Raw genomic sequence first — 144,179 nt, 5'->3', positions numbered from 1 at the left:
TATCACACACACTCAGGGACACTCTGGGATTCCCGATCTCTCACACACACTGGGGGACTCTCTGGGATTCTGTATCTCACACACACTCGGGGACTCACTGGGATTCGATCACACACACTCGGGGACACTTGGGGTTTCCCTATCTCTCACACACACTCCGGGATTCCCTATCTCTCACACACACTCGGGGACTCGCTGAGATTCCCTACCTCTCACACACACTCGGTAACTCTCTGGGATTCACTATCTCTCACACACACTCTGGGATTCACTATTTCTCACCCAGACTCGGGGATTCCCTTTCTCTCGCACACTCTCTGGGATTCACTAAATCTCACTCAGGCTCGGGAATTCACTATTTCTCACCCTGAATCGGGGATTCCCTTTCTCTCGCACACACACAGGGATTCCCTATCTCTCACACACACTCGGGGACTCTCTGGGATTCCCTATCTCTCACGCACACTCGGGAACTCTCTGGGATTCCCTATCTCTCACGCACACTCGGGGACACTCTGGGATTCCCTATTTCTCACACACACTCGGGGACACTCTGGGATTCCCTATCTCTCACACACACTCGGGGACACTCTGGGATTCCCTATCTCTCAGATATACTCGGGAACGCTCTGGAATTCCCTATCTCTCATTATACTCGGGAACTCTCTGGAATTCCCTATCTCTCACACACACTCGGGGATCCCCTATCTCACACACACACTCGGGGACTCTCTGGGATTCCCTATCTCTCACATATACTCGGGAACTCTCTGGAATTCCGTATCTCTCACACATACTCGGGGACTCTCTGGGATTCCCTGTCAGTCACACACAATCTGACACTCTGGGATTCCCTAGCTCTCACACACTCGGGGACACTCTGGGATTCTCTATCTCTCACACACACTCAGGGCCAATCTGGGATTCTCTCACACACTCGGGACATCTCTGGGATCCTTATCTTTCACACACACTCGGGAACTCTCCGGGATTCCCTATCTGTCACACACACTCAGGGATTCCCTATCTCTCACACACACTCGGGGACTCTCTGGGATTCCCTATCTCTCACATATACTCGGGAACTCTCTGGAATTCCCTATCTCTCACACACACTCGGGGACATAATGGGATTCCATATCTCTTCCACACACTCGCGGATTCCCTATCTCTCAGACACACTCGGCGACTCTCTGGCATTCCCTATCTCTCACACACACTCGAGACTCTCTGGGATTCAATCACACACACTCGGGGACACCCTGGGATTCCCTACGACTGACACACACTCGGGGTCACTATGGGAATCCCTATCTCTCGCACACACTCGGGGACTCTCTGGGATTCCCTATCTCTCTCACACACTCAGGGACACTCTGGGATTCCCTATCTCTCACACACACTGGGGGACTTACTGGGATTCTGTATCTCACACACACTCGGGGACTCACTGGGATTCAATCACACACACTCGGGTACACTCTGGGATTCCCTATCTCTCACACACTCTCAGGGATTCCCCATCACTCACACACACACGGCGACTCTCTGGGATTCCTTATCTCTCACATTTACTCGGGAACTCTCTGGAATTCCCTATCTCTCACACACACTCGGGGACATTCTTGGATTCCATATCACTGACACACACTCGGGGATTCCCTATCTCTCACACACACTCGGGGACTCTCTGGGATTCTATCACACACACTCGGGGACACTCTGGGATACCCTATCTCTCACACACACTCGGGGAATCCCTATCTCTCACACACACTCGGGGATTCCCTATCTCTCACACACACTCGGGGATTCCCTATATCTCAGACACACTCGGGGATTCCCTATCTCTCACACACACTCGGGGACACTCTGGGATTGCCCATCTCTCACACAGTCGGGGACACTCTGGGATTCCCTCTCTCTCACACACACTCGGGGACACTCTGGGATTCCCTATCTCTCACACACACTCGGGGACACTCTGGGATTCTCTATCTCTCACACACACTCGGGGACACTCTGGGATTCTATATCTCTCACACACACTCGGGGACACTCTGGGATTCTCTATCTCTCTCACACACTCGGGATCTCTCCGGGATTCCCTATCTCTCACACACACTCAGGGACTCTCTGGGATTCAATCACACACTTGGTGACACTCTGTGATTCTCTATCTGTCACACACACTCAGTGATTCCCTATCTCTCACACACACTCGGGGACACTCTGGGATTCCCTATCTCTCACACACACTCGGGGACACTCTGGAATTCCCTATCTCTCACATATACTCGGGAACTCTCTGGAATTCCCTATCTCTCACACACACTCGGGGATCCCCGATCTCACACACACACTCGGGGACTCTCTGGGATTCCCTATCTCTCACATATACTCGGAAAATCTCTGGAATTCCCTATCTCTTCAAATACTCGGGGACTCTCTGAGATTCCCTATCTCTCACACATACTCGGGGACTCTCTGGGATTCCCTATCTCTCACACATACTCGGGGACTCTCTGGGATTCCCTATCTCTCACACACACTCCGGGACACGCTGGGATTCCCTAGCTCTCACACACTCGGGGACTCACTGGGATTCTATCACACACACTCGGGGACACGCTGGGATTCCCTATCTCTCACACACACTGGGGGACTCTCTGGGATTCTGTATCTCACACACACACTTTGGGATTCCCTATCTCTCACACACACTCCGGGATTCCCTATCTCTCACACACACTCCGGGATTCCCTGTATCTCACACACACTCCGGGATTCCCTATCTCTCACACACACTCGGGGAATGGCTGGGATTCCCTACCTCTCACACACACTCGGTAGCTCTCTGGGATTCCCTATCTCTCACACACACTAGGGGCCTCTCTGGCATTCCCTATCTCTCACACACACTCGAGACTCTCTGGGATTCAATCACACACACTCGGGGACACCCTGGGATTCCCTACGACTGACACACACTCGGGGTCACTATGGGAATCCCTATCTCTCGCACACACTCGGGTACTCTCTGGGATTCCCTATCTCTCCCACACACTCAGGGACACTCTGGAATTCCCTATCTCTCACACACACTGGGGGACTTACTGGGATTCTGTATCTCACACACACTCGGGGACTCACTGGGATTCAATCACACACACTCGGGGACACTCTGGGATTCCCTATCTCTCACACACTCTCGGGGATTCCCTATCTCTCACACACACGCGGCGACTCTCTGGGATTCCTTATCTCTCACATTTACTCGGGAACTCTCTGGAATTCCCTATCTCTCACACACACTCGGGGACATTCTTGGATTCCATATCACTGACACACACTCGGGGATTCCCTATCTCTCACACACACTCGGGGACTCTCTGGGATTCTATCACAAACACTCGGGGACACTCTGGGATTCCCTACCACTCACACACACTCGGGGACACTCTGGGATACCCTATCTCTCACACACACCCGGGGAATCCCTATCTCTCACACACACTCGGGGATTCCCTATATCTCAGACACACTCGGGGATTCCCTATCTCTCACACACACTCGGGGACACTCTGGGATTGCCCATCTCTCACACAGTCGGGGGTACTCTGGGATTCCCTCTCTCTCACACACACTCGGGGACACTCTGGGATTCTCTATCTCTCACACACACTCGGGGACACTCTGGGATTCTATATCTCTCACACACACTCGGGGACTCTCTGGGATTCAATCACACACACTCAGTGACACTCTGTGATTCCCTATCTGTCACACACACTCAGTGATTCCCTATCTCTCACACACACTCGGGGACACTCTGGGATTCCCTATCTCTCACACACACTCGGGGACACTCTGGGATTCCCTATCTCTCACATATACACGGGAACGCTCTGGAATTCCCTATCTCTCACATATACTCGGGAACTCTCTGGAATTCCCTATCTCTCACACACACTCGGGGATCCCCGATCTCACACACACACTCGGGGACTCTCTGGGATTCCCTATCTCTCACACACACTCCGGGACACGCTGGGATTCCCTAGCTCTCACACACTCGGGGACTCACTGGGATTCTATCACACACACTCGGGGACACGCTGGGATTCCCTATCTCTCACACACACTGGGGGACTCTCTGGGATTCTGTATCTCACACACACACTTTGGGATTCCCTATCTCTCACACACACTCCGGGATTTCCTGTATCTCACACACACTCGGGGATTCCCTATCTCTCACACACACTCGGGGAATGGCTGGGATTCCCTACCTCTCACACACACTCGGTAGCTCTCTGGGATTCCCTATCTCTCACACACACTCGGGGAATGGTTGGGATTCCCTACCTCTCACACACACTCGGTAGCTCTCTGGGATTCCCTATCTCTCACACACACTCTGGGATTCACTATCTCTCACCCAGGCTGGGGGATTCCTTATCTCTCACCCAGACTCGGGGATTCCCTTACTCTCGCACTCTCCCGGGGATTCCCTATCTCTCACACGCGCACAGGGATTCCCTATCTCTCACACACACTCTGGGATTCCCTATCTCTCACACACACTCTGGGATTCACTATTTCTCACTCAGGCTCGGGGATTCACTATCTCTCACCCAGAATCGGGGATTCCCTTTCTCTCGCACACACTCGGGGATTCCCTATCTCTCTCACACACTCTGGGATTCCTTTTCTCTCGCACACACTCTGGGATTCACTATCTCTCTCACACACACGGGGACTCTCTAGGATTCCCTATCTCTCACACACACTCGGGGACACTCTTGGATTCCCTATCTCTCACACACACTCCGGGACACGCTGGGATTCCCTAGCTCTCACACACTCGGGGACTCACTGGGATTCTATCACGCACACTCGGGGACTTTCTGGGATTCCCTATCTCTCTCACACACTCGGCGAATCTCTGGGATTCTATCACACACACTCAGGGACACTCTGGGATTCCCTATCTCTCACACACGCTCCGGGACACGCTGGGATTCCCTACCTCTCACACACTCGGGGACTCACTGGGATTCTATCACGCACACTCGGGGACTTTCTGGGATTCCCTATCTCTCTCACACACTCGGCGAATCTCTGGGATTCTATCACACACACTCGGGGACTCTCTGGGATTCCCTATCTCTCACACACACTCCGGGACACGCTGGGATTCCCTAGCTCTCACACACTCGGGGACTCACTGGGATTCTATCACGCACACTCGGGGACTTTCTGGGATTCCCTATCTCTCTCACACACTCGGCGAATCTCTGGGATTCTATCACACACACTCAGGGACACTCTGGGATTCCCTATCTCTCACACACACTCCGGGACACGCTGGGATTCCCTACCTCTCACACACTCGGGGACTCACTGGGATTCTATCACGCACACTCGGGGACTTTCTGGGATTCCCTATCTCTCTCACACACTCGGCGAATCTCTGGGATTCTATCACACACACTCGGGGACTCTCTGGGATTCCCAATCTCTCAGACACACTCCGGGACACGCTGGGATTCCCTAGCTCTCACACACTCGGGGACTCACTGGGATTCTATCACGCACATTCGGGGACTTTCTGGGATTCCCTATCTCTCTCACACACTGGGGGACTCTCTGGGATTCTGTATCTCACACACACTCGGGGACTCACTGGGATTCTATCACACACACTCGGGGACACCCTATCTCTCACACACACTCTGGGATTCCCTATCGCTCACACACACTCTGGGATTCACTATTTCTCACTCAGGCTCGGGGTTTCACTATCTCTCACCCAGATTCGGGGATTCCCTATCTCTCACACACACTCGGGGACACTCTGGGATTCCCTATCTCTCACACACACTCGGGGACACTCTGGGATTCCCTATCTCTCACATATACTCGGGAACGCTCTGGAATTCCCTATCTCTCATTATATTCGGGAACTCTCTGGAATTCCCTATCTCTCACACACACTCGGGGATCCCCTATCTCACACACACACTCGGGGACTCTCTGGGATTCCCTATCTCTCACAAAGACTCGGGAACTCTCTGGAATTCCCTATCTCTCACACATACTCTTGGACTCTCTGGGATTCCCTATCACTCACACACAATCTGGGACACTCCGGGATTCCCTAGCTCTCACACACTCGGGGACTCACTGGGATTCTATCACACACACTCAGGGACACTCTGGGATTCCCTATCTCTCACACACACTGGGGGACTCTCTGGGATTCTGTATCTCACACACACTCGGGGACTCACTGGGATTCTATCACACACATTCGGGGACACTCTGGGTTTCCCTATCTCTCACACACACCCGGGGATTCCCTATTTCTCACACACACTCGGGGACTCGCTGGGATTCCCCATCTCTCACACACACTCTGGGATTCCCTATATCTCACACACACTCTGGGATTCACTATCTCTCAGCCAGGCCCGGGGAATCACTATCTCTCAGCCCGACTCGGGAATTCCGTTTCTCTCACACACACTCGTGGACTCTCTGGGATTCCCTATCTCTCACACAAACTCCAGGACACTCTGGGAATCCCTATCTCCATCACACACTCGGGGACTATCTGGGATTCTGCATCTCACACACACTCGGAGACTCACTGGGATTGTATCACACACACTCGGGGACACTCTGGGATACACTATCTCTGACACACACTCGGGGATTCCCTCTCACACACACTTGGGGTTTTCCTTTATCTCACACACACTCAGGGAATCCCTATCTCTCACACACACTCAGGGACACTCTGGGATTCAATCACACACACTCTCACACACAGTCGGGGACACTCTGGGATTCCCTATCTCTCACACACACTCGGGGACACTCTGGGATTCCCTATCTCTCACACACACTCAGGGCCAATCTGGGATTCTCTCTCACACACTCGGGGAATCTCTGGCGTCCCTTTCTCTCAGACACAATCGGGGACTCTCTGGCATTCTCTATCTTTCACACACACGCGGGGACTATCTAGGATTCTATCACACACACTCGGGGACATTCTGGGATTCCCTACCTCTCACACACACTCGGTGACTCTCTGGGATTCCCTACCTCTCACACACACTCGGGGACACTCTGGGATTCCCTCCCTCTCACACACACTCGGGGACTCTCTGGGATTCTATCACACACTCCGGGACTCCCTGGGATACCCAATCAATCTCACATACTCTGGGATTCCCTATCTCTCACACAAACTCGGGGAATCCCTATCTCTCACACACACAGTCGGGGATTCCCTGTCGCTCACACACTCTCGGGGATTCTCTATCTCTCACACACACTTGGGGATTCCCTATCTCTCACACACACTCGGGGATACGCTGGGATTCCCCATCTCTCACACACACTCGGGGACAGTCTGGGATTCTGTATCTCACACACACTCGGGGACTCTCTTGGATTTTATCACACACTCCGGGACTCTCTGGGATACCCTATCTCTCACACACACTCTGGGATTCCCTATCTTTCACACACTCTCTGGAACTCTCTGGGATTCACTATCTCTCACCCAGGCTCTGCGATTCACGACCTCTCACCCAGACCCGGGGATTCCCTTTCTCTCGGACAAACTCGGGGATTCCCTTTCTCTCGCACACACTCGGGGGATTCCCTTTCTCTCACACACACTCTGGGATTCACTATCTCTCTCACACACACGGAGACTCTCTGGGATTCCTTATCTCTCACACACACTTGGGGACACTCTTGGATTCCCTGTCTCTCACACACACTCGTGGACTCTCTAGGATTCTCAATCTCTCACACACTCTCAGGGACTCTTTGGGATTCTATCACACACACTCGGGGACTCTCTGGGATTCTATCACACACACTCGGGGACTCTCTGGCATTCCCTATCTCTCACGCACACTCGGGAACTCTCTGGGATTCCCTATCTCTCACGCACACTCGGAGACTCTCTGCGATTCCCTATTTCTCACACACACTCGGGGACTCTCTAGGATTCCCAATCTCTCACACACACTCAGAGTCCCAGAGAGTCCGTGAGTGTGTGTGAGAGATTGGGAATCCTAGAGAATCCCTATCACACAGACTCGGAGACACTCTGGGATTCCCTATCTCTCACCCAGGTTCTGGGATTCACTATCTCTCACCCAGGTTCTGGGATTCACTATCTCTCACCCAGGTTCTGGGATTCACTATCTCTCACCCAGGTTCTGGGATTCACTATCTCTCACCCAGGTTCTGGGATTCACTATCTCTCACCCAGGTTCTGGGATTCACTATCTCTCACCCAGGTTCTGGGATTCACTATCTCTCAAGAGACTCGGGGATTCACTTTCTCTCGCACACTCGGGGATTCCCTTTCTCTAGCACGCACTCGGGGATTCCCTGTCTCTCAGACACACTCGCGGACACTCTGACATTCCTTATCTCTTACACACACTCGAGAATCTCTGGGATTCAATCATACACACTCGGGGTCACTATGGGATTCCCTATCTATCACACACACTCGGGGCCTCTCTGGGATTCCCTATCTCTCACACACACTCGGGGACTCTCTGGGATTCTATCACACACACTCGGGGACATTCTGAGATTCCCTACCTCTCACACACACGCTTGGATTCCCTATCTCTCACACTCGGGGACTCTATGGGAGTCCCTATCTCTCATGCACACTCGGGAACTCTCTGGGATTCGCTATCTCTCAGACACACTCGGGGACTCTCTGGGATTCCCTATTTCTCATACACACTCGGGGACTCTCTGGAATTCCCTATCTCTCACACACACTCGGGGTTTCCCTATCTCTCACACACACTCGGGAACTCTCTGGGATTCCCTACCTCACACACACACTCCGGGACACTCTGGGATTCCCTATTTCTCACACATACGCGGGGACTCTCTGGGATTATATCACACACACTCGTGGAAACCGTGGGATTTCCTATCTCTCACACACACTCCGGGACACTCTGGGATTCCCTATCTCTCACACTCTCGGGGACTCACTGGGATTCTATCACACACACTTGGGGACTCTCTCGGATTCCCTATCTCTCTCACACACTCGGGGACTCTCTGGGATTCTAACACACACACTTGGGGACTCTCTCGGATTCCCTATCTCTCACACACACTCGGGGACTCTCTGGGATTCTATCACACACACTTGGGGACTCTCTCGGATTCCCTATCTCTCACACACACTCGGGGACTCTCTGGGATTCCCTATCTCTCTCACACACTCGGGGACTCTGTCGGATTCTATCACACACACTCGGGGACACTCCGGGATTCCCTATATCTCACACACACTCGGGGATTCCCTATCTCTCACACACACTCGGGGACTCTCTGGGATTCTATCACACACACTCGGGGTCACTCTGGGATTCCCTATCTCTCACACACACTCCGGGATTCCCTATATCTCACACACACTCGGGGATTCACTATCTCTCACACACTCTCGGGGATTTCCTATCTCTCACACACACTTAGGGATTCCCTATCTCTCACACACACTCGGGGATTCTCTGGGATTCCCTATCGCTCACATATATTCGGGAACTCTCTGGAATTCCCAATCTCTAACACACACTCGGGACATGCTGGGATTCCATATCTCTCACACACACTCGGGGATTCCCGATCTCTCCGACACACTCGGGGACTCTCTGGCATTCCCTATCTCTCACACACACTCGGGGACACTCTGGGATTCCCTATCTCTCACACACACTCGGGGACTCTCTGGCATTCCCTATCTCTCACACACACTCGGGGACACTCTGGGATTCCCTATCTCTCACACACACTCGGGGACACTCTGGGATTCCCTATCTCTCACACAAACTCGGGGACTCTCGAGGATACCCAATCTCTCACACACACTCCGGGACTCTCTGGGATTCTATCACACACACTCCAGGACACTCTGGGATTCCCTATCTCTCACACACACTCGGGGATTCCCTATCTCTCACACACACTCTGGGATTCACTATCTCTCACCCAGGCTCTGGGATTCACTATCTCTCAAGAGACTCGGGGATTCCCTTTCTCTAGCACACTCGGGGATTCCCTGCCTCTCAGACACACTCGCGGACTCTTTGCCATTCACTATCTCTCACACACACTCGGGGACTCTCTGGGATTCCCAATCTCTCACACACACTCGGGGAGTCTCTGGGATTCCCAATCTCTTACTCAACTTCGGGGATTCCATATCTCTCACACACACACTCGGGGACTCTCTGGAATTCCCTATCTCTCCGATACACTCTGGGACACTCTGGGATTCCCTATCTCTCACACCCACTCGATGCCTCAATGGGATTCCCTGTCTCTCACGCACACTCGGGAACTCTCTGGGAATCCCTAACTCTCACGCACACTCGGGATCACTCTGGGATTCCCCATCTCTCACACACACTCGGGGATTCGCTATCTCTCACACACACTCGGGTCACTCCAGGATTCCCCATCTCTCACACACTCTCGGGGACACTCCGGGATTCCGTATCTCTCACGCACACTCGGGGACACTCTGGGATTCCCTATCCCCCACACACACTCGGGGATTCCCTATCTCTCACACACACTCGGGGACACTCGGGATTCCCTCTCTCTCACACACACTCAGGGACAGTCTGGGATTCCCTATCTCACACACACTCGCGGACAGTCTGTGATTCCCTCTCTCACACAAACTCGGGGACTCTCCGGGATTCCCTATCACTCAGACACACTCGGGGACACTCCGGGATTCCCTATCTCTCACACACTCTCGCGGACACTCCAGGATTCCCTATCTCTCACACACACTCGGGGACTCTCTGGAATTCCCTATCTCTCAGACACACTCGGGGACACTCTGGGAATCCCTAACTCTCACGCACACTCGGGGACACTCTGGGACTCCCCATCTCTCACACACACTCGGGGATTCGCTATCTCTCACACATGCTCGGGTCACTCCGGGATTCCCTATCTCGCATACACTCTCGGGGACACTCCGGGATTCCCTATCTCTCACGCACACTCGGGGACACTCCGGGATTCTCTATATCTCACACACTCTCGGGGACACTCCGGGATTCCCTATCTCTCACACACTCTCGGGGACACTCCAGGATTCCCTATCTCTCACACACTCTCGGGGACACTCCAGGATTCCCTATCTCTCACACACTCTCGGGGATCCTCCAGGATTCCCTATCTCTCACACATACTCGGGGACACTCTGGGATTCAGAATCTCTTACTCACCCTCGGGGATTCCGTATCTCTCACACACACACGGGGACTCTCTGGGATTCCCTATCTCTTACACACTCTCGAGGACACTCTGGGATTCCCTATCTCTCACACACACACGGGGACACTCCGGGATTCCCTATCTCTCACACACTCTCGAGAACACTCTGGGATTCCCTATCTCTCACACACTCACGAGGACACTCTGGGATTCACTATCTCTCACACACACTCGGGGACACTCTGGGATTCCCTATCTCTGACACACTCGGGTCACTCAGGGATTCCCTATCTCTGACACACTCGGGGACACTCAGGGATTCCCTATCTCTGACACACTCGGGGACACTCAGGGATTCCCTATCTCTCACACACTCGGGGACTCTCTGGGATTCTATCACACACACTCGGGGACACTCTGGGATTCCTTATCTCTCACGCACACTCGGGAACTCTCTGGGACTCCCCATCTCTCACACACAATCGGGGATTCGCTATCTCTCACACATGCTCGGGTCTCTCCGGGATTCCCTGTCTCGCACACACTCTCGGGGAAACTCCGGGATTCTCTATATCTCACACACTCTCGGGGACACTCCGGGATTCCCTATCACTCACACACTCTCGGGGACCCTCCAGGATTCCCTATCTCTCACACATACTCGGGGACACTCTGGGATTCCGAATCTCTTACTCACCCTCGGGGATTCCGTATCTCTCACACACATTCGGGGACTCTCTGGGATTCCCGAAATCTTACACACTCTCGAGGACACTCTGGGATTCCCTATCTCTCACACACACTCGGGGACTCTCTGGGATTCCCTATCTCTCACACACACTCGGGGAATCTCTGGGATTCCCTATCTCTTACACACTCTCGAGGACACTCTGGGATTCCCTATCTCTTACACACTCTCGAGGACACTCTGGGATTCCCTATCTCTTACACACTCTCGAGGACACTCTGGGATTCCCTATCTCTTACACACTCTCGAGGACACTCTGGGATTCCCTATCTCTTACACACTCTCGAGGACACTCTGGGATTCCCTATCTCTTACACACTCTCGAGGACACTCTGGGATTCCCTATCTCTCACACACACTCGGGGACTCTCTGGGATTCCCTATCTCTCACACACTCTCGAGAACACTCTGTGATTCCCTATCTCTCACACACACTCGGGGACACTCTGGGATTCCCTATCTCTGACACACTCGGGTCACTCAGGGATTCCCTATCTCTCACACACACTCGGGGACTCTCTGGGATTCCCTATCTCTCAAGCACTCTCGGGAACTCTCTGGGAATCCCTAACTCTCACGCACACTCGGGGACACTCCGGGATTCTCTATATCTCACACACTCTCGGGGACACTCCGGGATTCCCTATCTCTCACACACTCTCGGGGACACTCCGGGATTCCCTATCTCTCACACACTCTCGGGGACCCTCCAGGATTCCCTATCTCTCACACATACTCGGGGACACTCTGGGATTCCGAATCTCTTACTCACCCTCGGGGATTCCGTATCTCTCACACACACTCGGGGACTCTCTGGGATTCCCTATCTCTTACACACTCTCGAGGACACTCTGGGATTCCCCATCTCTCACACACACTCCGGGACTCTCTGGGATTCCCTATCTCTCACACACTCTCGAGAACACTCTGGGATTCCCTATCTCTCACACACTCTCGAGGACACTCTGGGATTCCCTATCTCTCACACACACTCGGGGACACTCTGGGATTCCCTATCTCTCACACACACTCGGGGACTCTCTGGGATTCTATCACACACACTCGGGGACACTCTGGGATTCCCTATCTCTCACGCACACTCGGGAACTCTCTGGGACTCCCCATCTCTCCCACACACTCGGGGACTCTCTGGGTTTCCCTATCTCTCACACACACTCGGGGACTCTCTGGGATTCCCTATCTCTCACACACTCTCGAGAACACTCTGGGATTCCCTATCTCTCACACACACTCGGGGACACTCTGGGATTCCCTATCTCTGACACACTCGGAGACACTCAGGGATTCCCTATCTCTCACACACACTCGGGGACTCTCTGGGATTCCCTATCTCTCAAGCACTCTCGGGAACTCTCTGGGAATCCCTAACTCTCACGCACACTCGGGCACACTCTGGGATTCCCTATCTCTCACACACACTCGGGGATTCCCTATCTCTCTCACACACACTCGGTTACACTCTGGGATTCCCTATCTCTCACACAGTCGGGGACACTCCTGGATTCCCTAACTCTCACACACACTCGGGGACACTCTGGGATTCCCTATCTCTCACACACACTCGGGGACATTCTGGGATTCCCTATCTCTGACACACTGGGGACACTCTGGGATTCCCTATCTCTCACACACACTCGGGAACTCTCCGAAATTCCCTATCTCTCACACACACTCGGGGACATTCTGTGATTCCCTATCTCTCACATACACCCAGGGCATTCTGGGATTCCCTATCTCTCAAACACGCTCGGGGACACTCCGGGATTCTATATCTCAGTCACACACTCGGGGATCCCTATCTCTCAGAGCCATTCGGGGACTCTCTGGGATTCCCTATCTCTCACACACACTCGGGGACTCGCTGGGATTCCCTACCTCTCACCCACATTCTGGGATTCCCTCTCTCTCGCACACACTCGGGGACTCTCTGGGATTCTCTATCTCTGACACACTCGGGGATACTCTGGGAATCCCTAACTCTCACGCACACTCGGGGACTCGCTGGGATTCCCTCTCTCTCACACACACTCGGGGACACTCTGGGATTCCCAAACTCTCACTCACCTTCGGGATTCCCTATCTCTCACACACACTCGCGGACAGTCTGGGATTCCCTCTCTCACACACACTCGGGGACTCTCTGAAATTCCCTATCTCTCACGCACAGTCGGGAACTCTCTGGGAATCCCTAACACTCACACACACTTGGGGACACTCCGGGATTCTCGATCTCTCACACACTCTCGGAGACACTTCAGGATTCCCTATCTCTCACACACTCTCGGGGACCCTCCAGGATTCCCTATCTCTCGCACACACTCGGGGACACTCTGGGATTCCCAATCTCTTACTCAACTTCGGGGATTCCATATCTCTCACACCCACTCGGCGACTCTCTGGGAATCCCTATCTCACACGCAGACTCGGGGACACTCTGGGATTCCCTATCTCTCACACACAATCGGGGATTCGCTATCTCTCACACACATTCGTGTAACTCCGGGATTCCCTATCTCTCACACACTCTCGGGGCCACTCCGGGATTCCCTATCTCTCACGCACACTCGGGGACACTCTGGGATTCCCTATGTCTCTCAGACACTCGGGGACACTCCGGGATTCCCTATCTCTCACACACTCTCGGGGACACTCCGGGATTCCCTATCTCTCACGCACACTCGGGGACACTCTGGGATTCCCAATGTCTCTAACACACTCGGGGACAGACGGGAATCCCAATCTCTTACTCAACTTCGGGGATTCCCAATCTCTCACACACACGTGGGGACACTCTGACATTCCCTATCTCTCACACACACTCGGGGACAGTCTGGGATTCCCTCTCTCACACACACTCGGGAATCCCTATCTCTCACACACACTCGGGAAATTCTGGCATTCCCTCTCTCACACACACTTGGGGACACGCCGGGATTCCCAATCTCTCACACCCACTCGGCGACTCTCTGGGAATCCCTATCTCTCATGCACACTCGGGAACTCTTTGGGAATCCCTAACTCTCACGCAGAATCGGGGACACTCTGGGATTCCCTATCTCTCACACACAATCGGGGATTCGCTATCTCTCACACACATTCGGGTAACTCCGGGATTCCCTATCTCTCACACACTCTCGGGGACACTCCGGGATTCCCTATCTCTCAGGTACACTCGGGGACACTCTGGGATTCCCTATGTCTCTCACACACTCGGGGACACTCCGGGATTCCCCATCTCTCACACACTCTCGGGGACACTCCGGTATTCCCTATCTCTCACACACTCTCGGGGACACTCCGGGATTCCCTCTCTCACATACACTCGGGGATTCCCAATCTCTCACACACACTTGGGGACACTCTGACATTCCCTATCTCTCACACACACTCGGGGACAGGCTGGGATTCCCTCTCTCACACACACTCGGGAATCCCTATCTCTCACACACACTCGGGAAATTCTGGCATTCCCTCTCTCACACACACTTGGGGACACGCCGGGATTCCCTATCTCTCACACACTCTCGCGGACACTCCAGGTTTCCCTATCTCTCACACACACTCGGGGACACGCTGGGATTCCCAATCTCATACTCAACTTCGGGGATTCCATATCTCTCACACACACTCGGGGACTCTGGAATTCCCTATCTCTCACACACACTCGGGGACACTCTGGGATTCCCTATCTCTCACACCCACTCGGCGACTCTCTGTGAATCACTAACTCTCACGCACACTCGGGGACACTCTGGGAATCCCTATCTCTCTCACACACTCGGGTAACTCCGAGATTCCCTATCTCTCACACACTCTCGGGGACACTCCAGGATTCCCTATCTCTCACACACATTCGGGGACAGTCTGGGATTCCCTCTCTCACACACACTCGGGGACTCTCTGGGATTCCATATCTCTCACACACTCCTGGGGACACTCTGGAATTCCCTATCTCTCACGCACTCTCGGGGACACTGGGATTCCCTATCTCACACACTCTCGGGAACAGTCTTTGATTCCCTCTCTCACACACACTCGGGGACTCTCTGGGATTCCCTCTCTCTCACACATACTCGGGGACAATCTGGGATTCCCTATCTCTCACGCACTCCCGGGGACACTCCGGGATTCCCTATCTCTCAGACACTCTTGGGGACATTCCGGGATTCCTTATCTCTCACACACTCTCGGGGACACTCCGGGATTCCCTATCTCTCACACACTCTCGGGGACACTCCGGGATTCTCTATATCTCACACACTCTCGGGGACACTCCGGGATTCCCTATCTCTCTCACACTCTCGGGGACCCTCCAGGATTCCCTATCTCTCACACATACTCGGGGACACTCTGGGATTCCCAATCTCTTACTCACCCTCGGGGATTCCGTATCTCTCACACACACTCGGGGACTCTCTGGGATTCCCTATCTCTTACACACTCTCGAGGACACTCTGGGATTCCCTATCTCTCACACACTCTCGGGGACCCTCCAGGATTCCCTATCTCTCACACATACTCGGGGACACTCTGGGATTCCCAATCTCTTTCTCACCCTCGGGGATTCCGTATCTCTCACACACACTCGGGACTCTCTGGGATTCCCTATCTCTTACACACTCTCGAGGACACTCTGGGATTCCCTATCTCTCACACACACTCGGGGACTCTCTGGGATTCCCTACCTCTCACACACACTCGGGGACACTCTGGGATTCCCAATCTCTTTCTCACCCTCGGGGATTCCGTATCTCTCACACACACTCGGGGACTCTCTGGGATTCCCTATCTCTTACACACTCTCGAGGACACTCTGGGATTCCCTATCTCTCACACACTCTCGAGGACACTCTGGGATTCCCTATCTCTCACACACTCTCGAGGACACTCTGGGAATCCCTATCTCTCACACACACTCGGGGACTCTCTGGGATTCTCTATCTCTCACACACACTCGGGGACACTCAGGGATTCCCTACCTCTCACACGCACTCGGGGACACTCTCGGATTCCCTATCTCTGACACATTCGGGGACACTCTGGGATTCCCTATCTCTGACACACTCGGGGACACTCTGGGATTCCCTATCTCTGACACACTCGGGGACACTCTGGGATTCCCTCTCTCACACACACTCTCGGACTCACTGGGCTTCCCTTTCTCTCTCATACTCTGGTATCCCCTCTCTGACACACTCTGGGACTCACACACACACACACTCTGGGACTCTCGCTCTCTTTCTCTCGCTCTCTCTCTCACACACACACGGACTCTCACACACACACAGGGACTCTCTCTCTCTCACACACACACACAGGGACTCTCTCTCTCTCACACACACACACAGGGACTCTCTCTCTCTCTCTCTCTCTCTCTCTCTCTCACACACACACACACACAGGGACTCTCTCTCTCTCTCACACACACACACAGGGACTCTCTCTCTCTCTCACACACACACACAGGGACTCTCTCTCTCTCACACACACACACACAGGGACTCTCTCTCTCTCTCACACACACACACAGGGACTCTCTCTCTCTCTCTCTCTCTCTCTCACACACACACACTCTTGGACACTCTCTCTCACACACACTCTTGGACTCACACAGACACACTATGCTGGGTCTCAGTGTTTCTCTCTCTCTCACACACACTGGGACTCTCACAGACACACTACGCTGGGTCTCACGGATTCACACACACACACACACACACACACACACACACACACTCTCTCTCTCTGGGACACTCTCACATCATCTGGGACTCTCTGGGATTCCCTCTCACAAACTCTTGGACTCCCTCTGCCACTTTCTGGGGCTCTCTTACACTCTGGCACAGCCTGGGACTCTCTCACACACACCCTGAGATACTGTTCCACACTCACGGATTCTCTGGGATTCCCTTATACACTCTGGCACACTCAGAGATTCTCTCATACACTCGGGGCTTCCGTTCCACACTGTGGGACTCTCTCTGACACTCTTGGACGCTCTGGGATTGCCTCACAGACTCTGGGATTCCATTACACTCTGGGTCACCCTGGGACGTTCTCTCTTGCGCGCTGACACCTTGGGACACGCTCTTGCACGCGCGCACACACACTGGGATGCTCTCTCTCTTGCGCGCGTGCACATACCCTGGGATATTCTGGGATTCTCTCACAAACCATGGGACTCTCTCACGCACTCAGAGTGGTGGCAACGGTGTTGGGGCAATGGGTTTGGGGGCAAAGGAGCTGGATGGGGTGGGGTGGAATGGCGTTGCACGGGGTTGGGGGGAAGGGCGTTGCACGGGGTTGGGGGGGAGAAACGGCGTTGCACGGGGTTGGGGAGGAGAAACGGCGTTGCACGGGGTTGGGGGGGAGAAACGGCGTTGCACGGGGTTGGGGGGAGGGGCGTTGCACGGGGTTGGGGGGGAGAAACGGCGTTGCACGGGGTTGGGGGGGAGAAACGGCGTTGCACGGGGTTGGGGAGGAGAAACGGCGTTGCACGGGGTTGGGTGGGGAGAAACGGCGTTGCTCGGGGTTGGGGGGGAGAAACGGCGTTTCTTGGGGTTGGGGGAGAACGGCGTTGCTTGGGGTTGGGGGAGAACGGCGTTGCATGGGGTTGGGGGAGAACGGCGTCACACGGGGTTGGGGGAACGGCGTCGCACGGAGATGGGGTGAACGGCGTCGCACGGGGTTAGGGGAACGGCGTCGCACGGGGATGGGGTGAACGGCGTCGCACGGGGTTGGGTGGAATGTGGATGGAGGAATGGCGATGCACAGGGTTGGGGGAACGGGGTTGTGGGGGGCAGAATGGCATTGCACAGGGTTGGGGGGTCGGTGACGCACGGGGTTGGGGGAAACGGCGTCGCACGGGGTTGGGGGGAACGGCGTCGCACGGGGTTGGGGGGAACGGCGTCGCACAGGGTTTGGGGGGAATGGCGTTGCACGGGGTTTGGGGGGAATGGCGTTGCACGGGGTTTGGGGGGAACGGCGTTGCACGGGGTGATGGAGACGGGGTTGGGGGGAACGTCGTCGCACAGTGTTGGGGGATGGGGATGGGGGAACGCCGTTGTACGGGGTTGTGGGGAACAGGGTTGGGGGAGCAGCCTTGCACGGTGTTGGCGGGGTGGGGGGACAGGGTTTGGGGAACGGCATTGCACGGGGACACTCCGGTATTCCCTGCGTTTCATGGGGTGGAGGGGACGGCGTTGGGGACGAACAGCGTTGGGGGAGAACAGTATTGCATGTGGTGCGGGGGAATGGCGTTGCATGGGTTTGATGGGACAGAGTTGGGGGGAGCGGCGTTGCATGGGGTTGGGGGGACAGAGTTGGGGGAACGGCATTGCATGGGGATGGGGGACAGGATGGGGGGAATGGGTTGGGGGAACGGGTTTGCACGGGATGGGAGGACAGGGTTGGAGGGAACGGCGTTGCACGGGGTTGGGGATGAGGTTTGTGGGAATGGCGTTGCGGGAAAACCGCGTTGCATGGGGTTGGGGGAACGGCGTTGCACGGGGTTGGGGGACAGGGTTGGGAACAGCGTTGCACGGGGTTGGTGGGATGGGGTTGGGGGAGCGGGTTTGCACGGGGTGGGGGGACAGGGTTGGGGGGAATGGCGTTGCACGGGGTTGGGGGAAACGGTGTTGGAGGAGGTTGGGGGGGAACTGTGTTGCACGCGTTTGGGGGGACGGGGTTGGGGGGAACGGCATTGCACAGGATTGGGGGAGCGGTGTCGCACGGGGTTGGGTGGGAACGACGTCGCACGGGGTTGGGGGGGAACGACGTCGCACGGGGTTGGGGGGGAACGACGTCGCACGGGGTTGGGGGGGAACGACGTCGCACGGGGTTGGGGGGGAACGACGTCGCACGGGGTTGGGGGGGAACGACGTCGCACGGGGTTGGGGGGGAACGACGTCGCACGGGGTTGGGGGAACGGCGTGGCATGGGGTTGGGGAGAAGGTCTTGCATGGGGTTGGGTGGAATGTGGATGGAGGAATGGTGATGCACAGGGTTGGGGGAATGGGGTTGTGGGGAATGGCGTCGCACGGGGTTGGGGGGAATGGCATCGCATGGGGTTGGGGGGAATGGTGTCGCACGGGGTTGGGGGGAACAGCGTCGCACGGGGTTGGGGGGGAACGGCGTCGCACGGGGTTGGGGGGGAACGGCGTCGCACGGGGTTGGGTGGAATGTGGATGGAGGAATGGCGATGCACAGGGTTGGGGGAAAGGGGTTGTGGGGAATGGTGTCGCACGGGGTTGGGGGGAACGGCGTCGCACGGGGTTGGGGGGAACGGCGTCGCACGGGGTTGGGGGGAACGGCGTCGCACGGGGTTGGGGGGAACGGCGTCGCACGGGGTTGGTGGGATGGGGTTGGGGGAGCGGGTTTGCACGGGGTGGGGGGACAGGGTTGGGGGGAATGGCGTTGCACGGGGTTGGGGGAAACGGTGTTGGAGGAGGTTGGGGGGAACTGTGTTGCACGCGTTTGGGGGGACGGGGTTGGGGAGAACGGCATTGCACAGGATTGGGGGAGCGGTGTCGCACAGGGTTGGGGGGGAACGGCGTCGCACGGGGTTGGGGGGGAACGACGTCGCACGGGGTTGGGGGGGAACGACGTCGCACGGGGTTGGGGGGGAACGACGTCGCACGGGGTTGGGGGGGAACGACGTCGCACGGGGTTGGGGGGGAACGACGTCGCACGGGGTTGGGGGGGAACGACGTCGCACGGGGTTGGGGGGAACAACGTCGCACGGGGTTGGAGTGAACGGCGTCGCACGGGGTTGGGGGAACGGCGTGGCATGGGGTTGGGGAGAAGGTCTTGCACGGGGATGGGCGGAATGTGGATGGGGGAATGGTGATGCACAGGGTTGTGGGGAATGGCGTCGCATGGGGTTGTGGGGAATGGCGTCGCACGGGGTTGGGGGGGAACGACGTCGCACGGGGTTGGGTGGAATGTGGATGGAAGAATGGCGATGCACAGGGTTGGGGGAATGGGGTTGTGGGGAATGGTGTCGCACGGGGTTGGGGGGAATGGCGTCGCATGGGGTTGTGGGGAATGGCGTCGCACGGGGTTGGGGGGGAACGACGTCGCACGGGGTTGGGTGGAATGTGGATGGAGGAATGGCGATGCACAGGGTTGGGGGAATGGGGTTGTGGGGAATGGTGTCGCGCGGGGTTGGGGGGAATGGCATCGCGCGGGGTTGGGGGGAACGGCGTCGCGCGGGGTTGGGGGGAACGGCGTCGCGCGGGGTTGGGGGGAACGGCGTCGCGCGGGGTTGGGGGGAACGGCGTCGCGCGGGGTTGGGGGGAACGGCGTCGCGCGTGGTTGGGGGGAACGGCGTCGCGCGGGGTTGGGGGGAACGGCGTCGCGCGGGGTTGGGGGGAACGGCGTCGCGCGGGGTTGGGTGGAATGTGGATGGAGGAATGGCGATGCACAGGGTTGGGGGAAAGGGGTTGTGGGGAATGGTGTCGCACGGGGTTGGGGGGAACGGCGTCGCACGGGGTTGGGGGGAACGGCGTCGCACGGGGTTGGGGGGAACGGCGTCGCACGGGGTTGGTGGGATGGGGTTGGGGGAGCGGGTTTGCACGGGGTTGGGGGGATGGGGATGGGGGAAGGGTTTGGGGGAAACGGGGTTGCACGGGGTTGGGCGAACAATGTTGCATGGGGTTGGGGGGGATGGCGTTGCACGGGGTTGGGGGGGATGGGGATGGGGATGGAGTGGGACGGGTTTGGGGAGGAACAGCGTTGCACGGGATTGGGGAGAAACAGTGTTGCACGGGATTGGGGGAACGGCGTTGCATGGGGTTGGGGGGACGGAATTGCACTGGGTTGGGGGGACGGAATTGCACTGGGTTGGGGGGACGGAATTGCACGGGGTTGGGGTGAATGGCGTTGCACGGGTTTGGGGGGAACGGCATTGGGGGTACGGCGTTGCACGAGATTGGGGGGGGCGAAAGGCGTTGTACGGGGTTCGGGGGAAACGGTGTTGCACGGGGTTAGGGGCTCGGGGTTGGGGGGGAACGGTGTTGCACGGGGTTGAGGGGGAACGGCGTAACATGGTTTTGGGGGGATGGGGATGGGGGAACGGCGTGGGATGGGTTTGGGGGGAATTGCGTTGCACGGGGTTGTGGGCGAACGGCATGGGGGGGACCAGTGTTGCACCGGGTGGGGGGAACGGTGTTACATGTGGTGGGGGGAACCGGTGTTGTATGGGGTTGGGGGGAACGGCGTCGCACTGGGTTGTGGGGGCGGTGTTGCACGGTGTTGGGTGACAGGCTTGGGAGGAACGGCATTGCACAAGGTTGTGGGGAGGGTTTTACACAGGGTTGGAGGGATGTGGTTGGAAGGAATGGTGATGCACGGGGTTGGGGGGAATGGCTTTGGGGTGTACGGCGTGCACGGGGTTGGGAGGACGGGGTTGGGGGGACCGGCATTGGGGGGTACGGCACTGCACGGGATTGAAGGGAACGGCATTGCATGGGGTTGGGGGAACGGCATTGGGGTGTACGGCGTTGCACGGGGTTGGGAGGACGGGGTTGGGGGGACCAGCATTGGGGGGTATGGCACTGCACGGGGTTGGGCGGAACGGCGTTGCACAGGATTGAAGGGAACGGCAATGCACGGGGTTGGGGGACAGGGTTGGGGGGAACGGCGTTGTACGGGGTTGGGGGACAGGGTTGGGGAAAGGCGTTGGGGGGAACGGCGTTGAACGGGATTGGGGGGACGGGATTGGGGAAACGGGGTTGTGGTGGGGGGAATGGCATTGCACAGGGTTGGGGGGACGGCGTTGCACAGTGTTGGGAGGCTGTTGTTGGGGGGACCGGCATTGGGGGGTACGGCATTGCACGGTGTTGGGGGGGCAGGGTTGCACGGGGTTGGGGGAACGGCGTTGCACGGGGTTGGGGGAACGGCGTTGCACTGGGTTAGGGGGAATGGCATTGCACGGGTTTGGGGGGGAACGGCGTTTCACGGTGCTGGGGGGAACGGCGTTTCACGGGGTTGGGGGAACGGGGTTGAGGGGGAACGGGGTTGCACAGTATTGGGGGGACGCGGTTGGGGGGAACGGGGTTTCGCGGGGTTGGGGGACAGGGCTGGGGGGGAACGGCGTTGCACGGGATTGGGGGGATGGGATTGGGCGAACGGGGTTGTGGTGGGGGGAACGGCATTGCACGGGTTTGTGGGGGAACGGCATTTCACGAGGTTGGGGGGACGGGGTTGAGGGGGAACGGGGTTGCACAGTATTGGGGGGACAGGGTTGGGGGGAATGGGGTTGTGCGGGGTTGGGGGGACAGGGTTGGGTGAACGGCGTTGCACGGGGTTGGGGACAGGGTTGGGGGGGAATGGCGTTGCACGGGGTTGGGGGATGGGATTGGAGGAACGGGGTTGTGGTGGGGGGAATGGCATTGCACGGGTTTGTGGGGGAACAGCGTTTCACGAGGTTGGGGGACGGGGTTGCACGGGGTTGGGGGTGAATGGCGTTGCACGGGGTTGGGGGAACGGCGATGCACGGGTTAGGGGGAACGGCGTTGCACTGGGTTAGGGGGAATGGCATTGCACGGGCTGGGGGGGAACGGCGTTTCACGGTGTTGGGGGGACGGGGTTGAGGGGGAACGGGGTTGCACAGTATTGGGGGGACAGGGTTGGGGGAACGGGGTTGCGCGGGGTTGGGGGGACAGGGTTGGGGGGAACGGGGTTGCGCGGGGTTGGGGGGACAGGGTTGGGGGGAACGGGGTTGCGCGGGGTTGGGGGGACAGGGTTGGGGGAACGGCGTTGCACGGGTTTGGGGGGATGGGATTGGGCGATCGGGGTTGTGGTGGGGGGAACGGCATTGCACGGGTTTGTGGGGGAACGGCATTTCACGAGGTTGGGGGGACGGGGTTGAGGAGGAACGGGGTTGCACAGTATTGGGGGGACGGGGTTGGGGGGAACGGGGTTGCGCGGGGTTGGTGGGACAGGGTTGGGGGAATGGCGTTGCACGGGGTTGGGGGACAGTGTTGGGGGGGAACGGCGTTGCACGGGGTTGGGGGGATGGGATTGGAGGAACGGGATTGTGGTGGGGGGAACGGCATTGCACGGGTTTGTGGGGGAACAGCGTTTCACGAGGTTGGGGGACGGGGTTGGGGGTGAATGGCTTTGCACGGGGTTGGGGGATCGGCGATGCACGGGTTAGGGGGAACGGCGTTGCACTGGGTTAGGGGGAATGGCATTGCACGGGCTGGGGGGGGAACGGCGTTTCACGGGGTTGGGGGACAGTGTTGGGGGGGAACGGCGTTGCACGGGGTTGGGGGGATGGGATTGGAGGAATGGGATTGTGTTGGGGGGAACGGCATTGCACGGGTTTGTGGGGGAACAGCGTTTCACGAGGTTGGGGGACGGGGTTGCACGGGGTTGGGGGATCGGCGATGCACTGGGTTAGGGGGAATGGCATTGCACGGGCTGGGGGGGGAACGGCGTTTCACGGTGCTGGGGGGAACGGCGTTTCACGGTGTTGGGGGGATGGGGTTGAGGGGGAACGGGGTTGCACAGTATTGGGGGGACAGGGTTGGGGGGAACAGGGTTGTGCGGGGTTGGGGGGACAGGGTTGGGGGAACGGCGTTGCACGGGGTTGGGGGGATGGGATTGGAGGAACGGGGTTGTGGTGGGGGGAACGGCATTGCACGGGTTTGTGGGGGAACAGCGTTTCACGAGGTTGGGGGACGGGGTTGCACGGGGTTGGGGGTGAATGGCGTTGCACGGGGTTGGGGGAACGGCGATGCACGGGTTAGGGGGAACGGCGTTGCACTGGGTTAGGGGGAATGGCATTGCACGGGCTGGGGGGGGAAACGGCGTTTCACGGGGTTGGGGGGACGGGGTTGAGGGGGAACGGGGTTGCACAGTATTGGGGGGACAGGGTTGGGGGAACGGGGTTGCGTGGGATTGGGGGGACAGGGTTGGGGGAACGGGGTTGCGCGGGGTTGGGGGGACAGGGTTGGGGGAACAGCGTTGCACGGGTTTGGGGGGATGGGATTGGGCGAACGGGGTTGTGGTGGAGGGAACGGCATTGCACGGGTTTGTGGGGGAACGACATTTCACGAGGTTGGGGGGACGGGGTTGCACGGGGTTGGGGGTGAATGGCGTTTCACGGGGTTGGGGGAACGGCGATGCACGGGTTAGGGGGAACGGCGTTGCACGGGGTTGGGGGAACGGCGATGCATGAGTTAGGGGGAACGGCGATGCACGGGTTAGGGGGAACAGCGTTGCACTGGGTTGGGGGGAACATCATTGCACTGGCTTAGGGGGAACGGGGTTGCACTGGGTTGGGGGAATGGCGTTGCACGGGGTTGGGGGGATGGGGCTGAGGGGGAACAGGGTTGCTCAGTGTTGGGGGACGGGGTTGGGTGGGGACGGGGTTGGGGAGAACGGGTATGGGCGGGGACGGCGTTGCACTGGGTTGGGGGGACGGCGTTGTACGGGGTTGAGGGGGAACGGGGTTGGGGGTAATGGGGTTGCACAGGATTGGGGGGACGGGGTTGGGTGGGGATGGGGTTGGGGGGGAACGGTTTTAGGCGGGGACGGCGTTGCACAGGGTTGGGGGAACGGGGTTGGGGGGTCATTGCATGGGGTTGGACGGGGACGGAGTTGGAGGAACGGGGTTGCACAGAGTTGGGGGAATGGGGTTGGGGGGAACAGCATTGCACAGTGTTGGGGGACGGGTTTGGGCGGGGATGGCATTGCACGGTGTTGGGCGGGTACAGGGATGGGGGAACGTGGTTGGGGGGGAACGGCGTTGCACGGGATTGGGGGACGGGGTTGGGAGGGCGGCGTTGGGGGGGACGGGGTTGGGGGGACGGTGTCAGACGTGGTTGATGGGAGCAGCGTTGGACGCGGTTGGGGGTGGGTGGGGGGACAGGAGCCCCCTGTAAATTGAGATACATCCCACCCAGCCCCTCAGCGTCCCCTGTACACACTGACACATTCCCCCTCCTCAACCCCCCACCTCGGAGCCCCCTGGAAACACTGACACATTCCCCCCCGCCCACCCCTCTCGGAGCCCCCTGGAAACACTGACACATTCCTCTGGTGTATTAATCCGTTCCTGAAAGTTAGTGTCAACATCCCCACAATCACGCTAAATCAGCTTCTCTCAAGCTCCCACTCACAATGAAAGCAATAGCTCCCTCTACAAATGGGTGAAATGAACAATCCAAATGATACCCTTCCATTTCCTACACCAAAGCAGTGACTACTCTTCAAGCTGACAATCTGGGCCTCCAATGAATCTCTCTGTTCTAGGAATTCACTGAGTAAATATTAAAGAAATATCCATTATGAACCTGACAGACCACTTTTCAGGGATTCCCCCTGAGGGAGAATGTGTATATTGGGTATCTCCTGAATTGTCCCAACTGCTGGAAGTGTTTCTCCATCGAGACCCTCTGATTCAGAGTCCAGAAGTCGGGATGTGTGGAAGGACAGGACTGTGAGAGCTACTGTATACCACATCTGACTGTGTCAGTCACAAAAATAAATCTCTCGGTTTGAATCCTGTCATGGTCAGTGAGGATCAGTAATGGACGTCTGATTCCCTGTCTGGGAGAAAACCTTGCTATTTTGCAAGATCAACATTTTAAATTGAATATTCCCATGTATCAGAACTGCCTCCAGAGTCAGCGATGAACAATGGACCCTAATTTACACCCAGACATCAATGAGACTCAGAAAGAGTCCTTGCTGTTTCAATAGCGCAATCACAGTGCCACAGCCAAGCCAAGCAAATGAGGGGATTGTTTCTCCCAAAAAAACTTTAGCAACACAGACAGAACGATACCATTTAGCCCCAGGAGCCTGACTGCAGCTTAATAACATTCTTTGTTCTGATTAAAAGATTGTAGGCAGCACGGTGGCACAGTGGTTAGAACTGCTGCCTCACAACGCCAGAGACCCGGGTTCATTTCCCGCCTTAGGCGACTGACTGTGCAAACTCCACCCATTCTCCCTGTGTCTGCATGGGTTTCCTGTGGGTGCTTGGGTTTCTTTCCACAGTCACAAAGATGTGCAGGTTAGCTGAATTGGCCATGCTGAATTGGCCGTAGTGTTAGATGTAGGAGAATGGGTCTGGGTGGTTTGCGCTTCGACGGGTCGGTGTGGACTTGTTGGGCCGAAGGGCCTGTTTCCACACTGTAAGTAATCTAATCTAATCAAATGCAAAACATTAACTCTGCTTGTCTCTCTCTACATTAGCTGCCGGTCTGTTTCAAATTTCCAGCAGCCACAGCATTTGTGTTCATTTTAGTAACATCATCGTTAACTTTTCAGAACTCACCCAGTTTCTGCAACATCTTTTGATCCACTTAGTATTGCAAACATTGCAAATTATTCTCTGGAATGTAGTCAGTGATTCCATTCTTGAGGTGGAAATGATCACAGATTCCCAGGTGTTTGAGTGAAGTCATTTCTCCTTATCTCAGTCACTCAGGCTGCTCTCCAGTTCTGAGACTGTGACCCATCGTAGATTCCTATCAGCAGAGACAGCTGCCAACATCAATCCTGCCAATCTCTTTGGTCATAATATCCAATTCAATGAAAACACCTCTTATCACATGCAGTACAGGATATCTGAATCTCACCCACTTATTCAACAATCTCCAGAACCAGGAATAAGTTGGTGCCCCTCTGTTACAAACACTCTGATGGCAACATGTGCTTCCTTCAGTGAGGAAAACAAATTTGCACCAATCCGGGTCTATCTGTCTGACTGAGGTTCCAATAAGTGCATTGATGGAAATCACATTGGAAAACCAAATCCCTTTCCAGGTGTTTAAATCAATTCATGCAGAATTTACACAGGAAATCTGCATTATTGGGAGCATAATCTTATTAGTGACAGTCTGTTGCACACAGCAACATGATCCTCTCACAAACACACGCTATTGTTTTATGTTGAAATTGAAATATTAAGCTAAAAAGGTTATGTAAACAATCTACTGCTTGTCACTTTAATAAACGAACTTTCTGATAAGGTAATGCTCAAAGTGTTATAAAGTTGAAGGTGTGTACTCTATCTTTAAGAGGGAGAGAACACTCTTCTGAACTGTGTACTGTATATGACTAGCCAGCAAGCCAAAGTGTACTGGGAAAAGAAACAAATGTTACATTTGGCTGTGAAATATAGACCTATGTTGGTTGCTGTTTTGACAAAATTCAAATTTAACCTATCAGTTTAAATTATACCCCAAGATTCTAAAACCCAATTGAGTTTGAATTTATTCTTTTGCCAGCATCAAGCCAATGAGATGATCTGATGGGGGCGTATAAAATGTGGACATTTTAAAAATTGGTCAGAGAGTAACTGCTGTCTGGGAGAGTCAACATCTTGCTCACCAATAAATTAGGAAAGTCTCTCAATCAAAGGGTACCTTTTCATATGAAACATACTCGGAGTAAAAGAAGACAACGACGACCCAGGGAGATCCTCAGCCAGAAGCAGAAAGACACAAAATTCACGAGTCACTGTGTGGGTTCGATATTAAATTGATGTAATTTTAATAAGTGTCTTACTGAAATAACGTATAGTTATAGAGCTGGAGGCAGATAATATGCAGTGAAGAGAAAGGGAGAGCTTAGATTTATGAATAGTTGTTTAATATTCACTTTGAGTTAAAAATAGATTAATGCTATTTTCTTTAAATAGTGGAATGTGTGAGTTTTCTGTCACTCAGACTTTAACAGATTATGTGGGGAGGTGAACTTTTCTGGGTGTTTGGTTTAACTAACAGAGGGGGTCACCGTCATGTTGTAACAAAAGAAACACGACAAAGAACAGTACAGCACAGGAGCGAGCCCTTCAGCCCAGAATGTTGTGCTGAATGTGACACCAAATTAAACTCATCCTTTCTTCCTATCTTTGTTCCATATCCTTGCATATTCACATGCTCACCCAAAAACCCCTTAAACAACCCTCTCATTTCTGCCTCCTCCACCATCCCTGGCAACATGTTCCAAATTCCGACCACTCTCTGTGGAAAACATATTACCCCTCACATCTCCTTTGAGCTCTCCCCCTCTCACCTTAAATGCACATTCTCTAGTAAAGATATTTCAACTCTGGGTAAAACATTTTGACCAGCAACCTTGAGCATCTCATGGCGCTGCGCTGACTGTCCCTAATTAGGTCATTCTTTACTAAATGCACATAAATCCTATCTGTAAAAATTCTGTCCAAAGCTTCCCAACCACTGAGGCGAGACTCACCAGGCTATAACATCCTGGATTGTCCCTATTTCCCTTCTTGAAGAGAGGAACACCATAAGCTACTCACCAGTCCTCTGCGACCTTTCCGGTGGCAAGTGAGGACTCAAAAATCATGTTCAAGACCCCAAAAATCTCCTGTCTTGCCTTTCTCAATAACCTGGGGTAGCTACTGTCGGATCCTCGGGATTAATCCACTTTAATGCTGTTCAAGAAATCTAATGCTTCTTTCTCGACCTCAAAAATACCCGAGCACATTAGCATACTCCACACAAATCTCATTATCCCCAATATTCTTTTCCTGGGTGAATGCCGATGCAAAGTAATTATTTAGGATCTCGTCCACTTCCACTGACTTCAAGCACAAGTTCCTTCCTTTAGTCTTGACTGGCCCGACGTCTTTCCAAGTTATGTGGAAGCTGTGGAAAGAGTGCAGAGTAGATTTACTAGGATATTGCCTGGTATGAAAGGAAGGTCTTACAAGGAAAGGCTGAGGGAATGGAGGCTGTTTTAGTTGGAAAGAAGAAGGTCGAGAGGTGACTTAATTGCCTGCAACAGTAGTAGAATTGCCGACGCAAATGGCATTTAAATGGGCATTGGACATACATATGGGTAATATTGGAAGGTTGTAGGTTAGATAGGCATCAGATTATTTTCAAAGGTCGGTGCAACATTGAGGGCCAAAAGGCCTGTACTGCGCTGTAACGATCCATGTTCACATCCTCTTGTGGCTAATTATCTCCAGAACAATTTGGGATGCTCTTTAACCTTCCTTGCGAAGGGCATGCCCCTCCTTGCTCTGCTCATTCCCTGGTCAGGTTCCTTCCAGCTTTTGTTTTTTTACGTTCATCACATGCCATGCCCGATTCTAGCTTCCCAAACCTTGCATAGGCTTGTTTTTTCCCCTTTTGACTAAATTCCCAGCCTCCCTTGTTATCCAAGGGGCCTTACATTACCAGCCTTATCCCTCCTCCTTACTGGAACATGCTGGTCGTGAACTCCAATCAGCAAGCCTTTAACTAACTCCCACGTGCCCAATATGGCATTGTCTGATGACAGCTCCTCCCAATTAACACTCCCCAGATCCTGCCTAATACTGACATCATTTGCAATCCCACAATTTAGAAACATCCCATTTATTCGTAGCTGCCTTAAAAAAAACTTACGTTGTGATCACTGTTTCCAAAATGGTCTCCCACTGAAAGGTCAGTCACCTGGCCAGGCTCATTCAGCAATATAAGGTCCACTATGGCCCCTACCCCTCCTTTACACTACTATTTCAAGAAACCCTCTTGGATACACTTAATAAACTCTGCACCGTCTCAGCCTCTTGCTCTAAAGTAGTGCCAGCAAATGGTGGGGAAGTTAAAGACACTTTGAGAACTCTGTTGTTATTGCCTCTGCCGAGATATTCTGCCAAGATATTTGTACCTCGAGGTATTGTTGGCAGATTGAGGGTCCTATAGCATAATCCCATTAACTGCATCCTTCTTATCCACGTTGCCTCAGTGGGCGAGCCCCTCCAATATGTCCTGAGTGCAGACATAACATTCACCCGATTGGTAATGCGACTCCTCCACCTCTTTTACCCTCCTCTCCATCTCATCTGAAACAATGAAACCCTGGAATATTGAGCAGCCAGTCCTATCCTTCTCCAAACCAAATCTCTGGAATGGCCACAATATCGGATCTGTGCTCATCTACCTTAACTATGTTGCGCCTTGTGTTGAAATTAACACAATCAGCCCATTCGTACAATGGTGTTCATTTCTCTGTATTTCCTTTCTGATTGACTCGTATACATCTTCCGACCTTCCTTACCCCTCATGTGCTGCCCTGCTGCTGTGATTCCCAGGACCTTGCCATTCTAGGTTAAACCCTTCCCTTGTAGCAGGAACAAGCCTCCCAGTGAGGATATCAGTTCCCCTCTAGTTCAGGTCCCAATTATTCAAGATCCTGAAACTCTTCCCCCTATACCAGCTCTTCAGCCATGCATTCATCTCTGCTATCTTTCAATTCCTTGTCTCACAAGCACATAGGACTGGTGGTAACGCAATGATTACGAGCCTCAAGGTTCTGCTTTTCAGTCGTTCCCTACTTCCTGTGCTTACTCCTCAGGATCTCATCCCTCTTTCTACTCGTGTCGTTGGTAGCAAAGACCTCTGGCCTCCCATTCTCCCAATTCAGAATTTCAAGCAAATGCTCAGAGATGTCCTTGACCCAGGCACCAGGGATACAACAGTCTCAGACGCAGCCACAGTAACACCTGTCTATGCCCCCAACTAGTGCTTCTCCTCCCATTTTCGCTCCCTTGGATTTTGCCCGACCTTGGTCTACAGCACAGTCAGTTATAGAGTCATAGAGTCCCACAGCACAGAGAGAGGCCCTAAGGGCCAGACTGATCCCTGGCAACCATAATGTCCATCTATGGTCACCCCATTTCCCTGCCCATGCCCCATCTCCTTCTAATCCTTTCCTATCCATGTATTTGTCCAAATGCCTTTTAAATGTTGTTAATGTACCTGCCTCAGCCACTTCCACTGACAGCTCATTCCGTATGAGAATCAGCATCTGTGTAAAAAAGTTGCTGCTAACGTTCCCTTTTATTCTTTCCCCTCTAACGTTAAACTGATGCCCTCTAGTCCTCAATTCTTCAACCCTGGGAAAAAGACTGAATGCATTCACCCTATCCATGCCTCTCATGATCATATACATTTCTATAAGATCTCCCTTATGTCTGCTGTCCTCTGAAGAAAAATGTCCCAGCTTGTCCAACCTCTTCCGATAACTCAGGCCATTGAGTTGTGGTGCTATAGACCTGGCTACCGCTGTGCTACTCCCCTGAGAAGCTATCCCCAACAATACACCAGCTCTCTCTCCTTAAACATCCCGCATCCAACCCCATCTTTGTCCCCTGTACGATCCTCAGTTTCCTGCTCTTGCTCCAACCCAACCACGCGGACACCCATCTACCTGATGGAACCTGGATGCTTGGACAGGACAAGATCATGGGTGTTTTTAAACGCAATGAATGGAATTCTGAAATTATATTTGGACTGAATGTAATGTAGAGCAGCGTGAAATGGAGGTGGATGACTTACGTGACTTGCTGTAAGGATACTGACAGTAGAATCTGAGGTGATCGTGAGTATATGGAGGTAGAATGTGGGAAACGAGCTGGGACTGTATTGGAGTAGTCATGGTGAGAGAGAACAAATGCTGGATGGAGGGTTTCAGCAGCTGACGGCCTGACACTGAGGTGAACCGTCGGAAACTGTGCAAGTGGCCACCATCTAATAGGACAGAGAAACTGATCCATCGGCCTGAAACTGACTGACCACGTGGCTGTCAATGAATCTAATACAAGTGAATGGAAACATTGCTCAGAGTCTGTTTCTGTAACATTCAACACAACCAGGAAATGGAAAGTGAATAATGAGCTGAAAACAAGGCCACTGCTCTGTTAGAGTCAAAATCATTCAATGTTCAGTCACTGAATATTCTCACCTGCAGAAAGGAATCTCCCAGAATCACAGCAGAAGGAGAAAACAAACTTGGCAGAGACAGAATGAAGCCACCGCCTGCATCACAACAGCTCAGAACAAAGAGGCTGAATTCTCAACCAACTGACAAGCAATACAGATACTTTCAGAGTTACAGATAGAGTTCAGAATTATTCAGGAAACAGACTTACCAGATACATTGGTAGGTGGTGTGTGCCAGAAATCCATGAAATAGCTTTGTGATGTGCCGTTTTTTCGTTGAGAAATGATTCTTTGTTTTCGCTAAGAAGAGCAGATGCATAGTTCACTGATTATTAGATTTACAGACAAAGGAAACCTGATCAAGGACTCACAGGTCAATTACACTGTTAGTGACAGTCCATCGCACACAACAACAGCCTGTTACACAGAGAACAGAACAGCTTCTAGTTTAACAGAGACACTCTCACAATGAACATCTGCTGCTTTAATAAAAATGTTACCTTTTTGAAGAAAAGGAACATATCACCAATACAGCGAAACTTTTAAACTGCCCGATGTAACTGCAGAGTTTTTAACCAATTCAGTGATCATTGTTTCTATGTATTTTGAAGCTATTTTGAGCAGGGTATGTATCGTGGGTTGGTGTGGACTTGCTGGACTAAGGGCCTGTTTCCACACTGGAGGGATACTATTCAATACAATTGTCAACCTGTCCCACAGCAGGATGGGTAAGGCTCGAGGGGAGTCTCTACCGGGCAGGGGTTGTGTCCCACAGCAGGATGGGTAAGGCCAGAGGGGAGTCTGTACCAGGCAGGGGTTGTGTCCCACAGCAGGATGGGTAAGGCCAGAGGGGAGTCTGTACCAGGCAGGGGTTGTGTCCCACAGCAGGATGGGTAAGGCCAGAGGGGACTCTGTAACGGGCAGGGGTTGTGTCCCACAGCAGGATGGGGAAGGCCCGGGGGGAGTCTGTACTCGGAGGGGTTGTGTCCCACAGCAGGATGGGGAAGGCCCGGGGGGAGTCTGAACCGTGAGGGTCTGTGTCCCACAGCAGGATGGGGAAGGCCCGAGGGGAGTCTGTACCTCAGAGGGGTTGTGTCCCACAGCAGAATGGGTAAGGCCGGAGGGGAGTCTGTACCTCGGAGGGGCTGTGTCCCACAGCAGGATGGGGAAGGCCCGAGGGGTGTCTGTACCGGGAAATGGTCTTGTCCCACACTTCGATGGGCAAGGCCTTGGACAAGTCTGGACCCGGGATGGATAATGTCTGAGGGAAATCTGTACAGGGGAGGCATTGTGTCCCACGTTAGGGTGGGTGAGGCCGGACAGGAATCTGTACAGGGGAGAGTGTGTCCCACAGCATGATGGGTAAGGCCCAAGGGGAGTCTGTACTGGGGACGGGTTGTGTCCCACAGCAGCATAGGTTAGGCCCCAGGGGAGACTGCTCCAGGGAGGGGTTGTGTCCCACAGCAGGATGGTTAAGGACAGTCAATAGTCTATAACGGGGAGGGGTTGTGTCCCACAGCAGGATGGTTAAGGACAGTCAATAGTCTATAACGGGGAGGGGTTGTGTCCCACGGTAGGAAGGGTGAGGCCCGAGGGTACTCTGTACCAGGGAGAGTATGCGACCCAAAGTAGGACAGGTAAGGCTCAAGGGTAGACTATACTGGGGAGGGGTTCGGTCCCACAGCAAGATGGGTAAGGTCTGAGGACAGTCTGTACTGGGGATGGAATGTGTTGTACAGCAGAATGGGTAAGGCCAGAGGGAAAACTGTACCCAAGTGGGATTGTGTCCAACAGCAGGGTGGGCAAGGCTCAAGATTAAACTTTATCAGGGAGGAGTTCAGTCCCACAGCAGGATGGGTAAAGCCTAAGGGGAGTCTGTATCAGGGAGGTGTTGTGTCCCACAGCAGAATGGGTAAGGCCTGAGGGCCATCTGTACCGGTGAGGGATTGTGTCCCACTTCAGGATGGTTAAGGCCTAAAGGGCAGTCTGCACCGGGATGGGCAGTCTGCACCCACAGCAGGATGGGTAATTAGATTAGATTACATTAGATTATATTACAGTGTGGAAACAGGCCCTTCGGCCCAACAAGTCCACACTGACCCGCCGAAGTGCAACCCACCCATACCCCTACATTTACCCTTACCTAACACTACGGGCAATTTAACATGGCCAATTCACCTGACCTGCACATCTTTGGACTGTGGGAGGAAACCCACGCAGAAACGGGGAGAACATGCAAACTCCACACAGTCAGTCGCCTGAGGCAGGAATTGAACACGGGTCTCTGGCGCTGTGAGGCAGCAGTGCTAACCACTGTGCCACCCACAAATGTACCGGGGAGGGTTTGTGTCCCACAGCAGAATGGGTAAGGCCTGAGGAGTGACCGAGAGCAAAGATTTACTTACAGAGCTGAGGGGCAACATTTTCCACAGAGGACGGTTCATATACAGAATGGACTGCCAATGGCACATGGGAGAAACAAGAACAATTACAACATGGAAAGACATTTGGGCAGGAACATGGAGTGGAGAAGGTTTGAAGGGCCATGGGCCAAACGCAGGGAAATGCAACTCATTCAGTTCAGGAAACCTGGCCAGCATTGGTGACTTCGGCCTGAGTGTCATGCAGCACAGGAACAGGCCTTGGGTTATTGGGGGAGTGGACTCTCGTGACAAGGCATGTTGTCGAGACTGAAGTAAGTTAGAAAGATATGGCTGGTCGTCTGGACTGGAGCAGGTTCAAACGTATGAAGTGATTGGTGAGAGGGGAGGAAAGTACCGAGATAGGAACTGTTTTTGGCATTAGAATGATTGAAGACACTGATCCACAAGACAAGCCATAGATTCTGTGTGGGAGAGGGAACACAGAATGGAACATTCCCAGACAGCGTTCCCACCCTCTCCTGGAAGGCCTGATTTCTCCTCTTTTGTACTGATGCTCACTAAGACAGCACAGGCTTAGATTGATAACTGTGACACTCCCGATGTTGTCTTAGTACAACAAAACTTGCAGTAAAGGCAGTGACCGAACCTGGGGTGTGTCTGTATTGTGCTCCCCCTCCAGCACTATAGCTATGTCATGTACCTTTAGCTGATGTTTGGAGCCCTCTCATTGCTCTCTGCACTATGAGTGATCTTACCTCACTGCAGGATTTATTGAAGGCTCCAGATCTCCCTGCCCTGTGTCTCTCTGGCTGACAAACCATCTTCAATGAGGGGTGGATGAGACACCCAGCAGCTGGGAAGTCTATTAGGTCATGACCTTCCTGAGTACCTACAGACAGATAAACAGAATGGGAAATTAGACTGATGCAGTGAGGACTACTCATATCAAATGGCACTGAATCCGACAGAAATCTGGAACATCCCAGTCTCCATCGTCTATCTGGAGTGAGAATTCTGTTTGTTCAGGATCTGGAGTAGCTGCAAAAGCGAGGGATACTGACAGAGGCAACAATTAGACCCACACAGTGAGGGATATCACATGGAGAGTTACTAAGTAATATCACCAGAGTGCAAGATCAAACAATTGTGCAGGAAGAAAGGGTTTAATTCATGTTGCACTGGGACGCTCAACCTATGAGCAGGCGAAGTGATAGCCTAGTGACATTATGTGAGACAATTTATCCAGAAACTCAGCAAGTGTGCTCTGGACACAGGTTCAAATCCCACCATTGCAAATGATTGAATGTGAATTAAATGCTTCAAAAAAGATGTAACTAAAAACCTGTGAGTGAGTATTAAACAATCGCTGATGTTAAGAAAAATCCACCAGGTGCATTCATGTCTTTAGTGAAGTAATCGAAGGTGGGTCTTTCCTCCAATTGTCCTCGACCCCAATAGCCCCGCCCACCTGCACATTGACCTTCTCAAGATGGCGGCTCTGAGGCCCGCACTCCCTCTTCCCTCAAACAAATGGCGGCCGTCACCCTGGGCCGCTTTCCCGACAGAGACCACCACCTCCTTATCAGGGCCTGGAGAGTCTTTTTCGGGTTTTTTCACCTATATCCGCGTCTTGTGAATTCTCTCCGCTCCTTTCTCCCAGTGAGTCTCCCACACGCCACTCTCTGAAGCCGAGCGTAGCCGCACCCGGAGAAAGCTGCTCCAAGTCTCGCCGTGTCCTGGTTAATGTGACACTGCGCATGCCCTTCATAGAAACCAAACTGCGCGTGCGTCGGAGGTTATCAGTGAGTTTATAGAGAATATTCATAACTGCATAGAATCACGGGAGAAATATTAGACATTAGCAATTGCTCTGTCGAGTTACAGTCATTGAGATGGTTCATATCCAAATAGATTTTTTCATCCAACTTAATCATACCGGCCAGGTATGTAAATTTCCAATCATTCTGGGAATTTGAAAATAAGTTTGTTACTCGAGTTGTGTAAATCGATTAGAAATATGTACATTGTCAGATTTACATCTTAACTATGTTGTCAGATTTACATCTTAACGATTTCTTTAAAACCTCACATTGTTTTATGAGAGGGGATAATACTCCACTATGTCGTGAGAATGATCAATCCTGCAAAACAGTTTACTTTCTGACCAATGCTGAAGCGTTCACTCCCGAGAATGCATTGGTCCCGCTCCTCACTCACTCTGTTTGGAGGACCGGACGCTGCTCTGTCCTCCAGTTCCGCCCCTTCCTCCCAATTGCAGTGTTGATTGTGGCGCGACTCAGCAGCTAAGCAACAGAAACATTAAGGGACAAGGGAATAAGAGAGAATCTGGATAAAGTAGACTGGAAACAAAAATTTTATGGTGGGAAGTTGATGAGCAGTGGAAGAGTTTCAAAGACATTTTACAAAGGTCTATTCCAGTGAAATGGAAGGACTGTATGAAAAGGCATACTCAGCAATGGGTATCTGAGGAAAGTGATCAAATTAGACCATAAGACATAGGAGTGGAAGTAAGGCCATTCGGCCCATCAAGTCAACTCCGCCATTTAATTATGGCTGATGGGCATTTCAACTTCTCTTACCCACATTCTCCCCGTAGCTCTTAATTCCTTGTGACATCAAGAATTTATCAATCTCTGCCTTGAAGACATTTAGCATCCCAGCCTCCACTGCACTCCATGGCAATGAATTCCACAGGCCCCACGCTCTGGCTGAAGAAATGTTTCCGCATTTCTGTTCTGAATTTATCCCCTCTAATTCTAAGGCAGTGCCCACCGGTCCTAGTCTCCTCACCTAACGGAAACAATTTCTGAGTGTCCACCCTTTCCAAGCCATGTATTATCTTGTAAGTTTCTATTAGATCTCCCTTAACCTTCTAAACTCCAATGAATACAATCCCAGGATCCTCAGCTATTCCTCATATGTTAGACCTACCATTCCAGGGATCATCCGTGTGAATCTCCGCTGGACACACTCTAGTGCCAGTATGCCCTTCCTGAGGTGTGGGGATCAAAACTGGACACAGTACTCCAAATGGGTCCTAACCAGAGCTTTTTAAAGTCCCAGTAGCACATCGCTGTTTTTATATTCCAACCCTCTTGAGATAAATGACAACATCGCATTCGCTTTCTTAATCACGGATTCAACCTGCACGTTTACCTTGAGAGAATCCTCGACTAGCACTCCCAGATCCCTTTGTACTTTGGCTTTATGAATTTTCTCACCGTTTAGAAAGCAGTCCATGTTTGTATTCATTTTTCCAAAGTGCAAGACCTCGCATTTGCTCACGTTGAATTCCATCAGCCATTTCCTGGACCACTCTCCCAAACTGTATAGATCCTTCTGCAGCCTCCCCACTTCCTTAGTACTACTTGCCTGTCCACCTAACTTCGTATCATCAGCAAACTTCGTTGGAATGCCCCCATCACTTCATCCCGATCATTAATATATCATGTGACCATGCAGGTAACCATGCCTGGGATCCAATCAACAACAAGTCCAGCAGTAACTTTAGTGCAATTGCCGAATGGGCAGACTGTTCAAGTCCAAGTCGTTATCCAAGCAGCTCAGTCCTCAGTCACGCAGTCCCCTCAAGTTCAGACTGCTCAGATTTCTACTATACTTTAAAATGAAGACTCCCAGGAATCTGTGGATAGCACGACTGACTCTCAGAAACGTAGAGAAATTCTATCGAGACGGCCTTCATACAGGAAAATCCTGAATGAACTTTCTTCTGATCCCCCCAGTGTGCCAAGAAATCGATGAGGAGAAATCAGAAGAAGAGACTGTCTCAACCATTACTACAACGATGATGCAGACACCCATCTATCAGATTAGCAGTGGACAATACATTGCTATGACACAGGGGGAAGCAATTCAGCTGGCCAACAATGGTACAGATTAAATGCAAGGACTCCACACATGAACAATGACCAATACAGCGACAGCCAAGGTTGGAGCAGCCATTATACAGTATGCACAGAGCCCTGATGGACCGCAAATCTTTGTGCCAGGCAGCCAAATGCTTGTTCAAGGTGCTGCTGGAGATGTCCAAACCTATCAGATCTGTAGAACTCCTAACTCCACTGCTGACCAGGGAATGGTTATGGCATCTTCACCAGTCCTGCAAAGCCAGCCCCAGAATGCTGAAGAAACCACTCGTAAACGTGAGGTCCGCCTCATAAGAAACAGGGAAGCAGCTCGAGAGTACCATCGCAAGAAGAAATAGTATGTGAAATGCTTGGAGAATTGGGTTGCTGTTCTGGAAAATCAAGTTGAAAGAGAAGTTGGACAAAGTGGCCAAAAACAGCATGAAACTAGAACTGGGAAAATGTTAAAGGTCAACCGAAAGCCACAGGAGCTATAAAGAAAAGTAATATAGAACATGAGAAAAATAAACTAGCACAAAGACAGAAAGGAAAAGTTTATATAAATATATATAACGAGAAAAGAATGGCTAAAGTAAATGTTGGTCCTTTGGAAAATGAGAAGAGGCATTTAGTTATGGGATATCACAGTGGAGGATACTAATATCTTTCCAGTAACTAGCAAAGAGATAAAGGTAGGTGAGGATTTGGAAACTATCATTATTCCAGAACAGCTAGCTTTAGACTGTTTTGAGGTAATTGAGCTAACGATAGAATAGTCTCCTCACCTTGATGGAATGCATTCCAGGGTACTAAAAGAGATGCTAGGAAAAATAGCAAATTCACTGGCAGTAATTTTCCAAAATTCACTGGAGCCTGTGGCAGTCCCAGCAGACTGCAAAACAGCAAAAGTGACACCAATGTTTTTAAAAGGAGGTAGACAAAAAGTGGGGAATTATGTACCAGTTACTTTATTCTCTGTAGTGGAAAAGATGCTTGGGTCTATTATCAAGGAAGAAATAATAGAGAATCTCGATAGAAATTGTCCCATTGTACAGACACAGCATGAGGGACAGGTCATGCTTGACCAATCTTTTTGAATTCTATGAAGACTTTTCAAGCAAGGTAGACAACGGGGACCCAGTGGATGAGGTGGACCTGGATTGCCAAAAGACCATCAACAAGGTGCTGTGCAAGAGGCTGTTGCATAATATAAGGGTGCATGGCGTTACCGGCAGAGTATTAGCATGGATAGAAGATTGGTTGACTAATAGGAAGCAAAGTGTGGGGATAAATGAGCATTATTCTGGCAGGCAATCATTGACAATTAGTGTGCCTCAGGGATCGGTGTTGTGACTGCAATTATTTACAACTGATACAGATGATTTGGAGTTGGAACCACACGTAGGGTGTCAACGTTTGCATGTGACACTAAGATGATTAGCGGAACAAAGTGAGCGGAGGACTGTGAAACTTTGCAGAGGAACATTTCAACATGGAGTGAGTGGGTAATGGTCTGTAAAATGAAATAGAATGTTTGTAAATATAAAGTTTATACTCTTTGGTTGTAGTAACATTAAAAAAAATCACTTGAATGTTAAAAAGTTGCATTATTTGCTCTGCAGAGTGACCTAAGCATCCTTCTACATGAAGGTTGGTCACCAGATACAATAATCAGTTCAGAAAGCAAATGGAATTTTGTCCTTCATTGCTGAAGGGATTGTGTTTAAAAGCAGAGGTTTTGTTTCAGCTGTATTTGGGTGTTGGCGTACTGCATGTAGTTTTTGTCTCCTTACTTGAGAAAAGATGGGGTGCAGAGGAGGTTAACTAGGTTGATTCCAGAGTTGACAGGTTCGGCTTAACAGAGACTGAGTAGATTGGGATTATATTCATTGGAATTCAGAAGAATGAAAACATATAAAATAATGAATGGAATGGATAAAATAGAAGTAGAGAGCTGTTTCCATTGGCAGGTGAAGCTAGGACAAGAGGGCATCACCGCAAGACTAGAGGCAGCAAATTTAAGACTGAATTGACAAGGAACTTCTTGACCTCTATGGAATTCACTGCCCAGGGAAGTAGTTGGTGCTCGTTCAGAAAACGTTTTTAAAACTAGGTTAGATTTTTAAAAATGTAATTAATTAATGAACACGGCGAGAACGTGGGTAAATGGTTCTGTGTCCACGAAATGATCAGCCATGATCTTATTGAATGGCAGAGCATGCTCGAAGGGCAGGACGGCCTTCTACTGTTCCTAGATCTTCGGTTATACATCCCCCCCCTCATTCGTGACTTGGAGGTGTTGGTGTTGGATTGGGATGGACAAAAGTAAAATTCACAGAACACCAGGCTATTGGTCAACAGGATTATTTGGAAGCACTAGGTTTGCTGCTTCTTCATCAGGGGGTTTTGAGATGCTGTTGTCATTTTAACTCTTGTAACTCATGAACAGCAACAAAAGCCACGAAGCAATCCGCATGCTCCAGCCAACAATGCGCCCCGGGTGATTGATGTCAGCGGCGGACCAATGGAAAGGCAGGGACAGAGCTGGAGGACCTGGCGCACAGTTGGTCCTCCGACCAATCAGGGTGAATGAGGGGCGGGACTAGACTAGACCACTTGATCATCCTCGCGGTCTGTTCGGGATGTGTGGACGGAGAGCTGTTGGTAAAGATAGAAATAAACAGCAGGAAGCGGGAGGGAAATGGTGTTGGTATGGGTTGAGAGGGTTTACAGACATTTGGTGCACATCGAAAATACAAATTTGAAACTCAGTCCCGTTTTTGCAGTAAACGGGAAAATGCCTCATCCAGCGATTGATTCGAGTAAGCACCACCATCTTTATTCGGGGCAACGATTCACTGGACCCGTGCAGCCGCCAGCTTTGTTGGGGGCAAAGTTCAGCGGGACGCATGTGCAGCCCTCTCTGGTAGGGAGTCACAGGGCAGGATTTGCACAGAGCATATTCGCACCCAGAGAAATGGATTTTTTTTTCTGGATTTGTTTTTTCATTCATTTAAATGATTTGGATGTGAATAGAGGCGGTACAGTTCGTAAGTTTGCAGGTGACACCAAAATTGGAGGTATTGTGGACAGTGATAAAGGGATCTCAAAGTACAATGGGATATTGATCGAATGGAACAATGGGCTGGGGAGTGGCAGATAGGGTTTAATTTAGATAAATGTGAGGTGCTGCATTTTAGAAAAGCAAATCAGAGCAGGACTCACACACTGAATTGTAAGATCTTGGAAAATCTTGTGAACAAAGAGACCTTGGAATGTAGGTTCATATTTCCTTGAAAGTAGAGTTGCAGGTAGATACGACAGTGAAGAAGGCATTTGGTATGCTTCCCCTTATTGGTCAGAGCATTGGGTAAAGGAGCTGGACAGGTCATTGGTTAGGTCACTTTTGGAATATTGTGTGTAGTTCTGGTCTCCCTCCCATCAGAAGGAGGCACTGAAACTTGAAAGGTTTGAGAATAGATTTTCAAGGATGTTGCCAGTGTTGGAGGATATGAGTTGCGGGGAGAGGCATAATAGGCTGGGGCCATTTTCCCTGCAGTGTCATAGACTGAGGTGTGATGTTATAGAGGCTTATAAAAATCGTGAGGGACATTGATAGCGTAAGTAGACAAGGGTTGGTAGACCCCAGAACTAGAGGATATAGGTTTAGGGTGGGGTGGGAAATTCAAAAGGAGCCTAAAGGGCAACTAAAATTGTAACATTTCAAAGGCATTTGAATAGGAAGGGTTCAGAGGGATGTTGGCCAAGTGCTGGAAAATGGGAATACATTAGGTTAGAATATCTGGTTGGCAAAGATGGGTTGGACCAAAAAGTCTATTTCTGTGCTAGACATCTGACTGTGGGATCATAAAAGTGAACATTGCTCTGATTCATCTCTGGGCTCCTTGATGTCCACTTGTTTGTTATCTAGCTTTCTCAGTCTCTCGTGTGTATTTTTGCTCTGTGTAGTATTTTACTATTACGTTCACAGTCCTCTTTGTAAATGAATTGTCCACTGCTGCCTGGCTCCTGACCATATACTCTATTATCAGGTTATTTTTTCCACAATATCTTTGACGGTCAAGAGTTCTTTTTTTTCCAATAAGTGAGTGGATTTTCCTTCCATTTCTGACAGTCAAATTCTGCACCATTTTCATTCCCCCATAAATCATATTGCACTCCCTGAAACATGATGTGTATTTCTCCTTCCACAGATACCAGTGATCAAGGCCAAAGCTCTGTTGCCTGTTGAGAAGGTGATGTTTGACTTCCTTGTACTGCTGCAGTTGGTATGGTGAAGGTGCTCCCACAACGTGGTTGGGTAGGAGACATTACAGATTATGCACTCAGAGATAGTGAAGAGTAGAAGATATCTGTATAAATCAACACATTTTTAATTTCACAAAATATTGAGAACTTTTGACGTAAGGCTACAGATAGAGAATATTATGTCCGGTGACCAAACCTTTGCGAAATAAGCAATTTTTCAGGAATGACTTAAAGGAAGAAAGCAGATCTTAGAGGGTGGGAATTCCAGACCGTGTTGCCTTGGAATCTGTAGAAACAGTCACACAGCTGAACTCAAAAATAAACATATCATTGGGAGTCTAAACTGAAATGAGTTATTGAGATGTGAAAGTGTGTCTGATGCATGGAGATAGGAATGATTACAGCCAGGAATTAAGTCAAGGGTGTGAAAGTAAATTGCTGTTGCTTATAAATGGGAGCCTTTTGATGGATCAGCAAGTTCTGGTACAAGTGAACACTTGGGCAGTAGAGTTTTCAATATTCTGGAGATTATAGGGAGGGTGATTGTGGGATGCTGGCCAGGAGTTGGTTTAGATAATGAAATCTAGAGTTCATAAAATGAATGAATGAAAATTTCATTAAATTAGCTGAGACTGTGGTGAGGTCAGATGATATCACTGAAGTCGAAATAGTGGTCTTGGAGTGGGACGGGCTGTTACCTTCAGCTGTTTGTCAGTTTGTGAATCAAGTCTGTAACAAGCTCAGAAGCTGATTGGCCCTGCAAGAACCCAAACTGGGCGTCACTGAGCAGGTTATTGTGAGCATGTGCTTGACAGCACTATCGATGACAATGTCTATCACTTCACTGCTGAGCGAGTGTGGACTGATGGAGGGAAATTGGCTGGGTTGGATGTGTCCTGCGTTTTTGTGTTGAACAACACTGGGAAACATTTCCCAATATCGGTAGGTGCCAGTGCTGGAGCAGTACTTGTCTTGGTGGGCAGCAGGTTCTGGAGAAGAAAGTGAGGACTGCAGATGCTGGAGATCAGAGCTGAAAATGTGTAGCTGGAAAAACGCAGCAGGTCAGGCAGCATTCAGAAACTCATTCCTGAAGAAAGGCTCATGCCCGAAACGTCAATTCTTCTGCCCCTTGGATGCTGCCTGACCTGCCTGCGCTTTTCCAGCAACACATTTTCAGCAAGTTCTGGAGCACAGCTATCAGTATATATTGCCACAATGCTAGCAGGGCCCATAGCCTTTACACTACTTGTCCATTTCTTGATCTGATTTGAAATGGGTTTTCAACCAATTCGATTCACATCTGTGATGTCATGGACAAATGGAGAAGCCTCATCCACTTGGCACTGCTGGCTGAAAATTGCTGAAAATGCTGTCGTCTTATCTGTTGTATGAATGTGTGAGGCCCCTCCATCATTAAGGGTGGGGATATCTGTGATGCTTCCTGCAGTGAGTTGTTTAATTGCCCATCACCATTCCTGACTAGGTGTGACAAAATTGCAGAGCTCAGATCTGATCCACTGGTTGTTGGATCACATAGTTCTATTTGGTGTTGCTTGCACTGTACCTTCACCAGGTTGGCGCCACATTTTCAGGTATGTTTGGTATTGCTCGTGGCATGCCCTGCGGAACTCTCCATTGAAGTAGTGTTGATTCCCCTGGCTTGATGTTAATGGTTGAGTGGGGGATATACCAGGCCATTAGATTACAAAATTGGGCTGGGGTACAGTTCTGGTACAGCTGTTGGCCCACAGTGAGACAGAGGTTATAGGGTCAAGAGGGCTGATTGTGTTGTTGTATTTTCCAGTGCATTGGTAGATGTAATGTGGTCCATCCAGTTTCATTCCTTTGTTGAGACTGTGCAGTGACTAATACAATGAGTGATTTGATGGGCCACTGTCAGGAATGCAACTTTTGAAAGAAAGGTTTTGTGATTTATACATGAAAGAAGTGAAACTATCATGGTATTCGAACAGATGAAAGACTCAACATACAACCAAGGTATTTTTCAATGGACAATTTCAGTTACGTCACACTATAAATTTTTGCTATAAATGCTGTGCCTTAGAATTGTGCCCTCCACACTCACCTGATGAAGGAGCGGTGCTCCGAAAGCTAGTTTGCTTCCAATTAAACCTGATGGACTATAACCGGTGTTGTGTGATTCTTAACTTAGAATATTACAGCACTACTAACAGGGCTGCATGTAAACAGGCTCAGTCCAGTTAATCAATACATTCGGAAGGATTGCCTCCAAGTTTAACGACGCAATATTCGTCAAAACCGTCAACTTCAACCTGCAATGTTGTTATTAACAAAAACTTCAGGCTGACATAAAGCTCCCCACCCCACAGCAATGTGGTAACCGGGCCCGGCCCAGGAATTGGAACTGGGACATTTGTGGACCGTGATCTCAAAGGAAGCGAGCAAACACAATTCTGACAGATGAGTTCTCAAAGATGAGTAGCAGGTTTGAGACAAGGCCGGTGGTATACCATCTTGCATTCAGCTTAATTGCATTTCTTATTTACAGTAGTGTTTTGAAAAGTATAAAGAACCAGTTTGTTTTCTGTGGTTGGGGAGTTTTATCCTCGTTGATCACAGTTGCTGCCTCTCACTCCCCAAGTCAAATCATAGGATCTAAACAATAAACTGCAGGTGCTGGAGATCTAAACCCAGAAACAAAGTGCTGGAGAAACTCAGCAGTTCTGAGGGCATTGGTGAAGAGAAAAAAAATTGTTACATTTCAAGTTTTTGTCTGAATGGACAAAAGGTCATTGGACTTGGAACTTACAATGTTTAATTCCCCTCAGAGATGCTGCTGGGCCTGCAGTTCTCCATCACTGTGCTTTCGATATTCAACTTTATTTACAAAACAGATCGGAAAAATACTAATCTGCAAAAGTGAAAGGTTCATTGCAAACATGAGCATAGTTTCCACACTTGAGTTACACAAGCACGCCTCAGTTTAAAAACAAGATTTAACTCAAAGTAATATTCCATTTCAAAATTAGCCGAGTTACACCAGTAATAAAGCTCATCCACCCAATGAGGAACTTCAGACAACATCCTGCAGTGTGGCACACAGCCACCTTTGCCGAAGAATGATCACATGTCACAAAATTGAAGGCAAAGAGCGTGTCTCTTTACAGGAGCTGAAGTCAAACTCTCAATTTTTGGAAAGATTTTTATTAAACCTGATTGAACATTTAAATCTCAGAGCAAAATCTTTGCTTTTTTTAAACAAAGTGTGTGGGAAACATCCCACATCTTGCTAAAGGTTCAGTTCAGTCTGATACATAGAGCCAAAGGTCAAACAAACATCACACTTTCTTTCACTTCTACAAAGGGCTGACATCACATTTCCTCAGGATTTAAAGTATTTTATAAATTGTTTGTAAAATCATTTGTCACGTTAAAGAACTGGACAATAACTACCATTGTATACAATAAGAGTGAAGCCTGTGACAGCAGATTGAGCTTTGGAGGGCAGTGAATGCACTTTCTAAATTCTGGGAGCACTTTTGGAGACTGCTCCCAGGTGGTGATAGTGAGCATATCTGGAATGCCCTGTTTAGATTTGGGAATCCTTGGGAAACAGTCTGTGGTTTCACTGATACTTGGTTTGCGTTGTTGGTGTACAGTAAGCAATTCATAAAGTTACTTATGTATTGTTGTTGACTACCTGAATGGTATTCAAATCTGCCAGGTTGCCTTCAATAGTGTGAATGCATCTATTGTAAATATTTCGAATATTCCAGAACTGCCCAGTGCTTGGCAAATTCAGGGGGGACAAAAAAATCACATTGAGTAATTTGAAATTAAGAATGCAAGAGGATTTAACCACTGAAGTATTCAATTCAAATAGTTAAATGGAGTGCTCACATCTAAAATACCTGTGATCCATAGGAATGGATGGACTGACAGAATTGGGGCCAAATTCCTAGCTGGGGAGTGTGAAATGTGCTTTGATAAAGTCACCTGCATTTACCAACAATAATTTGGCAAGCTCGGAAATTTAAAAAAACAATACGAGCTTCATTGCTGCTCCAGTCGGGTCCCAAGCTCTGTGAAAAAATAACAATGTTCAGGTTTATTGCATACACTCTGAAACACGTGTTTCTTCAATAGATCTTGCAAGTTTACCAATGAGCATAGCAACATCATTTGGATGGACAAACTTTTGCCAACTCATTTCTTTCCGAGCCTCTATAGCCTGAAGAGTGACCAGAAGCAATTACTCCCCATATGTGGGAACATATGGGGAGTAATTGGGGTGGCACAGTGGTTAGCACTGTTGCCTCACAGCACCAGAGAGCACCAGAGACCCGGGTTCAAATCCAGTCTCAGGTGACTGACTGTGTGGAGATTGCACATTCTCCCCGTGTCTGCGTGGGTTTCCTCCAGATACTCTGGTTTCCTCCAACAGTCCAAAAATGTGCAGGTCAGATAAATTGGACATGCTAAATTGTGTTAGGTGTAGGGGAATGGGTCTGGATGGGTTGCGCTTCGGCGGGTCGGTGTTACTTGTTGGGCCGAAGGGCCTGTTTCCACACTGTAAGTAATCGAAAAAAAAATTACCGTCGAGGATTTTTTCCTTCAGAATTGATTTCCATATATTCAGTGCCCAGAAAAGATAAAAAGCTTGTCACCTTTTATAGAGCAATGATTCAGTGGGAGTAAAACACTCACCTTTTCTTGCTTAATAATCACGCTGCCTAAATTTTAAACATGAACACTTCTTAATAGTTCACGAGATCCTAACGAAATATTTTGTGCAAAACAAATCACATGATACATAGTTATTCAGATAATAAAACAAGTTTGTTCATTGAAGAACCCAGAGGAAAAGGTCATGAAACAATGTGAGTTTGATACACCTCAATTATCATTTCAAGTGCATTCTCTGCATAAATTCTCCTTTTCCTCCTCGAAGTATTCAAATTCTTGAATAATTGAGAGAATGAAGTCACAATTGTACAACACACAATCAGACCCTTCAGTCCAACTTGCCCATGCTGACCAGATATCCTAAATTAATCTCATCCCAGCATTTGTTCCAGCATTTGTTCCATATCCATCTTAAACCCTTTCTACTGATTATCATTTTATTTTACTTTATCAGCACTTGAAATACTGACGTTGTTTTCTCTAACATTGGTTAAAGAAATCATAAGTTAATTCATCTAAGTTAATTTTGTAATCTTTCACAAAGAAACAATTGAGAACAAAATATAGCCGAGTGCAAAACAAAATACTGCAGCTGTGCGATATCTGGGAACACTCTAAAGCTGAGGCACTGATACTGCACAAGTTTGTCAGCACGGTTTCAATTACTGACAATAATTTATTAATGTCTTAGCCTTCACATAGTTAAGGTAAATGTGAGATATCTGAATTTCATGAATTGGTTCCTATTGCACTGTGATCAACAAAAAATATTCTTGGTTTAATCTACTCAAAGGAGAAAGTGACGACCAAAGAAGCTGGACATCAGAGTCGAAAAGTGTCATGCTGGAAAAGCACAACAAGTCAGGCAGCATCCGAGAAGCAGGAGAGTTGATGGTTCAGGCATAAGCCCTTCATCAGCAATCACAGGCTTCAGAAAAATAACTGGCATAGACTTATGGCAACACATACGTAGAAAGGTCGAAGCACGTTACTATCTGATTAGAGACTAATTTCAGATTTGTTACCATTCAGAGCAACATTTCAGTATGATATTTACATATGTACCTAAAAGATAAGTTTGGTTAAAATTACAAGCTCTAGAATGATTATAGGATTAAACCTGGAAATAAAGCTGGTGAACAAGAATGGCAAAGTGAAGTCCCACCAGTATCGCCTTGGGCAGTGTCAAGTAAGAATTTGAGAGCAGAGTTGCCACTTTGGAGTAACCTGCAGTCTGGCCAAATTGCAGCAAAAAGCTGTTCAATTTTATCTGCAAACTATTGAATGCAAAATCCTCCTTGCACAATAATGAGGTAGTATTTTGGGATGTCATTTTTAAAATATATTATTTTCAAAGTTACTCACAATTGAGAGTAACAGCTTGGCGCTGTCTGCATAACACAGTACGTAAAGGAATTAACAGAAAAAATATTATTACCCAAATTCAGAGTCACTAATTTATTGATATTGCATGGGTCTAGCATTGATAAGTAATCGATTTTTAAAAATAAATATAGATACATTTACTAACTACATTGGGATACAGTCAAGTTTCTTACTGAACAGTGACAGGATTGGACAGAGTCCGCGTGGATTTAAGAGAGGGGAATCATACTTAACAAAGCTACTGAAAGAATCTACAGAGTCAAATATTAAAGTAAGAAATTGCAGGACATTTAGAAAAGCTTATCATTAAACATGGTAGACTGGGTTTTGTGAAAGAGAAATTATATTTGACAAATTTGCGACAGTTCATTGAGGAGATAACAAGCAGGGCTGATAAAGGGCAATCCAATGATGTTCTGTATTTGGGTTTTAAAAATGTAAATGATAAGGTGCTACATAAAAGTCAATTGCTCAATTTAGGAGCTCATGGTATCGGCGTAATGTATTAGCATGGATTGACGATTGGTTTACCACACTGGCTGTTGGTGAGTCCTCACTTGCAGTGTTGTATACAATGTTAGCTCCCATATTTAATACAGGATAAACCAACATCGGAGACCATTCAAAAAAGATTCAATTAGATGTTTCGAGGACGAAAGTGTTGACCTATCAAGAATAGATAAGCAGGAGTGATCTTATGGAAACAAGATTCTGAGGAGCTTGACAGAGTAGATGTTGACTAGATTTTCTAGCACCAGTGAAGTCTCAAACCAGGGGACATTACATAAGGGAACATTCATTTTAGAAAAAGTAAAGAACTTTTTCTCTGTGAATGGCTAGAATTTCCGCACCCAAACAATTGTGAAAGTTCAGTGTGGGAGGGGAATGGTTGGCTTACTCTTCGGAGGGTTGTTCTGGCTTGTTGGGCTGAAGGACCTGTTTCCACATAGTAGGGAATCTATGATTCTATCTCAAATTATTTTTAAAAAGGGCAAATAGATTTTTGAAATATTGAGCAGTTGAGGGCTATGCGGATCAAGCATAAAAGAGGTATTGAGGTCTGGGTTGGCCAAGCCATGATCTGATAGAATGGGGGAACAAGCTGAAGGCGATGAATGCCCTACTCCTGCTCCGATTCCTTGAGGCTCTATTTCATGTTTTTTTTTGTTTCCAAAGAAGAGCGTGATACAATGTGCTTAAGATCTCAGATGTTGTGTAAAGGAGTGAAAATGGGGTGTTTATGTACTGATTCAGAAGGCATTGATTCATCAATCACAGCTATACAGTCATGAGTAGGGAGGCAATCCCCTCCATGAATAGAGGAAATCTACTGCAGAGCTCACACAAAGGGAATTCTTACCCTCAGTAAACTCTCCCATCACATTACCCAACATATCAGCTGAAGGAGGACACACTGCGCATGTTCTCGCCAACAAAGGGACTCCGGGTGATTGATGTCAGCACCGGACCAATGAAAGGACGGTGGGCGGAGCTGGATGACCTAGCGGGATGTTGGTCCTCCAACCAATCAAAGTGAATGTCGGGCGGAGCTAAACTAAACCATATGATCACTCGCGCGCGGCGCAGAGTCGCTGTAATGAATGCTCGGGAAGTTATGGAAAGAAAGGATACGGTAAGGAAAGAAATAAATAGGGAAACGGGAGAAAAACTGTGTTGCTATGAGCGGAGATTTTTTACAAACAAATTGTGCACGTCGGAAAACACAAATTTGAACGTCCCAGTCCCGTGTTTGCAGTAAATGAGGAATGGCCTCAGCGCGGCTGCAGGCCTGAGTGAGCGCCGCCATCTTTATTCGGGACAATGATTCACTGGACACGTGCGCGGCCGCCATCTTTGTAGGGGGCAAGGTGCAGCCAGGCGCATGTGCAGCCTTTCTCTCGTTTAGAGTCATTGGGATCATAGCAGCCAATACTGCTCTGATTCACCTCTGGGCTCCCTCATGACCACTTTGTCAATATCTGGCTTCCTCAGTCTCGAACCATGGGTGTACTTTTGGTCTGTTTACTACTGTATTATTACTTTTATAGACCTTTGCAAATGAGTTTTTCACTGCGGCCCAGCCCCTGACCATGTACTGCTCGATTATCAGATTACTTTTTTCTTGAATATTTTTGACAGTCAAGAATTCTTTTTTCCAACAAGCAAGTGTATTTTCCTTCCATTTCTGACTATCAAAACCTGCACCGTTTTCATTCCCTGTAATCCATTTTGCACTCCCTCAAACATCAACTGTGTTTCTCCTTCCACAGATACCAGTGATTAATGCCAAAGCCCTGTTGCTTGTGGAGAGGGTGATGTTTGACTTTCTTGTACAGCTGCAGTTTGTGTGGTGAAGGTGCTCCTACAATGAGGTTGGGTAAGAGACATTACAGATTATTCATTACAGCAACAGTGATGATTTGAAAATAATGTCAAATCAACAACAGTTTGTATTTTTATTATCATGCTTATAATTTCACAAAAATACTATTGAGAACTTTAGACATAAGGCCAGAGATGGCGATATTAGGTCAGGTGACCAAAAGTAGGTTTTGAGGGATGTCTTAAAGGTGGAAAACAGACCTGTGAGATTTTGGTTGCAAATTTCAGACCATGCTGCTTCAGCAACTGTAGAAACAGCCACACAGGTGAAGTAATGAATTAACAAATTGTTGGGAGTCTCAAAGAAAATGGGTTGTCGAGGTCTCAAAGTGTGTGTGGTGCAGGGAGCTAGGGATTATCACAGCCAGGAATTAAATCAAGTGTGAGAAATTTAAATTGAGGGATATTGGCCACATGCTGGCAGGTGAGACTAGATTGGGTTGGGATATCTGTTTGGCATGGATGGGTTGGACCGAAGGGTCTGTTTCCATGCTGTACATCTCTATGACTCTATGTTGTTGCTTATGAATAGGAGACTTTTGATGAATCAACAAGCAGATATTTAGATGTTCTTGAGATTACAGGGAGGTTGAATATGGGAAGCTGGCCAGGGAGTGAGTTTGGATAATGAAGTCTAGAGATAGCTCATATACTTTCATCACATTGTGTTGAGACAAGGGTGAAATCAGCTCGAAATAGTGATCTTGGAGTGGGGCTGAGCTATCACCCTCACCTCACCGCTGGGATTCAACTGGTTGTCAGTTTGTGAATCAGGCGGTGACACAATCGTGAGCTTATTGGCCCTGGTGGAGCCTAAAGTTGCAGAGCAGCTGTTGCTTGGTAGCCCTGGTGATGACATCTTCCATCACTTTACTGCTGATCGAGTGTAGACTGATAGATGGAAATTGCCTGGGTTGGATTGGTCTGTGTTTTTGTGTTGAACATCCCTGGGCAATGTTCCACATTGTCGGTAGATGCCAGTGCTGGAGCGGTACGTGGCTCGGTGGGTGGCAAGTTCTAGAGCACAAGCCATCAGTATGATTGCCAGAATATTGGCAGGGCCAGTAGCCTTTACACTACTTAACCATTTCTTGATGTGATTCAAACTGAATCGAACTGGTTTAAAACTCACATCTGTGATGTTGGAAACCACTGGAGAAGGCTGAGATGGATCATCCCACTTTGCACTTCTGGCTGAAGATTGCTGCAAATGCTGTCATCTTATCTGGTACATGGGTATGTGAGGCCCCTCCATCAGTAAGGGTGGGGATTTCTGTGATGCTTCCCCCAGTGAGTTGTTTAATTGTCCATCACCGTTCACAACTGGATGTGGCAGAACTGCAGAGCTCCGATCTGTTGCATTGGATGTTGGAACACTTAGCTCTGTTGCTTGCTGCTGATGCTGTTTGATATGCAGGTCGTTCTGTTTGATAGCTTCACCAGATTAGCACTTCATTTTTAGGTATGCCTGGTGCTGCTCTTGGCAAGCCCTCCTTTACTGTCCATTGTGATGGGTGAGAGCAGGATTTACAAACCCATGAGATTACAGATTGTGCTGGAGTACAGTTCTGCTGCTGTTGATGTCCCACAGTACCTTATAGATACCCTATTTGAGATTCTACATCTCTTTGAAGTCTGTCCCATTTAGAACGGTGATAGTGCCACTCAACACAGCGGAGGTTTTCTCAACTTTAAGGCAAGGCATTGTCTCCAAAAGGAACATGTGATGGTCGTTCTTACCGATAACTGTCATGGCCAGACATATCTGCAGCTTGTCAATTCATAACAATGAGATCAAGTATGTTTTTTTCCTTCTTGTTGGTTCCCTCACCACACGCTGCAGACTCAGTTGAGCAGCTATGTCCTTTAGGACCTGGCCAGCTCAGTCAGTAATTCTGTTGCAGAGCCAGTCTCGATTGTGGACATTGAAATCCTGTACCCAGAGTATGTTTGACACCATTTTGTTGCCTCAGTGCTTCCTCCAAATGTTCAACATGAAGGAGAACTGATCCATCAGCCAAGGGAGGACGGTACATGGTAATCAGCAGGAGCCATGAGACTCCCAGGGCGAATCCTCCCTGTCTGTACACCACTGTGCCACCACCTCTGTCTGGTCTGTGCTGCCGGTGGGACAGGACATATCCAGAGATTTTAGGAGAAATTGAAGACTGCAGATGCTGGAGGTCAGAGTCGATAGTGTGGTGCTGGAAAAGCACACCAGATCAGACTGATGAAGGGCTGAGGCTCAAAACGTCGATTCTCCTGCTCCTCTGATGCTGCCTGACTGTTGTGCTTTTCCAGCACCACACTCTCGATATCGAGGGATGGTGATGGTGGTGTCTGGTCATTGTCTGTAAGGGATGATTCCGTGAATATGACTATGTCAGGCTGCTTCTTGACTAGTCTGAGGTAGAGCTCTCCACATTTTGGCATCAAAAACCATATGTTAGTGAGGAGGACGTTGCACCATCGAGAGGGCTGATTCTGTGGTTGTAATTTCTGGTGCCTTGTTAGATGCCACATGGTCCATCCAGTTTCATTCCTGTGTTGAGACTTTGCAGTGATTAATACAGTGAGTAGCTGGCTGGGCCGCTGTCAGGTTGGCAGGATTTTTTTTACCATTGACAATGGTTTCATGGAAATCAGGAGATTCCTAATTCCAGTTATTTTTTCGTGAATTCAGATTCCACCATCTATAAAGATGGGATTCGAACCAGGACTTCAGTCGTTTGTTTTAATATTCTGGATAAAAGCTAAACACATCAGGTTTGTTCACTCATTTTAAATATCACTAACCCTGGTTTTGTTTCTTTGTAAAACACTGTCCATCATCCTGTCTCCTCTATCCTCCCCTCCAATAACATGAGTGAGGAGCACATGGAGTTTCTCTGTCACCATGACTGAGATAATCCGATCTGCTGCTTCCCTCCCTCCCACTAGCCCACCGAGCCAAACTGCCTCACGTGGTGTTCCTGGTTTTTGTCCTAAACCTACATCTTTCTCCAGTCTCTTGTTAAGCCTTATCAGAGCTCATCTTTACAATTTACCCAAAGCTTGCTAAACCACAGACTTTCCAACACTCTGTCTCCTCCTCCTCCTCACCGATTCACAGATATTGTTCCTTGTTCTGGCTGTCTGTCTTTTCTGGTTATGCCCTTCTCTCCCCTTCTTTGAAAAACTTCCTTTTGACCTCATGGTTTTTGGAAAATCCTGCTCCATTTCCACTCTCTCTTTCCTTTCTGAATTCCTTGCATTTGGTGTCCCTCCAGTATCTATCCTTGCTCTCTCCTGTATCTCACCTACATACTGCCAGGAGTTGACATTGTGAAAAAGCACCATGTTAGGTTTCACATGTACACTGACACTGTCCAGCTCTCCCTCCCCACCATCCCTCTCCATTGTTCCACTGTTACTCAGTTACCAAACTGCTTATCACATTCCCACTACTTGATTAGCTGCAGTTTCCTCCAATGAAACATTGTAACGGTTAAACCCATTGCCTTCAGTTGTTATTCCAAACTCCTTTCTCTTACTGCTGAGCCTCTCCCTCTCCCTGGTAACTGTCTGAGGCAGAAATACGTTCTTCACAATATTGCTGTTATATTTGACCCTAAGGTGACCTTCTGATCAGACATCTGCACAATCCCAAACACCAGGGAATTCCAATCTCTTAAACATTGTTTGTCTCCACCTCACCCCAGCTCCATTGCTACTGAAACCCCTTACCCGCCTCTGTGTCGCCTTAAACTTGACGAATCTGAAGCAGAACCCTTGATTCCGCGACTGACCCAGAATCTGGTTCCAGACTCCCTTTTCAGTATTAACACTCGGAAACATCCACTCAGTATTTATCCTGTCAAACCCCTTAAGAATCCCATCTGTCTCAATGAGATCACCTCTCTTTCTCCAAAATCCAATGAGTAGAGTCCCAACCTGTTCAGCCTTTATTTAAAAGATAATCTCTCCAAACCAGGGATCATCCCAGTGAATCTTCCCTGCTGAAAAATATGTTGCTGGAAAAGCACAGCAGGTCAGGCAGCATCCAAGGAGCAGGAGAATCAATGTTTCGGGCATAAGCCCTTCTTCAGCTTATGCCCAAAACGTTGATTCTCCTTCTGCTTGGATGCTGCCTGACCTGCTGCGCTTTTCCAGCAACACATTTTTCAGCTCTGATCTCCAGCATCTGCAGTCCGCACTTTCTACTAGTGAATCTTCCCTGAAATGCCTCCAATAAAGTGACACATTTCCTTATCTAAAGGGACCAAAACTGCTCACTTTACTCCAGATATGGTGGTCTCACCACCACTTCCTCACGTTACTCTCAGGTATATACTCCAAACTCTCATACTGAAAACCCTCTAAACAAAACATTCCATTCCCCTTCCTGATGACCTGTTGTAACTATGTACAGTAATCCTGCGCCAGGAGGAGGGGATGGTGTGGGTTTCTAACTTGAACTGAGAGTGACAGATTTTATAAACTTGTATTACAGGATATTACAGGTGGACATTCAGATGGTAATCTCAGTAAATGTTCTGCCAAACTCTGAATTACTCAGTACATCAGGACCTGGATATTCGCATTGTGAGTATTGTGTTCCAGATCAATCCCTTTTGCTGCTTAAAAGTTCTCCTTTGAATCATCACATTCTCTCAAAAGGTCTCCCCAAACCATCATGTGTTATGTAATCCTTTTATAATGATGTGATGAGTGTAAGGTTTATGATTCGAATGTGTAATTTTTGTATAAGGATGCCTCAGAGAGGGCTGAAACTTTATTGCTGGAACAGCACAGCAAGTCAGGCAGCATCTAGGGAACAGAAGATTCGACGTTTCGGGCACATGCCCTTCTTCAGGAATGAGCAGAGAGTGTTCAGCAGGAGAAGATAAAAGGTAGGGAGGAGGGACTTGGAGGAGGGGCGTTGGAAATGTGATAGGTGGAAAGAGGTCAAGGTGAAGGTGATAGGTCGGAGTAGGGTGGAGGCGGAGAGGTCAAGAAGAAGACTGCAGGTCAGGAAGGCGGTGCCGGGCTGGAGGGATTCGGCTGAGACAAGGTGGGGGGAGGGGGGATGAAGAAACTGGTGAAGTCCAAGTTCATCCCCTGTGGTTGGAGGGTTCCCAGTCGGAAGATAAGACGCTCCTCCTCCGACCGTCGCGTTGTTGTGGTTTGGCGGTGGATGAGTCCAATGACCTGCATATCCTCGGTGGAGTGGGAGGGGGAGTTGAAATGCTGTGCTACAGGGTGATTGGGTTGGTTCGTCCGGGTGGCCCAGAGGTGCTCTCTGAATCGCTCCGCAACTAGGCGGCCTGTCTCCCCAATATAGAGGAGGCCACACCGGCTGCAGCGGATGCAGTAGATGATGTGGGTGGAGGTGCAGGTGAATCTGTGGCGGATATGGAAGTTTCCTTTGGGGCCTTGGAGAGAAGTGAGGGGGGAGGTGTGGGCGCAAGTGTTGCACCTCCTGCGGTTGCAAGGGAAGGTGCCGGGAGTGGAGGTTGGGTTGGTGGGGGGTATGGATCTGACAAGGGAGTCGCGGAGGGAGTGGTCTCTACGGAAAGCTGATAGAGGAGGGGAGGGAAATATATCCTTGGTGGTGGGGTCCGTTTGGAGATTTCCCTCCCCTCCTCTATCAGCTTTCCGTAGAGACCACTCCCTCCGCGACTCCCTTGTCAGATCCATACCCCCCACCAACCCAACCTCCACTCCCGGCACCTTCCCTTGCAACCGCAGGAGGTGCAACACTTGCGCCCACACCTCCCCCCTCACTTCTCTCCAAGGCCCCAAAGGAAACTTCCATATCCGCCACAGATTCACCTGCACCTCCACCCACATCATCTACTGCATCCGCTGCAGCCGGTGTGGCCTCCTCTATATTGGGGAGACAGGCCGCCTAGTTGCGGAGCGATTCAGAGAGCACCTCTGGGCCACCCGGACGAACCAACCCAATCACCCTGTAGCACAGCATTTCAACTCCCCCTCCCACTCCACCGAGGATATGCAGGTCATTGGACTCATCCACCGCCAAACCACAACAACGCGACGGTCGGAGGAGGAGCGTCTTATCTTCCGACTGGGAACCCTCCAACCACAGGGGATGAACTTGGACTTCACCAGTTTCTTCATCCCCCCTCCCCCCACCTTGTCTCAGCCGAATCCCTCCAGCCCGGCACCGCCTTCCTGACCTGCAGTCTTCTTCTTGACCTCTCCGCCTCCACCCTACTCCGACCTATCACCTTCACCTTGACCTCTTTCCACCTATCACATTTCCAACGCCCCTCCTCCAAGTCCCTCCTCCCTACCTTTTATCTTCTCCTGCTGAACACTCTCTGCTCATTCCTGAAGAAGGGCATGTGCCCGAAACGTCGAATCTTCTGTTCCCTAGATGCTGCCTGACCTGCTGTGCTGTTCCAGCAATAAAGTTTCAGCTTTGATCTCCAGCGTCTGCAGACCTCACTTTCTGCCTCAGAGAGGGAGCAGAATATTCTTAAAGGGGAGAATAACCATTTTGAGGGGAGGCTGTTGATTATTGGTATCAGTGACATTGGAATAGAAGAGTTCACATTGTTGGATCATTCGAATCTCTGGTGGGGTAGAATTGACCTTCATCAGAAGGATGGATTGTACCTGCACTGAAAGGGAAGAGTTGCTAGTGCTATTCAGGAGGCATTAAACCAGTGAAGGAATGGAGGTAAACTCAAAGAGTGAGGAAAGAGCCAAGTCTGCGGCTGGTACAGTTCAGGCGTCAAACAGTCAAGGCAGGCAAGGGCAAGGCACAGAATGAGGTAGGACTGAGCAGTTACACTGCATTTATTTCAATGCAGGAGGCCCGATAGGTCGGGCAGAGGAGCTCAGGGTATGGTTTTGAACATGGCACTGGGATATTACAGCAATTACAGAGGCATGACTTAGGAATGGTTAGGACCAGCAGCTTAATGTTCCAAGGTATAGATGCTATAGCAAGGATAGAAAGGGGGCAACAGAGCAGGGGGGGGTGAAGTGGTTTTGATGAGGGATAACATTATGGCTGGGCTTCAGGAGGATATTCCTGGAAGTACATCCAGGCAAGTTGTGCAGGTGGAACTGAGAAATAAATAGTCAGCCGGGAATTGAGAAGCAAATTTACTAACGGATCACTTATCTGTAAGAATAGTATGATTGTATACAAGACTTGACCTTTTTAATTCATTCACAGGATGAGGGTGTCACTGGCTGGGCCTCAAGGGCAGTTAAGATTCAACCACGTTGCTGTGGGTCTGGAGTCACATGTAGGTCAGACCAGGTAAGGATGGCAGATTCCTTCCCTGAAGGATATTAGTGAATCTCATGGTTTTTTCTTTGCAACAATCAACAATGGATTCATGGTCTTTAATAGATTCTTACTTCCAAATTTTTATTGAATTCACATTCCACTGTCTGCTGTGACGGGATCCAAACTCTAGGCCCCAGAACGTTATCTGGGTGTCTGGATTATCCATCTAGTGATAGTATCACTAGACCATTGGGCAGGGTGAGTGACTGAGGTATCAGTGGGGCAGCACATCAGCACCAAATATCCCATGGTCTCTGTGGAACATAGAAAGGGCTGGGGAGGGAAATATATGCCTGGTGGTGGGGTCTGACTGTAGGTAGCGGAAATTGCAGAGGTTAATGCGCTGTATCTGGAGATTCGTAGGGTGGCAGGTGAGGACCGGTGGATTATATTCTTATTGTGGTTGGAGGGGTGGGGGGAAGGTGGAGGTACGGGAAGTGGAGGATATGCATTGGAGGGAATTTTTGATCACGTGAGAGGGAAATGCAGTCCTTGAAATAGGAATCCTTTCTGGGATGTCCTGGAGTGGAATTGCTTCTCCTGGAAGCAGATATGGCAGAGGCGGAGGAATTGGGAGTACAGGTTCATGTTTTTACAGGAATATACTCAAGGGAAATCAGATGAGCAAAAAGGGAACATGAAATATCTCTAGGAAATGGTTTAAGTAGAATCCAAAGCGATTCTACAAATATATCAAGGATAAAAGAAAAAACAGACAAAGAATACAACTTCTTAAAGATCAAGAAGGCCATCTGTGGAACAACAGGAGGTGGGAGAGATACTATGCTACTCTTTTCTGGAGAGTTTGGAGAACTTGATAGTTAACAACAGTGATAACTTGAAAAGTGTCCATGTTACAGAGGAGGTGGTACTGGATGTCTTAAATGGCATCAAGGTGGATAAATCCCTGGGTCCTGATCAGGTGTATCCCAGAAATTTGTGGAAAGCTAGGAAAGCAGTGCCCCTCCCTGAGGTATTTATATCATCGTTTGTGACAGGTGAGGTGCTGGAAGACAGGTGTTGTTATTTTAAAAAGGTGGTAAGGAAAGGCCAGGGAACAACAGAACAGGCAGCCTGAAGTCAGTGGTAGGCAAGTTATTGGAAGGGATTCTGAGGGATAGGATTTATATGTATTTGAAAAGACCAGGAAAGATTAAGGATAGTCAACATGACTTTGTGTGAGTAATTCTCTCTTTCTAACTTGATTGAGTTTATTTTGAAGATGTGACAAAGATGATTGATGAAGACAGACTGTGGACGTTGTCTATGTGGACACTGAACGATGTTCCACAAAGCAGACTGGTTAGCAAGGTTAGATAACATGGAATGTTGGGAGAACTAGCCATTTGAATACAAAACTGGCTTGAAGGTAGGAGGCAGAGGGTGGTGATGGAGGGTTGCTTTGCGGACTGGAGGCGTGTGAGCAGCAGTGTGCTGCAGGAATGGATATTCGGTCCTCAAATAAATGACTTGGATGTGAATATATGAGATATAGTCAGTGGGTTTACAGAAGACACCAAAATTGGAGGTGTCGTGGACAGCGAAGAAGGTTAGTTCAGAATACAACAGGATCTTGATCAGATGGGCCATTGGAGCAAAGAATGGCAGACGGAGTTCAATTTAGACAAATGCGAGGTGCTGCATTTTGGAAAGGCAAATCAGGGCAGGACTTATGCACTTAATGGTAAAGTCCTTCGGAGTGTTGCTGAACAAAGAGACCATGGAGTTCAGATTCATTGTTCGTTGCAAGTAGAGTCGCAGATAGGCGGACTAGTGAAGGTGGTGTTTGGTATGCTTATATTTATTGGTCGATGCATTGAATACAGAAGCTGGGACATCATATTGTGGCTGGACAGGAAATTGATTAAGCCATTTCAGGAATTCTGTTTTAAGTTCAAAATCCCCTGTTCTGGGAAGGATGTTCTGAATCTTGAAAGAGTTCAGACAAGATTGACAAAGACTTTGCCAGGGTTGGAGGATTTGGGCTACGGAGAGGCTGGTGGTAATTTCCCTGGAGAGTCAAAGATTGAGAGGTGACTTCATGTAGATTTGTAAAATCATGAGGGGCATGGATAAGGTGAACAGCCAGGGTCTTTCCCCCCCAGGTTAGGTGGTTCCAAAACAAGATCACATGGGCTTAAGTCAAGAGAGCAAAGATTTAAAAGGGATCTGAGAAGCAAAGTTTTCAAGCTGTGTGTGGTGTGTGTATTGGATGAGCTGCCAGATGAAGTAGTGGAGGCTGATACAATTACAACATTTGAAAGGCATCTGATTGGGTACATGAATAGGAAGGGTTTCGAGGGATACGGATCAATAGCTGGGAATAGGATTCCATTAGATTAGGATTCCTAGTTGGCATGGACAAATTGGACCAAAGGTCTGATTCTGTGCTGTACATCTCTATGACACGAATAAATGAAAATAAGATGTGTTCCTCTTTTGTGGAGAGCTAGCAGAAGCACAGATAATTGTCCTTGGAGCTGAGACGGTTAAGCAGTGAGTTTGACCAGTTGCAAATTTGTGTCTTGGATATTTAATTTGCAGAGAGAAGGGAATTGTGAACAATGCCACAATTTTAGTAACTATTTTCAGGTAATTGGCAAATAATATGTGAACATGTGAACATTATTTTATTCAGTAAAGTCTGAGCATCTGGAACTGTCTGATTGGCAGCTGGACACAGACTCAGCAGTTATTCATAAACAGATTTGGAATTTTACTTTTTAGGGGAAGATTTGGGGGGCTATGGGCAAATGGGAAGGGAATTGGGACAGATGTGCAGCATCTCCAGAGGGAGAGAGTACAGTCCCAATGGGCTGAATAGCCCCCAGCCCCTGTGCTCTGAGATACTGCCCCATTCACTGTGAATGATGAAGCTCATTCCAGGGCAGAGAGAGGGAGGATCCCACCACTCACCTCACAATGGGTCTCGTGTGATTGATGTCAGCGCAGGCCAATAGGGGGCAGAGGGCAGTACTAGAGGACCAGGTCATACCAGTTTGTCTTCCAACCAATCGGAGTGAATGAGGGCATCCTCAAGGCTGGAACTAAAGAAAGGCACATATCGCAGAGCTGGAGGACATGAGATAGGGAGCGTTCTGTGGCTGGTGAGGAATTATATAAATAAGGAAGAGTTGTGAGGCTGGATGAGGTGACAGTGATCAGGAGAGTTGAGGATGGAGGAATTTAGAGTTAGTGAGGATTAGAGTCATAATGTTATACAGCAAGGAAACAGGCCCTGTGGTGCAACCAGTCCATGCCAACCATAATTCCAAACTGAACTAAGTGTACGTGCCTCCGCTTGGTCCACATCCATCCAAATATTTCCTATTTATGTACTTATCTGAATGTATTTTAAATATTGTAATTGTATTCATTCCTCTGGAAATTCATTCCACACGTATGTTTTTTTTTAAAACCCTTATGTCTTTTCTCAAACCTTTCTCATTTCTTCTCAAAATGAATGCACCCAAGTTTTGAATCCCCCTCTCCCCCGGCTATTCACCTTATCTGCACTCTTTTTCTGATTTTATAAACCTCTAATAAGGTCACCCCTCAACCTCATGCACTGCAGTGGAAAACATTCCCAGCCTATCCAGCCTCTCCTTAGAACACAATCCCTCCATTCATGGCAACATGCTGGTAAATCTCTTCTGAACCTGCTCCCATTTAATAATATCCTTCCTATAAAAGCACAACCAGAACTGGACAGAGTATTCCAGAAAAGGCCTCTCCAACATCCTGTACATCCTCAACATAACGTTCCAACTCCTGTATTCAAAGGTCTGAACAATGACGGTAAGTGTGCTAAGCACCTTAACCACCCTGTCTACATGTGACACAAACTTCAAAGACGTGAAGCCCTCTGTCTCTTTGGTCCCATATCACTACTCAAGGTCCTACTTTTATTGAGTGTCAGTCCTACCCTGGTTTGTTTTATCAAGATGTAATATTTTGCATTTATTCCAATCCAAAACATTTTCAAGTATAAAGGCAGCAGGAGTATAATTAAGAGGGAAATCAGGAGATAAAAAGGGGACGTGAGATAGCTTTGGCGAATAGGGTTAAGGATAATCCAAAGGGCTTTTGTAAATACATTAAGAACAAAAGGCTAACTAGGAGAAAATAGAGATCAGCAAGGCAGTCTTTGTGTGGGGCTTCAGGCGATGGGCGAGATAGGGAAACAAGTACTTTGCATCAGTGTTTACTGTGAAGAAGTACATGGGAGATATAGAATGTGGTGAAATAAATGGTGATATCTTGAAAAATGTCCATATTACAGAGGAGGAGGAGGTGCTGGAAGGAGCTGGTGCAGGGGAAAATGATTCACATTTTTGCATCATTGTGATCTCCTCTGGAGTAGAGTTGACCTGCATAAGAAGGATGGATTGTACCTGATTTGGAAGGTGTCTAATATCTGGGCAGGGAGATTTGTTAATGCTACTCAGGAGGCATTAAACCAGTGAGGGAGTGGGTGTGATTGCAAATAGATAGTGAGAAAAGAGGTATGTCTGAGGCTGGTACAGTTCTGAGGTCAAATAGTCAAGGCAGGCAAGGGCAAAGCAGAGAATGAGGTCAGACTGAGCAGTTACACTGCATTTATTTCAATGCAAGAGGCCTGACAGGGAAGGCAGATGGGCTTAGGGTATGGTTTTGAACATGGCACTGGGATATCATGGGTATTACAGAAACGTGGCTCAGGGATGGATAGGATTGGCAGCTTAATGTTTCAGAGTATAGATGCTATAGGAAGAATAGAAACGGGGCCAAGAGAGGAGGGGGAGTAGTGTTTTTGATTAGGGATAGCATTATGTTTGTGCTTAGGGAGGATATTCATGGGAGTCCACCCAGTGAAGTTATTTGGGTGGAACTGGGAAATAAGAAAGAGATGATCACCTTATTGGGGTTGTCTGCGTGGATTTCATCCGGGTTCTCTGGTTTCCTCCCACAGTCCAAAGATGTGCAGGGTAGATTGGATTATCCAGGCTGAATTGCCCGTAGTGCTCAGGGATGTGTAGGTTGGGTGGCCCTGGAAAATGCAACGTTACAGGGGGAGGTTAGGAGACTCTGAGCGTCAGTATCGATGTGATGGGCCGAATGGTCTCATTCCACACTGTTGGGATTCTGGGATTCTCTGATAATTCTATTAGTTTTAAAATAGTTACAGAAAATAATAGACCAGATTGTCCAATTTAGAAACTTAACTTTTCAAGGGTCAATTTTGATGGCACAAGGCAAAAACCTTCATCTGACCCCTCAAACCTGCTCTGCCATTCAATAAGATCAGGGCTGATCTTTTCATGGCCTCAGCTCCACATTCCTGCTCTCACCATAACCCTTAATTCCTTTCTTGTTCACAAATCTACCTTTTGCCTTAAAGGCAAATAAAGTTGATAGCTCAGCTGCTTCACTCAGCAGGGAATTCCACAGATTCACAACCCTTTAACTGAAGAAGTTACTCCTGAACTCAGTCCTAAATCTGCTCCACCTTATTTTGACGCTGTGTTCTCTAGTTTCACCCATCCCTGGTGAAAATAAACTCCCTGCTTCTATCTTACTTACTCCCTTCATAATTTTGTTTTTTTTCCCCATCCAACCTCCCATTCTTCTAAATTACAATGAGTATAGAATCAGTTTTCTCAATCTCTCCACATACACCAACCCTCTCAACTCCAGGCCCAAACTAGTGACCCTCCTCTGCACCCCCTCCAGTGCTAGTACATCCTTGCTGAAGTAAGGAGATCAAACCTGTACCCAGTACTCCAGGTGTGGCCTGTACAGCTGCAGCATAACCATCCCTCTAGCAAGGAAGCACAATATTCCGTTCACTGCCTTAATTACCTGCTGCACCTGCAAACCAATTCCTGTGATTCATGCACAAGGACACCCAGCTCCCTCTGCACAGCAGCATGCTGCAAGTTTTCACCATTTTATCATCCAGTTTGCTGTTAGTTCGACCAAAATGGATGACCCCACATTTCCCAACATTGTCCTCCATCTGCCAGATCCTTACCCACTCGCGTAACCTATCTGTATCCCTGTGCAGACTTACGGTGGCCTCTGCACACATTGCTCTACCTCATCTTTGTATCAAATGTGAACTCTGACACCGTACACTTGGTCCTCAACTCCAAAACATTTGTGTAAATTGTAAACAGTTGTAGTGCCAGCACTAATCCAAACGCCCATTTATCCCCATTCTTTACTTTTTGTTGGTTAACCCATCCTGTATCCATGCTAATACATTACCCATAACGCCGTGCAGCCTTTATTTTATACAGCAGCCTTTCATGTGGCAACTTGTCGATTACTTTCTGGAAATTCAGATACACCACATCCACTGGGTCCCCCTTGTCCAACGCATTTGTGATGTCCTCAAATAGTTCAAGTAAATCCATTAAACATGAGCTGCCTTTCATGAATACATGCTGTGTCTGCTCAATGGGATAGTTTCTACCCAGATAACTCGCTACTACTTCCTTGAGAGGTTCAAGCATTTTCTCCACTACAGAAGTTAAACTAATGGGTGTTTTTTTTTAAAAATAGTGGCATCACATTTGCAGCTTTCCAATCTGTCAGATACGTCCCAGAGTCCAGCAAATTTTCGCGAATTATCATGAACACATTTGCTATTTTCCCGGCCATCTCTTTTCGCCCCTGGGATGCATTCCATCACGGCCAGGCACCCCTTTTACCTTTAGGCTGTTACCTTTCCCAACACTTCCTCTTTACTGAGAATGATTGGTTCTCTGTCCACATCTGCCATTGCCTCCATAGGCCTGTAAAAATGAGACAATGAGAGTACACAGACAGTATATTCCTGTTAAGGGCAAGGCTGGGAGGCGTAGAGAATGCTGCCTGTCGAGAGTCATTGAGGCTCTGGTCAAGAAAATGAAGGAGGGATATGGCAGGTACAGACAGCTGGGTTTGAGTGGATCCCTGGAGGAGTATAGAGACAGTAGGAGAATACTTGAGGGAAACCAGGAGGGCAAAAAGGGGACACGCGATGGCTTTGGGAAATAGGTTTAAGGAGAATCCAAATAGATTCTAGAAATACACTAAGGACAAAGAGTGACCAGGCAGAGAATAGGGACCCTCAAAGACCAACAAGACTGACTATGGAACCGCAGGAGGTTGGAAAGAAAGATTCTATATGAATATTACACATTGGTTTTTACTGAAAAACGATATGGAAGCTAGAGAATTTGCACAAATAAATAGTGATAACTTGGCAAGTGTCCATGTTACAGAGGAGGATACCCTGAATGTCTTAAAATGGATACAGGTGGATAAATCCCTGGGACCTGATCAGATGTATCCCAGAAATTTGTGGGAAGCTAGGGAAGTGATTGTTGGGCCCCTCCCTGAGATATTTGTGTCATCAATAACCACAGGTGAGGTGCTGGAAGATGTGTGCCATTATTTGAGAAAGGTGGTAAGGAAAAGCCAGGGAACTATAGACCGGTGAGCCTGAAGTCAGTGGCAGGCAAGTTGTTGGAAGGGATTCTAAGGGACAGGATTTGCATGTAATTGGAAAGGCAAATAATTGGGGAGAATCAGCATGGCTTTGTGCATGGACATCGTTAACTCGGACAATAGCCCCTTTTTCCCAGGTTCTGTGGGTTCATAACTAGAGGACACAGGCTTAAGATGAGAGGGAAAAGATTTAAAAGGGATCATTTTTCTCAATGAACAGAGTTATCAGAATCTGGAACATTCCACCTGAAAAGGTGCTAGGATTTGAGTCCATAAGGAGTTTACAGGTTAACATTATGAATTGGGTGATTGGGACTAAATCTGACAGTTCCTACAAAGAAATGGAGTGCAATTTGGATCAATCTGTGCTCCCTCTCAGACCAAAAAAGACCCTGAGCTCCCGGTTGCCTGCCACTTTAACACACGCTCGTGTTCCCTGGCCAACATCTGTCTTATGCTTAGGTGCAGTGTTCCAGTGAAGCTTGATGCAAGCTGGAACATACCAAATGGACCATATTTCAAGGACTGCAATTTCCCCTCTCATGTGGTCAACCCCAATGCCCTCCAGTGTATCTCCTCCACTTCCGACACCACTGCTCTTGAACCCCACCCCTCCAACCCTTAACTCACACACATTGTTATCACATTGCCTGCCATTACACACTACCCACGATTAACCACTAATTGTCTCAGTTAACAGCTATTCCCCACCTACATCACTCCACGATTGGAGCTGCCAAGGACACAAACCTCTAGAATATCCTCCCTAACCCCCTCTGTCCTCCATTAAGATTGTTGGGCCTCTCCTGAGGTATTTGTATCATTGATAGCGACAGGTGAGGTGCCATTATTTTTAAAAAGGTGGGAAGGAGAAGCCATGGAACAAGAGAACAGTGAGCCTGAAGTCAGTGGCAGGCAAGTTGTTGGAAGGGATTCTAAAGGACAGGATATACGTCTATTTGGAAATGATTAGGGAGAGTTAAAGTGGCTTTGTTTGTGCAAAATCGTGTCTCACTAATTTGAGTGTGTTTTTTTCTTGAAGGTGTGAGAAAGATGATTGATGAAGGCAGCCTGTGAACGTTGTCTCCATGGGAATTGAACAAGGTTCCACAAAGCAGACTGGTTAGCAAGGTTAGATAACATGGAATGCTGGGAGAACGAGCCATTTAGATACAAAACTGGCTTGAAGGTAGGACACAGAGAGTGGTGATGTAGGGTTGTTTTGTGGACTGGAGGCCTGTGAGCAGCAGTGTGCTGCAGCAATGGATATTGGGGCCTTCAATAAATGACTTGGATGTGAATATATGAGATATAGTCAGAAGGCACTAAAATTGGTGGGCAGTGTAGAAAGTTAGTTCAGAATACAACAGATCTTGTTCAGATGGGCCATTGGAACGAAAAATGGCAGACTGAGTTCAATTTAGATAAATGTGAGCTATTGTATTTTGGAAAGGCAAATCAGGGCAGGACTTCTACACTTAATGGTAAAGTCCTTCGCAGTGTTGCTGAACAAAGAGACCATGGAGTTCAGATTCATTGTTCGTTGAAAGTAGAGTCGCAGATAGGCAGACTAGTGAAGGTGGTGTTTGGTATGCTTATATTTATTGGTCGATGCATTGAATACAGAAGCTGGGACATCATATTGTGGCTGGACAGGACATTGATTAAGCCATTTCAGGAATTCTGTTTTACATTCAAAATCCCCTGTTCTGGGAAGGATGTTCTGAATCTTGAAAGAGTTCAGACCAAGATTGACAAAGACTTTGCCAGGGTTGGAGGATTTGGGCTACAGGGAGAGGCTGGGGGTAATTTCCCTGGAGAGTCAAAGACAGAGGTGACTTTATGGAGATTTATAAATCATGAGGGGCATGGATACGGTGAACAGCCAGGGTCTCCCCCCCCCCCCCCCCGCCCCCCCAGGTGAGGTGGGTCCAAAACAAGATCACATGGGCTTAAGTTGCTAGGGCAAAGATTTAAAAGGGATCTAAGGGGCAACGTTTTCAAGCTGAGTGTGGTGTGTGTGTGGAATGAGCTGCCAGATGAAGTAGTGGAGGCTGATACAATTACAACATTTGAAAGGCATCCATGAATGGGATGGGTTTTGAGGGATAGGGCCCAATAGCTGGCAAATGGGACTCCAGTAGTTTAGGATTCCGAGTCGGCATGAACGAATTGGACCGAAGGTCTGTTTCTGTGCTGTCCATCTCTATGACACTAATAAATTAAGATGCGTTCCTCTTTTGTGGAGAGCTAGCAGAAGCACAGATAATTGTCCTTGGAGCTGAGACGGTTAAGCAGTGATTTGGACCAGGTGCAGATTTGTTTCCAAACAATTAATTTGCAGAGAGAGAGGAATTGTTAGCACGATCACAATTTTTTGTAACTACTTTCAGGTAACTGGCAAATAATGCAGAGTGAAAATGGGAACATTATTTCATTCAGTAAGTTCTGCGCACCTGGAATAGGCTGAACGGCAGCTGGACACAGATTCAGCAGGTGTTCTCAAACAGATTTATAATTTTACTTTTTAAGGAAGGACTTAGTGGGCTTTGGGCAAGTGAGAGGGGAGTTGGGACAGATTTGCAGCATCTCCAGAGGGAGAGAGTACAGTCCCATTGGGCTGAATAGCCCCCAGCCCCATTCACTGTGAATGATGAAGCTCATCACAGGGCAGAGAGAGAGAGGATCCCACCACTTACCTCACAATGGGGCCCAGCTGATTGATCTCAAACAAGTACACTGTTTCGGAAAGCGTCGGAGGTCACCCTCTCAGGGGCATATCGCACTGACAAGCAAGGTACTGGTACAGAGACTGGCTCCAATGTAATGTGAGGTATATGAGGTTCCTGGTGATCGATGGTGATAGGAGATTCTCTGGTATAGGGCACAGACTGCCGTTTCTGCAGCTGACAGTGAGACATCAGAATGGGGGGTACCTCCCTGGTGCCAGGGACAAGGATGTCTCGGAGAGGGAGCAGAGTATTCTCAAAAGGGAGTATGATCAGTGGGAGCTCATTATACATTAGTACCAATGACATCGGAAGAGGAAAGGATGAGGTTCTGACGAGAGAATATAGCAAATTATCCTGGAGGATAAAAAGTAGGTCTTCGTGGGTAGTAATATCTGGATTACTCTTTGTGCCGCATGCGACTCAGGAGGCATTAAACCAGTGAGGGAGTGGGGGGTAAACCTAAAGAGATAGTGAGAGAAGAGGTATGTCTGAGCCTGGTACAGTTGAGAAGTTAGACAGTCAAGGCAGGCAAGGGCAAGGCACAGAACGAGGTGGGACAGAGCAGTTTCACTGCATTTATTTCAGTGCAAGAGGCCCGTCAGGGAAGGCAGATGAGCTGAGGATATGGTTTTGAACATGGGACTGGGATATCATGGATATTACAGAAACGTGGCTCAGTGATGGATAGGACTGGCAGCTTAATGTTGTAGGGTGCAATGGAAAGGATAGAAAGGGGGACGAGAGGAGGCAGAATGGCGTTTTGGATTAGGGATACCTTTATGGTTGTGCTCAGGAAGGATATTGGGAATATTTCCAGTGAAGTTACTTGGATAGAATTGGGAAATAAGAAAGGGATGATCACCTTGTTGTGGTTGTCTGCTTGGGTTTCGTCTGGTTGCTCTGGTTTCCTCCCACAGTCCAAAGATGTGTAGGATGGGTGGGTTATCCAGGCTGAATTGCCCATAGTGTTCAGGGATGTGCTGGCCAGGTGGATTGCTCATTGGAATTGCAACATTATAGCGGTAGGGTAGAAGGCTCTGATGTTCAGTGTGGATGTGATGGGCTGAATGGCCCGCTTCCACGCTATCTGGATTCTCTGATAATTCTACTAGCTTTAAAATAGTTACAGAAAATAATAGACCAGATCTAATAGGTAGCCTTCTAAATTGGACAATTTCGATGGCACAAGGTAAGAACTTGCAAAATTTGTTTGCGGGAGGTTTTTTCCAGGGAAAGGGATGGCTGGACAAAAGAGTAACCAGGCAGAGAATAGCAACCCTCAAAAATCAGTAAGGCTGTCTATGGAACCGCAGGCGGTGGGAGAGATTCTGTAAGTATTTCACATCAGTTTTTACTGAAAAATGATATGGAAGCTAGAGAGTTTGGAGAAATAAATAGTGATAATTTGGCAATTGTTCATATTACAGTGGAGGAGCTACTGGATGTCTTAAAAAGCAGAAAGGTGGATAAATCCCAGGAATCTGAGCAGGTGTATCCCAGAACTTTGTGGGAAGCCAGGGAAGTGATTGCTGGGCCCCTCGCTGAGATATTTGTATCATCGATTGCCACAGACAAGGTGCTGGAAGATGGGTGCCATTATTTGAGAAAGTTAAAAATCACACACCAGGTTATAGTCAAACAGGTTTATTTGGAAGTGTGCTTCCAATTAAACCGTTTGGGCTATAACCTGGTGTTGTGTGATTTCTAACTTTGTACATCCCAGTCCAACACTGGCATCTCCAAATCATTATTTGAGAAAGGTAGTAAGGAAAAGCCAGGAAACTATAGACCGGTGAGCCTGAAGTCAGTGGCAGGCAAGTTGTTGGAAGGGATTATCAGGGACAGGATTTACATGTCATTGGAAAGGCAAGAAAAGATTAGGGATAGTCAGCATGGCTTTGTGCATGGAAGTCATTAACTTGGACTTGAGAAAGACACAAGGTTCCACATAACAGACTGGTTAGCAAGTTCAACACCATAGAATACAGGCGGAACTAGCTATTTGGATACAAAATTGTTTGGAAGATCAAAGAGTCATAGATGTACAACACAGAAGCAGAGACCCTTCGGTCCAACCAGTACATGCTGACCAGATATCCCAACGCAATGTAGTCCCACCTGCCTGCACCCGGCCCATATCCTTCCTATTCATATACCCATCAAGATGCCTTATAAATGTTGCATTCGTCCAACCTCCACCACTTCCTCTGGCAACTCATTCCATACACGTACCACCCTCTGTGAAAACGTTGCCCCACAAGTCTCTTTAAAGTCTTTCCCCTCTCACCCTAAACCTATGCCCTCTAGTGTTGGGATCCACCACCCCAAGGAAGAGACTTTGTCTATTTATCCTATCCATGCCCCTCATGATTTTATATACCTCTATAAGCTCACCTCTCAGCTTCCGACGCTCCAGGGAAAATAGCCCCAGTCTATTCAAAATCTATTCAACCCCCAGCTGAGCGCAAATCCTCCAATCCTGGTAACTTTCTTGTAAATCTTTTCTGAACCCTTTCAAGTTTCACAACATCCTTCCGATAGGAAGGAGACCAGATTTGTACGCAATATTCCAATAGTGGCCTCACCAATGCCCTGTACAGCCACAACATGACCTCCCAACTCCTGTACTGAATGTTCTAACCATATGCCGCCTTCACTATCCTATCTACCTGTGGCTACACTTTCAAGGAGCTATGAACCCGCACTCCAAGGTCTCTTTGTTCAGTAACACTCCTCAGGACCTTACCATTAAGTGTATAAGTCCTGCTAAGATTTGATTTCCCCAAATGCCACTCCTCAGCCCATTCACTCATCTGATCAAGATCCCGTTGTACTCTGAGGTAATTGTTTTCACTGTCCACTACACCTCCAACTTTGGTATCATCTCACTAACTATGCCTGCTATGTTCACATCCAAGTCATTCATATAAATGACGAAAAGTAGTGGATCCAGCACCGACCCTTGTGGCACTCCACTGGTCACAGGCCTCCAGTCTGAAAAACAACCCTCCACCACCACCCTCTGTCTTCTGCCTTTGAGCCAGTTCTGGATCCCAATTGGCTAGTTCTCCCTGTATTCCATGAGCTCTAACCTTGCTGAGCAGTCAGTGTCTTGGTGGAGGGTGCTTTTAGGACTGGAAGCCTGTGGTGAGCAAAATGCTGTCAGGCTGGGTGCTGGGTCCACTGCTTTTTGTCATTTATATCAATGATTTCCATGTGAATATAGGAGCTATTGTTAGTAGGTTTACAGTAGACACCAAAATTTGAGGTGCAGTGGACAGTAAAGTTACTTCAGAGTACAATGAGACTCCGATCAAATGGGCTGAGGAGTGGCAGATGAAGTTTAATTTTGATAAATGTGAGGTTATGCATTTTGGAAAAGCAAATCAGGGCTGGACTTCTACACTTAATGGGAAGGTCCTGGGCAGTGTTGCTGAACTAAGAGATCTTGGAGTGCAGGTTCACAGTTCCTTGAAAGTGGAATCATAGATAGGCAGGGTAGTGAAGAAGGTGTTTAGTATTCTTGCCTTTATCGGTCAGTGCATTGAGTACAGGAGTTGTGACGTCATTTTGCGGCTGTACAGGACATTGATTCAGTCACTTCTGGAATTCTGCTTTCAGTCCTGGTCTCCCCACTATCGGAATGATATTGTGAAACTTGAAAGGATTCAGAAAAGACGTGCAAAGATGTTTCCAGGGTTGAGGGATTGAGCTAAAGGGAGAGGCTGAATAGGCTGAGGCTGTTTTCACTGGAGAATCGGATGCTGAGGGGTGACCATAGAGGTTGATAAAATCGTTAGGGGCATGGATAACGTAAACAGCTCGGGTCTTATTCCTGTTTAGGTGAGTCCAAAACTAGAAAGCACAGGCGTGAGGGAAAAGATTGAAAAGGGATATTAGGGGCAAAGTTTCAAGCTGAACATGATACGTGTATGGAATAAGCTGCCAGAGAAAGTGTGGAGGCTGGTATAGTTACAACATTTAAAACGCATCTCATTGGATATGTGATTGGGAAAGGTTTAGAAGGCTATGGGCCAAGTGCTGACATATGGGACGAGATTAATTTAGGATATCTGGTTGGCATGGACAATTTGGACAAAAGGGTTTGTTTCTGTGTTGTACATCTCTACGACACTAATAAATTAAAATTAAGATGGGTTTCTCTTTTATGGAGAGTTAGCAGAAGGTCAGACAATTCTCCTTGGAGCTGAGAAGGTTAAGCAGTGATTTCGACCAGGAGTTGATTTGTTTCCAGGATATTTCATTTATAGAGAGACAGAGTGAGAAATTTTTAACGTCACAATTTTTAGTAACTACTTTCAGGTAACTGGCAAATAATGCAGGTTAACAATGTGAAGATTATTTTACTCACTAAGTTCTGAGCATCTGGAACAGTTTGAAAGACAGCTGAATGCAGATTCAGTAGCTATTGTCAAAACAAATTTGAAATTTAACTTTTTAAGGAAGGATTTGGAAGGCTATGTCCAAATGGGAGGTGAGTTGGAACTGACTGGCACTATCTCCAGAGGGAGAGAGTACAGCCCCAATGGGCTGAATAGCTCCCAGCCCCTGTGCTCTGTGATACTGCCTCATTCACTGTGAATGATGAAGCTCATCACAGGGCAGAGCCGTAGAGGTGTACAGCATGAAAATAAACCCTTTGGTTAAACTGGTCCATGCTGACCAGATATCCCAACCTAATCTAAGTTCCATTTGCCAACACTTGGCACATACACCCTTCCTATTCATATACCCATCCAGATGCCAAATGGTATAATTGTACCAACATCCTCCACTTCCCGACAGAAGATTCCATACACGCACCAACCTCGGTGGGAAACAAAATTGCCCCTCTGATCCATTTTAAATTCTTCCCCTCTCATCTTAAACCTATGCCCTCTCATTCTGGACTCCCCGACCCCAGGGAAGCGACCTTGTCTATTTATCCTACCCATGCCCCTCCTGATTTTATAAACCTCTGTGAGGTCACCCCTCAGCCTCTGATGCACCTGGGAGGATCCCACCACTCAGGTCACAATGGGGCCTGGCTGACTGACACAGCTTCAGACCAATAGGAGAGTTGGCGTGATCCTCCAGCCAATGGGAGTGAATGAGGGGTGAGTCCAGCAGGCCAACACATGACCATCAGCTTTGCAGGCGCAGTGTCACTGTGAGGGAGGACTCTGAGTGTGAAGGGAGTGGGAGAGAATGCAGAGACTGGGAGAGAGATGGAGTTAGTGTGGACTGGGAGGGTTGATAAACACTGTTTCAGTCTGCTGGACCTGAATTAGATACTCCGGGTAAATTGAAAGAACTGTGGATGCTGTAAATCACGCATAACAACTGAAAGTACTGGAAAAGCTCAGCAGATCTGGCAGCATCTGTGAAGTGAAATCGGTTCGCAATTTGGATTCGGTGACACATCCTCAGGAACTGATGCTACTGAGAAAAAATGTTGTTTTTTATGCAGAAAGTAGGGGTTAAGGAGTAAATGATAGGGGGGGAATAGAGTCCAAAGAGAGAGATAAGAACAATTGGACAAAAAGAGTGGATAATGATCTGAGGGGGAGGGTGAATAGCTGTTTATGGGGACTGTTAGTGGCTAACCATAGGTAGTGTGTAATGCCAGGCTATGTAATAACAAGGCCTGGTGTGTGGGGTAAGGGGCAAAGACACTAGGACGTGGGAGAGTTCAGGACCTAAAATTATTGAATTTGATGTTGAAGCCAGAGGATTGTAGGGTCCCCGACTGGGAGATGAGGTGTTGTTCTTCCAGCTTGTGGTGCTGGAAAAGCACAGCAGGTCAGGCAGCATCCAAGGAGCAGGAGAATTGACATATTGGGCATGTAAGCACTTCATCAGAAATGTGGGAGGTGGGAGAAGAGGGCTGAGAGATGAATAGGGAGGGGTGATTGGGGTTGGGGGGGAAGGGGGCTACGAAGAGACTAGGTAGATGTAGATGGGGTAGTGGTGAGAGGGTGGAATGGATAATTGGGAAGGAAGATGGACAGGTGGGACAGTTCAGGAGGCCAGTGCCGAGTTGGAGGGTTGAATCTGTGATAAGGTGGGGGAGAGGAGATGAGGAAACCTTGATGCCGTGTGGTTGAAAGGTTCCAAGGTGGAAGATGAGGTGTTCTTCCTCCAGGCGTCGGGTGGCTCGGATTTGGGGGTGGAGGACACCCAAGACTTGCATGTCCTTGGCAGCGTGGGGGCGGAGGGGATGTAGCTGAAGTGGTCGGCCACAAGGTGGTGGGGTTGGTTGATGCATGTGTCCCAGAAATATTCCCTGAAATATTCCACACGTTGGCGTCCTGACTCCCCAGTGTAGAGGAGACCACGTTGAGAGCAAAAGACACAATAGTTGAGGTGTTTGGGTAGGCAGGGAATTCTCTGCTGAATGTGGGAGGATCCTTTGGTGCCTTGGATGGAGATGAGGGGGAGGCGTGGGCACAGGTTTTACACGTCTTGCAGTGGCAAGCGAAGGTGCTGGGAGTGGAGGATGGGTTGGTGGGGAGCGTGGATCTAACGAGGAAGTCACAGAGGGAATGGTCTCTGTGGAATGCTGTAAGGGGAGGGGAGGGAAACATATCTCTAGTGGGGTCTGATTGTAGGTGATGGAAATGGCAGAGGATGATGTGTTGTATCTGGGTGGAAGGTGAGGAGTGGGGGGATCCCATCCTTGTTGGGGTTGGAAGCGTGGGGTTCAAGGGCAGTGGTGTGGGAAGGGGAGGAGATACACTGGAGGGCATTGTTGACCACATGGGAGGGGAAATTGCAGTCCTTGAAATAGGAGACCATTTGGTATGTTCTGGAGTGTTCTGCCAGCTTGTATCAAGCTTCACTGGAACACTGCAGTAAGCATGAGACAGAGATGTTAGACAGGAAACAGGCTTGTGTGTTAAAGTGACAGGCAACTTGAAGCTCCGGGACCTTTTTGCAGCCACAATGTAACTCATCAGTCACCATTTCCACCACCACCACTCAGATGCTACCAGGTTCCTGTCTCCTCCACTAACAGCTTTCCACCCTCCCACCAGATCGTTATTCACTCCTTTGTCTTTACAAATGTCCCTGTCTCTCTTTGCATTCTGTCCCCACCTATTATTTCCTCTTTAACCCCCATCTCCTGTAGTCCAAAGATGTGCAGGTTCAGTGAATTGGCCCAGCTAAATTTCCCGTAGTGTTCAGGGATGTGCATTAGTCTGGGGAAATAGAGAGTAATAGGGAGGGGAGTGGGTCTGGGTGGGATGAACTTGGGAGGGTGGGTGTGTAATTGTTGGGCCGAAGAGCCCGTTTCCACGCTATAGGGATTCTACTTTTCCCAGCTGTTTTCGGTTCTGATGAAGGGTCACAGAACCCGTGATGACCCTTGGTGTTTGCAGGAGGCGGAAAGGGGAGAGTGGCAGCAGAAACCGGATGAGATGTATCAGTGTAGTCTGGGAGGGTTTAGTTACACTCTGTGCAGGTCGTTAATCTGAATTAGAAAATCTTGGTCCCACATTTGCAGCAAAGGGGACAACAGCTGTGGGCCTCAGGCAGTGAGAGGTCCTGGGTTATGGCCGCCATCTATATTTGGGGTAAGGTACAGCAAGGCGCATGCACATGTCCTCTTTTTTTTGGGGGGGGGAGCGGTGTGATTTCAAGAGGAATGTTTACACATCAAGCACATACCAAGAGAAGTGTTCGCCTTCACTATTCACCTTGCACTGAATGTGAGCTTTGTTTTGCGAATTCAATTTATAGGATATTAATTGAGAATAATTGAGACTGGGATCTCAAAAACAAGTTTCCACAGTCCACAGAGTCATCACGATCTGAATATCATTGGCATTGAACTGTGGAACGAGAAAGGTTTGTTCAGTCTGGGAAAATATCTCCAATAGTTTTGTCAAGCAAAAAGCAGAAGGATGTTCAAGTTCATGGTCAGATCATCCTTTGGGTATGTGTTCAATTCTTGGCCCTGCAGCTGTGGAAGGAGATATTGGCCTGAGAGAGAGCACAGATTTATCCAAATGCCAGATATAGTCCCAGTCACCGACTTCATGATGTTAACCTGTAAACTCCCGACTTCCAATTCCCTGCAAGCTTCTCATTGAATTTCCTTGTGGACTCAAATTCCAGCACCATTTCAGGTGGAACATTCCAGATTCTGACAACTGTCTGTTCATTCAGAAACTGCTGAAGTCCATGTTGACTCTGGGGTTACAAAGGGATGAACTGAAAGATGAGAAGCTGTTCCTGAGCTCCCATTGAGATGCATTAGAACAGTACAGGAGGCTGAGGGCAATGTCGGTGTGAGCAGACATTGAAAATTACAAGGCTGTACTGAGAGTATTGCTTGGCTCAATGAGAGTGTTTTGGAGTTGGGTGTAAACAGAGTGAGGTGAGACTGGGAGAAGATGAAGCTGAAACTCAGGTTCAGTTCAAGCCATTCAGTAATTCACGTGGTCCCAATGGGAACAGCCAATTTCTCAGTGATACCTGCGGAGTATTTAAGTTTTTAAAGTATGACATATCTGCTGAAGTGAAGATTTTTTTAGTATAATGTACATGTTTGAAGTAAAGGAAGGTTGCTCACTCATTTAAATTTTCTTAATGGGAGTGACGAGATGAATGTAGAGAGATGTTGTGATAGGGCACCTCAGACCCGTGGTGTGGTCCTCTTGTACAGTGTGGGAAATAAGCGACGCTTCTAGTGTGCCTGACGGCTGCAAGTGTGTCCATCTGTAGTCACTGGGAAACTGCTTTTCAGACCTGGAGCTGTGAGTGGACTCACTGTGGAGCATCTGAGAATGTTATGGACAGCATGTTTAGTGAGTTAGTCACACTGCAGGTGAGGGCTACACAAGGAGAAAGGGAATGGGTGACCATCAGATCAAGTAAAAGGCTCAGGAAGGGAGTGCAGGAGTCCCCACTGGTCATCCCTTCTCATACAGATACTGTATCCCGTTTGGGATTCTGTAAGGGCGGGAATGGGTGGGGTGGCTTCTCGGGAAATCAGCAGCAGCTAGGGTCATGCCACCACAGAGAGCTCCGCTGCAAAGAGCGGGAGGAAAGAGAGGAAACACGGCTATCGTGACAGGGGTTCAATGCTCAGGGTTAGGGCGGGCACTGCTGTGACCACAGACATGAATCCAGGATGGTATATTACCTGCATAAAGCTAGGATCCGCGATATCATGGAGCGGCTGCAGGACTTTCTGGAGCTGGAGTTAAACAGCCCGTGGTGGTGGAACACACAGATACCAACGACATCGCTAAACAGAGGGATGAGGGCCTGAAAGCTAGATATAGGGAGAGCAGAGATGCATTAAAATGTAGCTCCTGAAATGTAATAAGGTCAGACTTACTCCCAGTGCCATGTGCTCGTGAGAGCAGGAATAAGAGGGTAGGTCAGCTGGATGTGTGGCTGGGGAAATGGTGTACCAGAGAAAGGTTTAGATTCTTCAGGCACTGGGACTGTTTCTGGGTGGGTCCTATACCAGGCTGACCGGTTACCCCTGGGCAGAGCTGAGACAAATCTGGTGGGGGCTTTTGCAGTTCCATTGGTGAGGTTTTAACTAGTCTGGCAGGGGGTTGGGAACTAAAGTGTCGGCTTAGATGGGTCAGATTCAGGTCAGGGAATGGGAGGTAGAATATTAGTGATGTAGTCAGCAGCTCAGAAAGCCAAAGAAAAGGAGGATTAAATGAGGATTGAGTCCCTCTTCAGCCATCAGTCCTGCCATCTCAGAAATGTGAGTCAACAAAATATGGAGCTGTATACATGTCTATGACTTTGTGCTTCAGCAAAATGGTGGAAATCTGCAATAAGAACATAAATTGCTGGACATCCTCAGCAATGATGACAGATGCAGGAAACATTGCAGCCTTGCAGAAGTGTTTAGATGATCACACCAAGGAATTACACCGAGTGCCAGAACGTGGGACTAGAATAAATAGGCGTTTGATGACCAGCATGGATACGATGGGGCTGGAAAGTTGATGTTTCGGATCAGGACTATTCATCCGGTCTGACAAACTGTCCTGACCCAAAACACCAACTTTCCTGCCCCTCTGATGCTGCCTGACCTGCTGCACTTCCCCAGATCCACATTGTATAAACTCTGACTTCCAGCATCTGCAGCCCTTAACTATCTCCACATCCCAGGACTCAGGCTGGTGCCCCTCCTTTACTCTCTCTCAGTAACCAGGAGAGCCTTCCTTGGGAAAGGGGAACAAAGGTACACGCAGTACTCCAGGTGTGGTGTCGCCAAGGCCCTTCCAGAAAGGCATCCCTGCTCCGGTACTCGAATCCTCTCACTAGGAAGGTCACACATCATTTACATTCTCCACTGCTTCCCACTCCTGCCTGCTTCCGAAAAGAGGGAATCTCAGAGAAACACGGAATAAAATGGGGTCAGAGTCTCTGGTATAAAACTGTTGAACACAATGCCCCCATCTTCTCCATATTGGTCATCAAGCACACGTACCTGGTGTAATCATCTAAACACTTCTTCCAGGTTGCAATGTTTCCTGCATCTGTCACCATTTCAGATGCTGCCAGACCTGCTGAGGATCTCCAGCACTCTTTGTTTTCTCTGTTGTAGAGTACTGAAAGGGGGGATTTGCAGTTGAGAAATTCACATTGAATTTCATGTTCAATTTTGATAGTTACTGGATCTGTGCCGATCTGGATATCATTGGCCTTTTCATCTGGAACGAAAGGTGTGCATTCTGCCCGTGAACGAATATTTCAAATGTCAGTGTGGCTGGAAAACGTACTGAGACAGCAAAGTCCATGTTAGCGTGATGACTGTAGAGAGAGATTTCATTTGGTTTTTGAAAGTCTAAAAAATCATGGCCCATTTCCCAGGAACAGTTAAGCCACAGATTGGTTTTGTATGAGGACACTTAACCATGAAACCAGAAAGACAAAAGGATTCCTGCATCATGGAAAAAGCTATGAAAATGGGATTGTTGTAATGGAGTGAATTATCGATCATTGATTGTAATCCATTGACGTTGTCACATCGGTTCCAATGCCGTGGGGAAACACTGGAAATGTGATGGATGCAGTGTAGGTTTCAGTTATTCAACTGGAAAGGTGCAGAAGAAATTTACAAGAATAATGCCAGGTCTCAGGGGTCTGAGTTATAGGGAGAGGTTGGACAAGCGAGGACTTTTTTGTTTAGAGCAGAGGAAACCGAGGGGGAATATATTAAAGAAGTGTATAAGATCATGAGAGGCATGGGTAAGGTGAATGCACTCAGTCTTTTTCCCAGGGAATAAGGACTGGAGGGTATCAGTTTAAGGTTAGAGGAGAAAGAATAAAAGGGAACCTGAGGGGCAACTGTTCTACATAGAGGGTGGTATGTATATGGAATGAACTGCCAGTGGAAGTGGTTGAGGCGGGTCTGTTAACAACATCTAAAGGGCATTTGGACAAATACATGGATAGGAAAGTTTCAGAAGCAGATGAGCCAAGTGCAGGGAAATGGGGTTAGCATGGATGGACATTCTGATCTGCATGGGCCAGTTTGGGCCAAAGGGCCTGTCTCTGCTGTAGGATTCTATGACTAAGTGCATTTGCTATTTCTCCCCCTAACTCTCTTGGTATCTTGGGATGTATTCTATCAGGGCAAAGTGACTTGTCTACCTTTAGCTCCATTAGCTTACCCAGCTCTAACTCTTTCATGATAACGGTTATTTATAGGTCCTCACCTTCCTCAGTCTCCTTATCAATTACTGGCATGGTCTTCGTATCCTCCACTGTGAAGTCTGACTGCTGTGTACTCATATTCCTGAACCCTGCTGGGTAGGAATAACTGGGCACAGAACTCTGAGAGGTCTTCTTTTTGAGTCTTTATTGATGAGACATGGTAGTTACGTGCAAAATGCCTTCAGACAGCATCAGGTAACTCCCCGTCTGTCCAGTGTACGCCTCCCATTTTTCTACCTTTGTGGTTTGTGACTTTGAATAGAGACTGTCTCTCAGGACTATCTCCATGGCAACAGCAGTTAAAAAGTCTAGTTCAGTTCAGCACTTTGTGGTTAAACCACACACCCCTCCCCCCACGCCCCTTTGGCTCCCTCAAGTGCCTGACAGGCGCTTAAGTTTCAGTGGGGCTGTCTATCAGGATTCTGATGTGGAGGAGCCGGGGTTGGGGTGGGATGGACAAAGTTAAAAACCACACAACACCAGGTTATAGTCCAACAGGTTTATTTGGAAATACAAGTTTTTGGAGTGTGCTGTGATTTGTAACTTGATCATGATTGTCCCTATGGTAACAGTTAAGTGCTTCAACAATTACAGAGGCCATATGTTCCCCACACAATAGGTTCCCCTCTAGCAGTGTAAACTGCTATTCTGTCCCTGGAGATAGCTACTCATTACATTTTATCCCGAATCCCATCAAGCTTTCTGTTAATCTTTGAAGTTTTTCTAATCTCCTGGTTTCTCCTTGGTCTTTACCAATTTGTATGCCTTCAATTTCAATTTGACAGACTCCATTATTTCCTTAGCCACCCATGGCAGATTACTCCTTTTCCGACAGTCCTTCCTTTTCACTGATATATGTTTTTACTGAGCACTTTGAAAAATTGCTTTGATATTCCTCCACTGTCGGTCAACTGTCCCACTGTAAAGTCTTTGCTTCCAGTCTATATTAGCCAACTCCTGCCTCATCCCATTGTCGTCTCCTTTGTTTAAGCACAGGATCTTGGGATTGGATTTAATCTTCCCGCTTTCCATTTGTGTTCTAAATTCAACCAGACTTCTCAAGTCTTTTATCAGATTGCGTGAGGAGGCGGTGTTTTGGGTTTCATTGTCAAAGACCTTGGCTTTGTAGTACAGTATAGGATAGACTATTCTGGACGCTGTGAATGTCCTACACAGTCTAACACCATAAATCACTGTCTCCCCTCAGTTTAAAATTGCAAAATGATTATCTCCTACTCGCTTCCTCACTATCTAAGTTTGGAACGCTAATCCACCTGAGTATCCTGCATTTTCTGAAGGTGGTGAGTTTTGGGTTCAGCTTTCCAGTTATTACTGTAAGAAGATAAGCCCTGGGCCCAGGAGAGTCAATGCAGCCCTTCGAACCAGCTCCACCATTTAATACGATGATGATTGAGCTCACCTCGGTCTCAGCTGGATTTTCCCACCTGCTCTCTCTCACCCTTCAACTCATTGCAAATTCAACATCTGTATCTCTTCATTAAGTTTGCTCATTGTCCTGGCATCCACTGCATTTTGAATAGGGAATTCCACAGATTCAGAACACATTGAGATAGGTACATTCTTCTTCATGAGAATAGAATAGAGTCCCTATAGTGCAGAAACAGGGTGTTCATCCATCGAGTCCACACCAACCCTATAGTGAGCATCCCATTTAGACCCATCCATTCCCTGTAACCCTGCATTTCCTGTTGTTAATTGTCTAACTGGCACATGCGTGGACAATTTAGCATGGCCAATCCATCAAACCTGCACATCTTTGGACTGTGGAAAGAAACCGGAGCACCCAGAGGAAACCCACGTAGACAGAGGGAGAATGTGTAAACTCCACACAGTCGCCTAAGACTGGAATCAAACCCGGCTCTCTGACGCTCTGAGGCAGCAGTGCTAGCCACTGAGCCATCTCTCTTAAAATTTGCTGCCCCTTATTAACCTCCCCACCCCGCAATTGGCTGAATGTATATTCCTTACGTCAGAACTCGAGTTGTCTAAGCAGATGTCTCAGTAAAACCCAGTGACAGTCCACATGTCCTGTGTGTCTGAATGGGGATCCAACACCCTCCAGCCCACAATTTTCATTCACTTTCCAGAGGCTTCATGGGGACAACAACTCCCACAATCCCTGAGGCAGGGACCACACATGTGTAGGGAAACCCGGCACTGTACATGTACGGAATGTGGGCGTGTTTTGGAGCATTTGTTTTGGGTAACTAGCGGAAAGCATTTCACACTGACTGGCTGGAGAAGGGACGCATCTACTTATAGTATTGATCGGTTGGGGGGGGGGAGGAGGGGTCAATGTGCCATCACACCCACGTGGAACCAAGTTCCATCCCCAACTTGTTGTAATGCTGGGAATCGACCAATGGGAAACGAGGAAGGATCTGACCCATTCTCCCAGCCGGAAGGTTCCTCTTCTGTCCAGGATCTGACACCTCCCTTTCTGTTTCCTTTTGTTTCATTCTGCTGTTACATTATTGACTTGCAGCAACTGAAGGGAAAGGAAGTGAACCCAGAAAGGGTGCAGCGTCTAACCAGGGATGGGAAGTGGTGGCATGGATCTGTTTATCAGCAACTCCATGAGAAGGGAGTTGCTGATAAACAGAAGGAGGGTGCATTTTAGGGGGTAGTGGAGTCAGAATGGTGGGAGATAGTAAGTGGGCAGGAGGGTTACAGTATTGGGCGAAGAAAGTGGAAAAAGATATTCCAGAGAAACTAGAATTGTCTGTTCTGAATTTCTAATCTGTACATATTCATTTATACAGGGTGCTAGATGGTGAGGATTTGCAGACTGAAATCTCAAAATTATGTGCAGATCGTGATTAAGTTAACCAGCGTTTGAAGAACCAAAGATAGAGACTCACTCGGCCAAAATCCTGAACACTGTCCCTCCCAGCATTGTTGGTCTCTGCACCAAATGGACTGTGAATGGTTCAAGACAGCAGCTCACTACCATCTTCTAAAGGGTAGCTAGAGATAGGGTATAAATGCTGGCTGAGCCAGTGATGCCCATATCCTGGAAATGGGTTCTCTCTCTAGTTGCTGAACCCCAGTTGATGTTCCTGCAGGATGATGAGGGACGCTGAATACATCCTCCAGGAGGCAGCACCATCACATAGCCCCTGTCTACACCCACAGAGTAACACGTCACTGAAACAAAAGGTGGTGAAGCCAAAGGAGGACTTCAATGAATTTACCTCGAAGAACTATATCTAAGGGGATTGGGACACAGCAGGAACAGGAGACTGAGCTGGATGGTCAGCTGGTTCCCATTGGTTGGTGGAGCAGGATTGAAAAGCCGAAAAGCTCTTCCTGCTATCTCCCAGGTATGTATATGGCCATGGAGCCTGAGTATGAAGAAGTAGGCAGGGCAGGGATTCTCCTGGAGATTGCACCTCCACATCAGTTTTCAGTGAGGGAAGGTTTGATGGATTTTATTTAATATTTGTCTTTTACATTAAAAAAAAATAAATTTGCAAACCTTGTGTTCAAGTTTATCCCAGAATAAAAGTAAAAGAATCGAAACGATCTGAATATAACAGTTTTTAAAATTTCAAATGCCCTGTAAAACAAAATCCTGTCTATTCCCGGACACCATCACTTCCCAGTTGCTCAAACTCCAGGGAAATATTCCCTCCCTGTCTGAACCTTTGGTTTGATTTAACTGCTTTTCAGTTCTCGTTCTGTGAGCTGTGAAGCGTTCTTTTTCCCCCCATTCCTCTGACCCAGAAATGTTATCTCACACAGCTGTGCAACCTTCCCACCATCAACATCATCATTTCGCCATTTTCCTTTTTGTTACCAGCAGTAAGTCACCCGTGTAACCAATTGAATATTTCCAAACAAGACCCCTTACAGGCAAAGCAAACCATTACAAGTGACAAAGTGAGAAGGGACTAAATCAAGGTAGAGTTGTAGGGAGGGGGCAGCGACAGAGATAAAGCACGTATCCTGTGCGGTGCCCACCTCTGTCTAAAGGCATTGAGAGCATTGATACACACCACATGCTCCTTCTCCAGGGACACCCTGCTGTGTAGCGTTTATCCTCAATCATAGAATAAAATCCCTACAGTGTGGAAGGAGAGCATTGGCCCATCAAATCCCACCGACCATCTGAAGAACATCCCACCCACTGCACTCCATCCCTGTAACACTGCATTTCCCATGGCTGATCCACCTAGTCTGCACATTCCTGGACACCATGGGCAATGTAGCACGACTGATCCACATAACCTGCACATCTTTTGACTGTGGGAGGAAACCAGAGGACTCACACTATCATGGGGAGAATGTGGAAACTCCACACAGGCCGTTGACCAAGGCTGGCCTCTGACCTTGTACCTGGTGCTTTGAAGCAGAGGTGCTTCAATCCCAATATAAATCAAACTAGATGATCCCTGCTCATTGTCACATTGCTGTTTGTGTAGCCTTGTGCTCAGAGAGACATCCTGAGGTTCAGAAAGTGGCTATATAAATTCAGTCAACTCCAGCCCAGTTAATGTGGTTAACACCAACAACAACATGAATATTCGAACAGTGTCATCGTGTACAAGGTCCGGTCCTGACTCTGATTAACAGTAACTGAAGAATCAAAGTCCTGCAGTGATGTGTGTACTCTACCCCACACGGAGCAGAGGGATGACCACTTCCCTGTGTGCACTCACTGGTCTCTCAGTCATGTTGAAGATGCAGCAAATCCCTTGTCACACAGAGGTAAACAACTCCTACCCAGTGTGAACCCTCTGGTGTATCAGCAGGAGGGATGAATCACTGATACACACTGAGCATCTGAATGGCCTTTCCCCAGAGTGGGCTCACTGGGGTCTCAGCAGATCAGAAGACTGGGTGAATCCTTTCCCACACGTGGAGCAGGTGAATGGCCTCTCCCCGGTGGGAACGCACTGATGTCTCTGCAGGAGAGAGATTTGAATGAATCCTTTCTAACACATGGAGCAGGTGAAGAGTCTAAATCCTCTGGTGCCTCAGCAGATTGCAAGAGTGAGTAAATCCCTTCCTGTACATGGGGCAGGTGACCAGCCTCTTCCCAGTGTGACTGTGTCAGTGAGTGTCCCACTGGGAGGGGTAAGTGAATTCCTTCCCACAGTCCCCACGTTTACACAACCTCACCCTGGTCCCGTCATAGTGGTGTCTTCCCAGATCACATGACCAGTTAAATCCTCATCCACATGCACAACACGAATGGTTTCTCTGGGCTGGGAATGCTGCTTTCCACTTCCATATTATGTATAATGTTCGGGACCTGCGGAATTGGGTGCGTTAAATGTGATGTTAAAGCTGAGTTTCCCATCTGTGAACTCTCTCTGTAAAACAAATTTATCTCCTTCGTAACTACAGCTCCCAACACCAACTCTCCCTTTAGTTCTCCTGAAATTCTAAATTTGGACTAATGCAATAATGTGGCTTTCTCTCACTTGTTTCTGAAAGTAAATTAGGATGATTTTGAATAACTGGACCTTACTAGCCAAACTCGTTCCTACTCTATCATATACGACTTCTAACCCATGGGAAATGTGTTACCAGCTTCGATGACCGTTATAATGCTCTGACCACTTCTATGGAGTCGGTATAAGTTGATTCTAACAATTATCAATAGATTGTATCTAAACAGGATGCCCACTCAACAGTAGGCGCTCTGACACTCAATGCCCGTAAGTTAAGTTATTTTTCTTAAAGCCCCACATGTGTCTGGCAATCTGGCAATACAATTGAAGATAGTTTATACAATAACCTTACAGTCTTAGTTGCCAATTCCAATCCATGAAGCAGTCAGTAACATTCCCCAGTGAATTGAATTCTATTAGCAGCTTTGTCCTGTCAGGAGAGATTGAGGACATGAAGCTGTCTTCTCTGGAGGACTGAAATATGAAACACTTGAAATGAACAAAATTCTTCAAGAGCTCAATAGGATAGATATAGGACGATGTGCACCCTGGCTGATATGTCTTGAATGAAATAAGCACTAACTGCGGTGTCTTTACACAGCATCCCCTTTAGCTGCATAAATGTTCAAGATTTATTTGCTGCGCTAATTCCACTCTCTTATTGAATCCCATTTATAACTGCTGTAATGTTGGTTGCCGTGCAAATTGGTAACATTTGATTCAATCTATCCTGAAACCTCTCTGTATCTGTGTCTCGCTTTTGTTCACCAAGACCCTCATTCAATCTGACCTCTTTACAAACCCTGCCCTGATATTTTCTTAGAGGGCTCAGAATTAAATGTCCACAGAATTGTTACTGCACAAAAGCTGATTGGCTCATCAGCTCTCCAAAGGATCACCTCACCGAATGCTATTCTTCTACCTTTACCCCATAAACTTTCCCATTCGTCCTCTTCCAATAACTGTTCTGTTCAATTCTATTCTCTTCATTATACCTGGCTCCCATTGTACTCTTTGGCAGTGCATTCCTGACCATAAACGTTCTCTGCATGAAAACACTTTGTATCATGTTACATGTGCTTCTTTTGTCAATCCCTTGACATCGGTGCCTCCTCATTATTGATTCTTTCATGAAAGAGAGCAGTTTCTCCTGGTCTACTCTTAATAGATCCCTTTTGGAGGTATCTTTACCCAGTATCCCTCGGGATGGTGAATATCATCTCTCCGATCACAGGAGACCAGTGCGAGACCATTAAGTTGCTTTCGCTGTGGGGCTGGGTTCAGGACACCATCCAGCCTCACTGCACTCCAGCGAATATACATTGGGTTAGACCATTCACCTGCTCTGAGTGTGGGAAGCAATTCACTCAGATATCCAGCTTGATGAAACACCGGCGAGTTCACAAATAACCACAGCGATTGGATTTATTTTGTTTGTTCATGGGATCATGGCATCACTTCCTGGGGCAGCATTTGTCATCCATTCTGACTGCCCAGAAGATGGTCCAGGGTCAACCCCATGATTCAGAGTCTGGATTCACATGTAGGCTGGTAAAGGTCAGAATTAACACAGTTTCCGAGACCCAGTGACATGAAGAGGGAAAACACTCAGACACTGACCAACCCATCTGATTGTTAACTCAGACAGAAAGACAGAAAGAAAGCTGCACATTTAGATAGCACCTTTGATGACCTGGGGCAATAAAACATGCTTCCATCCCAATGATTTCAACCACAAATCTCTGAAAACACAGGCACAAAGCTTCCTACTTGTACCAGGTTGTCTCTCAGCCTCCTCTTAAGTTTTAAGCTGTTTAGACTTTCCTGGTGATTATAACCTCTGTGTTCCTATAAGATTTGTGACTGAACCTTTATTTTCCTGTTCCTTGTGAGTGATGCCAGCAGCAGAAACAGTTCTTGACCTGTGCGAGTTTCGATTGGAGTATTTGTATTTAAAAATTCATTCTCACCCTCATGTACAGTGTGAAATTGCTGTAAAACAGAAGGAAAGGATTGAGTGAGCACCCACAGAAACACAAAGGCAGCGTGTGTACCTGAACTGAATGAACCTGGCATGAGGAAAACGTGACGACAATCACAACTAGTTAGAATCACAGAATCTCGTAGGTGCAGAAAGAGGTTATTCGGTCCATCAAGCCTGCAATGAACTGCTCTCCCACCCTCCCTCCATAACCTCTCATTTACCATGGCTAACCCAACCCGCTAAACCTGCACACTACAGGCCATGTTAGCACAGCCAATAGAGCAAACCTGCACATCTGTGGGAGGGTCACAGATTACATCCAAATGCTCGGAATTGTGGATGAATTCTCACGAATATTTGACTCTGATACAAATGCTCTGTTTTTAAAAATAAAATCTGGGGCAAACTGCAACCCGAAAGATTTCCAATTATCTCTGGAGGAAGAGAATTCAAAACTCGTGCCATTGACCCAGGGAACACAGTGAAGTCACAGAGGTCTGGGAACTATCAGACATTTAACAGATTGTGAGCAAGGTGGGGGTGAGACAAGGACAAACAGACAGTCTGTCACACAGGGGAAGGCAGGAGAGATTAAACAGCAGAAATGGTAGTCCCTCAAGGCCACAGGGAACAGAGTTCAGGCTGAGATTGAAGCTAGAAAACAAGGTGTGCAGCTGTCAAAGAAATACATTGTAAAACAGATAATAAGAACGTAGAGGGCAGAGTTCACAGTCTGAAATTGTTGCTGTCAATGCTGTAAAGCCTGGATAGTTCTATTACAACCAACACATACAGGATGGGTCAAGTGGTCGCGATCTGTGCTGTAACTTTCTGATAAATTTATTCCGACATTTGGATATCAAGTCTGATGATGCTCATAAATTCTCAAATTCAACTTGAGTTTAATATGCTGGAGAAATGTCAAATAAATCACATTGATCCCATTCTGCAGACTTTAGTCCGCAGCCCTGCATGTTCCAGCATCTCAGTTACATCCATAACCTTTTGTCCTAATGTGATGCTGGTTACTGCCTCTGCCACCCCATCAGTGAGTTCCTGCTCCTCACCATCTCCGAGTGAAATGAAGTCTCCCCTTCTTTCTGAGAATTAGTTTCAATCTAAAACCTTCAGTTTCTGACCTCTCTGTTAATGAATAGCTCCTCCCTATCCACTCGATCTAGATTCTTCAGCATTTTATCACTTCAATTAAATCTCAGCTCATCCTCCTCAGAAATCATCCCCAGTCTATCCAACTTTTCCTCAGAGCAGAAATTTCTAATCGGAGAAACATTCTGATCAATCTCCTCTCTGGTGTGATCACATCAACCCTGGAATGTGGGGATCAGAAATGTGTGCAGTACTTTAGCTGTGGTCAAACGAGTGTTCCTGACATTTCCCGTGTCACCTCCGTGTTCTTGTGGTTGTCGCTCACACAAGACGTGTCTTGGATTTCCCACATGGAACTGGATGTGCACTCCATGAGGCTGGGATTCCCTACCATGTGTTTATTTGTTAACTAATCCTAAATTAATTTCAGATTCACTGTTACAGTCACTTGAAGATTATCTTTACCTTCAGCTACATTTGGTCAATTGAACATTGATTGTAAATATATGAATATCAAAAGGACTTGAGTTTTATGATGATTAATCCAGTCTGACATTCTTGTTGGTTAATATCTTGAAGAGAACTGTTCTCAGAACTCCAGCTGTGCTCTGACTTCATTGACAACAGTCCATGGCTGGACTGCAGATCTTCGATCTATTCTGTTGTTTCCCGGATTGCTTCACTCTGTCTATCACTTGCTGCTTATGCTGTTTGGAACACAAGTAGTCCTCTTTGGGAACTTCATCAGGTTGACACTTCATTTTTAGGTATTCATGCTGCTTTTACTGTAAGTTTTGTTGGAGTATAATTTTACTGCTGTTGGTGGAAGGAAAGAGCTAAAATCTTACACTGTCGGCCCCATACCCAAGAAGCTACATGCAGTATCATGAACACTGAAAGGCCAAGACATGAAATACGAGCAACTCTGTACAATGATGCAGGATCACAACTGCAGCAAGGGGAGTTTAAGATCCAACCCGACATAGGAGTATGGAAAGAAGCAGCTGATCAGATTGTCTCATTCAGAGTCACAAAGAGACTCTGTGAGATTATTGTACTGTTGGGGGTGAGGATAGAGGAGGTTGGGGAGATGGAGAGCCCTTCAAAAGAAACTAATCTGCCTGAGAGTTATGGGATTGACTTGATTGCCATGCATTTAACAGAAAGCTAATTGAAACTGTTTTTATCCCTGTTAGATAACAAGGCATCAGAAACAAACCCCATGATACATGGTTCCGAGATGGATGTCAATAGCCCATCAACATCCAACTCTTGCAATGAATAAAGGAAAATAAAAGTCTCTACCCAGTGTGAATCTGCATGTTCAACGATGTTGTGAACATTTCCAAAACTAAGTTCTCACTCTGCAAAACTTTATGAACTGCCAAAACCATTGTTCATTACTTGGTGTGAACAAGAGAAAAAAAATCCTTCAACTTGTGGTTATGAGTAAATTGACTGGTGTCTCAGCAGGATGGATGCCTGAGTGAATCCCTTCCCACCCCCTCCCACACACATACACACACACCCACACACAGAGAAGGTGAACAGCTTCTCCCCAGTCTGACTGGTTTGGCCACTTTCCAGGTGGGATGGGTAAAGAATTCCCTTCTGGCATTCCCCACATTTCCAGAGTCGGTCCCTAGTGTGGCTGCACTGGTGTTTTGCCATTTCAGATAAATGCTGGCAGACTGTTATACACACCGTTACACCCCCCTCCCCTCCCCCACCCCCGAACCCAGTATAAAACAGTAAACATTATCTCCTGCTGTGGAGGGACAGCCTGTATTAGTCTGTGTCGGAACACTGAGCAGATTTACCTCAATGACAATTTAATCGGTGACCAGAGCAAGTTAAGTAGGTCCAAATAAAATGCATGACAGCACAGAGAGAGACCCATCAAATCCAAGCTGGCTCTGTGCAGCAGAATCTCACATTCTCATTCCCCATACGTACCCCAAACTCTGCAATTTTATTTCCCTCAGAACTGATCTAATTGTTTTTATCAATTATTCATCTTCTCCTCTGCCTGCACCACCATAATAGGCAGTATGTTCTGCACATTTCCAGCCAATACAGACAGCAGAAACAATGGCTCATCTCCCACTGTCTCAAAGTGGGGGTGGCGTTTTTGCCGGTTTGATGGTGAGTTTGGGGAAGCGCAGTGGTAGTTTGGCGCACTGATCTTTACACTGCTGAGGCTAAACGCCAGCTCACAGATACCTCCTCCTCCTTCCCCCTTGACCATGACCCCACCACTTCCCACCACCAAACCATCATCTCCTAGACCATCCATAACCTCATCACCTCAGGAGGTCTCCCATCCACCGCCTCCAACCTCATAGTCCCACAACCCCACACCGCCCGTTTCTACCTCCTGCCCAAAATCTACAAACGTGACTTCCCCGGCCGACCCATTGTCTCAGCCTGCTCCTGCCCCACTGAACTCATCTCTGCATACCTCGACACGGTCCTGTCCCCCTTAGTCCAAGAACTCCCCACTTACATTTGGGACACCACCCAAGCCCTCCACCTCCTACATGATTTTTGCTTCTCCGGCCCCCAACGCCTTATCTTCACCATGGACATCCAGTTGCTATACCCCTCCATCCCCCATCACGAAGGCCTCCAAGCCCTCCACTTCTTCCTTTCCCACCAACCCAACCAGTACCCTCCCACTAATACCCTCCTTTGACTGACTGAACTGGTCCTCACTCTTAACAACTTCTCCTTCCAATCCTCCCACTTCCTCCAAATCAAAGGAGTAGCCATGGGCACCCGCATGGACCCCAGCTATACCTGCCTCTTCATCAGATATGTGGAACAGTCCATCTTCCGCAGCTACACTGGCACCACCCCCCACCTTTTCCTCTGCTACATCGATGATTGTATTGGTGTTACCTCGTGCTCCCATGAGGAGGTTGAATGTTCATCCACTTTACTAACACCTTCCACCCCGACCTCAAATTCACCTGCACCGTCTCAGACTCCTCCCTCCGCTTCCTAGACCTCTCCATTTCTATCTTGGGCAACTGACTCAACACAGACATTTACTATAAACCGACCGACTCCCACAGCTACCTAGATTACACCCCCTCCCACCCTGTCCTCTGTAAAAACGCCATCACATATTTCCAATTCCTTCATCTCCGCTCCATCTGCTCCCAGGAGGACTAATTCGAATACCGAACAACTCAAATTGCCTCCTTCTTCAAAGACCGCAATTTCTCCTCCGACGTGGTCGATGATGCTCTCCATTGCGTCTCCTCCACTTCCCACTCCTCCGCCCTTGAACCCCACCCCTCCAATCGTCACCAGGACAGAACCCCACTGGTCCTCGCCTTCCATTCCACCAACCTCCGGATACATCGTATCATTCTTCGTCATTTCTGCCACTTCCAGACAGACCCCACCACCAGGGATATATTTCCCTCTCCAACCCTATCAGCATTCAGGAGAGACCACTCCCTCTGCGACTCCCTCGTCAGATCCACACCCCCCACCAACCCAACCTCCACTCCCGGCACCTTCCCCTGCAACCACAAGAAATGCAAAACATGCGCCCACACCTCCCCCCTCACCTCCCTCCAAGGCCCCAATGGATCCTTCTATATCTGTCGCAAATTCACCTGCACCTCCACACACATCATTTACTGTATCCGCTACAGCCGATGTGGTCTCCTCTACATTGGGGAGACAGGCCGCCTACTTGCAGATCTTCAGGGAACCCCTCTGGGACACCCACACCAACCAACCCAACCGCCCCGTGGTGGAACACTTTAACTCCCCCTCCCACTCCGCCAAGGACATGCAGCTCCTTGGCCTCCTCCATCGTCACACCCTGGCCACACGACGCCTGGAGGAAGAGCACCTCATCTTCCACCTCCAACCATGAGGGATGAATGTAGATTTCTCCAGCTTCCTCATTTCCCCTCCCTCCACTTATTCAGCTCCGCCTTCTTGACCTGCAATCTTCTTCCCGACCTCTCCGCCCCCACCCCCTCTCCGGCCTATCACCGTCACCCTCACCTCCTTCCACCTATCGTATTCCCAGCACCCCTCCCCAAATTCCCTCACCCCTACCTTTTATCTCAGCCCGCTTGGCGCACTAGTATCATTCCTTCAGAAGGGCTTATGCCCAAAACATCGATTCTCCTGCTCCTCGGATGCTGCCTGGCCTGCTGTGTTTTTCCAGCACCACATTTTTCAACTCCCGCTGTCTCAAAACCTTACATCTGATCTTAATTCTTATGCCATCACCTATCGAATACAGATATTTTTGTCTGCTGTGTCTAGGTCTGTTGTAATCTTATATGCTCTATCAAAAATATATTCTACATCTTCACTTCAAAGAAAATAGCAATTTCTTCAAATCAACCCAGTGACAGCATTTTCTTCATCAGTGAACTACTCCAGTAAGTCTGTACTCTATACTCTGAAGATCACTCATATCCTTCATTGTTGATGTCTATTTTGTTCCACAAATCCAGACGACGCAAGTTTTCTGCACAACAGCAGTAGCTTTATTATTGGACAGCCGGCGAGAGCTTCAAAGCATCTCTAAAGTAGCTGAGTGTCTACTTGCAGAGGCTGTTCTTCCTGAATCTCTGCCTTACCCACAGAGACAGTATATTTAATAGGAATTAGACAAAGGCACATCAGTCACATGGGAGATTGTCAATAGATAGTTTAAAGTAGGTAATTATGACCTTACAAAGCTTGATGAATGGCGATGTCCTGTGATAACGTGTGATGGATTACAGAAACTGATTATCGTATTGTTCATGTTTATGTGTTGATGGGAAGAGATTAAGGCAGAAGGGTTCTTCCTTCAGTTAATGGGGGATTCACTTACCTATGCTCATATGGAGGGGAGGTAAGATAATGGACCGGGAGGCAGTTTAACAGGCTTGTGCCCAGGACTCTCAGTCTTGTCTGGCAAGGGCAAATTCGTCTGTCTGGGGTTATGGTGGAATCCACATGTCCTGAAAGAGAAGCAAATTATGGAACTGGCCCCTCTGTGGTATTTTAATTTCCTCATTCTGATCAGGAATCTGTTGACCAGAATTGGATGCAATGATTGACTGTGACCTAACTAGAGCTTTGTCAAGGGTTAGCATCTTTTCCATGTACAAAGTTAAAAATCACACAACACCAGGTTATAGTCCAACAGGTTTAATTGGAAGCATAATAGTTTTCGGAGCGACGCTCCTTCATCAGGTGATAGTGGAGGGCTCCTGATGAAGGACCGTCACTCTGAAAGCTAGTGTGCTTCCAATTAAACATGTTGGACTATAACCTGGTGGTGTGTGATATTTAAATTTGTACATCCCAGTCCAACACAGACATCTCCAAATCACAACTTTTCCGTGAGTTTGTTATCATTCCCCGTATTAATGAAGCCGAGCATCCCATATGTTTTCCTCAAAACAATTTATGTTCTCTTTCCGTTAATGATTTGTACACTTTGTTCCCCATTCCTGCTGTCACGCTCTCTGTATCTGTGCCATTCAAATTATATATTCCCTTTCTACATTGCTTCTCTCAAAATGCATCAACTTACTGTATGTTCTAAAGAAGAAACATATTCCATTCAAAATATTCTCTCGCTCCACACATTCTACCCCCTGGAAAACAGAACAGCACAGCACAGGAATAATCGGCCCACCATGTCTGTGCAGATCATGATGCTATCCCAAACTAATTCAATCTCCCTGTATATGATCCATATCCCTGACAACCCATGCCTGCTTATGTGTCTGTCCAAATGCCTCTTGAACGTTGTGATTGTTTCTGCTTTTACCATCTCTCAGGCAAGTACATTCTAGTCACTTACCACCTTCTGCTCAAGAAACTTGCCTGACACAGCTTCCTTTAAACTTGCAAAGATGTTGTTGGAAATGCTCAGCAGGTCATGCAGCATCTGTGAAGACAACTCAGTTATTGTTTTGGTTCTGGTCACCCTTCAACAGAAACATTAACTCTGATTTCTCTTCACAGGTGCTGATAGAACTGCTGAGTTTTTTTCCAGAAACTTCTGGTTTTCTTTCTGGTTTACAGCATCTGCTGTTCTTTTGGTTTTCATTTCCTTTGAACTTCCCCCTCTCCCCTTAAATCTATGGCCTCTAGAATTTATCATTTCCACCATGGAAAAAGATTCAGATTATTCACTCTGTCTGTGCCTCTCGGATTATTCCGCAGCCACTGACTTTCCAAAGGCAGCAATTCAAGATTTTCCAATCTCTCCCAATCCAGGCAACATCCTGGTAAACCTGTTTCCACCCTCTCCAAAGCCTCCACATCCTCCTTATAACGTGGTGATCCAAACAGCACAAAATCCTCCAAAGGTGGCCTAATGACAGTTTTATATTCACTCCCCTGACAGAAGAAAGCTTTACTCCTGATGAAGGGCTCTTGCCCGAAATGTTGATTTTCCAGCTCCTCGGATGCTGCCTGAACTGCTGTGCTCTTCCAGCACCACTAATCCAGGAGAAGGCAAGCCTGCCATCCAGCTCCTTCACCACATTCAGGGAGCCGAGAACTTGCACCTGAAGATCCCTCTGTATATCAATGCTGCTCAGGGTCCTTCCGTTTAGTGTATACATTCCTCTTACAATAAGCCTCCCAAAATGTATCACCTCACACTTATCTGAATTAAAATCTATCTGCAATTTCTCCACATAACCTTCCAACTGCCCTCTTCCTTGCTGTATCCTTTCACAACATCCTTCATGATTCACAACTTCGTGAGTTTGTACAATCTACAAACTTGCTAATTAAATTGTTTACATTTTCAAAGTAATCATTTATATATTACAAACAACAGATGTCCCAGTTCTGATCCTTGTGGAACAGCACTAGCCACAGACCTCCAGCCGGCAACTTGCCCCAGCACAACTGTTGCTAGGAGAAATATCAAAGAGGAGCCTTCAGTTCTGTGCTGTGCAGCACGACCGACGTTTATTCAGAGCTCCTTACTAATGCATGATGGGAGAGGTCCATCTCTGGCTCCCCCAGCCAAGTCCAGCGTTTTGCTGCATTTCCTTCATACGTTCCGGTAATATATCCCCCCTGACCCAATCTCCTGGGTTTGGGATGTCAGCTTGGAGGTTTCTCTGCTCCCTTTTCCAGTTTCTGATTCTCTACCGTTCTGCAACTTCACCTCTCAGTTCATGCAGTTGCTTAGCCAGTTCTTTCACAAATTGTTTAACCCTATCCTTACCATTGCACATCTCGTGCCCTCCCACTGCCACACCCTCTGGCAGCTGCATAGTCCATACAGTCACTAATTCAAAGGTGAACAGCCCCGTTCCCTTTGCTGGGGTTGGCTTCAGTTTCATTGGGATGATGGGGAGTACTCTAACCCATTCCTGTCTGTCTCTGTCAGGGCCTTAGTCAGACTAGCTGTCAATGTCTGCTTCATTCCTTCTGCTGTACCTGAGCTCTGGGGGTGGTGTGGGAGATGGGATTTCTGTTCAGTATCAAACAGGGCACATATGTGTTTAACTACGTGTCCCTTGGTCAGAATCTGCAGGGGAATGCTTGCACCCATTGTGTAAACCTATTTATTAAGATCCAGCAGGATTTCCTTCCCTGGGCTTGGGATGGAGGTGTATGTAAAATCCATCTGTAATTATTCCCATGTCCTTCTGGGTCTCAGCTGCTCGATCCACTTTACCCTGATTGCTTTCTCTGGCTCACATAGTGTACAGACTACACACCTTCGACAAAACCTCTCCCTGTTCCAGGTCACCACGGTAGTGGGTCATCTGATATTGCATGATATCCTGCCCAATATGGTTCAGCCTATGATATGTTTTTAATAATGTTTGTCTTATACAGTGTAGTGGCACTGCTGGGTCATCCAGACTCTGCCGTGTCCTATTATTGCCCCACCCTTTTCCTGTTCCTGTTTCTCCAGTTGTGTGACTGTGTCTAAGAATGTCTTTAAACTTTCCTTTCTTGCTTCTGTAGCTACTGTCACTGTCACTCCCCAAATGTCTGCACTGTTTCAGTCAGTATTTTACCTGCCTTACCCACATACTCACTGCTCTGTTGGTATGGAGTTTCTACTTTTGTGAGCTCTAATCTTCATCATTGTTGCTTCACTGGGAAATTTAGCTGTTTCCACTAAGTCTCTGACCTGTTCCTCATGCTCTATGTGGCCCCCAGAGGGTGATGTACCCTCACCGAGCCCAGGCCAACACATGGTCATGAACAATGTCAAAGGCATGCTGTGTACATGTTTCCTCCCTGTCCCCTGGCTCATCCAGTGCTTCTTTCAGGGCTTTAGATGGCTCTACCAATTCTGGATATTACTTACAAAATTCCCACAGTAGTAAAACAATCCTAAGGTTTGCCTTATGCCCTTCACGGTGTGCGGGTGGTCAGTTTTAATATCATAGTTTTTGGTTCTGCTGGGACTGTCCCCTCACGCTTCATGATTTGATCTCCCCAGCATGATATCCCTACCTTCCCAGTTGCACTCTCTGTGAGTTAATTTTAAGCCCAGCCTGGATGACCTGACCCAATACTCTGTTTAATATCCAGAGATGTTCTATCTCACCGACTGAGGTGATAAGGTGTTGGTAAGATCAATTTGACTAACTCCATCAGCCGGTGGGATATACTGGAATATTGTAGGATCCCTGAGGTAACTGGATCAAGGTGCACTGTTTCCTCAGACAGCTATCCGGCTTCTGTCAATTAGTAAGGGATACTGTCAGTCTGATGATTCTCTACTTCTCTCAATCTGTTACTGTCACAATTACTGCCTCCCCATCCCCAGCTTTAATGGGATCCTGTTTGTGTGGGGAGTAAGAGGGCCCTCAATCTTTACAGGATCTACAGATAATAACCCACATTCCTGTTTGGGTTACCCACACTGCTGAGTGGGTCCTAGCTGTAACTCCCAAGATTCCCTGACAGTCCCACTCTCCCAGCAATTCAGCTACTTTGGCGATGTCGCCTCTTATTTTCTTCCTGTCCCATTACTGGCTGGAGCGTCCCTATGTTATAGTCCAGGTCTCTACATCAATAGTTGCTCCTAATTGTTCTAAAATGGCAACTCCCAGAATGGTCTTTTCCTCAGTTTCACACTCCCATATCTGAATGCATTTTGTCATATTCCTGATCTACATCAGGATAGCTTCCTCCAGCTTCATCCAGCTTCCTCAGTTCCCACTCCGACTGCTCTCATTTTAGTAATTGAAAGGGTGAGGGGTAAATCCATATCAGTAACTGATATAGATGCTCCTGTGTTAACATCATGTGTTGCTAGAGCCCTAACAGCGTGTCAATAAATATTTATGGGCTATGCATGTGCACACGTGAACACAGGCCACACACAATGTGAACACCTATCTCCCTCTCACTGCCTACGTTCCTTGTCTATATGCGCTTTTCTGCTTCCCTTGCAACATTACGAGTCTGGTTCCCCTCCCTGTACTGCAGCTATTCCCTTGTGTTTCTGAGTTTGCCTCAGCTCTCATGGCCCAATTCAGAATTTGTTTAGAATTATCTCCCACTGGGAGTCCCATGTTTATAATTACAATTACATGGGGTCCCATATCATCTTTTAAATACATCAAACAAATTTCATCATCACAGGTTGAGGTTTGGTAATCCCCGTGGTCCTTATACACCTCAAGCTTCCTCTCTGTACGATCCTCGATATTACCCCTGGGCCCTGAGTCACTAAGGTTATTTTAGCCCATTCAGCCTGTCCCCTCCCCAGTGTGTCCCTGTAATATCTGTAAATGCCTGGAGCCACTGATCGGCTGTGCACTGGGGGGAACCGGCTCACACCCCCACCCTCTCATTGCAGGGACAGATTCTGCTGTACACGTCAGGGCATCTTGGCCTGAAAGGATTTGGCCTGACATCCTCATCAGTGAGATTATGTACTTCAATTAATTCATCCATATTCTCCCAATAAGACCCATTATTACCATTTCTCTATCAGGCTGGGTGTTCATTCACCAACATCTGTCATTCAGCCGGGTAAACGGTTCGGGTTTGGTTTATGTCAGTTCCCTTTGTTGCCCCCTCCTGTCTGTCCAAGTTTGAGTTTTGATGCCAGGCGGTGCCATAGCCACGGCCTTCTGGACTTTACAGGGCGGTGGGTCATCCCACCCAATGCCGGCCCTCTCTCTATGCATACAGTCATAGAGACATAGAGATGTCCAGCATGGAAACAGACCCTTGGGTCCAACTCGTCTGTGCTGACCAGATATCCCAACCCAATCGAGTCCCACCAAACCTTTCCTATTCATATACCCATCCAAATGCATTTAAGTGTTGCAATTGTACCAGCTTCCAACACTTCCTCTGGCAGCTCATTCCATACACATACCACCCTCTGCATAAAAAAGTTCCCCTTAGGTCTCTTTTATATCTTTCCCCTCTCACCCTAAACCTATGCCCTCTAGTTCTGGACTCCCCAACCCCAGGGAAAAGACTTTGTCTATTTATCCTATCCATGCCCCTCATAATTTTGTAAACATCTGGAAGGTCAACCCTCAGCCTCCGGCACTCCACGGAATACAGACCCAGCCTGTTCAGCCTCTCCCTATAGCTAAAATCCTCCAACCCTGGCAACATCCTTGTAAATCTTTTCTGAACCCTTTCAAGTTTCACAACATCTTTCCGATAGGAAGGCAACCAGAATTGCACACAATATTCTAACAGTGGTCTAACCAATGTCCTGTACAGCCGCAACATGACCTCCTGACTCCTGTACTCAATACTCTGACCAAGAAAGGAAAGCATACCAAAGGTCTTCTTCACTATCCTATCTACCTGCGACTCCACTTTCAAGGAGCTATTAACCTGCACTCCAAGATCTCTTTGTTCAGCAACACTCCCTAGGACCTTATCATTAAGTGAATAAGTCCTGCTCAGAATTGCTTTCCCAAAATGCAGCACCTCGCATTTATCTGAATTAAACTCCATCACTACTTCTCAGCCCATTGGCCCATCTGGTCCATATCCTGCTGTAATCTGAGGTAACCCTCTTCGCTCTCCACTACACCTCCAATGTTGCTCTTATCTGCAAACTTACTAATTGTACCTCTTATGCTCGCACCCAAATCATTTATGTAAATAACAAAAAGTAGAGGAATCAGCACCGATTCCTGTGGCACTCCACTGGTCAGAGGCCTCCAGTCTCAAAATCAACCCTCCACCACCACCCTCTGTCTTCTACCTTTGAGCCAGTTCTATATCCAAATGATTAGTTCTCCCTGTATTCCATGTAATCTAACCTTGCTAATTAGTCTCCCATGGGCAACCTTATCGAATGCCTTACTGAAGTCCATATAGATCACATCTATTGCTCTGCTCTCATCAATCCTCTTTGTTACTTCTTCAAAAAACTCAATCCAGTTTGTGAGACAAGATTTCCCATGCACAACGCCATGTTGACTATCCCAAATCAGTCCTTGCCTGTGATGGCTGTAATAGAACTACACAGGCTTTACAGTATTCTGTACTCACCAATGAGAGCAATAATTTCAGACTCTGAATTCGGCCTTTTGTGTTATAATCTGTTTTTGTTTTCATTGACAGCTGCATACCTTGTTTCCTTATTTGTTTCCCAGCCCTAACTCCATTCCCCGTGGCCTTGAGGCAATACCATTTCTGCTGTTTAATCTCTCCTGCCTTCTCCCGTGTGACAGACTGTCTTTTTGTCTTTGTCTCACCTCCACCTTCCTCACAACCTGTTACATTTCTGATGGTTCCCAAGTCTCTGTGACTTCACTGTGTCCGCTGGGTCAATGGCACGAGTTTTGAATTCTCTTCCTCCAGAGATAATCAGAAATCTTTCTGGCTGCAGTTTCCCCCAGATTTTATTTTCGAAAACACAGCATTTGCATCAGTCAAGTATTTGTGAGAATTCATCCACAATTCCAAGCATTTTGATGTAATTTGTGACTCTCCCACAGATGTGCAGTTTTGCTCTATTGGCTGTGCTAACATGGTCTGGAGTGTGCAGGTTAGGTGGGTTGGGTTAGCCATGGTAAATGTGGGGTAATAGGGATAGGGTGGGAGAGCAGGTCATTGCAGACTCGATGAGCTGAGTAGCCTCTTTCTGCACCTCAGGGATTCGAACGAGTTGTGATTGTCATCACATTTTCCTGATGCCCGGTTCATTCAGCTCAGGTACACATGCTGCCTTTGTGTTTCTGTGGGTGCTCACTCACTCCTTTCCTTCTGTTTACATCAATTTCTCACTGTAGGTGAGGCTGAGAATGAATTTGTAAATACAAATATTCCAACCAAAACCACTCACAGGTCAGGACCTGTTTCTGCTGCTGCCGTCACTCACAGGAACAGGAAAATAAAAGTTCAGTCACGAAACTTACAGGAGCATAGAGATTATAAACACCAGGAAATGCTGAACAGCTCAAAACTCTTTTCTCAAGAAAAGAGGAGGCTGAGAGACAGCCTTTTACAAGTAGGAAGCTTTGTGTTTTTGTGTTCAGAGATTTGATGTGGGGATCATTGGGTCTGGAGCATGGTTCAATGCCCCAGGTCATCAAAGTTGCTACCTAAATGTGCATCTTTCTTTCTGTCTATCTATCTGAGTTAACAATCAGGTGGACAGGTCAGTATCTGAGTGTTTTCCCAAATCCCTGATTGAATCTTCCTCCCCCACAATCTCAGGTGCCTCACCACTCACTGGGTCATGGAGAAACTCTGCCGTTACAATGAGAACTGTCTTTGCTGTCGCCTCTTCTCGTGCTTCTGCCTAATCCCCATTTCCCATCATTAAATCCCAGCTGCCTATAGCCCACCCACATGGGCATGTTGAAGAGCATGACAGGAGATTGGATTGAAACCGAGAGTTCAATAGCCAGAATGAAATAGGAAGAAGGAAATAAACCGGGTTTGTGGATCCCAGGGGATACAGACTCCAGGTTGGGTCCTTTGTGGGCATTCCCGCAGTAATACGAGACAACATTCCATGATGAGAGTTAAACCCGGATGGCAGGAGAGGGAGCCACTGAACATTAGCAGGTTTAGCTCAAACACAGGTTTGTTCAGTCAGTAACAGTGTGTTAGACATGGAAGTGAAGTGAGCAGTGAGGGGAAATGTTGCCGAAAGCTGCAGATGGGCAAATTTCATTGGAACAGGAGGAGGCTATTCAACCCCTCAACCCTGCTCTGCCATTCAATAGATCATGGCTGATTTCTGGCCTAACTTGCAATGTTCAAAACTCTCCAAACTCATCAATAAACTCCTCTGCAACAGACAAGATCAACATTGAAAAACTAACGATCTGCAAATGCTGGTAAATCAGACACAAAAACAGAAATTGCTGGAGAAATTCAGCAGATTTGGTAGCATCTGTGGAGAGTGAACCTTTGGGGTCAGGTGACCAGCTGCAGCTGACCATTCTTCCTTTTCTGTAACACTATCTGGAACAGGTTGTCTGTGAGAGGGGGATGAGATTGTCAATAACAACTGAGCAAACAGGAGGGCATGCTCAATTAGAATAAAACCCATTTTGGAAAAAGTGAGGACTGCAAATGCTGGAGATCAGAGCTGAAAATGTGTTGCTGGAAAAGCACAGCAGGTCAGGCAGCATCCAAGGAGCAGGAGAATCGACGTTTCGGGCATGAGCCCTTCTTCAGGAATGAAGAAGGGCTCATGCCCGAAACGTCGATTCTCCTGTTCCTTGGATGCTGCCTGACCTGCTGCGCTTTTCCAGCAACACATTTTCAGCGCTAAAACCCATTTTGGTCTTGCACTTTTAATTCAACTGCAAACATTATTCATTACCATTTCCAAAATAGGATAATAGATCATAAATCAACTCTTAATGTCACTGAGTCTAGGAAACTGTTACTTCTGACCTGGTCCAGCCGGCATGTGAATCCAGACCCTGAATAATGGGGTTGCCTCTGAACCATCTTCTGTGCAGTTAGAATGGATGACAAATGCTGCCCCAGGAAGTGATGCCATGATCCCATGAACAAACAAAATAAATCCGATCACTGTGGTTACCTGTGAACTCGCCGGTGTTTCATCAAGCTGGATATCTGAGTGAATTTCTTCCCACACTGAGAGCAGGTGAATGGCCTCTCCCTGTTGTGTATTCACTGGAGTACAGTGAGGCTGAATAATGTCCTGAACCCAATCCCAGAATGAGAGCACCTGAATGGTCTTGCACTGCTCTCCTGTGACCGGGAGAGATGTAGACACTATCCCAGGGTATGGTGGGTAAAGATATCTCCAAAAGGGATCTAGTGAGAGTAGATCAAGACAAACTGTTCACATGCATGAAAGAATCAATAATGAGGAGGCACCGCTGTAAAGGGATTGACAAAAGAAGCACATGGGACATGAGACAAAATGTTTTCATGCAGAGAAAGTTTATGGTCAGGAATGCACTACCAAAGAGTGTGGTGGAGTCAGGTACAATGAAGAGGATAGAATTGAACAGTCATTGGAAGAGGATGAATGGGAAGGTTTATGGGGTAAAGGCAGAAGAATAGCATTCAGTGAGGTGATCCTTTGGAGAACTGATAAGCCAATCAGCCTCCTTTTGCACAGTAATAATTCTGTGAACAATTAATTCTGAGCCCTCTAAGGAAATATCAGGGCAGGGTTTGCAAAGAGGTCAGATTGAATGAGGGTCTTGGTGAACAAAAGTGAGACACAGATACAGAAAGGTTTTGGGATGGATTGAATCAAATGTTATCAATTTGCACAGCCACCAACATTACAGCAGTTACAAACAGGGGTGATCAAGAGCATGGAATAAGAGCAGCAACTAAATCCTAAACATTTATGCAGCTGAAGGGGGTGCTGGGTAAAGATAACACCGTTAGCGCTTATTTCATTCCAGACACACCAGCCAGGGAGCACATCCTTGCTGTATTTATCCCATCGAGCTCCTGAAGAATTTTGTTCATTTCAAGTGTTTCATTTTAGATACTCCAGAGAAGACAGTTTCATGCTCTGCAATCTCTCCTGCCAGGGCAATGCTGTTGTTAGAATTCAATTCACTGCGGCATGTTACTGGCTGCTTCATGGACTGGAACTGGCAATTGAGACTGTAAGGTTACTGTATAAAATATCTTCAATTGTATTGCCAGATTGCCGGACACATGAGCGGCTTTAAGAAAAATGACAACTTACGGGCATTGAGTGTCCATTGTGGGGGCATCCTGTTTAGATAAAATCTATTGATAATTGTTAGAATTGACTTGCACTGGCTCCGGTGAAGTGGTCGGAGCATTATGACTGTCATCGGAGCTGGCAACAAACTTCCCATGGATTAGAACTCGTACATGATAGAATAGGTGTGGGTCCTTCTTGTAAAGTTATTCAAAATGGTCCTAATTTACTTTCAGAAACAAGTGAGAGAAAGGCACATTACTGAGGTCATTGCATTAGTCCAAAATTAGAAATTCAGGAGAACTGAAGGGAGAGCTGGTGTTGGGAGTTGTATTAATGATATGGAGAAACTTTTTTTTTACAGAGAGAAAGTTCCACATGGGAAACTCAGCTTTAACATCACATCAACTGCAGAGTCGTCCAATTCCGCAGGTCCTGATCCTTATCAGTAATATGGAAAGGGAAAGCAGCATGCCTAGCCCAGAGAAATAATTCCTCTGCTCTGCATGCAGTTGAATATTTAACCGGTCATGTGATTTGCGAAGACACCAATGGGACGGGACCAGGGCTAGGGTATGTAAATGTGGGGACTGTGGGAAGGAATTCGCTTACCCCTCCCAGCAGGACACACACTGACACAGTCACACTGGGGAGAGGCCATTCACCTGCCCCACGTATGGGAAGGGATTTACTCAATCTTACAATCTGCTGAGGCACCAGAGAGGGCACAGAGGATATCGACCCTTCACCTGCTCCATGTGTGAGAAATAATTCATTCAAATCTCTCACCTGCAGAGACATCGGTGCATTCCCACTGGGGAGAGGCCATTCACCTGCTCAGTGTGTGGGAAAGGATACACTAGGTCCTCTGAAATGCTGAAACACCGAGCTCACTCTGGGGAAAGGCCATTCACTTTCTCACAGTGTGGGGAGACATTCACTCAAATGCACTACCTGCAGTGACCCCAGAGAGCTCACTCTGGGGAAAGGCCATTCACTTGCTCCCAGCGTGTGGGGAGAGATTCACTCAAATGCATCACCCCCCGAGACACCACTGAGCCCACACGGGACAGGCCATTCAGATGATCAGTGTGTGAGAGGGGATTCAGTGATTCATCCCACCCCCTGAGACCCCAGCGAGCCCACACAGGGGAGAGGCCATTCAGATGCTCAGTGTGGAAGAGAGGATTCAATTATTCATCCTGTCCCCTGAGACCCCAGCGCGTTCACACTGGGTAGGATCGTCACTGCGTGACAAGGGATTTGCTGAGTCTTCAACACGACTGAGAGCCCAGTGAGTGGACACAGGGAAGTGGTCATCCACCTGCTCCGTGTGGGGTAGAGTTCACACATCACTGCAGGACTCTGATTCTGATGTTACTGTCCATCAGAGTCAGGACTGGACTGTGTTCATGATGACACTGTTGGAGTATTGATGTTGTGGTTGCTAATCACATTAACTGGGCTGGAGTTGACTGAATTTATATTGCCACTTTCTGAACTTTGAGATGTCTATCTGGGCAGTGAGTCTCCACAAACAGCAATGTGACAATGAGAAGGGGCCATCTATTTTGATTCAAATTGTGATTGTAGCACTGCTGCTTCACAACATCAGGTATAAGGTCGGAGTCCAGCGTTGGCCAACGGCCTGTGTGGAGTTCCCACATTCTCCCCATGATAGTGTGGGTCCCCTCCCGGTGCCCTGGTTTCCTCCCACAGACTAAAGATGTGCAGGTTAGGTGGATCGGTCGTGCTAAATTGCCCATAGTGTCGAGGATTGTGTAGACTAGTGGATCAGCCATGGGAAATGCAGTGTTACTCTGGATTGCTCTGGGTGGGATGCTCTTCGGATGGTTGGTGGGATTTGATGGGCCAATGCTCTCCTTCCACACTGTAGGGATTCTACTCTATGATTGAGGATAAAGGCTACACAGCAGGGTGTCCTTGGAGAAGGAGCATGTGGTGTGTATCAGTGCTCTTGATGCCTTTAGATAGAGGTGGGCACCCCTTTATCTCCAGCGCTGCCCCCTCACCCCCAACTCTACTTTGATTACGTCCTTTCCCACTCTGCCACTTGTAGTGGTTTGCTTTGCCCATAATGGGCTTTGTTTATAAATATTCAATTGGTTATTCAGGTGGTTTACTGCTATAATGGCGAAATGATGATTTTGATGGTGGGAAGGTTGCTGTGATAACACTTCTGGGTCGGAGAAATGGGGAAAAAAGAAAACTCCACAGCTCACACAACGAGAACTGAAAAGCAGTTAAATCAAACCAAAGGTTCCGACGGGGGGGGGGGGGGGGGGGGGGGAATATCTCCTGGAGTTTGAGAAACTGGAAAGTGATGGTGTCCGGGAGTCGTCGGGATTTTGTTTTATACGGCGTTGAAATTTTAAAACTGTTATATTCAGATCGTTTTGTTTCTTTTCTTTTTGTTTCATTTATCGTGGAATAAACTCGTACATGTTTTAAAACCAAATTTACAAACTTTGCATTAAAGACAAATGTTAAACAAAGTCCATCAAACCATCCCTCACTGAAAACTGATGTGGAAGTGCAATCTCCTGGAGAGTCCCTGTCCTACCCACTCCTTCCTACCCGGGTTCCATGGTTACATACAGACCTGGGAGATAGGGGCAGGAGGGGGGCTTTCGGCTTTTCAATCCTGCGCCACCATTCAATGGGAAACAGCTGACCATCCAGCTCAGTCTCCTGTTCCTGCTGTGCTCCAATCCCCTTTGATGCCTTTACCTTTAAGAACTATATCTAAGTCCTCCTTTAGCTTCATTGCCTTTTGTTCCAGTGCCGTTGCGGTGTTACTGTGTGGGTGTAGGCAGGGGTAATGTGATGCATGCACTCATCATCCATCATCATCCTGCAGTAACAATCAGGTTTCAGTAAATAGAGATAGAAACCATTTCCAGGATATGGGCATCACTGGCTCAGCCAGCATTTATTCCCCATCTCTAGTTACCCTTGACAAGATGGTAGTGAACTGCTGTCTCGAACCATTTGCAGTTCATTTGGCGCAGATAGACCGACAATGCTGTGAGGGAGAGTGTTGCAGGATTTTGGCCGATTGACTCTCAGTCTTTGGTTCGTCAAATGCTGGTTAACTTAATCACGGTCTGCACATGATTTTGAGATTTCAGTCTGTGAATCTTCACAATCTAGCACCCTATATAAAGGAATATGTACAGGTTAGAAATTCAGAACAGGCAATTTTAGTTTCTCTGGAATATCTTTTTCCCAGTCTTTCCCTAAAGCTGTAACCCTGCAGCCCACTTACTCTCTCCCTCCATTCTGACTCTGCTACCCCCTAATGTACACCCTCCACATTCTCATGGAGTTGTTGATAAACAGATCCATGCCACCACTTCCCGTCCCTGGTTAGATGCTGCACCCTTTCTGGGTTCACTTCCTTTCCCTTCAGTTGCTGCAAGTCAATAATGTAACAGCAGAATGAAACAAAAGGAAACAGACAGGGAGGTGGCAGATCCTGGACAGAAGAGGAACCTTCAGTCTGGGAGAATGGGTTAGATCCTCCTTGGTTTCCCATTGGTCGATTCCCAGCATTATGAGGCATTGGGGATGGAACTTGGTCCCACGTGGGTGTGGTGACACCTTAACTCCCCGGCAGATCAATACTAAAAGCTGATATGTTACTCCTCCAGCCAATCACAGTGTGAAGTACTTTCCGCTAGGTACCCCAAAGCACATGCTCCAAAGCCCACCCACATTCTGTACATGGACAGTGCCGGGTTTCCCCACTCACGTGTGGTCCCTGCCTCAGGGATTGTGGGAGTTGTAGTCCCCAGGAAGCTACTTGAGCCCTGTCTCTGGAAAGTGAATGAAAAGTGTGGGCTGGAGGGTGTTGTCTATCAAATCCCCATTCACACACACAGGACATATGGGCTGTCATTGGGTTTCACTGAGACATTCGTTTCCACGACCTGATTTCTGACGTGAGGAATATAGATTCAGCAAATTGGGTGATAGAGAGGTTAATAAGGAGGAGCAGAGTTTAAGCAGAGGTAGCTGAGTGGTTAGCACTGCTGCCTCACAGCGTTAGCGATCTGGGTTTGATTCCAGCCTTAGGCGACTGTGTGGAGTTTACACATTCCCCCCCATGTCTGTACGAGTTTCCAACCGTGCTCCAGTTTCCTCCCATAGCCCAAATATGTGCAGATTAGGTGGATTGCCCATGTTAAATTGCCCAGTTTCCATGCATGTGCTGTTTAGGCAATTAGCCACGGGAAATGCAGGGTTACAGGGAATGGGTGGGTCTGAATGGGAGGCTCATCATAGGGTTGGTGTGGACTCTGCACTATAAGAACTCTATTGTATTCTCATGAAGGAGAATGTACCTAACTCAATGTGTTGTGAATCTGTGGAATTCCCTATTCAAAATGCGGTGGATGCCAGAACAATGAGCAAATTTAATGAAGAGATACAGATTTTTAATTTTCAATGAGTTGAAGGGTGAGATAGAGCAGGCGGGAAAATCCAGCTGAGACCGAGGTGAGCTCAGTCATCATGGTATTAAATGGTGGAGCTGGTTCAAAGGGCTGCATTCCCTCTCCTGTGCCCAGTGCTTATCTTCTTACGTTAATAACTGGAAAGCTGAATCCAAAAATCACCACCTTCGCCAAAGGAGATTTTCGGGAAAAGTAGGATAGTCAGGGGGATTAGCATTTCAAACTTAGAAGATGAGGAAGCGTGTAGGAGATAATGATTTTGCAATTTTAAACTGAGGGGAGACAGTGATTTATGGTTTTTGATTGTGTAGTAAATTCACACCGTCCAGAATACTCTGTTGTGAATATCTATCCTGTACTTTATTACAAAGCCAAGGTCTTTGACAATGAAAACCAAAACACCCAGGTAACATCATCTCACCTCGTAATCTGATAAAAGACTTGTGATAAGTATGGTCAAATTTAGAATACAGTTGGAAAGCGGGAAGATTAAATCCAATACAGATTCTGTGCTTAAACAAAGGAGACTACAATAAGATGAGACAGGAGTTGGCTAATGTAGACTGGTAGCAAAGACTTTACGGTGGGACAGTTGACGGACAGTGGAGAAATATCAAAGAATTTTTTCAAACTGCTCAGCAAAAGTATATATTAGTGAAAAGGAAGGACTGTAGGAAAAGGAGTAATCTGCCATTGATGGCTAAGGAAATAAGGGAGTCTATGAAATTGAAATAGAAAGCATACAAATTGGCAAAGACCAAGGAGAAACTAGGAGATGAGAAAAACTTTAAAGATCAACAGAAAGCTAGATGGGATTGGGGGAGAAAAGTGATGAGTAGCTATCCCCAGGGACAGAATAGCAGTTTACACTGCGAGAGGGGAACCTATTGTGTGGGGAACATATGGCCTCTGTAATTGTTGAAGCACTTAACCGTTACCATAGAGATAATCCTGATCAAGTTAAAAATCACAGCACACTCCAAAAGCTTGTACTTCTAAATAAACCTGTTGGACTATAACCTGGTGATGTGTGGTTTTTAACTTTGTCCACCCCTTCCAACACCGGCTCTTTCACATCAGAATCCTGACAGACAGCCCCACTGAAACTGAAGCGCCTGTCAGATACCTGACTGAGCCACAGGGGCGTGGGGGAGGGGTTTTGTGGTTTAACCAATCAGTGCTGGGCTGAACTCAACTTTTAAACTGCCATTGCCGTGGAGATAATACTGAGAGACAGCGTCCATTCAAAACCACAAACCACAAAGGTATAAGAATGGGAGCGGCACATCGGACAGGCGGGGAGTTACCTGATGCTGCCTGGAGGTGTTCTGCATGTACACTATCCAGGTAACTGCCATGTCTCATTAATAAAGACTCAAAGAAGACCTCTCAGAGTTCTGTGCCCAGTTATTCCTATCCAGCAGGGTTGAGGAAGTCTTCACAGCAGTCAGTCTTCACAGTGGAGAACACGAAGAACATGCCAGTAAATGATAAGGAAACTGAGGAAGGTGAGGAACAAGAAACAACCATTATCACGAAAGTGTTAGAGCTGGGCAAGTTAATGGAGCTAAAGGTAGACAAGACTCGTCGCTCAGATGGAATACATCCCAGGTTGCTACAAGAGATAGCGGGAGAAATAGTAAATATACTTAGAGTCAGAGTCCTACAGCAGAGACAGGCCTTTGGCCCAAACTGGCCAATACTGACTAGAATGTCCATCCACGCTAACCCCATTTCCCTGCACTTGACCCATCTGCTTCTGACCCTTTCCTATCCATGTATTTGTCCAAATGTCTTTTACATGTTGTTAATGTACCCACCTCAAGCACTTCCACTGGCAGCTCAGTCCATATACATACCACCCTCTGTGTAAAACATGTGCCCCTCAGGTTCCCTTTCATAATTTCTCCTCTAACCTTAAACTGATGCCCTCCACTCCTTGATTCCCTGGGAAAAAGACTGAATGCATTCACCTTACCCAGGCCTCTCATGGTCTTATACACTTCCAGAAAACATTCCCCCTCTGTTTCCTCTGCTCTAAACAAAAAAAAAAATCCTCGCTTGTCCAACCTCTCCCTTTAACTCAGACCCCTGAGCCCTGGCAAAAATTCTTGTAAATTTCTTCTGCACTTTTTCCAGTTTAATAACTGAAACCTACACTGCACTCATCACATTTCCAGTGTTTCCCCACGGCGCTGGAACTGACGTGACAACGCCAATGGATTACAAGCCACGATCGATAATCAACTCCTTTACAACAATCCCGTTTTCATAGCATTTTCCATACTGCAGGCATCCTTGTGTGTTTCTGGTTGCATGATTAATTAAAACTTTGTCCTCATACAAAACAAATCTGTAGCTTAATCGTTCCTGGGAAATGTGCCATGTTTTTTCAGACTTTTAACAACAAATGAACTCTTTCTCCACAGTCACCACGCTAACATGGACTTGGCTGTGTCTCAGTACTTTTTCCAGACACACTGACATTTGAAATATTCGCCCATGGACAGAATACACACCTTTCCTTCCACATGAAAAGGCCAAATGATATTCAGATCGGCACGGATCAAGTAACTATCAAAACTGAACAGGAAGTTCAATTTGAATTTCTCATCCACAAATCCGCCCTTTCAGAACCCTACAACTGAGGAGACAAGTCACCACCGTTAACACAGGATGGAAATTCATAAGACAGTGATAGTATTAAATTGTAGTTTCTTTGCTCCCCCAAAGCTTTAAATCTCAGTCTCACAATTGCTCTCTTTTGTGAACTGAAATCCAAACCAATCTCCTCACCATTTTTCCTCCACACCCAGTTCTCAGACACTCTCTCTTCTCTTTGAAATCAGCTTCCTAGCTCCTGCCTGCAGACTAAGAACCAAAAAAAGGTTTCCTCCCACAATCCAAAGATGTGCAGGTCAGATGAATTGGCCATGCTAAATTGCCCATAGCGTTAGGTATATTAGTCAGAGGGAAATGGGTCTGGGTGGGTTACTCTTCCGACGGTCGGTGTGGACTGGTTGGGCTGAAGGGCCTGTTTCCACACTGTAGGAAATCTAATCTAATCAAATCAATGAGTCTGACTCGGAGCCTCCTGGATGTTGGTGAATCCTCCCCCCATCTCCCAGGCTTCCTTCCTGGTCAGAACCAAACTGATTTTTTTCCCCCAATCTGGAACATTTTATTTATTTCCCCCATACGGACCCTCTGATGAGAACCATCCTGCAAACACTGACCAAATCATATCTGATTGAACTAAGATGAACCAAATTAGAACTTTAATTGCAGGCCCATCTGTGTTGTTTTCCATAACATTCCTGAATATTCACACGAGTTCTGATAACTTTCTGCAAAATGCTCCCCCCACTGATAGCCGACTACTTGTCACGATATCAGGGCAGGGGCCATTTCCCTGAGTTCTGTTCCCAGAGGGAGGAAACTGCCAATGACAGATTAACCCCACACACGCACAGCCTCCCTCCTGGCCCTGACCAGCCCTGCACATACACCAACAATTGCCCAGCACTGCGCCCGTGCACTGGTCTCCCCTCCTACAGCACATGCTCCAGATCACACAGAAGCTGGGTGATTGACAGCAGCCGCTGCCCAATAGGGTGGAGGGGGCAGGGCTGGAGATTGTAAACAATGAATGAATGTGGAGGACACTGGGGGATGGACAGGTCAGTGACGGACAGGAGCAGTGCAGCAGTAGGAGGGGACCCTGGACAAAGTGAGCAATGGGAGAGAGAGTCTGACAGGAGAGAAACTACCGGAAGGTTCTGTTGAGGCTCAGGCGGGGACAGCTGGGAGACAGTATGGCCTGGCGGCTTGGTCATGTTTTCCAATCACCCTTTTCAAAGATGCTGTTACTCAACTCTGAGCCCGATCCTCCTGGTTCAGAGGAAAGGACACTACCATCATTTTCTGGTGAGCTAGTGGAAAGAAGGGAAGATTTTCTCAATCTCTCTTACATGAAAACTCCATGAGCTCCTCCCACTTACTGTCTATGGTGGGGATGGAGACAGAGCAGATGGGAGCGGGGTTCTGGATATAGGGACTGCCTTTCAAATGGAACTTACCTGTGTGGGTGATATCAACAAGACTCAATACACAGTCACTAACACAAACCTGATGTACTTGAACTTTATCCAGAATATTAACAGTCATAACTGGGTGACACTGATCCCAATGTACAGAGTTAAGTCCTGGATATTAATAATGGCTTTGTGTATGAGAAATCACGTCACATGTACTTGAGTCAATTTTTTTTGAAGTAACAAAGAGGATTCATGAGGGCAAAGCAGTGGAAACGATCTACATGGACTTCAGTAAGGCGTTCAACAAGGTTCCCCATGGGAGACAGATTAGCAAGTTTAGATCTCATGGAATAGAGAGAGCACTAGCCATTTGGATACAAAACTGGCTCAAAGGTAGAAGACAGAGGATGGTGGTGGAAGGTTGCTTTTCAGATTGGAGACCTGTGACTAGTGGGGTGTCACAAAGTATCAGTGCTGGATCCACTAATTTTCATAATTTATATCAATGATATGGATGTGAATATAGGAAGTATTGTTAGTAAGACGACACCAAAATTGGAGGTGTAGTGGACAGTGAAGAGGATTACCTCAGATTATAACAGGATCTTGATCAGATGGTTGAATGTGCTGAGGACTGGCAGATGGAGTTTAATTTAGATAAATGTGAGGTGCTGCATTTTGGGAAAGCAAATATTAGCAGGATGTATACACTTAATGGTGAGGACCTTGGGAGTGCTGCTGAACAAAGAGACCTTGGAGTGCAGATTCATAGCTCCTTGAAAGTAGAGTCGCAGGTAGATAGGATAGCGAAGAAGGGGTTTAGTATGCTTTCCTTCATTGGTCAGAGTACTGAGTATCGGAGTTGGGAGGTCATATTGCGACGGTACAGGACATTGGTTAGGTAACTCTTGGAATATTGCGTGCAATTCTGGTCTCCTTCCTATCAAAATAATATTGTGAAAGTTGAAAGTGGCCAGAATAGTATTAGAAGCACATTGCCAGGGTTGGAGGATTTGAGCTACAGGTAGAGGCTGAATACACTGTTTTCCCAGGAGCGTCAGATGCTGATAGGTGACCTTATAGAGGTTTATAAAATCAGGATGGGCATGGATAGGGGAAATACACAAGGTCTTTTCCCTGCGGTGGGGAGGAGCCAGAAGGGGGAGACCGAGAGCGGAGGGTGACGGTTATTTTGTAGAGCTACAACACAACCCTGTTCCTGTTTTCTCCCCATTCCCTTCAATCCCTCTGAAGGGCTCAGAACAAGTGCACAGGCCCTGAAAGGTAGAGCTTCAGGGTGATTAAGTGCTGAAGGTTGCATTTGGGACACTGACCTTTATTGGTCTGTGCACTTATCAATAAATGGACCTAGGTTCAATTCCACTGTCCTGGATTCATGTCTGTGGCCACAGACGCGCCTGTCTCTGACATTGACTACTGCATCCCCTGTCACTACAGCTCTGCCATTCTCCTTCCTCCAGTTCTGTGCAGCGGAGCTATCTGTGGTGTCATGAACCTGGCTATTGCTGACTTCCCCTGAGAGTCCACTCCACCTGTTCCCCGCTTGTAGAATCCCAAGCGGTGCACAATATCTGTTTGAGAAGGGGAATGATCACTGGGGAGTCCTGCACTTCCTTCCTGAGCCTTTTACTTGATCTGATGGCCACTCATTCCCTTTCGGCCTGTGTAACCCTAACCTGCAGTGTGACTAACTCACTAAACGTGCTGTCCATAACATTCTCATTATCGCAGATTCTCAACAGTGATTCCACTCTCAGCTCCAGGTCAGAAAAGCAGTTTCCCAGTAGTTTCAGATGGGCACTCTTCCTGCACACATAGCCATCACGGACACTGGAAGCGTCCCTTATTTCCCACATTGTATAAGAGGAGCACACCACGGGTCGGAGGGCTCCTGTCACAACGTCTCTCTAGTTTCAGCCAGATACTCCCATTCAGATAATTGAAATGAGCTAGTAACCTTCCTTCACTTCAAACATTTCCATTATAACCAAAAGCCCCGATCTTTACTTAAGCTGACATTTTACACTTTAAAAACTGTTAATAAAAACTCAGCAGGTATCGCTTACAACCTGGCAGTTCCCTTTGGGAACATGTGAATTTCTGAACGGCCTGAACTAAAACTGAAGCTGAGGTTCACCTTCTCCCTGTCTCCCCTCGCTCTGTTTATACCCAACTCCAAAACACTCATTGAGCCAAGCAACCCTCACAGTGCAGCCCAGTCATTTTCATTGTCTGCTCATACTGACACTGCCCTCAGCCTTCTGTACTGTTCCAATGCATCTCAATGGGAACAGCATCTCATCTTTTAATTCAGCCCTTTGTAACCCCAGAGTCAACATGGACTTCAGCAGTTTCTGAATGAACAGACAGTTGTCGGAACCTGGAACATTTCACCTGAAATGGTGCTGGAATTTGACTCCACAAGGAATTTTCATGAGAAGTTTGCAGGGAATTGAAAATAAGGGGTTTACAGGTTAACATCATGAAGTGGGTGATTGGGTCTAAATCTGACAGTTCCTATAAAGAGATGAGGTGTAATTTGGATAAATCTGTGCTCCCTCTCAGGCCAATACCTCCTTCCACAGCTGCAGGGCCCAGAATTGAGCACAAACCGCAAGGGTGATCCAACATCTTTGAACATCTTTCCGCTTTTTGCTTGAAAAAAAAGATACTTTCCCACAGAGAGAACAGACACACCTTTCTCCTTCCACAGTTAAATGTCAATGGTATTCAGATCCTGATGACACTGCTGACGATAGAAAATTGGTTTTGAGATCCCTGTCTCAATTATTCTCAATTAATATCCTATAAAATGAATTCACAAAACAAAACTCACAGTCAGGGCAGGCTGAACCGTAAAGACAAATATTTCTCTTGGTATGTGTTTGATGTGTAAATGCTCCTCTTCAAAACGCCCGCCCCCACCCAGGAAGAGGACATGTCCATGCCCCAAATAAAGATGGCGGCCATAACCCAGGACCTAGCACCGCCTGAGGGCCACAGCCATTTTCCCATTTGCTGTAACCGTGGAACCAAGAGTTTCTAATTCAGGCCTAACTACCTGTACAGGGTGTAATTAAACCCTCCCAGTCTAAACTGGATCCAACTCCCCTTTCCAGTTTCCTCCTCCTGCACACACCAAGGGACATTCTAGGTCCAGTGACCCTTCCTCAGAACCGACAACAGCTGGGAAAATTAGAATCCCCACAGTGTGGTAACAGGACATTCGGCCCAACAAGTCCACACCCACCCTCTGAAGCGTTTCTCAACCAAACCCATTCCCCGACCCTATTATTCTACATTTCCCCTGACTAATGCACCTAACCTATACATCCCTGAGCACTACGGGAAATTTCGTTGGGCCAATTCACCGAACCTGCATATCTTTGGATTGCAGGAGATAGGGGTTAAAGAGTCAATAATAGGTGGGGATGGAGCCCAAAAGAGACAGTAACATTTGGAAAGACAAAGGAGTGGATAACAATCTGGCTGGGAGGGTGCAGAGCTGTTAATGGAGGGGACAGGAACCTGTGTCAGGCAGCATCTCAGTGGAGGTGCTGGAAATGGCAGCTGATGATCTACGTTCTGCTGCAAAACCGACCCCGAGCTTCCAGTTGTCTGTCACTTTAACACACGAGCCTGTTGCCTGGCCAACATCTCTGTCTCATGCTTACTGCAGTGTTCCAGTGAAGCTTGGTGCAAGCTGGCAGAACACTCCAGAACATACCAAAATGCCCTGTATTTCAAGGACTGCAATTTCCCCTCCCATGGGGTCAGCAATATTCTCCAGCGTATCTCCACCACTTGCCTCACCTCTGCCAGTGAACCACACCTCTCCAACTGCAGCAAGTATAGAATCCCCCAGTTCTCATCTTCCACCCAGATACAATGCGTCATCCTCTGCCATTTCCATATATTAACATAGAAATCATTGATATAAATGATGAAAAGCAGTGGACCCAGCATCAATCCTTACACCATATTGCTCATCACAGGCCTCCAATCCGAAAAGCACTACCTTCCGTCTCCAACCTTCCAGCCAATTTGTTTCCAAATAGCTGGTTCTCTCTGCATCCCATGGTGTCTAACTTGCTAAATGTGGAACCTTTTTGAATGTCTTTTTGAAGTCCAAGTTAGTGATTTATGTACAAAGCCATGCTGACTATCCCTAATCACTTCATGCCTTTCCAATTACATATAAACCTATCCTTCAGAATTCCTTCCAACAAATTGTCTGCCACAAACTTCAGACTCACCAGTGTGTTGTTCCCTGGTATTTCCTCATCACCTTTCTCAAATAATGGCGCCTGTCTTGCAACACCTCACCTGTGGCTATCGGTGATAGAAATATCTCAGCGAGGGGCCCGGCAATCACTTCTCTAATTTCCCACAAAGATTTGGGATATACCTGATCAGGTCCCACAGATTTAATCAGCATTATGTATAAGACATCCAGTACAACCTCCTCTGTAATATGGACAGTTGTCAAGTTATCACTATTTATTTCTCCAAAGTCTCTAGCTTCCATATCCTCTTTCAGTAAAAGCTGACATGAAATCCTCGAGACCCATGATGGAATGCATCCCAGGGGACTAAACGAGATGGTGAAGGGTCTATTGTACTTCCTTGCTAGAGGGATGGTTATGCTGCAGCTGTACAGGGTGCTGGTGAGGCCACACCTGGAGTACTGTGTACAGGTTTGATCGCCTTACTTCAGCAAGAATGTACTGACACTGGAGGGGGTGCAGAGGAGGGTCACTAGTTTGAGTCGGGAGTGGAGAATGTTGGTGTATGTGGAGAGATTGAATAGACTGGGATTATACTTGTTGGAATTTAGAAGAATGGGAGGTTGTATTGGAAAAACTAAAATTAAGAAGGGAATAGATAAGATAGAAGCAGGGAGGTTAGTTCCACCTGGGGGGTGGGTCAACCTCGAGAGTATAGCGTCAAAGTAAGGGGGTATCTGATTTAGGACAGAGTTCAGGAGCAACCTCTTCAGCAAAAGGGTTATGAATCTGTGGAATTCCCTGCTGAGTGTAGCAGTTGATGTTATCAATTTGAATGTCTTTAAGGCAAAAGGTAGATTTGTGAACAGGAAAGGAATTAAGGGTTATGGTGAGAGAGCAGGAAAGTGGTGCTGAGGCCATGATAAGCTCAGCCCTGACCTTATTGAATGGCAGTGCAGGCTTGAGGGGCCAGATGGCCTACTCCTGCTCCTATTCCTTCTGTTCTTATGTTCCCACTTTCCAGCCGTCCCTTTACCTGGGGGGTTGCAAAGAAATATTGAAAGTTCTTGCCTTGTACCGTGAAAATTAACCTTTGTCCAATTTTGAACAACAACTTTTAGATCTGGTCTATTATTTTCTGAAACTATTTTAAAACTAGTAGAATTATCGTCAGAGAATTACCAAGTGTGGAAGCAGGCCATTCGGCCCATCACATCCACACTAACCCTCAGAGTCTCCTGTCTTAGCCCTGTAACGGTGCATTTCCCATGACCAATCCCCCTAGCCTGCTCATCCCTGAACACTGTAGGCAATTTCGCATGGCCAATCCACCCAACCTTCACATCCCTGAACAATATGGGCAATTCAGCCTGGATTATCCCACCCAACCTGCACATCTCTGGACTGTGGGAGGAAACCAGAGCACCCGGATGAAACCCACACAGACAACCTCAATAAGGTGATCATCCTGTTCCTATTTCCCAGTTCCACCCAAGTAAGTTCACCGGGCGAACTCCCATGAATATCCTCCCTAAACACAACAATAATGTTATCCCTAACCAAAAACACCATTCCACCTTCTCTCTTATCCCCCTTTCTATCCTTCCTCTTACATCTATTCCCTGGAACATTAAGCTACCTGTCCTTTCCAACCTAAAACACGTTTCTGTGATACCCACTATATTCCAGTCCCATGTTCAAAACCATATCTTAAGCTCATCTGCTTTCCCTGTAAAACCACTTGCATTGAAATAATTGCAGTGGAGTGCTATCAAAAGGACAGTCTGATGGGCAGAGGGGATGGGATGGCCCTGTTGGTGAGGGATGACGTTCAGCCCTTTGCGAAGGGGGAGACACAGAGTCAGGAGATGTAGAGTCAGACTGGAGGGTGGCTAATGTTGTCCCACTTTTCAAGAAAGTTGGGAGAGAGAAAGCAAGGAATTATAGACCAGTTAGCCTGAGGTCAGTGGTGAGAAAGATGCTGGAGTCAATTATAAAAAATGAAATTATGGCTCATTTGGAAGCGGTAATAGGATTCGTCAGAGTCAGCATGGATTTACAAAGGGGAATATACTGACTTGGATTGAAAATTGGCTGGCTGACAGGAAGCAAAGAGTAGTGATAAACACTTCCTTTCGGAATGGCAGGCAGTGACTAGTGGGGTACGACAAGGTTCGGTGCTGGGACCGCAGCTGTTTACAGTAAACATTAATAATATAGATGAACTTATTAAAAGTAATATTAGCAAATTTGCTGATGACACAAAGCTGGGTGGCAGGGTGAAATGTGAGGAGGATGTTATGAGAATACAGGTTAACTTGGATAGGCTAGGTGAGTGGACGGATGCATAGCAGATGCAGCTTAATGTGGATAAATGTATGGTTATCCACTTTGGAAGCAAGAACAGGAAGACAGATTACTATCTAAAAGGAGTCAAGTTTGGTTAAGGGGAAGTACAACGAGATCTAGGTGTTCTTGTACATCAGTCAATGAAAGCAATCATGCAGGTACAGCAGGTAGTGAAGAAATCTCGCTGCATGCTGGCCTTCATAGCAAGAGGAATTGAGTATAGGAGCAAAGAGGTCCTTCTGCAGCTGTACAGGGCCCTGGTAAGACCATACCTGGAGTATTGTGTGCAGTCTTTGTCTCCACATTTGAGGAAGAACATTGTGGCTATTGAGGGAGTGTAGGGTAGGTTCATGAGGTCAATTCCCGGAATGGCGGAATGATCATATGTTGAAAGATTGGAGCGACTGAGCTTGTATACACAAGAGTTTAAAAGAATGAGAGAGGATCTGATAGAGACCGACAAGATTATTAAAGGGTTGGACACTCTGGAGGCAGGAAGCATGTTTCCACGGATGGGTGAGGCCAGAACCAGAGGACACAGTTTAAAAATAAGGGAGAGGCCATTTAGAACAGAGTTGAGGAGAAACGTCTTCACCCAGAGAGTAGTGGACACAGGGAGTGCACTGCCCCAGAAGGCAGTGGAGGCCAAGTCTCTGGATACTTTCAAGGAAGAGATGGATAGAGCTGTTAAAAATAATGGAATCAAGTGTTACGGAGATAAGGCAGGAACAGGATAGTGATTGTGGACGATCAGCCATGATCATAATGAATGGTGGTGCTGACTCAAAGGGCAGAATGGCCTATTCCTGCACCTATTGTCTATTGTACCTTGTCAGTCCGACCTCATTCTGTGCCTTGCCCTTGCCTGTCTAACTTCTAAACTATACCAGTCTCAGACTTGCCTCCTTTCTCACTATCTCTTTAGGTTTACCCCACGCCCTCACTGGTTTAATGTCTCCCGAGTAGCACTAGCAAATCTCCCTGCTTGGATATTAGACACCTTCCAATTCAGATGTAATCCATCCTTCTTATGCACGTCAATTCTACCCCAGCAGAGATTCCAATGATCCAAAAACGTGAATCCTTCTCTCCTGTATCAGATCCTTGGCCACGCATTCATCTGCTCTACCCTGCTATTCCTACTCTCTCTAGCATGTGGCACCGGGAGTAATCCAGATATTACTACCCACAAGGACCTGCTTATTATACTCCAGGCTAATTTGCTATATTGTCTCATCAGGACTTCATCCTTTTCTCTTATGTCATTGGTACCAATGTACAGCGACCTCCCACTCATCATTCTCCCCTTTCAGAATATTCTGCACCCTCGGAGCCATCCTTCACCCAGACAGTAGGGAGGCACTACCCCATTCTGATGTCTCACTGTTAGCTACAGAAACTGCAGTCTGTGCTGCAGACTAGAGAGCCCCCATCACCATCGATCGCGTGGAACCTGATATACCTCACATTACACTAGGAACTTGGCTGTCAGTGCGATATTCCCCTGAGAGTCTGTGACCCCCGATGCTTTCCAAAACATTATACTTGTTTGAGATGGAAATAACCACAGGAGACTCCTGCACTACCTGCCTTCCACTCCTCCCTTTCCGAGAGGAAACCCATCTACCTGACTGGATCGGCAGTTTTCCTAACTTTCTGAAACTGCCACCTATCACACCCCCCGGCTCCTGTAAATTCTTCATTACCTTTAGCCATCGCTCCATCTGATCCATGAAATCCTACAGGATTTGCATCCTCACTTCCTGCAGACAATCAGGATCATTGAAACTTTCCTTAATCTCCTAAATCCAACAGGAAGAGCACATCACTGTACGAATGGCCATCTCTGCACCTTAACCGTCCACAGACCCAGAAAAAGGCACATAGTCTTACAGCTTTACAAAACACTACCCTAGAATAAATTAGTACCAATATTTTATATTAAAACACTTAATCAAAGTATCATAAGATGTGTACTTAAAGAAATAAACCGCCACCCTACTGAATGTTGTAGCTTTACTAAAATAAAACAGACTAAGATTTATCTTTGAAGAGACCGAAACCCACTGAGCTGTGAGGCACAGATAAACAGCACTAAACAGAATCTTCGGTCAAATTTGTCCATGCCGACCAGATATCCAAACCTAATCTTATCCCTCTTGCCAGCGCCTGGGCCATATCCCTCTAAATCTTTTCTATTCATGTCAATGTCCAAATGCCTTTAAAATGCAATAATTGTCAGCCTCCACCACTTCTGGCAGCTTATTCCATACACGCACCACTCTCTGCGTGAAAAAGTTGCTCCTTAGTTCCCTTTTATATCTTTCCCCTCTCACCCTCAACCTCTGCTCTCGATTTCTGGACTCTCCTACTCAGAGAAACGACCTTGTCTGTTTACTCTATCCATGCTACCAATGACTTTATAAACCTCTACGGAGGTCACTCCTCAGTCTCTGATGCTCCAGGGAAAGAAAGCCCAAGCCTTTTTGCTCTCTTCCTGCAGCTCAAACCCTGGCAATATCCTTGTAAATTTGTGTTGAACCCTTTCAAGTTTAACAACATCCTTCCGATTGATGGAGAACAGAATTGCACACAATATTCCAAAAGAGGCCTGACCAATGTCCTGTACATGACCTTCCAACTTCTATACTCAATGCTCTGATCAATAAAGGAATGTATTCCAAACACTTTCTTCAATATTCTATCTACCTACAACTCTACGTTCAAGGAAATATGAACCTGCACTGCAAGATATCTTTGTTCATCAACACTATCTAGGAATTTGCCACTAAGTGTATCAGTCCTGTTAAGATTTGCTTTTCCAAAATGCAGCACGTCACATTTATCTGAATTAAACTCCATCTGCCACTTCTCACCCATCTGAACAAAATCCTGTTGTAATCTGAGGTAACCCTTTTCGCTGTCCACTATATCTCCAATTTTGGTGTCATCTGCAAACTTACTAACTATACCTGCAATGCTCATAACTAAATCATTATATATATATATATATATATATATATATATATATATATATATAAAACCACCACCCTGCCTTCTACATTTGAGCCAGTTCTGTATCCAAACGGCTAGTTCTCCCTGTATTCCATGAGATCTAACATTGCTAACCTGTCTTCCATGGGGAACCTTGTCGAGCGCCTTACTGAATTCCATAGATCATGTCCACCTCTCTGCCCTCATCAATCCTCTTTGATACGTCTTCAAATAACTCAATCAATTTTGTGACACATGATTTCCCACGCACATAGTCATGCTGACTACCACTAATCAGTCCTTACTTTTCAGAATACACACGCATCTTGTTCCTCAGGATTCCCTCCAACAACTTGCCTAGCATCAATGTCAGGCTCACCGGTCGATAGTTCCCTGGCTTGTCCTTACCACCTTTCTTAAATAGCGGCACAACGTTAACTAACCTCTAGTCTTTCGGCATCTCACCTGTGATAATCAATGATACAAATATCTCAGCAAGAGGCCCAGCAACCACATTCCCAGCTTCCCAGAGTTCTAGGGTTCACCTGATCAGGTGCTGGGGATTAACTAAGCTTTAAGGGTTACAAGACTCCCAGCACGTCCTCCTCTGTAAGATGGACATATTCAACATGTCGACATCTATTTCCCCACATTCTATATTGCCCATGCCCTTCGCCACAGTACACACTGATGCAAAATATTCAGTTAGTATCTCTCCCATCTCCTGCGGCTCCACGCAGAGGCTATCTTACTGATCTTTGAGGAGCCCTATTCTCTCTCAAGTTACCCTTTTGTTCTTAATGTATTTATAAACACCCTTTGGATTATTCATAACCCTATTTGCCAAAGCTATCTCATGTCCCCTTTTTGCCCTCCTGATTTCCCTCTTAAGTATACTCCTACTGTCTTTAATGCTCAGGGTTTTTTGGATTGGAATAAATGCAAATATTACATCTTGATAAAACAAACGAGGGCAGACTTACACTAATTAAAAACAGAGCCTCGAGTAGTGATATGGAACAAAGAGGCCGAGGGGTTCGGGTCTTTCAAGTCTGTATCACATGTAGACAGGGTGGTTAAGAAGGCGCTTAGCACACTTGCCTTCATTGCTCAGACTTTTGAGTACAAGAGTTGGGACGTTATTTTGGATGTTGGGGAGGCTTTATCTGGAATTCTGTGTCCAGTTCTGGTCATGCTGATATCGGGAGGACATTATGTAGTTGGAGCGGATTCAGAAGAGATTTACCAGGATGTTAATGGGAATGGATAGTTTGAATTATAACCAGAGACTGGATAGGCTGCGACTTCTTTCACTGGTGCGCAGGAGGCTGAAGAGTGACCTTATTAGATGTTTCTCAAATCATGGAGGTGTGGTATCAGTAATGTGAACAGCAGGTGTCCTTTCCAGGAAGGGACGCGATTCAAGACTGGGTACATACCTTTTAAGGTGACAGCAGAACGGCTTTAAAAAGGCGTTTGGGATTTTTTTTTATTTTTGTTCAGATAATGGTTTATGTGTGGAATGAACTATCAGAGGAAGTGGTAGTTGTGAATCAAATTACAACTTTAGGGTGGCTCTGTGATTAGCTGTGCTGCCAGGGCCCCAGGTTCCTGCTGCTCAGGAACAGGGAGAAACAGGAGGTAATCACTCAACTGCTCGATTCTGGGACATAGGGACAGGAGACAGTCTTTCAACTGTTTGAAATTGGGACACAGGAACAGGAGGTAGTCACTCAACTGCTCGTGACAGGGATACAGCTAAACATGGAGGCTAGTGAGGCCCCAGATTTCTGTTCCCCAGGAACAGGAGGCGGTGACTCACTACCCATCAGTCTGGGACACTGGGAGAAAAGGGAAATCGGCGTGTTACTAACAGAAAAATCTGAATAATTTGCATGAACGAGCCATTTAATCCTGCTCCAACATTCTTCAAAACCATGACTGATCTAATTGCAATTCCATCATTCCATTTTACAGAGATTCCCCTCTCTGAAACCTCTGCTCCATTTGTTGGTCATGTTGCAGATCCAGATGCTGCAACTACAGTCACCATGTTTCATCCATATTTGGATCATCAAAGCCTCTGGTCTTCCTGAATTGCCAGAGCAGTTTAAAACATAGCCTCCCGGAAACCATCCACAGCACTTCCACGAATGTACAAAAACTAGAGTTAAGTCAATTGCCAGTGAAATGCAAGTGAGAAGACTGGTCTGAATCACTAACAGTTGTGGGGATTCCTCATGTTACTGACCACCTGAGCAGCAGAGAGTGATTAAAACAGGCGTTCAATGTTAGACACAGAGCAAGTTACAAAGATGTGCCTCAAAACTGCTAAAACCCCACTCTCCAACATGGAGCACAGGGCAGGACACTGGGACAAACACAGAGACAACACATGCACACAGACCCACACGGACACACAGACACATTAGCATCTTGAGGATATAACTAGATAAGTTATGCTTAATCATGGGATCAAGGCTTGTTGTGAGAAGGCAGGAGAATTGGCTTGAAAAGCATGTCAGCCATGATCAGTAGCTCCGTAGACTGGATGGGTCAAATGGCCTTTTATTCTGCTCTAATTATTTACAGTCTACGGTACATGCATTTGTCTGTGCTTGTGCGCATACTTGTATGTGCATGTGTCTGTGTGTGTGACCGTGTTTTTGTGTATTTGAGTGTGCCTGTGTGTGCATGTCTGTGTGTGTGTTTGAGTGTGCTTGTCTGTGTGTGTGTGTGTGTGTGTGTGTGTGTGTGTGTGTGTGTGTGTGTGTGTGTGTGTGTGTGTGTGTGTGTGTATGTTTGTGCTCCTCAGTATTTTCAGAAACGGAAATTTCAATGTACATTTTTTAAAAATGTCTATTCTGTTTGATATTCACTTTTCCATCATAGTTTGAGGAACTTTGTTTTCGTCATGAATTTGTTATTTTAATAAATGAAGGAAATCAACCTGACCTCTTCCGAGGATGACCCTGACCGAATGTGAGACCTACAACATTGGCCATATCATCAACCTGGTTACAGCGTGAATTTGTTGTGACCAATGGAAGAGTGGCAGTAGAAAATAAAACAGTTACCCAACAACCCAATAAACTCTGGACCAGTGAGCCTGACATTAGTGATGGGTGAGCAGTTGGAGGGGATTCTGAGGGATAGCCAATTGCATGCATTTTCAAAGGCAAGAATTGATTGGGGATAGTCACCATGGCTTTTTGCATGAGAAATCGCGTTGTACGAATTTGACTGAGTTTGTTAAAAAAGTGACAAAGCAGATTGATGAAGGCAGTGTTGTAGATGGTTTCCATACAAACTGGAACAAGTTGTTTGACAAGATTCTGCATATTAGGCAAGTTAGTAAGGTTAAGTCACATGGGAACCAGCGCATCCAAGCCAATTGAATACAAAATAAGATTGAAGGAAGGAACAGAGGTTTGTAAAGGATTGCTTTTCAGACTGGAGGCCTGTTTTAAGGTACGAGGGGAAATATTTTAGAGGGAGGTGTCCATATGGAATTATCTCCCAGAGGAAGTGGTGGAGTCTGGCATCTTTGGTATTTGAATAAGGAGGTTTAGAGGAATATGAGACAAATGCTCTCAAATAAGACTCGATCATAATGGGATGTCTGGGCAGCACTTACACATTTGCATGCTTTATGACTCTATAAGAGGGATGAGCAGAAATTCTAAACAGGTATTTCAAGTGGGAATTCTCATCCCCACAAGTTTGAGATGTCTTTTTGTTTATATTTATTCAACGCTGAGTTAGTTAAATATTGGACAGAGAAGTGATTCTTGGATAATAGCACACAGACAGAAATGTGGAGCTGAGACCACAACTTGATCAGCCACAATCTTAATCCCTAGTAGAGAAGGATCAAAGTGTCCAATGACCCACTCCTGCTCCTCAGTCCCATGTTTCTGTGTTCCATTTAGCCCATCAAACCGACTAGACGGAGCAATTAGAGGCTACTTACTCCTTTCACAGAAAAGGAGGAGACCATTCAGCCCCTCAAAACTGTCAAACCCAGTTTGGACTAGTTAGGAAAGTGTAATAGGAAATCCCAGGCACTGGTATGAAAGAGGGTCCTCATCACTCCTCACTGACCTTCCCCTTTCTGCAACTTGTGCTTCGTTTGTTGGTCAAGTTGTGGACCCAGTTTCACTGTGACTACAGCCCCCATTCCTCACCCTGCGGTGGTCCAGACAATCTGGTAATATTCAACAACAGAGCTTCTAGGAAAATAACAGCCTCTACTTTCAAATAATAGAACGTGAGAAGGCCACAAACAGGGATATGTCATTCATCCACACGCCACCCACCCCCGTCCATCCCCCCCCCCCCCCCCCACCCACAAGCAGGTCTTCTCCCACAATAAGATCATAAGGTCTAATGTCCTCTTTCGTGTCCAATTCGTGTCAGAGCCCTCAACTCTGACTGGTCAAAAAGCACTCCCTGCCCCACACTGTGGCCTATTGATATGAGCAAAATACGTGAACACAAGGGCTCAGGGAAGAGTGACCGGCCCTGTCATCAAGGCATCATTTAACTAAGGACGGTCTCAAGGAGTCTGAGCAGGATTGCACTTAATGGGAATGAGTTGTAAACTTCCCCGGTTAGAGTGATTTAAAGCATAAAGCACAATGATTGTGGTTTGTGGACAAAACTCCATGCAGTCCTGGACATGTCTGCAAAAGATCCTCAAGGTAGCTTCCTCAGCACAAACATCTTCAGGTGCTTCATAAATGTCTTGCCCACACCATAAGATTAGAAGTGGGGGTGTTCACTGAAGATCATACAATATTCAGGAAAGAAAATGTCCCCCTTCAGCTCCTGAACTAGTCTGTGTACATGTGCAGCAAGCCCTGCACAACATTCAGGCTTGTGATGTTGGAAGTATCGGTAACATTCATGCAACAGTGCTGCTGGACACTGCATATTTCCACAGTTAAAAGGAGGGAATTATTCCGCTCCTCACAGTAGCTTCACAGGAATATGAGTAAGTCATTCAGCTCAATGATATTATTGGGGAAGTGTAGAGATAGCCCACTTAATGCCTCCAACCAATTATACAGGGAGAGAAGGAGTCACGTGTAATGGACGACAGCAGAGCTCCTCAAAAATATTTGAAGGCGTTGGCCTAGACTTTATTAATAATTAAGTGTTCTGATACATGTAATTGGACAAAAGGAAAGATCAGACACAGATTTTCAGATGCAGTTCTCCAATCGAGGAGGGAAAACAAATCAAGTGAAAATTTAGAGAGAGATGCAGCCAGGATACTTCCACTGAAGCTCCCAACTCTGTAAAGACGCCAATACTTTCTGATGTTACTGAGAAACCAAAACACTTCTTGTAACGTGGCTGCCAGAACTGCACACAGTATTCTATCTATGGCCTAACCAATGGCATGGTTACCTCATATTATGTCGCCTTGATGAATAAACACTATGCCTACAGTCCCGTATGATTTCTACACTGTCTGGTCACATTCAGGGATGTGTGGAGAAACACCCTCTGATGTCCCTATTGTTCTGCTATTCATTGCATTCTACCCTGTCTGGTTACTTCTTACAAAGTGCATCACCTCATATTTATCAATTTTCCATTCCATCTGCCATTGATCTGACCATCTGACCACTCCACCTGTGTCTTCCTGTAACATAAGGCCTTCCTCCTCACTGCCAACCACCTGACCAATCTTTGTGTCAAACACAAAATTACTTATTATGCTCAGCCCTCAACCCCCACCACCCCCTCCACATTTACATTTACATCATTTATGAATACCACAAATAATTTGATACACTGCACTGCTTGCTGTGGTACACAACGAGACACTGGTCTATCTCTACCACCCTTCCAGTAACTTGGGACCACATAGCTGTTCTCCAGTCCTCTAGCACCTCCCTTGTGTGGTCAGATTCGACTAAAACATTTAGGTCAGGACATTTCCTCTCTTGTCTCCAACAGCATCCTGCGATACAACTCATCTGGACTTTACATTATCCAAAACCATCAATTCCAACTTGCATCTTATATCAATCTGTTCGAGAGCTTCCCAGTCCATCTTCTTGAATTATGTACCTGCATCTTCCTTATCCCAACTAAAACAGATGTAAGCTCTCGTGTTACAGTCTATTAAATGTTCCCCAGTTTCACATACTGATTACCCGCTTGGTTTCGAAATGGATTCTAATTTTTCCCTGGTTATTCAGCAATGGAGGAGAGCTGAACCATGCTGGAACTGATCTCAGCCAAGCTGCAGAAGCATGACCAGGAGATCCAGCGTCTCGGGCCACATGTCGTGGAGGTGGAAGAGTGGACTGCGGCTTTGGAAATCATGACAGAATCCTCAGCAGGTCTGGTCCAAGACCTAGAATGGTAGGTACAGACCTTAGTAGAGCAGATCGAGGACCTCGAAATTAGAGCCGTCAGAAGAACATCAGCTTGGTCGGGCTGCCAGAACGGGAACAAGAAAGCCATCTCGTCAGCTTCTTGGTACAATGGCTCACACAATTTTTGAAACTGGAAGTCAGGGCAGACTGGGTGCGGGTCGAGCGGGCCCACCGGGTCGCAGTGTGCAGGCCCGGATCGGACTAGCATCCCTGTCCGGTGCTTGTGCAACTCCAGCACGATAGAGAAAAACAGATGCTGGAATCTTCTTGGGTCGTACAATTAAGGGGAGACTTTAAGTGACGTGTGGACCCGGAGGTGATAGGATGTCGAGGGTATCGGAGGTATTTCCCCGCCACCCAGGCAGCTGGTGGACCTGAACAGGTAGCTGGGTTGGCGGATGTGTGAGATGTCTTCATCCTGAAGATATGGAATTCACCTTTATTTCTAACCCGCATAAATGCTATACTAGGATTGACATGTTGTTTGCCCCATTGGTCTTTCTAAATTAGATGCTGTCTTTTAGAAATGGGAACCATTTATGATCATGTGGCAGTGTACATGGAGGTCAAGGATGGTGGCGATGGGACAGGCTCACGGCACTGGCACGTGGATCATTGCCTCCTGAAGGATAGCAAATGTTTCGGGGGAATTTATTTTTTTTGGAACATGAACTTGTGTACGGCCAGTAATCCGACGGTGCTATGGGAGACTGCCAAAGCCTATACAAGGGATTTGATTATTTCTTATTCAGTGACTCAGAAGCGGCAGAAGGGAGAACAGCAGAATATGCTTGAGGCTCGGCTGAATAGAACTGATACACCATATTTTGTCAGACCGTCTATAACTTAATTGCAGCAGATTGCAGCCCTCCGGACTACTCTGAATGCTGCACTCGCCCAGAGAGCAAAGAGAGAGAGTTCCTTTGCGAAACAGAAGGTATTCGAGCATGGTGATAGCCAGAGCTGATAATGTGTTGCTGGAAAAGCGCAGCAGGTCAGGCAGCATCAAAGGAGAATGAGAATCGATGTTTCGGGCATGAGCCCTTTTTCAGGAATGAGGAGGGTGTGCCAAGCAGGCTTAGATAAAAGGTAGGGAGGAGGGACTTGGGGAAGGGGCGTTGGGAATGCGATAGATGGAAGGAGGTTAAGGTGAGGGTGATAGGCCGGAGAGGGGGTGGGGTCCGAGAGGTCGGGAAGAAGATTGCAGGTAAAGAAGACGGTGCTGAGTCTGAGGGTTGGGACTGAGAAAAGGTGGGGGGGAGGAGAAATGAGGAAGCTGGAGAAATCTGCATTCATCCCTTGTGATTGGAGGGTTCCTAGATGGAAGATGAGCCGCTCTTCCTCCAGGCGTCGTGTTGCCATGGTCTGGCGATGGAGGAGGCCATGCCTTATAAGTATTATTGAATTTTTTGAGCATGAGGAAAAAACAGATTTATGAAGGTACAGCAGTGGATGTGGTGTATTTGGATTTTTGCAAGTCATTTGATAAAGTTACCAGTGGTATGTTCATTCAGAAAGTAAGGATGCATAGGATACAGGGAAATCTGGCTATCTGGATACAGAATTGGCTGGCCCATAAAAGACACAGGGTAGTGGTAAATAGAAAGTACTCAGCCTGGAGCTCGGTGACCAGGGGTGTTCTGCAGGGATCGGTTCTGGGTACTCTGCTCTTTGTGATTTTTATAAGAGAGTTGAATGGAGAATTGAAAGAGTGGCTTTCCAATGACAAGGAAGTTGGTGGAGTTGTGGATAGTGTGGAAGATTGTTGTATGTTGCAAAGAGACATTGACAGAACTGAGCTGATGAGTGGCAGATCGAGTTAAATCTGAAAAAGTGTGAAGCCATTCACTTTGGAAGGTAACATTTTCATGCAGAGAACAGGGTTAAAGGCCGTATTCTTGACAGTGTTAAGGAACAGTGGGATCTTGGGTTCCATGTCCACAGATCCACAAAGTTGCCACCCAGGTAGATGTGGTTGTTGAGAAGGCACAAGGTGTGTTGCTTTCACAAGCCGGGGAACTGGGTTTCAGTGCTGTGAGGTTATGCTGCAGCTCTAGTGCTTTTCTGCATTGAGAGCTTGCAAGCACCTGTCATATGACTAGCTAGCAGTTTCAGAGTGTACTGGAAAATTGAAAATGTGTAACATTTGGCTGTGAAACAGATACCTTGAGTTTTGGTTGTTCTTTTGACAACTTTCCATATTTAACGAATCTGTTCTAATCATGCTTCAGGGTAACAAACGCAACAGATTTTGAATTTACTGTTTTGCCAACATTGAACCAATGGCATGATTTGATTTTGAGCGGATAAAGAGACAAGCATTATGAAAGTTAGACAGAGAGTAAACTGCCATCGACAGAGAGTGCCATGGAAAACACTCTCTATTAAAGTTATGTTTTTTGCATGATACCTCCTTGCGGTAAAAGGCAGAAGACGACCCAGAGACATTTACAGATGAAAGAAGGAGGACACTGGAGATGACAGCCGCTTCCTGGTTTTGAAATTAAATTGATGTAATTTTAATTTAGTTTCTTTTTAATGGGAACAGTATATTTTTGGAGAGGTGGAAGCAGATAACAAACAGTTCAGAGAAAGGGAGCTTAGAGCCGTGAATAGTTGTTGTTCAATGTTCACTTTAACAGTTAAGGAATAAACTGATATTATTTTTCTTTAAATAGTGGAATTTTCGAGCTCTCTGTCACTCGTGCTTTAACAAATTATAAGGCAAGGTGAGCTTCTCTGGGTGTTTGGTTTAATTAACAAACGGGTTCATTGCTGTGACGTAACAGTACACTTGGAACATTGTGTTCAGTGCTGGCCACCTTGTTATAGGAAAGATGGAGAAGCTATAGCGAGGGTGCAGAGGAATCCCAACGGATCAACAAAAATATTAGCACACACCACACGATCGAGTGAAATATTGAGGAAGTCACCACGCGAAAAATAAATACTGGCAGATTCTGCATGTCTGTATAAACGTCAGTGTGTCAGTGTTTGTGGTGCGTCTGTACTGATGCCTGTATATCTATGTGTGCACGTGCATCAGTGCATTGGCATTTGTCTCTGTGTGCTTTCGTATATGTGTGACTGCACCAGTCGTATATGTGCCTGTGTATCTATATTCATATCTGTGTGTATCTGCGTGTCTCTGTGCGTATCCGTGTGCACAGCGGATCTGCCAGCCTCTGTGGTGTTTAAAGTGATGCAATGTCCGCCTCTGCTGGCCTTCACACTCTACTGCATTGATGGCAGTAGAGGGAGAAGACCATAAGGGATTCAGTCTAGGAGGTGGGGCGAGGGAGGTAGATCATAGCACCAACCAAACTGACAGCACCATCTGGACAAGCACACACACACACAGTTGGGCATAGGGTGGATCATAATTAGACTGAGGACACTCAGAGTGGCGAATGCTCCTGAGGAGTAATATCTGTGCTTGATCTGCAATGTGGAAGCGATTTGTCTTTGGAGATTATTCGTCACACAGAGTGCACACCTTGAAGAGTATTTCCACTGCAACCGCATCCAAGTAACTCTGACCAAAACACTTGTAAGGTGATGCGATGAATTTATTGCACGTTCGTTAAATTGAAATATTTTATATTTCACCCCTACAAGGTGTAAGTGAGAAAGGATTGAAATGTCCTGAAATTGACCCAGTGAGGATGGTAATATATCTAGGTATCAGACAAAACTGTTCTGTGCATCCAAAGATATTTGCAAAACCAAACAGCCGTGCAATGTGAGAGATTCGCAGTATTTGATGTCCTCTGATAGAAAAAAAAACTGACACTTGTGCAGTGGCATGGGGAGACCAGCAGAGGGTGTCATCGTATGACTATAAACTTAACAGGGACAGACGTAGAGGTGGAGGAAGGGAGTCAGGGTTTATCTCAATTTCAATGGATTTACCCCCAAAATCACAGAGCCATCATTTCACAGAGATGCACACAAACATACATAGACACATTAAACTCACAACACACATACATACAGATATGGACACTTACACACAAACACATGCACACTCCCGCACACAGGCACCTTGTTTTCTTTAAGATAGAGATAAATATGTTTTTCATGAATAAGGGAATCAATGGTCAGTTTGTGAAGGCAGGAGAATGTGGCTGAGAAACATTTTAACTGTGATCATTCGGCACAGCAGATGCAAGGGGCTAAATGGCCTAATTCTGTTCCAATTTCCTATTTTGTGAAGGGATTCATTTTGAAAGTCGAATTTGAATGCCGATTACTGGGTCAAATGTAGGTTTCCTAGCAGTGTGGAGGAACAAACGGATCTTGGGGTCCATGCTTATAGGTGTCTCAGTTGCCACCTAAGTTGATTAGGTTGTTAAGAAGGCGTATGGTGTGTTGGTTTTCATTAGCAGGGGGGCTGAGTTGAAGAGCCGCAAGATTATGCCGCAGGTCTATAAAGCTCTGGTGAGACCACATTTGACATGTTCTGGTCGCCTTAGTAAAGAAAGGATATGGAAGCTTTAGAACGGGTGCAGAGGAGATTTACCAGAATGCTGCCTGGACGAGAGGGCTTGTCTTATGAAGAAAGGTTGAGGGAGCTATGGCTTTTCTCATTGGAGTAAAGAAGGATGAGAGGCAACTTGATAGAGCTGAACAAGATGGTGAGAGTTACAGACAGAGTAAATAGCCAGAGACTTCTTCCCACGAATGATTGTCACGAGGTGAGCATAATTTTAAGGTGTTTGGAGAAAGGTTTTGGAAGATGTCAAAGGCAGTCCGACACCAGCCCCCCCTCTGCCTCCCCACAAACCGGGTCCCAGGTACAGTGAGACAGACGTGCTAACCACTGAGACAGCATGCACCCCCCCCCCCCTCCCCATCCTCCCGAAATCCGTACCCTGGTACTGTGGGACAGCCGTACTAACCACTGAGACACCATGCCCCTCTCCCCCTCTCCCCTAAACTGGGTCTCTGGTACTGTGAGACAGCCGTACTAAGCACTGAGACACCATGCAACCCCTCCCTCTCCCCCCAAACCCCGGGTCCCTGGTACTGTGGGACAGCCGTACTAACCACTGAGACACCATGCCCCCCTCCCCCTCTACCCCAAACTGGGTCTCTGGTACTGTGAGACAGCCGTACTAACCGCTGAGACACCATGCACCCCCTCCCCCTCCCTCCCAAACCGGGTCCCTGGTACTGTGAGACAGCCGTGCTAACCACTGAGACACCAGCCCCCCTCCCGCTCTCACCCAAACCGGGTCCCTGGAACTGTGGGACAGCCGTGCTAACCACTGAGACACCATGGCCCCCTCCCCGCTCAACCGGGTCTCTAATACTGTGGGACAGCCGTGTTAACCACTGAGACATCATGACCCCCTCCCCCTCTCCCCCACACCGGGTCCCAAGTACTGTGAGACAGCCGTGTTAACCACTGAGACACAATGCCCCCTCCCCATCGCCCCAAACCTGGTCCCTAGTACTGTTAGACAGCCGTGCTAAGCACTGAGACACCAGGTCCCCCCTCCCCCAAAACCAGTTCCCTGTACTGTGAGACAGCCTTGCTCACCACTGAGACACCATACCCCCTCCCCTCCCCTCAAACCGGGTCCCTGGTACTGTGAGACAGCTGTGTTAACCACTGAGACACCATGCACCCCTCCCCTTCCTCCAAACCGATTCCCTGGTACTTTGAGACAGCTGTGTTAACCACTGAGACACCATGTCCCAATTCCCCACCCCCATCCCTCCAACCGGATTCCTGGTACTGTGAGACAGCCGTGCTAATCACTGAGACACCATGCCCCCTCCCCCTCCCCCCAAACCAGGTACATGGTACTGTGAGACAGCTGTGCTAACCACTGAGACACCATGCACCCTCCCCGCCCCCTCCCCCAAAACGGAGTCACTGTGCTCGGTAATACTTGGGAAATGTAAATAAAAGTGATCCGATTAGAGCTATGATGTTGTGGCCATTACAGAGGCATGAGTTTCTCAGGGGCAGGAATGGTTGCTGGATGTTCCAGGGTTTAGAACATTTAAAAAGAATAGGGAGGAGGTAAAAAGAGGAGGGAGTGTAGCACTGCAAATTAGAGAGGGTATCACAGCTACAGAAGTAAATATTATCGAGGAAGGTCTGCCTACTGAGTCAGTATGGGTGGAAATTAGGAACAGTAAGGCAGCAATCACCTCATTAGGGGTTAAATACAGGCGCCCCCAATAGAAGCAGGGAGATTGAAGAAAGCATAGGTCGGCAGTTTTTGGAAAAGTGTGAATGGAATAGGGTAGTTGTAATGGGTGACTAACTTTCCCAATATTGATTGGAACCTCCTTCCAGCAGACGGTTTGGAAGGAGCTGTTTATGTAAAGTGTGTTCAGGAGGGTTTCCTAACTCAGTACGTTCACAGGCCGATGAGGGGAGAGCCCATTTTGGATTTGGTGCTTGGCACTGAGCTGGGGCAGGTGTCAGATCTTGCGGTAGCAGAGCATTTTGGTGATAGTGACCACAACTGCCTCATATTCTTCATAGCCATGGAGAAGGAGAGAAGCAGGAACAATGGAAGGATATTTAGTTGGGGGAAAGGAAACTATGATACTATCATACTGCTTTGCGAAGCATGGACTGGGAGCAATTGTTCCATGGAAAGGGCACTATAGACATGTTTAAGGAACAGTTGTTGCGAGTGATGCACAAATGTGTTCCTTTGACACAGGCAAGAAAGCGTAAGGTAAAGGAACCTTGGATAACGAGAGCGGAGGAGCTTCTCGTCAAAAGAAAGAAGGCAACTTACGTAAGGTGAAGGAAGCACGGGTCTTGCTCAGCTCCGGAGGATTACAGGCAGGCGAGGAAGGAGCTGAAAAATGGTCTGAGGAGAGCCAGGAGGGGGCAGGAAAAAGGCTTGGCAGGAATGATTAAGGAGAAACTAAAGGCATTTTGCACATATGTGAGGAATAAGAAAATGATCAAAGAAAGAGTAGGGCCTATCAGGGATAGCATATGGAACTAAGGAGGTAGGGGAAGCCCTAAATGAGTTTTTTGCTTCTGTCTTTACGAACGAAAAGGACTTTGTAGTGAATGAAACCATTGAGGAGCAAGTAATCATGCTGCAACAGATAGATAGAGGAAACTGTTGTGTTGAAAATTTTGACAAACATTACTGTTGACAAGTCACCAGGGCCAGACCATATTTGTCCTCGGCTGCTATGGGAAGCGAGAAATGTGATTGCTTCGCCACTTGCGAAGATCTTTGCATCCTCGCTCTCCACCGGATTCGTACTTGAGGACTGGAGGGAGGCAAATGTAATTCCTCTCTTCAAGAAAAGAAATAGGGAAATCCCCGGAAATTACAAATCAGTTAGTCTCACGTCTGTCATCTGCAAGATATTAGAAAGGATTCTACGGGATAGGATTTATGACCATCTGGAAGAGCATGGCTTGATTAAATGCAGTCAGCACGGCTTTGTGAGGGGCAGGTCATGCCTCACAAATCTTATTGAGTTCTTTGAGGATGTTACTAGAAAAGTTGATGACGGTCGAGCGATGGATGTTGTATATCTGGACTTCAGCAAGGCATTTGATAAGATTCCCCATGGTAGGCTCGTTCAGAAGGTCAGGAGGAATGAGATGCAGGGAAATTTAGCTGTCTGGATATAGAATTGGCTGGTCGACAGAAGACCGCGAGTGGTAGTGGAAGGAAAATATTCTGCCTGGAAGTCAGTGGTGAATGGTGTTCCAAGGGCTCTGTTCTTGGGCCTCTACTCTTTGTAATTTTTATTAATGACTTGGATGAGGAGATTGAAGGATTGTTTAGCAAGTTTGCAGAGGACACAAAGGTTGGAGGTATCATTGACAGTACACAGGACTGTTGCAGGCTGCAGTATGACATTGCCAGAATGGAATTCAAACTGGATAAATGCGAGGTGATGAATCTTGGAAGATCTAACTTGAAAGTTGAGTACAGGATTAAAGGCAGCATTCTTGGCAGTGTGGAGGAACAGCGGGATCTTGGTGTGCAGGTACATAGATCCCTTAAGATTTCCACTCGTTGCAGCTCCATTTACTCATACCCCTATACTTATTCTCCCATTTTCTCATACTCCGACACTAAATTCTCTTGCTTTTTCATATAACGATACTAATTCTGCCATTTCCTCATATCCCAGTATGATTCTCTCATTTCCTGATGCCCGAGTTCAAATCTCGCATTTTGGAGTGCCCTACTCTAATTCTACATTTTAATGGTGACTTGCACCAAATATCTAATTTAGGTCCACTCCACACCATTTCTTCCATTAACTATGTAGCTGCAATGATTCTCCCATGTCGTGGTCCACTGCTGTAATTCTCCAATGTTGGCGTTTACTGCATCAAATTCTAAAATTGCCAATTCTGCACTAATCCACCCTTTCGTCATGAACTGAAGAAACTGTCCCACTGAGTATTGCCTTGCCCCAACTCTCCTGTTTTGCTGTTTCCTGACATACATCTTCCACATAATGGTTTACTACTCAAAGTTTTTTCATTAATGTCGCCCTGCATCGAATGGCCACTTTCCTGCACTTTACAACATTTCTCCGACTTACTGATTCCTGCCCGTGTTCTCCCATTTAAATATGCTCTGTTCCAATTCTGCATGCTTTAAACACCCCACACCAATTTTCGAATTCAATATTGCCCTGAAACAATTCTCATGTTCATTGATACCCAAACCAACTTCTCCCAGTGTGGGGAACGCCACTCTGACTCTCTGAGATAGTGGTGTCATACCCCAATTTGCTGTTAAAGTTCCAATGTGCAATATTTCCATTTTGTGGTTCGTGCAACAATTGTCCCAAATACAGCTTCACATCCGTGCACCATTCTACCATTTTCGAATACTGCACGAATCTTCTTTACGTCAATAACTGCACCTCCACCACATTTAATATTATTCAGAACCAGTTCTCCCACGTCTTCCACCAAATCTCTACTTTCGTGACATCGGCACCAACTCTCCCATTATTGATGCCCTGCGTGAATTGTCCCATTGCGTTGTTTCCTGATACACTTCCTGATACACGTATGGCTTCCCTGCTCCAAAGTTTTTTTTTTTCATTTCTTGATGGGCGGACTCGTATCTCGACTTTACTGCTGCTTGCAAAATCTTTCCTTCTCAATGGTTCCCTGCCCCTATTCTTCCAATTAGAGGTCTTCTGCTCAAATTCTTTAATGAATAGGCAATTTGTACAAATTTTCCAATGTAATAGCACTGTGCAACAATTCTCCCATTTACTGAGACCCAACAATTCTCCCACTGCCTGGCACCCTGACACCTGTCGTGGAAATTTAATCGACTCGAATCAACTGCTTGCAAGAGCAAAATAAAGGCTTTATTTTTCAACCTCTGCATGCAGCGCGGCCAATATCCTTGGCAAAAGTGCCTTATGTAAGGGCTGTGAACAAAATTCACATATTCGTGTTATACTATTCTTATCACATGCTCAAGGACAACTGTTGGGAAACATTCGACCTCATATTTTCTCATTCCCATGCCTTGGACATAATTGTCTTTATGTTTTCCGAAGCTTTTTTATGAACTCGGCTGCTCGCAAGGCCAGGTGAAATGTTTGCAAAGTTCCACAAAGACAAGCTGACTCCTCGACACAGAATTCAGCAAAGTATTTGCATATTTCAGCGAAGTATTAAATTTTGCAAAACATTCTCTGACAGATTTTACATTAAATGTTAATTTTGTTAATTTTCCAATACATTTTCCAAATTTTTGTCATTTTACAACAAGGACAACAACCAAAAAAAAAGCCAGATAGCTATTCATCAAAAATAATTTTTGAACACCAGGCATTTCCTCAGACACCACCTAACTCTAACAAAGCTTTGTGGTGGTTTTCCCACTTCCCTGGTTTGCGCGATACACAGCCCATCTTCACACGTCACATTCGTCAACGTCGCTGTAGGGTGCGGACAAGCAATCGGATCTTCCTTCTTTGGGGCCACGGATAGTTTAACATTTCGTATCCTACTGCATTCATAAACAAGTGGTGTAGGCAGGTACACAACTAGGGTCTTATTCAAAGCAGTATGAGTAAGACCAGTCCTACAACTAGTAGAACGATATGGGTCCATTACCCCCAGCCCGCATAAGAAGGGACGTGAGCCATCGGGAGCAGGAGTCATCTGCTCGTGGAGGCGGTCATATAGCTGCCTTCATACCATTTATTAAACAAGCAATATTTTGGGACTCATCAGGAACATTAATACAGCATGAGTACCTAACGTTTTGCAGACGCCCCCTCTCTCAGCCGTCAGGATGTCTCGTACTCATCGATTTTGTGTCTCTGCTTCCTCACCGCCATTAACTCAGTGTTAATGAGTGCTAGGCCTTCCTCCGTCTCATTTGCGAATACACCATATGCGAGGATGTTCTGCGAGTGTGTACCCATTCCAATGCAGAGGGATGCCCCTTCGAGTTCGGCAATTGCTGCCTTTTAGGGCGAACACTGTTGTGTAGGTGGACAGTATCGCGGTGTAGCAGAACCCCTTTCACCCCGGGGGAGTGGTGGTCCCCTTTTTCGCCACCTGCCCATATTATACCTGCCATCCTGATTAGATTAGATTACTTACAGTGTGGAAACAGGCTTTTCGGCCCAACAAGTCCACACACACCAGCCGAAGCGCATCCCACCCATACATTTACCTAACACCTAACACTACGGGCAATTTAGCATGGCCCATTCACCCGACCGGCACATCTTGGTGACTGTGGGAAGAAACTCATGCAGACACAGGGAGAATGTGCAAACTGCACACTGTCAGTCGCCTGAGGCGGGAATTAAACCGGGCTCTCTGTTAGGCAGCAATGCTAACGACTGTGCCACTGTGCCGCTCATGGTCTGACCATTGATAAAGGAACAAGCAATGTTTATGGTCGTATCATTTGCGTATGTTGCTGTACAAGAGTCATTGTTCAAGTACAGCATCAACCTTCACTGGGAGATACCCAAAAGGATTCTCCCCCGATTGGTGCAAATACACGTTTCTCCCCTGCAATCCACTATCTGGAATGCTTTGGTCGGTAGCGTGTCAGGCTTGGGGCTGTAGTTAGCTTGGAGTTCGGGTGGTGACACGAGATTTGCCCAAATTGCCACCCACTAACAGGGTCAGGCTAGTCGCCTCCCGCGGAAGCAGACAACTGGCATTTCTCGCCAGGCTCTCAGTAGTTTACTGGACAGTCTACCTTTGGGCTGTGTGCAAACATATCCAACAAGTGTAGCCAACGTCTAGTCTCTCGTTTTGTCTTATGACCAAAGCACATGCTCTGTTCCCTTCCCATCTAGCAATTGCCCTTCGCAGCTCCCAACCTACTGGCGTCTCATTTCCGCCATTTATCTCCAGCAGGCATATTCCCCTCCTGCTTTAAATTCGCTCTCTCGCCACGGCCGTCTCCCTTCGGGTTCCGGTGTGTCATTAATGACCTTTGCCCGGCTTGGGGTTAGGTCCATGATCTGGTTTGATTGGTTGCCATGCCCCACTGCTCATATCGTCTGTAATACATTCTGCACTGCATCTCGGAGGGCGAGGGTGGGGCGACTGGACCACTATATTCACCTGTCTACAGATGTTTGAGACGGATCAATCTATTCCACACCACAAGACTCCCTCATTGCTCTTCTGAAACTTACTTTGATCACAGAATATCTATTTCCCATGTCAGGTGCCCCTTTTGCCGTGGTGGCTACTATTAAGTGCCAGTCTCCGGCACGCATGGATCCATGCATAAATCTTAATTATCGAGTTTATAGTCGTCCTTGTTTCTGAACAGCTATGGGTCGCATGTAAAGATCTACTTCGTCCTATCAGTTAAGATTACCGTCAGCTGCTGCATCCCCGACGCCCCTGCCCTTCTGAATAGTCCTACCAGGGCGCTTGCCAACAGTGTGAACTGGGGCAGCCCCACATTTGCTTAAGTCTTCAAATAAATACTTGTTCTAAATTGGTTTTGGTGTTGTGCGATGTCTCCTCAGTCCCAGCTGCAAGTTTGTAATGGCTGGCGTGTATCCACGTGGCTGTTCCAGCGATCTTAACAGCTATCTGTGCTCTAAGGCGTACTTGAAACGGTCCCAGCCACCTCTTCGCCTTCCTGTTTTCCCTCCTGAAGTCTTTCGCCACTATTCAGGCTCCAGGTAATACATCGTACATCTTCCCTTCTGCTGATTGGGGTAGTGCTGTCTTCACTTGATTCTGTATTTGGGACAGAAGTGTCGAGAGTTTCATGCAGTAACACAACATCTCATCTTCACAGTGGCCTGTTATCTGGCTTCCCTGACGTCTCGGGGAATTTTTTTTTTGTTTGGCGGCCTACTAAACAAAATCTCAAACGGGCTAAGATTAGCTCTCTCTTCCAAGTTTGAGCGAAGATTTGTAGCTCGGGTGCTCGTTGTTGTGGTTCTGTTCGCCGAGCTGGATGTTTTTGTTGCAAACGTTTCGTCCCCTGGCTAGGCGACATCATCAGTGCTTGGGAGCCTCCTGCGAAGCGCTTCTTTGATGTTTCCTCCGGTGTTTATAGTGGCCTGTCCCTGCCGCTTCCGGTTGTCAGTATCAGATGTCCGCTGTAGTGGTTGGTATATTGGGTCCAGGTCGATGTGTTTGTTGATGGAGTTTGTGGATCAATGCCATGCCTCTAGGAATTCCCTGGCTGTTCTCTGTCTGGCTTGCCCTATGATAGTAGTGTTGTCCCAATCGAATTCATGTTGCTTGTTGTCTGCGTGTGTGGCTACTAAGGATAGCTGGTCGTGTCGTTTCGTGGTTAGTTGATGTTCATGTATGCGGATTGTTAGCTGTCTTCCTGTTTGTCCTATATAGTGTTTAGTGCAGTCCTTGCATGGTAATTTGTACACTACATTCGTCTTGCTCATGTTGGGTATCGGGTCCTTCATTCTGGTGAGATGTTGTCTGAGCGTGGCTGTTGGTTTGTGTGCCGTTATGAGTCCTAGGGGTCGCAGTAGTCTGGCAGTCAGTTCCGAGATGCACCTGATGTATGGTAGTGTGGCTAGTCCTTTTGGTTGTGGTGTGTCCTCGTTCCGTGGTCTTTCTCTTAGGCATCTGCTGATGAAGTTGCGCGGGTATCCGTTTTTGGTGAATACCTTGTATAGGTGTTCCTCTTCTTCTTTTTGCAGTCCTGGTGTACTGCAGTGTGTTGTGGCCCTTTTGAATAGTGTCCTGATGCAGCTTCGTTTGTGTGTGTTGGGGTGGTTACTTGCATAGTTTAGGACTTGGTCTGTGTGTGTGGATTTCCTGTATACTCTTGTAGTGAATTCTCCGTCTGGTGTTCTCTGTACCATCACGTCTAGGAATGGGAGTTGGCTATCCTTTTCTTCTTCTCTCGTGAATCGGATTCCTGTGAGTGTGGCGTTGATGATCCGGTGTGTTTTTTCTATTTCCGTGTTTTTAATGATTACAAACGTGTCATCGACATATCTGACCCAGAGTTTGCGTTGAATTTGTGGTAGGACTGTTTGTTCTAACCTTTGCATAACTGCCTCTGCTATGAGTCCCGAGATTGGTGATCCCATGGGTGTTCCGTTGATTTGTTCGTAAATCTGGTTGTTGAATGTGAAGTGTGTTGTGAGGCACAAGTCCTAGACGTGATGGAACAGAGAACACCTGACGGAGAATTCACTACAAGAGTATACAGGCAATCCACACACACAGACCAAGTCCTAAACTATGAAAGTAACCACCCCAACACACACAAACGAAGCTGCATCAGGACACTATTCAAAAGGGCCACAACACACTGCAGTACACCAGGACTGCAAAAAGAAGAAGAGGAACACCTATACAAGGTATTCGCCAAAAACGGATACCCGCACAACTTCATCAGCAGATGCCTAAGAGAAAGACCACGGAACGAGGACATACCACAACCAAAAGGACTAGCCACACTACCATACATCAGGAGCATCTCGGAACTGACTGCCAGACTACTGCGACGCCTAGGACTCATAACGGCACACAAACCAACAGCCACGCTCAGACAACAACTCACCAGAACGAAGGACCCGATACCCAACATGAGCAAGACGAATGTAGTGTACAAATTACCATGCAAGGACTGCACTAAACACTATATAGGACAAACAGGAAGACAGCTAACAATCCGCATACATGAACATCAACTAACCACGAAACGACACGACCAGCTATCCTTAGTAGCCACACACGCAGACAACAAGCAACATGAATTCGATTGGGACAACACTACTATCATAGGGCAAGCCAGACAGAGAACAGCCAGGGAATTCCTAGAGGCATGGCATTGATCCACAAACTCCATCAATAAACACATCGACCTGGACCCAATATACCAACCACTACAGCGGACATCTGATACTGACAACCGGAAGCGGCAGGGACAGGCCACTATAAACACCGGAGGAAACATCAAAGAAGCGCTTCGCAGGAGGCTCCCAAGCACTGATGATGTCGCCTAGCCAGGGGACGAAACGTTTGCAACAAAAACTTCCAGCTCAGCGAACAGAACCACAACAATTAGCTCTCTCTCTCCTCCTAGATCTCATGCACATTAGCACAATTGGAAGTGCCTTTGTCCATGCCATTCCTAGTTCCTCAAAGCATTTTGTCAATTTATTTTTTAAGGTAGAATTTTCTCTTTCCGCTGCCGTACCGCTCGTTTGGTTGTAGGCACAGTGTTATCTCATGTTTATTCCCAAATACTCACTAATCTGCTGTAGGGCATTATGGACAAATGGTGTCCCACTGTCACTACTAAGCCTAGAGTGTAGGTTTGCTCGCTAAGCTGTAGGTTTGATATCCAGACGTTTCATTACCTGGCATATGGAGGTTAGTGGGCTAGTGTATGTTAGGTGGGCTTGGCTCAGCACAACATCGAGAGCCAAAAGGTCTGTACTGCGCTGTATTTTTCTATGTTCTTTGTTGCAGGTAACTTCATCAGTGACGAACTCCAAGTGAAGAGAAGCTGTTATCTCCTGCTTTCTAGTTATATGTTTGGGGTTTGTGGTGATGCCATTTCCTGTTCGTTTTCTGAGGGGTTGATAGATGCTATCTCGATATATGTCTTTC

General features: G+C 47.4%; 1 protein-coding gene, 4 long non-coding RNA genes and 1 pseudogene across 10 annotated transcripts; 3 read left to right on the top strand and 3 right to left on the bottom strand.

Annotated features, from left to right (window-relative positions):
- Positions 1-29,325: 29,325 nt before the first annotated feature.
- LOC148141984 (uncharacterized) lies at positions 29,326-36,975 on the bottom strand. Its single transcript, XM_087977070.1, has 4 exons — positions 36,777-36,975; positions 35,915-36,048; positions 32,985-33,075; positions 29,326-29,709 (listed from the first exon to the last, which is right to left on the bottom strand). The coding sequence occupies exons 1-4, from the start codon at positions 36,925-36,927 to the stop codon at positions 29,699-29,701; spliced, it is 387 nt and encodes a 128-aa protein (XP_087833196.1). The 5' UTR covers positions 36,928-36,975; the 3' UTR covers positions 29,326-29,698.
- Positions 36,976-38,648: 1,673 nt separating this feature from the next.
- Positions 38,649-39,543, top strand: LOC148141983 (cyclic AMP-responsive element-binding protein 1 pseudogene; annotated as a pseudogene).
- Positions 39,544-41,772: 2,229 nt separating this feature from the next.
- LOC148141982 (uncharacterized) lies at positions 41,773-43,363 on the top strand. The gene is made up of 3 exons (XR_015752272.1): positions 41,773-41,868; positions 43,099-43,151; positions 43,261-43,363. It is a non-coding gene; the product is annotated as an uncharacterized LOC148141982 (long non-coding RNA).
- Positions 43,364-46,495: 3,132 nt separating this feature from the next.
- On the bottom strand, positions 46,496-81,102 carry LOC148141981 (uncharacterized). The gene is made up of 3 exons (XR_015752271.1): positions 80,968-81,102; positions 63,957-64,089; positions 46,496-47,867 (listed from the first exon to the last, which is right to left on the bottom strand). It is a non-coding gene; the product is annotated as an uncharacterized LOC148141981 (long non-coding RNA).
- LOC148141980 (uncharacterized) lies at positions 50,950-90,957 on the top strand. 5 transcript variants are annotated; one of them, XR_015752270.1, is made up of 7 exons: positions 51,123-51,531; positions 51,640-51,746; positions 54,435-54,517; positions 56,244-56,335; positions 58,944-59,030; positions 62,754-62,858; positions 83,749-84,564. It is a non-coding gene; the product is annotated as an uncharacterized LOC148141980 (long non-coding RNA). The 5 variants fall into 5 exon arrangements; XR_015752267.1 differs by lacking the exon at positions 62,754-62,858 and adding an exon at positions 90,673-90,957 and having other exon boundaries at positions 51,124-51,531; positions 83,749-84,309; XR_015752268.1 differs by lacking the exons at positions 51,123-51,531; positions 62,754-62,858 and adding an exon at positions 50,950-51,002 and having other exon boundaries at positions 83,749-84,557.
- A 16,243-nt stretch (positions 90,958-107,200) lies between these two features.
- LOC148141979 (uncharacterized) lies at positions 107,201-121,555 on the bottom strand. Of its 2 annotated transcripts, none has more exons than XR_015752264.1 (4): positions 121,421-121,555; positions 111,601-111,719; positions 110,389-110,580; positions 107,201-107,781 (listed from the first exon to the last, which is right to left on the bottom strand). It is a non-coding gene; the product is annotated as an uncharacterized LOC148141979 (long non-coding RNA). The 2 variants fall into 2 exon arrangements; XR_015752265.1 differs by lacking the exon at positions 121,421-121,555 and adding an exon at positions 115,837-115,882.
- Between the last annotated feature and the right edge of the window lie 22,624 nt (positions 121,556-144,179).

Source organism: Chiloscyllium plagiosum, unplaced genomic scaffold, assembly GCF_037043375.1.
Source record: "Chiloscyllium plagiosum isolate Xiang-an unplaced genomic scaffold, Cpla_swu_hap1 HiC_scaffold_31, whole genome shotgun sequence".
Classification (NCBI taxonomy): Eukaryota; Metazoa; Chordata; class Chondrichthyes; order Orectolobiformes; family Hemiscylliidae; genus Chiloscyllium; species Chiloscyllium plagiosum.
The sequence above is the reverse complement of the archived record's forward strand: the minus strand, read 5'-3'. Positions and strand labels throughout refer to the sequence as shown.

What these genes read in the sequence shown, in the direction of transcription:
- LOC148141984 (XM_087977070.1), bottom strand. Translation starts at nt 36,927, where the DNA reads ATGAAGGGCATGCGCAGTGTCACATTAACCAGGACACGGCGAGACTTG. An exon ending in TTCACAAGACGCGGATATAG is followed by an intron (nt 36,049 to 36,776) that starts GTGAAAAAACCC and finishes ATCTGTCTGTAG; the next exon opens with GTACTCAGGAAGGTCATGAC. An exon ending in TCAATAAATCCTGCAGTGAG is followed by an intron (nt 33,076 to 35,914) that starts GTAAGATCACTC and finishes TGCTCTTCTTAG; the next exon opens with CGAAAACAAAGAATCATTTC.